Below are 144,179 nucleotides of genomic sequence, written 5' to 3'. Positions count from 1 at the left end.
CATTGTGATGAAAAATGGTTTAAGGGGCATGTATGCAAAGAGCGGAAATTGTTTATACTCATCAACGACTATGATGAATATGAGGATGAGCAATCAGACCATGAAGAGACCGAGAAAGTATCAAGTGGTATAGCTGAGCATGATACTAATGAGTTCAATGAAGGATTATGTCTAATGTTGACCAATCCTAATGGCGCGAACTAGATGAAAGTGAGGGGACGAATCGGCAAGCACCATGTTATTGTTCTTCTTGATACCGGTGCTACACATAATTTTATGAATACTTCAACAGCCCAAAGCATTGGATGCCGACCAAATCCTCAAGTGACCTTTAACGTCATGGTAGGAGATGGGTCGAAGTTGCCTTGTAATGAAATATGCAAGGATGTAAAGCTGGTCATGCACAAGATTCCCTTCACAATTGATCTATTTGTCTTACCAATTGGAGGGGTAGATATCGTTTTGGGTGTATAATGGATGAAGACCCTAGGCCGAATTACTTGGGATTTTTAGGAAATGACCATGTCATTTCCAAAGGAAGGTGGTGAAGGACAATAGACATTGACAACCATTAGAACTCATGTGGAAACCTAAAGTGGTCATGAAAACATTAATAGCACAACAGCCGGCGATGTGGTTGGTTACTATGGTCAAGGATGTTATTCCTAAGATGAAAAGTAATGAGGACATTCCAGAATGTGTGCAGCATATTCTAGACCAGTTTTCAGAAGTATTTGAGGAGCCTAAGAGCTTGCCTCCAAAGAGGTCGCATGACCATCAGATAGCACTCATGAAAGGGGCTGAAGCTGTTAGTGTTAGACCGTATCGATATGCACATTGTCAAAAAACTAAAATTGAAAATCTGGTCAAGGAAATGCTGAAAAGTGGAGTCATAAGGCTAAGCAACAGTCTGTTTTCTTCACCAGTGTTGCTAGTAAAGAAGAAAGATGGGTCTTGGAGGTTTTGTGTGGACTATCGTGCTCTAAACGAAGTCACCGTGAAAGACAAACACTCCATACCCGTGATAGATGAACTCCTCGATGAGTTGGCTGGAGCAACATACTTTTCAAAGATGGATTTGAGGGCTGGTTATCACCAAATCCATATGGAGGAGATAGATATAACAAAAACAGTCTTTCGCACACATGATGGGCACTACGAATTCTTGGTAATGCCCTTTGGCCTTACAAATGCACCGGCTACATTCCAATGGTGTATGAACGACTTGTTTATGGCCTATTTGAGAGAGTATGTGCTAGTGTTTTTTGACGACATTTTAGTCTACAGCCCGAGCTTAGAGCAGCATACAAGGCACTTGGAGACGGTATTACAAATCCTCAAAGATAATAAGCTATATGCGAAAATGTCAAAGTGCACATTTGGACAAACTTCGATGGATATCTTGGACACATTGTGTCACATGAAGGGGTTAAAACTGAACCAGACAAACTTGAGGCAGTTCAGAAATGGCCAAAACCAAAAGATGCAAAGGGCCTAATAGGTTTCCTTGGCTTCACAGGCTATAATAGGTGTTTCATACAAGGTTACGGGTCCATAGTTGCACCCTTAACCCATATCCTCAAGAAAGAGCCTTTCATTTGGACTGAAAAAGCTATTGAAGCATTCAGCAAGCTCAAGAATGCACTCACATCAGCCCCCGTTTTAACATTGCCAAACTCTGAGAAAGAATTTGTGATTGAAACAGATACAAGTGAAGTAGGCGTTGGGGCAGTCCTCAGCCAAGAGTGACACCCTATAGCATACATGTCTAAGGCTTTGACTAGCCGAGCCAAGCCATTATCTACTTATGAAAAGGAACTGTTGGCAATAGTGCTAGCCCTTCGAGAAGTGGCATCCATATGTGTTAGGATGCAAGTTTACAGTCCGAACTGATCATAACAGCCTTAAGTATTTCATGAATCAAAGGATTAGCACGCCTATACAGCAGCACTGGTTAGCAAAACTCATGGGATATGATTTTGTGGTGGAATATAAGAAAGGACCCAACAATACAGTGGCGGATTCCTTGTCACGTTTGGGAGAAAGCTTATTGACATTATCCGTAATCAACACGAACTTGTGGGAATGTATAGCCCTTGAGCAAGATAAAATTGACAACCTGAGATTGTTGAAGGGAACCGTGAAACAAAATGAGAACTCTATCTCACAGTATTCAGTAAAGGGTCATATCTTATGCCGAAAAGGAAAGACCATTATTCCTAAACAGTCCAAACTCACCCAGGAGTTGATACACCATTTCCATGATACTTTGGCAGCTGGACACAAAGGTGTAGCCAAGACTCTAGCCCGAGTTAAGAGTCAATTTTGGTGGGAAGGCATGAAGGCCGAAACTAGAGCATATGTGCAGCGATGTCAAGTATGCCAAAGGGAGAAGAACGAGAATGTAAAACCACCTAGACATCTTTGCCCTCTACCTACATCGAAGCAGCCATAAGTTAATATTTCGATGGACTTCATGGAGGTCATGCCAAAGGCTGAGGGAAAAGAGGTGGTATTAGTAGTGGTGGATAGGCTAACGAATTATAGTCACTTCGCACCTCTTCCACGACACTACAACGGACCACTCGTGGCAAACATCTACCATGAATATGTTGGGAAGTTACATTGTACTCCTCATACCATAGTATGCGATCGTGACTCGATATTTTTGAGCACATTTTGGAAGGAATTGATGAGATTAGTGGGAACCAAGATCCACTATAGTTCAGCCCATCATCCACAAACGGATGGGCAAAGTGAAGTTGTGAATAGGACCCTAGAAACATACTTACGTTGTTTCGCTGGTGAGAGGCCAAAAACATGGGTCAAACTATTAGCTTGGGCTGAATGGTCCTATAATTCCAATACACATTCCACTATTGGGATCAGCCCATACGAGGCTCTTTACAGGTTTCCACCTCCATTTCCACATTATGAGGAAGACACGGCAAGTGATGATATGGTAGACTGTGAGTTACGAAACCAGAATCAGATTGTAAACTTTCTTCAAAAAAATATTGCAAGGGCACAAAACCGGATGAGCCAAGTATACAACAAAGGTCGAAAAGATAGAGAATTATTAGTGGGGAATTATGTGTGTTTGATAAGATTGAAAATTAAGCAATGTTCACTCATGGGTCTGCCCTATTCCAAATTGTTACCAAAATACTATGGACCCTTTAAGGTACTTCAACGGTTAGGGAAAGAAGCTTATAGGCTAGCCTTACCGGCTGAGGCAAAAGTACACCCAGCCTTTCATGTTTCAAGATTGAAGCCACATTATGAAGACTTACCGAATCATATTGAGAACATAACCAGGCAGCAACCAGTTCCCCAGCGAATATTACATCACAGACAGATAGGTAGAACATGGAGGCCAACAAAGATCAGAGGTGGTGGTGGAATGGGAAGGGCAGAGCCAAGGAACGTCATGGGAAGTATTGGAAGAATTAGTTCAGTGATTTCCTCATATAGGAGCTTGGGGACAAGCTCAATCCGAGGAGGGTGAAGTTGATACACACCCACTTGGAATGCAGACAGAACCATAGGGACTATCGCAGAAGAGGGATAATATGCGAACGTATAGCCAACGACGCCGAGGGATAAGTGCACAACGAGTCAGTAGTCAGTAGATCAGGGATGAAGGTCAGAGGTGTCCGGGTCAGGTTCAGCATGTATGAGCTCAGGCTAACCTGAGCACATCACGGCTGGGTTCAAGCCCAGGCCAAGTCATTGTATTCGTTTTTGTTTTGATTTTTTAGTCCGGTCTTGTACTCATCTCAGTCTGAGACAACGAGTTAAACCCGAGATAGTCCAGCGGTATATAAGCTGGAGACTGCCCTCAAATTTGTATCTTTTAACAATTTGAATCAATAAAATTGTAATTTTCTCCCACGTAAGGGCCAGGCTACTGGATTGTGGTGCCAAACTCTTAGCCGACGAGGAATCCTCATCAGAAAAGAAGAACCGTGTGCAAAACCAGAGAGGAGGAGCCGGAAACTCCACCATAACTGTAGGCGACGTCATTTCCAAGCAACTGAGCTAATTTTGACCAAGGCGTAGGTGTTCTTCATCACAGGAGCATCTAGAAGCCTGGACAGGGAAAGAACAGATCTGATCATGAGCCAAGTCACCGATCGGTCTGATTATTTGCATACTACTGCATCACAACTGGAGATCAATTCCTATCGGTAAGAATCCAGACTCCGTAGGAACTTTAACGAGGATTGCATCTGTGATCCGATCGAAGAAGGAGCTGAAGATAACACTCAGCACGATTCGAGAATTCTCTCGTCTAACATGAGGAGCAGATCGATCAGATCCATCCCAGATCGAAGGATTGAACTAAGGAGATAGGTACTGATGAGTTCAGGCAAGAGCGATTGCTAATTACTGCAGATCGCCTAACGTCTGGCTTAGATCGATCTTTCCTTTGGTTGAATTGATCTTAATTCGACATACTTCAATCATGAATGTTGAATTCAAACCTGCATAAGTTACGGGGGAGTTTGAGTGAGCAGATCGAGCTGTTGTGTGAAGAGAACCAGCGCAGAGACTCTGTTCTAGAGCTGTGATAGAATTCTCTGACAATCGGCAAATTCATAGCAATTGGTGGTAGATCTAAAGGGGAAAATGGTACAGTTATCTCAGTAATCATCAGAGGATCACATTGGCAAAATTTGAGCAGAATCGAAGTTGAGTATGCCTGTTAACTGGAGTAGATCGGAATCGCGGTGGCGATCGGCGAAAATCGGCGGCGTTGCTCCTGCAACGACCAGCATTGAGGCCAGACTTCATCCACAACAAGTGGCTGATTGGAATCGAATTCGGATCTGAAACTTTGGGAGTTTGATCCTCAATATCTTGGCTATCACTTGTTCAAATTTCAGCTCAATCCGAGTTACAGTCGAATTTTGGTGAATTTTTTAAGGAGACTGACTCCAGACTATCACCAGAACCCTGCGACAAGCTTATTCAAGCAGAATCAGGCGCAACTCCAAGCTCAACGAGCCAGCAGCTGGAAATAACTTTGGAGCTGATTTTTGGAGCGTCTACTCCTCCAGATCTTACCTTTCTTTCAAGCTCAATGAGCCAGCAGCTGGAAATAACTTTGGAGCTGATTTTTGGAGCGTCTACTCCTCCAGATCTTACCTTTCTTTCAGTCCAAATTTCGTGATTTTTGAAGATCTGTGCGCCAAGATAGGAATTTTTGAAGCAACAAGGGTCGGAACTCTAATTTCACACCTGCGAGAATGATTCTCGCCAGTTTCCCCAATTTCTCTATGGATTTGGGTGAAATTAGTCCTCTGGTGCATTTTCCATGACTCAAGCCTTATTTAATTGAAGATTTTGCATCTGCTTGATTGCTACATTCATTTGCAACTTCCAGAATGGTTAATGCTAGCCGTTGTAACGTGCTGGTTCCTGAATTGAACTTGCACTTTTGAAGACTGCGCTGCCGGCGTCGAACGGTGCACCTGCTACCCGCTATTCCACAATCAACAGGGGTTCGTATGCTGATCAGTGAAGTGCAAAACCTTCTTACTCTCTGTATTTCTGATAATTCATTTCATGACCTGTTGTAATTTGGTTGATTTGAGGGGAATCCGAAGAAGGCGAACTCAGCTAGGAGAACGTCGCAGCAGCTGATCAAGGAGAGGCTTGCTGTGGTGTAATTGCTGAATATCGAGGATTCATTGGCCTTCATATCCTCGGTAAGAGCTGGACTAGCTCCAGCAAGGTACAGTTGAACCCCCTATAGCTGCGTGGGAGGGTGTATTTTCACTTCCAGCCAACCTTGGGGTTTGCAGCCATTAGGGAATCCTCTAACGCTCATTTAGCCGAGGACACATTCCCAAGCTGCTGGACTTACCTAGGGCGAAGGGTGTTGATTGCTCGTTCTAGGAAATGTATGTATGGTGTGGCATGGAATGGATAAATGGATGTTGAGTGAGGAAGAGAGCTAAAATTGTATCGATAACGCTATTGTTGACTGTAGTAGGAGAAGACTCGGGAAGGGAAATCTATCCTTGTATTCCAGTTCTATGGGTTAAATTTCAGTCGGGGCTGTTGTCCGACTTAGGCTCGAAATTGTAATCCCTATTCTTTTATCCTCCTTTGGTGTGTTCAACCCCAATAGATCTTGGGAAGCGACTGCAAATTGGTGTTCATTCAGCAGCTACAAGGGCAGGTCGCATCAGTAGCTCTGTAACTTTCAGGAATGCATAAATCTCACCAAATGCTACTCAAACAAAACTTGTAAGCTTCCTTTTCTTATTGTCACTTGCTTCCCATCCCTGTCCACTAAGTCTTAACAGCATAAAGGATCTTCTCAGGATTGAAAGGTCCACTCTCATGGCCAACAATCTCTCTTTTCCACTTCATTGCATCGGTTATCACTTGAACTTTGACAAGAACCTCCCAAGTGTTCCTAAATATCAGTCCCTTCTGGTCTAAGGATCCTATCCATTTCCAAGAGAATGTTAGTTATGTCACACCTGCACATGAGAAGCTTCATCCAGTTAGACTTCAGAGACCAACATATGCTAAAGCCAAAGCAAAGACCCTCTGCATATATATCATGTAAGCTTACATTCCATTACTCTGAAATTATCACAGCAAGCTTTCACAGATTTTGACATAGGAAGGATTACATCATGGAATTGCTTTTAGTTTCAATAATAGTTGAGTTTATCAAATCTTACATAGAGCACCAACGAAAGAAGATATGCAAGAACAGCTTACTTGGATCCGTGTCTAGCTAGCTGGTGGCTTTTGGTCGAGTACACTGACCGATTAAGGAACTCAACGCCAGCCAAATAAGGCCAAACCCCAACAATGTCAGAGCCTGGGGGCAAGTTGGTTGTGTGTTTATGCACCAATCCTAAAAATATCTTTATATATTCATAACGAAAACTCATATTCGCATAATATTGGTAACTTACCAGGTTCAGAACCTTTTGAGATTGCAGCACCTCCTTTTACTTAGTTGTCCATCAAACGGATTTATCAGCAGACGCCTGTTAAAGACTATGTTAGAGGCCAAAATATCAGCTAGTTTCACGGGACAAACTAGGCCACAACCTCATATTGTCTACCTTTAGGAAAAAAAACAGGCTAGGCCTGCTGATATATGAAGCTGTGTATTCAAAGAGACCATGTTGTTTTCCAGCAATCTAACCAAATGGAGACCTGTAAATCCACCTTTTCCTCTTTCTCATGAAATGTACTGTGATAGAACAGGAAACCTCTATGCTTTTATGGGAACACAGTGGAAATTATATAGTTAACTAGATTGTGAATCTCAACAGCTATGTCATAATATTAAGGAGGGAACCTTAGCCATGGTCTGTGGGCAGCCTATTGGAGAATAGGCGAAAGAGAAAAAATAAACTTACCACATTTGTAGGTTGCCTGATTTATGTGATTTAAATGAGACTAATCAGTTTTTGGGCCAGGCTACGATCTGGAAATAAATGGTGGTGCAGCTCCCATTCTTTATAACCACCCAGCTCAAAATGGTGGTGCAGGTGCTCATGATGGAGAGGGCACCTCAAATGGTTTGATCCATGATAGCAACTCATAAGCTCTTATATTGCAAAATCAGAAGAGAAGGAGAACAACTAACAAGACAAAGATTCTAGTGAGCCTGATCCTGATAGAGAAAAGGAAACCATTGATGTTATTTCATCGGAGAACAAAACAAATGATACTATAGCGACAACAATACAAAATCTCAACACAAAAGAAATTCGACAAGATCCAGAGAAAAACAATACAAAATAAAGAGGAGAAGATTGCGATCTTGCAAAACAGAAAAAATTTCTGAACGAAAGACAACATGCAAAGAAAACATACGGAAAAGGGATCGCTCTTATTTTCCAGATGGAAAAAAAAAGCTTCAGAAAGAAAATTCCAAGACTAAGAACATAAACACGAAAGACTTCCATCGGCACATACTAAAAGGGAAAACCAAAAACAACAATGGGAAAAACAGACCGGAAATAAAAACATCCATTTGCTACCATCGGTTTCAGGAGCAATAGGCACTCGAGGCAAGAGAAGGGGAAGAGGAAAAACAAAAGGAAACACCGATGAAGTCCCTGACCAGCTCGTGAGTAGCATCTTGCTGCTGGTCGGCACAGCTTTGTCTTGTCCAGCCCTACTCAAACTCGTCTTCCTATTGATCAGTCCCAGGAGTTGGGTTTTGAGACGGATGATGTCCCTATGAGCGACTCTGCCGATCATTTCTTAGTTGTTTTGGCCGCGTCCATTTCTGCTCAGAAGAGGAAGATTTGGATCTTTCAATCTGATGTCATGAGGACTCCCTTGCTTACCATTGAATGAACAGACCTGAATTGCCAAGCATTTGGTACTAAGTTTCCTCCTCTATTTTTAGTTACCAAATGAACCAAAAGCAGGGCCAAACTGATAGTCAGCAGGGGGTACGTCCATGGATTACTGGGACAGAGAACAGGTCTAGATGGAAAAGGAAAGCCTGATAAAAAGTCCACTTGATAGGGAAGGCTCTGAAACGGATAAGGATAATAATCACCAATTGGCAAGATTGACAAGCAAGCAGATTGTGTCAGTTACAACAAAGGATAAATCAGCCAGGACGGATTGCATTGGATATTAATGGGATTACATTGGATATTAATGCAGGAGATAATGGAGGCAAGATAGCTGCAGATATTCATGATGATTTGGGGAAGATTCATCCAAGGAAGAGTGCGTTGGATATTAAAACAGAAAATGACAAAGGCAAATCAACCACCGTTACTAAGGAAGATGGCGATCCAGAAAGGCAACAACCAAACAAAGCAAGTCAATCCAAAACCGACAATCATATTAAGGATTCTTGTACAGCTCTTAAGAACAATTACGATAAGGATGTAATCTCTCCTAAGATCAAGGAGAAGTCTAAGGTGTAAGCATTATAAATAGTGGAAAAACCTCTAAACCACACATGGTGGAAGGAACCCTCTCGTGGACATAGGTGAATTTACACCGAACCACGTAAAATCCTTGTTTTCTTCTTCCTTAGTCCCTCTTTTTCACATGGTATCAGAGCAATAGGGTCTTGGGACGTGAGTCTCTTCAAGTTCTCGTATTTTCTCAATGGCTTCCATCGTGACCTCCCCTTATCCTTACCCTTACAACTTAAACGCCGCAAATTTTGTGACTATTAAGTTGAACCAAACCAATTTTTTGATATGGAAAACTCAGCTGCTTGGGCTCATTGAAAGCCAAGATATGACTGAGTTCATTGAGGGAGAGACGGCTGCACCTGAACCCACAATCAAGCATACCAGAGAAGATGGTATGGTGGAAGAACGAGTGAATCCAATCTAGCAAGCATGGCGAAAATCAGATTGACTATTGCGTGGATGGATCACCGGCACTCTCGCAGAAGAGGTCATGGGCACGATTATTGGCCTTCAGACGTCTAAAGAGGTAAGGAACACTCTCATGACACATTTTTCTCATAAATGTCAAGAGAGGGAACACCTGCTAATGCAAAAACTTCAGACTTATAAGAAAGAAGCTTATCTATTGCTGATTACATCTGTGGGTTCAAGAAAATTTGTGATGAGCTTGCAGCCATAGGCAAGCCTATAGAGGATCATTCCAAAGTTTTTTTGCTTCTCAGTGGATTGGAACTGGAATATGAGTCTTTTACAACTACTATGATGAAACCCCCAACACCATCTTACATGGACATAGTAGCTTTACTTCAAAGTCATGAAACTATGCGGAGCATGTATCATGAAGAAACCAGCCAGCATGTTGCGTTTTACAGCAAAAAAAATTCAAACTCCAAGTTTAGAACAAACAAGAATCAGTTTTTTAACTCAAAAGGGCGAGAGTTCATACAGGCAGCCCAAGGTAGAGGACAAGCAGTCCAAGGTGGAGGATGATTTCAGTCAAACCAAAATAGAAATGGAGGGCAAGGTGAGAACCAAAGCAAGGACAAAGGCGTTCGTTGCCAAATCTGCCACAAAATGAATCATAGTGCTGCTAATTGCTGGCACCGATTCAATCACGCCTTTCAAGTGCAGGAAGTTCAACACGTGTTGGCAGCAATGAAGATAGCCGACGGTCAAGATAACAAATGGTTTCCTGATATAGGCACGTCCACGCATATAACATCTGATCCAGGTAACCTTACAAACTTTACTCAGTATCATGGTAATGATCAAATTATGGTAGGAAATGGTGAAAAATTGAATGTTACTCATATTGGAAATGCTGATATTCAAAACGGGAAAAGACATCTTGTTCTCAACAATGTTCTAGTTGTGCCTCAAATAAGAGAATTTAGTCTCAGTCAGCTAGTTAACATCTGAATATCCATATGTTTTTCAATTCTTTGCTGATGGGTTTTTTGTTAAGGACAAGAGGAACAACTGACTGATAGCATCGGGCAGTAGAGCTGGAGATCTTTATGCGTTCCAAGAGACACCCAAGGATCAACAACATGTAGTTTTCTTTTCCAATAGATTTCAGTCAGCAAATAAAGAGACATGGCATCAACGTTTGGGTCATCCTCATCGTCAGAAAGTTGATTTTCTTGTTAGCAAAAATAACATTGAGGTGAGTGGACCTCAATCAGGAATGGCAATTTGTTCTAGTTGTCAAATCAACAAAATGTGTCGGTTGCCATTTCTTCCAGTAGAAGATCATTCTCAAGTTTTTCTTGAATGTATTCATTGTGATTTATGGGGACCAGCCCCCATCATGTCTTCACAAAAATTTCAATTTTATGCTATATTTTTTTACGAGGCTACAAGATTTGTTTGGTTATATCCTCTCCGGTACAAGTCTGAACTTTGCCAAGTGTTTATGGATTTCCATAAATTAGTTGAACAACAATTTGGGACCAGTTAAAAATTTTCCAGACTGATGAAGAGGGTGAATTTAATAGCCGTATCTTAGAAACTTATTTGCGAAATAATGGCATTTAACATATTACGTCGTGCCCCAAAACGCCACCACAAAATGGGCTGGCTGAACGGCGTCACCGGTCCATCGTTGAATTAGGCCTCACCATGATGTTTCACTCTCACGTACCCATGAAATATTGGGTCAATGCCTTCCTAACGGCTGCGTGGTTGATCAATCAGCTTCCTAGTCCCACCTTGCATATGAAGTCATCTTAAAAAAACCAGATTATTCGTGCCTTCGTGTATTTGGGAGTCGTTGTTTTCCTTGAGAGATTATGCCAAACATAAATTTGAGCCAAGATCATTACCATGGGTCTTTTTGGGGTATAATTCTATTCATAAAGGCTATCGATGTCTATATCCTCCTACTGGCCGAATATATATTTCACGACATGTTGTATTTGATGAAGCTTATTTTCCTTATCACAATCCTGGAATATTATTCTCAAGGGTTGAACAACAGCTACATCCTACCACCTTCAATGATTGGACAGAGCCTCCTCATGACGTTACTGCCTTGCCTGGTAGGCAACACGTTGACTCTTATGATACTTCTGCTCGTATGCATCATGAAGAGATTCCAACTCAAGAGGCGTCACCAACTAGTTTGGCTATCTCGGACATTCCTGCATCTTCCACTCATCAACCAACCGCAGGAGAATTGATGTCTTAATATGATGAGCCCTCACATCAAGAAAGTATAATCCTTACATCATCTGAGTTATCTCCGATGAATGCTGATGGAAGCACATGACGAGTCCATTCATATTCCTCGTACTTCATCAAATTCTCATGCCATGGTTACTCGAGCAAAGGCTGGTGTTACCAAGCCCAATCCTCGATATTTTCTCACAGTGAGTATTCCACTAGAACCCAAAACGGTGAAAGAAGCCTTAATGGATGATGGTTGGGTGGCAGCAATGAAAGAAGAACTAAATGCCCTTCACCACTGTAAGACTTGGACTCTCGTTTCTCGGCAGCCAAACATGAATGTGGTAAGTACACGATAAAATGAAAAGCGATGGTACTTTGGAACGCTTGAAGGCCAGACTCGTCGCTCGCGGGTTCAATCAAATCCCGGGCATTGATTTTAGGGAAACTTTCTCTCCTGTTATTAAACCGGCTACAATTCGCATTGTCTTCACCATTGCATTAACCAACAATTAGGACATCAGGCAGCTAGACATAAAAAATGCATTCCTCCATGGCAACTTAGATCAAACGGTTTTTATTGAACAGCCTCCAGGGTTCGTTGATACGCCCAAACCAACGCACGTCACCTTCATCGAGCACTTTATGGACTTCGCTAGGCTCCTCGAGCTTGGTATGATCACTTTGGTTCATTCTTATTGACAAAAGGGTTTTATACAAGCATCTCTGGTTCCTCCCTCTTCGTCTATCGAGAAGTCCAAGGTACTATTTTTCTCTTCCTCTATGTTGATGACATCATATTAACAGGGAGCAACAACATCCTTCTTCAACAGTTTGTTAATGAGCTTAGTACTGAATTCGCCATGAAAGATCTTGGATACCTTCATCATTTTTTGGGAATAGAAGTTGTTCAAACCCGTTTTGACTCTTCTTAAATCAAAAGTGATAAGCCTTCAGTCTACTAGAACGTGCGAAACTGCTCAGCTGCAAACTTGTCATCACTCCTTTGATTCAACACTATCAACCTCCAAACTTTTTCCACAGCCAACCTTATTTCGAAGTCTAGTTGGAGGACTACAATACTCGACGTTCACTCGACCTGACATATCGTTCAGTGTTAATTATGTCAGCCAGTATATGCAGACACCAAAGAATAGTCATTTCCAACTTGTGAAGCGTATACTTCGCTACATTCATGGCACCATTTCTTATGGCTGTATTCTTTCTCCTCAGCAGGATTTTCGGCTTCATGATTTCTCTGACTCTAACTGGGCAGGATGTCTAGACACTCGACGCTCTACTACCAGTTATTGCACCTTCATCAAAACATATTGTATCTCTTGAACTGCTAAGAAACAGCCTACTGTTGCTCGATCTACGACTGAAGCTGAGTATCGCTCTGTGGCATCTGCAGCTGCTGAACTTACGTGGATTACTTATATCTTGAAAGATCTTGGAATATACTTGGCCTCTGCACCTACCTTATATTGTGATAATATGTCTGCACTACAGGTTTCTATTAAGCCAGTATTCCACTCTCGCATGAAACATGTCAAATTAGATTATCACTTCCTTTGTGAAAAGGTCGCGCTTGGACAGCTTACTACTCATTTTGTGCCTTCCTCCCAACAACTTGCTCATATATTCACCAAGGCACTGTCAAGCCATTTTTTCAATACACTTTGTGCCAAACTGGGCATCACTAAAGCCCCGCCCAGTTTGAGGGGGGATGAAACAGATAAGGATAATAATCACCAATTGGCAAGATTGGCAAGCAAGCAGATTGCGTCAGTTACAACAAAGGATAAATCAGCCAGGCCACGAATTGCATTGGATATTAATGTGATTACATTGGATATTAATGCAGGAGATAATGGAGACAAGATAGCTGCGGATATTCATGATGATTTGGGGAAGATTCATCCAAGGAAGAGTGCGTCGGATATTAAAACAGAAAATGACAAAGGCAAATCAGCCACCGTTACTAAGGAAGATGGCGATCCAAAAAGACAACAGCCTAACAAAGCAAGTCAATCCAAAACCGGCAATCATATTAAGGATTCTTGTATAGCTGGTAAGAGCAATTACGATAAGGATGTAATCTCTCCTAAGATCAAGGAGAAGCCTAAGGTGTAAGCATTATAAATAGTGGAAAAACCTCTAAACCACACATGGTGGAAGGAACCCTCTCGTGGACATAGGTGAATTTACACCGAACCACGTAAAATCCTCTTTTTCTTCTTCCTTAGTCCCTCTTTTTCACAAGCTCTTCAAGACCTCTTCCGCCTACGAGGTTGGTTCAGCATTTCAGAAATGAAAAAATCAAATTGAATCATCATAAACCAATACAGTGAACAGATCCGGAAGACAAGAACTAATAATAAAAAACGGATATCATAATTTATTTCTCATCAACACCTTGCTGCGAGATACTCGAGAACGGCAGAGAAGTTGACGAGGGCGCCTGCACCGACTCTCTTCGCATACTTTCCGGCTGTGGGACATCGAGCAACCCTACCGACCGAAAATTGCAGGCCGGCCTACTGCGATCGAGATACCGACTTCGATGGCTTGGGCTTCCCACTCCTGCCCTTGGTTCCTGTAGAACTCATCCTTCTTCTTCTTTTTCTTTCTTGTGGGAGACGCAGGAAACCGCAACCCCCTGAGCGGAGAGAATCAAAGACTTGCGGTGAAGAGAGAGGAGGAGGACCCCCGTGCAAAAAAGGATGACCCGATCGATTTTATTTGGCGTGGGAAAATGAAGGTCAGCGGCATACCGGTGACAACTTTCATCGGTATAGATTAGTCAACACCGAGGACACCAATCATACCCGGCATTGACACGTTGGAATAGTTAGTTTTTTATGGTAGTGAAACAACCAACTTTGTGATGTGTTTTATCCTAATAAATGGACTTGGATTAATCTAGAAGAACATGGGCGGACACTAGGTATGCCAAATAAAATATCCCAAGTGGAAGCACAAGAAAACTATTGATAATAAGAGGCTATGACATTACAGGGTTGACAAAAAAAATTAGTTTTAGCAGAAATCCACAGAAAAATTGCAGCAGAAACCTTTCTCCACAAAATCGATTCGACGACCTGTTAAAACATATTGGATTGGATAAGAATTGGTGGCGCATAACTAAACATATAGAGCTAACGTTGGTTTATGCGGAACAAGAATTGGAGTTTTAGAGCTCAACTTCTTGAGTTCCCAAGTTGGTTGAAGGTCAAGACCGAATTTCTACAACCTGTAAATTGCATAAAACAGGTAATGAAAGATCGACCAAATGTAAAATTTGGTGGGGACTTACTAGACACATATAAGAAACTAATGCCGTCTATGGATCATCAATACGACTCACCGATTGAGAGAAATGGGTTTCAGAAGTTAGACAACAAACAAAATCTTTACAGAAAACAGGTTTTTGCTTCAGCTGAAGAACCTAAGTCTCTAAAACATGGAATGAAGTTGGAGAGTCTAGTCCAAGACTTGCACAACTTGCAAATCATAAAATTAAAATGTTTAAAATATACACATGAAATTAACAAAGATCACGCATGTGGAAACACAAATAACACAAACATACCATATAGAACTATGAGACTATAGCGCATGAAGTTTTCCATGGATCAAGTTAATCATGCATTGTCATAACTTAAGGCTTCATTGTAAATCCTGCAAAATATGCAATGGAACAAGGGGAAACAGAACATATTCTTGTCAGTGAAGAGAGAGTTATGCTTATGAACGCGACCCAAACCTCTTTAGTGGCCTCAGAACCCAAAAAAGCACAACCATGCAAGCAAACATACACAAAAAAGATCAACACGAACAAAAAAGCAACACATATTTCAAGAAGGAGCAATCGTCCATAGAGGCGACCACAACTTACTCCATACATGTATCATGCAAACAATTAAAACAATAACGAAAAAAAGCAAAAAGTAAAAAAGGAATCGAACATTAGAAGCCACTATGGAAAGCTTTATTCAGATGCAGAGAAGCGTGAGAGAAAGAGAGAAAATGTGTGAGAGAGAGAGAGAGAGAGAGAGAGAGAGAGAGAGAGAAGAGGAGAGAAGATGTGTGTGTGAGAAAGAAAGAGAGAGAAGGGGCTGGCATACCAGGTTTTCCTCCTCCTCCTCTTCTTCTTCTTCTTTCTTTATTTTTCCTCCTCCTCCTCTTCTTCTTCTTCTTTCTTTATTTCTTTCTTCCTCTTGTTGGACATGAGCTGCCTGGAGGGCTAGATGAGGCTGGCTCGAACTCCAAGATACCCTTGAAACCTACAAAAGAACTAATGAACTGGGATCAGGGACGTCCGTTCTTATAGATGTCAACAGATGTTGCTTTGCAAATAAAAAGGTTTTCAAATTCATGGCTGAGGCAAAAACTAATCTTGCCATAAAAATTATCTCAGGCATTTCTTCGTAAACTTATGAGTTTCGTGGGAGAAGTGAGCTTCACCTTCGTTTGTGGGTTAAAAGTTCCTTGAGCTATTCTTTTTGAAGCATAAAATTGATAGTATTTTCTTTTCTTTTTTATTTTGTATTACTTTTTTGTGCTTCTATCACTTCTACGTTGCAACATTATCGAACGTATACGTAATTACTTCCAAATTCAACATTGGTATTTTGACATGAGGCATGAAGGGTTTGAACTATTTGCGTCACTGCCTAGGGTCATGTAAGTTCTTATTTCCTCTCTCTCTCTATATATGTCTATGGCATTCAAACCTATCATTTTTTTGTGGAATATGATACTTCTTGCATAACTCTGATGTTTCTACTTGTGACGTATAAAGGAAGAAAATATCTTTTATATACATATTCTTCTTTGTTTATATTTTGCTTCCTGAAAGACGTACTTATTGCATTTTAGGTTTGTCAAAGTCGCCTTGCTGTGTCAAACTTGTGCATGTTTCAAAAAAATCACTTCATTCAAGTATGGGGAAGTGTGAAAGTTTGAGTAAAGGTAGAGCACATTGTGATGGTTTCATTAGGAGGGTTTTTCCTTCTCTGCTAACTAGACCTGGGCAACCGGCCGGGTACCCATTGGGTACCCGGTACCCGGCCTGGTCGGGTCAGGGTTCGGGTCGAGAAAACGGCTCGGCGGGCTGGGCCTGGGCCTGATGTGCGGCCTGGATTTGCCCGGCCCGATGCGGCTCGTTTATAATTAAAAAAAATAAATTTTTAAAATTTAATAATATGTATTTTATTAGTAAAATATATTTTATATTACTAAAAAATTATTTTATAATTAAAAAATATTTTTTATTACCAAACGGACCAGGACGAGTTGGGCCGCGGGCCGAGACCCGAGCTATAGGGCCGGGCCAGGGCCGGGTTTCGGGCCTGATGGGCCGACCCGCCCCCACCCGTTGCCCAGGTCTACTGGTAACCCTACTATTTCCTTCTTCCTCGTGATATTCTTCTTTTGGGTATAAGATGTGCCGTCCTCATTATCGAAGTGCTTCAAGAAGAGAAAAACAAAAACAGAAAGAAAATAAGGTCCTGAGCATGTCCAGTGTCATTGTTGAAAGATTGCACAAAATTATATGAATTGTGCTCCTTTACTCCACTATGTTGACATTTGTGCTACTTTTCATGTTGAGTTGCCTTTTTCTTTCTGCAGACACGAATGTACTCTTTGGCAACATTTGGAGCAAAGCTTTCATCAGAAGCCATGGTAGAGGACAGCATGTCCTCGAACTTTGTTGTTGGATTGATAGTTGCTCGTGAAATATATATTAGAGAGCTATCGGTGTGTTGTTTGGATTATTTCTCCTTATCTCACAATGCATCATTTGGAGCAGCAGTAGCATATAATATATGTGCTTGCTACTTCTCGGTTGATCTAATGTAGTTGATACATTTTCATGTGTACCCAATATTAGTATATACCATAATTTAGGCTAAAAGGAAAAGAAAAATATTAAACTGATGCTATGGATGATGTCAGTAAACAATTATTTCTAACGTAAGCAATTGTCAGTTACAACAAACATTTACTAATGCAAAGAGAAGTCAGAAAAAAAAAAGGAAATATTTTCTGACATTAATAAACGTCATGATATTTTAGCGTCAGTATAAAAAGGTAGTTTTACTGATATTTTTTCATCAGTAAATCCATTAGCGATGACTGACAGAGGTTTTTCGGATGCGAAGAACATTAGTAGTGACTCAATATTTACTAATATGCTTCATTTCACTAACAGAAAATTTTGCCTGATGTGTTGCAAAATGTTATAAAAGCCTTTAGTGACACATCTTTACTGGTGTTTTTTAATGCATTAGCAAGATGTCAGCGAATATTATACTGAAGCTTTTTTGTTTTCACTGATACTTTTGTAGCGTAATCAAAAGTTTTTTTGTAGTGAAGGTTGCATCTACGTTCATGGAGTTTGTAGAAGGTGGGGGCACTTTAGGAAATACTTGACAAAGTTAGGAATATATGTTTTGTGAGATAAAGAAGTTCTCTTATATCAGGCTGTAGGTTAGGAACTTAACAATTTCTTATATCTTTTTTATTTTCATTTTTCTTTTGAAACTAGATTGTGTTGTTTTAGATGGATATAAATTGGCCTCACAAAATTCATGATAATTTAGATAGGAATTTTGTGTTATATGATTTTTTTTTAGCCAGGTTTCATTTGTACATCTGTATTGAAGGTTCTAATTAAATTGGCCTTTTAGAAATGTATGAGGTGTCCCCTTAGCTGCCAATTTCTAGGATTTCTGGGATGAAATCTACCGTTTTCTAAAAACGTGTAGTATTACCAGATTTAGGTGAGTGTTTAACTGAAAAAAGAAAGTAAGAAAATCCTAATTTTTCTAACCATTAATCTAGAAATTTAGCAAACTATTTTATTGGATAGTGTCTTCCTTATGTGCATCAGCTGGAGGTGATCATTGAGGAGGAGTTTCATGAAAGTGTCTCATGTAAGAAACAATTTAAATTAATTAATTTAATTAGGATAACCAATTAGAAACTAACCAGATTAGATAAGCTTTTGATCAACAAGTCAACCTAAGTAGGATGACCATATGTCTGGGCCCCACATGTGTCATCGAAGGTGGTGGTGTCCTTGTTTAATATTTCCTACTTAGGCTTAAAAATTAACTAGCACACAATGTATGACATAGACTAACATAGAACAAACTAGGCTAACTTTAGGTTTGGTAGGAACTAACATGCCATGTATGTTATCCTAGTCTTAGGAGATGTAACATGTATCGTGTGTTGTGCCTTCAGGCCTCCCCACGTGTACTCCATGTCAAGCATCCTTCATTTATCATGCATCGTCGCTTGGAACATGCATATGCATCCATCACACATTTTATTTATCTATGCATCTTTCATTGTAGTAAGGGCTTGTGCATATGATGTGAGTAGAATGATCATGCATTTTATTAAACGATAACTCTATGGCATGTTCATGCACTCACTGGCAGCAGCGTGTGGCATTAGTGTCACAATTAAGTTCGTGCTATCACGTGCATGCATGGATATTTGGGTTGGCATGCAGATATGCATTATTTATGTTTTATCATCTGGTGTAGACGACAACTTGTATTCTGTATGCATGGCTCACGGCATTTAGCCATCTTGTGTTGCATTCAGTAAGAGTTTCGTGCATCTTGTGTTATGCATTAGGCATTCTTCACATGCATATAGTATTTAGTCACAAGTATTCTAGGAGGGCGGCAGATACGTAGTCTCCTTTGGATCGAATAAGATCTATAGGCTTTGATGCCAGCAATAACGAGGTAGCATTCCAGAAGTGCCCTTGAAATTCACAAGACGAAGCGGCTAATGTAAAATAGTTATAAGGCTGGTATTCCATAGATGTCCGTAAGTTGGAGTGAGGACGTAACAAATACAAGAAAAGGCATTTCAAAAACGCCCTTCACCTACTTCTGAAATAAAAAAATAGATTCGAAATGTGCCCCTGATTGCTTTTTGCACGGGCGGTTACCATTTCAATGAATTCTTGTTTATGAAACAGCAATTTCAGTTTTCCCACTCGATGCATGATGAGGCATTCAATGCGACTTCAGTTCGATAAAAGCATCACTGTTGATGCTTTTGTAAACAAAAATGCATGATGTGCGTTGAGTATAACTACTTCATATGTGGACAAGGAAGAGTGCTTACACTACTTTTGTCACTTGTTATATGATGTAGAAAAGAGATATGAAGAGTGGAAAGAGAATAATATTTTGTCCAAGCATAAGTTGACTGGAGAGAATGTTGATTGGTCACTACCCCGTACAATAAAGAGACAACAAGTTGTTACAACTGACATGTGAATGCATTTTTAATCCTCTACTTCATGTTAAACTCGAGCAACATGTATAAAAACATTGTCATTATTGTAAACACATATAGCTGTCAGTATTTTCACGTGATCAATATTGTGTTTTTGCCAGCAAAAATGTCAACATTTTTTACCATTATAACATAAACGCTATTAGTAGAGCATGCATGCAGTTATATTAGCCTCAGTTACCACATTCATGAGAATCCTATCAGGATAGTGCTGTTGTATGCAATTATGCAAGAATCTGTTACCATTTTAAGGCAAACGGTATAAGTAAAAACATTATTGCATGCAGTTTCCTAATCCTATTAGTTACGCCAGTGTCTGCTATAATTTTTGTGTAAAGGCTATCAATAAAGCATTATTGCATGCAGTTTCACTAGTGTTTATAACCATTTTAACATAAATGTGATCAATGTAGAGTTAATGCATATAGTTAGGCTTTTGAAAGTGATATAGTGCTATCAAATGTTATTGCTTTTGCTATGTGTGTAAACTAGAATGCTAGAATTTTTGGTAAAGTTATTGTACCTTATGTCAACATTGTTACTTTTGTGAGATATATACATCTAGGTAATTCATGGGTTGTAAATGTTGTTGTTAACAGGGGCGGAGGCAAGGTAGGGCCCGGCAGGCCTTGACTCCACTTCAAAATAAAATTACATGTAAATTTTAGAAAATTTCACTTGTTTTATATAAACATTTTGAAAAATGATATTTCGGCCCTAGTCAAAATTAGAAACTTTAATTCGGCCCCCTCATGAAAAATTTTTGGCTCCACCCCTGGTTGTTAATGTTGTGAGATGACAACACAAATGTCATGGTGGATGAACATGCAATCAACGTACTTGTGGTTAAAGATGATTTACAACAGGGAATCATATGTCAAATGTATATGTAAAAGATCAGAGTGTTTCAGTATTTGCATACATGTAGGAAGAGGCAATGGTGAGTGTTCATATGCATGGGAAGAGTGTTTTGATATGCACAAATAGAGAAAAGTGTTCTTGCTAATTTGCACATGCATGAATAACACATAGTGTTTCAATGGATACATGCATATAGGAACCAGGCATTTATGAGTTAGATGCTCCACATGTAGAAATAAATTTGGTGACTAGAAAGATGTTTTTGTATATTACAACAACTATGCAGTTACCCATAGATTTAGCATCAAGAAAGAGAGGCCATAAAATTTGAAAAGAAATTATTAAGACAAAGGCTTGTGCATGTTCAAAAGAATGGTTCTTGAAACACAAGAATGCCACCTAAATTGATAGGGAAACTTTGAGAATTGGATGCCCTGCAGAGATGGTAGTTAAGAGGTCGGGTCGTTACCTGAGTTTTGTTCTTGATGAAGTCGATAAATAAAAAATGAAAACTTTAAGTCATAGGAGGAAAATATTTGAAAGAATGAAAAAGATGAAAGACTTTAATATAAGAGGAATAGGGTGGGAGAGGGAGAGAGAGATATTTTGAAAATCATAAAATAAAAGGTTTTAAAAAAGAGAGAGAGATACGTATATATATACATACTTTTATATATATATATATATATATATATATATATATATATAGAAGCTTGTGAAAAAAAAGTATTAAATCAAATACAGAGGGAGAAGAAAATCTTAGAAAAGATATATATATATATACACACACACACATACGTGTATATATTCATATGTACATGTATGAGAATTTATAAAAAGAGATATTAAATCATAAAGAGAAAGAAAGAAAGAGAAATAGTCATGTGCACATATACGGATATAACGTGTATATACACATATGCTTTGATGAGAATTGAAATCAAGAAATAACTTGAAAATATCCGACTTCAATTTTTCTATGTATGCGGAGAAGAACTGAGACTTATGCAAGAGTCGAGGCTAAGTCTCCAAAACCTCATTAAAGAGGGTATTTGCTTTTGAAAATCATTTGGAAAACATGATTCTAAATATTTTATATATTAACATAAAATCATAATTGTTTGTTACAAGAGAATATATTTCTTCCATCATTAGGTATGGAAGAAAGTCATGCAATGTGATAAAACACTCATTGGTGTTTTTAATCAGGTGATTAAGAAAGAAACTAAATGTGAGATGACATGAAAGAACATTTTAACATGTACATATTCGTGAATGGCAAAAAATGGTGGCTCAAAATGTTTGATGAGTCCTCAATCTTCAATAGCACCTTCAATCTATAACATGGACAGTTCTTCACCCCCCTTGATGTGTCATGCTTCCCTTTTGAGCTGGTGCACGATGCATAAAAGAAGTTTCAGCTGCACAACAAGTTAGAGCACAAAACGGTAGAAATAAAAAGCTGCCAAAGTACAAAAAGAAGATACCTTACACATACGTAAGTGCGTGCTAACCAGTTATTAATACAAAAAACAACTGGCATCTAGTGTTTTTTTATGTTGAAAGAGTCTAGACTTAGTTAATACCAGCTAGTCCACTCCTAGATTAGTTCAATCGCATTTTGGGCGTGAACTCAAAAATACGCAACCCACTAACGTAAGTTGCTAGAACCTAGAATATATCCAAATCCACGCAACTATGTATTAAACTAATAGATTTCATTGAACAACAACCTAAATTCATGAAATACAGCAAGAAATGCACCATCATTACAAACATTCAAGTACAATGTGCATTTTCTCTCTCTAAAAAAATTTGCATCTAAAAACTAACTACATTAACTAATCAAAAAGAATTTCATCTAAAACTATTTTTTAACAAAAGATAACTATTTTTGCTACCAAACTATACTACAATTATGAAAAATTGTAAAGAAAATAATACATAGGATCATAGGATGTTCTTTCTCTCTCTAAAACATGACTACATAAATAGCAGTTTTCACCCTAAGTTGGCTAAAATAATTTATTAACAACTATTCTTTCTCAAAAATACTACTTCAAACATGAGAACTAATTAATTATTCACTACAGCAGAATTTTGCAGTAAAAGAAATAATAAAAAAAAAAGAAGATAAACCACCTAAACACTTTGCTTGAAACCTAAAACAGTAAGGAGCAGCTTAAACTATTAAATTGGCTATAATTAAAGATGAACACTACTTCTTGTTTAAAACCTTTTAGGACAAGAAATAACTATTGAAACCACTAATTTACAGTAGAAATTATAATAAAAGTACGGTAGAAAACAACGTAAAGCACCTAGACCCTATACCTAGAAACCTGCAAACACTAATTAACAGTATAAGCAATCAAATTAGCTATATTTAAATATTAACAACTAATTTTGATTAAAAAAAACTATCAACCATAGTTATGAGTATATCTAACTACATGTAAGAAACTATACTAAAAACTAGAGTTGAATATGCAAAAAATTAAATACAGAATTTTAGACAATAAAAGAAATTAAATCATCCTCAAGAACATATTCTAATCTAGATCTAAATAAAAAAGCAGTGGAAACGATAATGTTAAACTAAAAACCATAACCCAAGCCTACTGATTTAACTATAACAGCAAAATATATTGAAAACTGATCTAAGTGCTTGGTAAATCATATTAGAAACAAAACCAATAGCAGCCTACACTATTCAACCATAGATAACATGTCCTAAACTACCTTAAAAAGTTGACAGCATAAGGAAAACTGTAATAAAATAAAGACTACCTAAGTTAGCTATCTGTTTCAAGACAATATCAATATAAAATTGCTTAAACCAAAAAGAACATATTCTAATTACAGAAATAATTACTTTAACCCCTAATCCACTTATTCATGGAACAAATAAAATAGAAAACAAATGGAAAAACAGCAGGCACACTTGTGTGAGGCGTGAATAGTCCAGCCATGCGTGGCCAGACTCTCTAGAACTTGCCAAGGAGTTACCAAAGCCACAGTTAGGTACTCTTCCACTTCATTACCTGTTTTCGCTACCTCATAACCAAAAAGTGAGATGTTCTTTCTCTAAATTACAGAAAATATATTAAGTGCCGGTTCATAACATTCATTATAGAAACTAAATACAACAGGTATTTTGATTAAAGCAGTCAAACAACAAGAAGACTCCAAACCTAGCTGCAGAGTAGGAATCTAGCCACAACCAAGTAAACTATGTTTGACTAAAACGCATGAAAATACAGCAAGCAAAGGACTAAATATAAAATATTTGTAGGAAATTAAGAAAAATTAAATTGCAGAACAGGTAGAGGGTTGCTGGCCACAAGAACTCCTAGAAATTACTAGTGAAAACAGTAACAAATCGATAAAAACTACACATAATTATCTAATTCATGTTAATGAACAACTAAACACGACAAGTACATAATAGAAAAGCATGAAATCACTGAAAAGCTACAGAAATTATGTATTGGACGCAGTCAACACCCTTGGTTTAGCTAGAAACCGCAAAACCCCCCACAAGATTAAGCCGACACACCACTCAATTAGCAAGAAATGTTGATCAACACCTAAACCATGTTTCTACATTAAAGACTAATTGATCAAAGCTGAAAGTAGAAGAATAAACATCAAAAAGCTGCTATAAATCAACAAGACTATAAACTAATACAGTCCTAACTATTAAGCATGACATAGACACATTTAACACCGATTCTAGCTAATTAACCAGCAATATAACTGTAATATCTATCTAAAACATGCTAAAACACACAAAATTAATGCTTGATAAATAAGAAAGTAAAACTAAACCACAAGAGCTGATGTCCATGACCGGCAAGATCCACCTAGCTAAGGACCACAAAAAACCCCAATTTGGGCACACTATTTACTACGTAATCTATAACAATGTGCACTAAAACATAAAATAATTAATGCTGGAAATAAAACGAACTAAAAGAAATACACACAAAATGCGGTGGAATGCAACTAACAGCCAAGAGAAGGGAGAGAGCATCACCTTGAGAGAACCCAAAGGGAGAGGGAGAAAGCAGCTGCATTCCACACACACAAAAAAAGAGCCTAGCTCCAATACTTTTTTATTTTTTACAAAAAACCATGTCCATCAACTCAATTTTTATAAAAATACTCTTATTTATTTTCTTTTCCACTTGGTTTATATATTTTTGACATAGACCTAAATTTATTAAGAGAAAATCAAAATCTAAGACTAAATAAGTGTTAGATAGGATTCAAGAGTCTACATTCAACTAAAAAATATGGGATTTAGGATATGAAAAGATGACTTTGCCCTTATGAACCAAATTTCATTGTTTTGCACATAGTTTCTTCGTTTTAGATCTGATTTCGATCAAATTCAAACCATGACTCCTTTCGTCCTATACAAACACAAACATGGGACTTAAGAATTAAATTATTTTGCCAGTGAATGACTTTTTTTTTTCATAGGTGAAAAGTCATATTTTCATCCCCATGCCAAGTTCTCAATTAAATTAAAGTCTAATTCCATATAGCTCAGATGAGACAAACAAAACCCTCCGCCTTTCACTTGAAACCTGAATGTAACCGAAGATGGAACCATAATAATCCATTCATTCGTCTACCCCACCATCACCTCCCAATCCACTATCACTGTGGAACTTCCTGACGCAAATGACCTGAATACATAAAATGAATTGATATATGAAGGAAAAGAGGGAGGGCGAATGGCAACATTATTGTGGAATTGGAAGATGGAGAACAAGCAATAGCAGAGGTAGGAGACTTGGGGCCACTCAATGAGATGGATGATGCCAATGCCTTGATGCAAAGCCCCAACTTTAGGTTCCAGATGTACAGTTGTTTGCGGGTGCCAACTTCTTGGTATTTTCATAACAAACGTTGGGTTCCCCTGATGCCCCAACCCAAACATGGCTACCGACTCATGCCTGAGATATGCCTTCACCCTCACTGTATATAGAGAGAGCCAATACCAATTTACGAAATAGCAACTCCATTTCTCCATGAAATGAGAAGACAAAGTTTACTAGCACTTCATAAAATACAGAAAGGAACACAACATACAACATACCCAAAAGAAGCATCAAGGATAGAAGTTCTCAAAAACTAAAGTACCCTTTCGTTATAGCCCTCTTCCCAGAATCACAAATAACAATAACTGAAATGAATTGCTGGTTGTTGCAGCTTGCACAACTGTTGGGGCGTTGACCAACCACTGGTACTAACAGCCTGAGAGAGAGGGATAGAGCAGGAGAGGAGACAAAGAGTTACATATGCGAGAGCAGTAGAGGTGAGAGAACCAAAGACCAAATTGGCAAAGCTAAAGATGTTCAAAGTTTGAAGAGCAAAATAAAATTAGGGTTTTAACGCTAATAATTTTTTTCTGGAAAGGGGGAGAAACAAGTTGGGTTAAATGAGTCAAGCTCTTAACAACTTGAACATGGCTCGTTTAGTTGAAGCTCAAGCTGGACTCATTTTTGCTAGAGTCAAGTATCTTCGAGCAAGTTCAAGTTGAGCCCATGTTGCTTGGACTCATTGAACATCCCTACTTATTGCCAAAAATAAGAAGATATTTATAAAAAAGAACAAGATTTACAACAAAAATAACCGAAAGGGGCTGCAAACAAGTGTGAGTGAATGATGATTCTGGTTATCTAGAGTCACTTAGCTATCTAGCCAATGTCATCCATCTAAAGCAGATGGATGGCTGAGAAAAACAAGGAGAAAAAGGTGTAAACTAATATTAGACGAAAGAAAATCCATCACCCTTTTGTCCTTATTTTTCTCTTCACCATCCATCATGTTGGATCGGACGGTGAAAATTAGATGGATAAGTGATTCTAAAAAGCTAGAATCACCGTTCAATTTTCCCTGCAAACAATCCAATAGAATAAACTAAGTTTCATGTACGAGCCTCTCTATAGCACCATCTTTTATCATTGATGTTTTTCAACACTTGCATTCAACCATTGTTGAAAAATAAGACCATATATATAGTAAGCACTATGTACATGGTTCAACTAACAAACTTAAATGATTGCATGTACCTGAAATTCTTTGTGGCTGCAATACTATGTCTTTAACTCTACCATAAAGTCTATTCATCATTCACTTGCATAGTTTCCATGGCCCTGCTTTGTCTCTCCTTTTTTGCCCTTCTTTTTTTCACTCATGATCAATGGATAACTTCTGCTTGCATTTAGGTGAGATGTGTCAACATCGATAATATTTACCTTGAGTCATTAAACACAAGGTTAACTCAATGACAAACTCTCTTTTCCTGGTTGGAGGTTATAGGCTTGTTGTTGTAACTCAAACCCCTTTCTCTCAAATAAGACTTTTTTGTATCTACATGAAGCAAACACTTTTTATGATATTTAATTGTGATGTCATTACATATTGGCTTATTTGTTCACCCTTTAGTCCATTGTCACTTCATATACATTGTGGGTAACTCCGTAAGATTTTTTTCAGTTTAATACCTTTATTGCATGGTGACAAAGAACACTATATTTGAACTTTGTACAAGAGTAATAAGCATGATGCTTTTCCTGTTGTATGTGACAATGTAGACATCTACACAGTATTTGACCATGTTGTCCTTGAAAGTGATTACTTCCATTTCATAATTGATGGTTGCAAGAGCTTTAATTTTCACCCATTCATAGACTGTTGGCATGCATCAACACATTGATCCCTATCATCACAGAAACTATTGAAAATACTTTGCAACCAATGTTCTATCTTGTTTCCACTAAGATTCTGCAAAAACATTTTACATTGCTCAAGAAACGCACACAAACTGCCAAACATGCAGCTTTGCACATGATGGTTAATGCCCACAAACTGTGCAAAAGGTTGTTGGTGATGTCCATATTCAGTGTGGTTTAAAGACAAAAACATCATTGAATCACTTACAGTCTAATCGTGATAAAGTGTCTACCTAAAACATGTTTCTTATGTATCTATCCTCATCACTCAATATAAAAACCAGGGCCAATGCTTGACTTTTTTTTGAGACAGCTTATAATGACTTGTACTTCACCATTCTTCATAACTCTATCTCTCCTTCATTGAAGGTCATTCGTTATATCGAAAGGTGTAAAAGGTACATTCTCACATCCATCATCCAACTTTCTAGTGTAACTATAAGCCTACCTTCGAGCAATACTAGCATTGGATGCTGACTCTCGGATTGCTGCATTACGTATTACTGTCCAATGTGACCTCAACATGAGGGCCAGACGAGGGGCCAAGGGATGGTTGTGATCAGCAAGAAAGGCCCTAACATAAAGTCTGATGTTTCGAAGCCTCCTAACCACCATCTTTGGAGCATCCACATGTTGAATTTTCTTTGTAAATTTGCTTGGTCTTGTTGTGCTTCAAGAAATCCTTCTTTTGAGTATATGTAAATCCTTCTCACAATAATCCCTTTTGCAATTTTTTCTCTTCTCCCTCCATCATAACACTAAACTCATGGGTAAGTGCATAGTTGTTGCAATGTATGAAGACACGTTCATTGTCATTGAATTCCATTCATGCACGTATGACATCAAACTTATAACTGCCTCTTCCTAGGGATGTCAATACATCTTATGTTAATTGGATATCAGACTGAACCGATAAAAAAATACAGATATAAAAAAACTTTAATATTTGATTAAGAAATTGGATCAGATTCGAATTTAAGAAATGACATCCAATTGATTCTGATTTAGATTCAGATTTGGATATACAAAAATACTCAATCATAATCGAATATTGATTCATATCAAATTTATTTTTAGACAAATATCCTATATCTAACGTTCTTACATTTTGAAAATTGGCAAATTTTGGTTCAAAATAAGCTTCAGTTCGGATTTGGATTGTAAATTGGTTTTTAGATTTGAATTCAGGTTTGGATATGACTTTTTTTTATTTGTATTCAAATCCAAATTCGAATCTAAATATGTGAACATTCGAAAAAGTGGATATGGTTAAGAGTATCTTATTTGAATCCAATCTGTTGACATCCCTACTTGTTCCTACATGTGCATATTTGTTGAAATACTCTCCTCATGTCCACACTCATTAGAAATATGCTCGCTTGTATTAAAGTCAACACTACCATATTTGTGCATGTAACTTTAAAGTTCCTCACATGCATCAAACTCACCAATGTGATGTTCGTGCATATCCTCATCAATAGGAACCCATTCCTCTGCTTTGTACAAAGCAACCATATCTTCCCATGCATAAGAACATTCACCAATACCTTCATCTATATGTGCAAATAATGAAATACTGTGATCTTCTACATATGCATCTGACATATTACTGCCTTGTTGGAAATCATCTTCAACCACAACTGTTGCTTGTATGCTTTTTATCGACAATCTCCATTGTATCATCCTTGTCATCCTCAATATTAACATTGTATTTATAATCCATAAATTAGCTAGCCATATACGTTGCACATTGTATCATCCTCACAAAAATAACAATGTCTACAGAAAATACAATAACTTTACAAATAATTTGCACATGTAGTGATGATATTGCCCTTTGATATCAAATGCCCTACATTGCTTTCAAAGGTGTAACTACATGCAGTAACTCCATATCGATAGTGCTTATGTTAAAATGATACAGACACTAAAGAAACTACACACAATAACACTTTGCTAATAGGGTTTACATTAAAATTGTAACACTGGCATAACTGATGATGTTTTGCATTCAAATGGCAAGAGATTAGCAAAATTATATGCACTATCGATTTACTTATACCATTTAGCTTGAAATAGTAAGAGATTATAAAAAATAAACGCAATAGCGCTTTACTAATGTTGTTTACCTTAAAATGATAGCAGAAACAACCATAGTTGCATGTGGTAATGCTATGCTGATAGCGTTTTCATTAAAGTGGTAATAGTAGTTGGAGTAGCTGTATGCCATCATGATATACTAATAGCCTTTATGCAATAATGGTAAAGCATTTTCATTTGCAAAATGCAATATCGGTACGTTATGTGAAAGTGCTGATAGTTTCACTCACTTACAATGAATAAGTTAGATAAAGGTATGTAGCAGCAATAAAATTATAGTGGACATGTCTTTCATAACATTTTATATGCAGATCATGATGAAGAAAAATCTAGAATAATAACAATGTTTTCATACATGTTACTCGAGTTTAACATAAGGGAAGATTAAGAATGTGTGGACATGTCAGTTGTAACAACCTGTTATCTCTTTTATTGGATGCAATAGTGACCAATAAATATCCACTCCAGTCAACTTATACTTTGACATAATATCCTTTACTTTCTATCTTTCAAATGCATTCTGCACAATGTTTAACAAACGATGTCAGCACCATAAGTACTTCCTCTTGTCCGTAGACGAACTAATTTATAACCCAATGTCATTTACATACCTTGGATTTGTTCTTTGCAAGAAATGTTGTCGGCGAACAGCTCATTGAAAGCTTGTATCAAACAAAATTGCGTGTATTTTTTCTTTGCAAGAAATGTTGTTGGCGAACAGCTCATTGAATGCTTGTATCAAGCAAAATTGCGTTCAATCTTTTTTCATCAAGTGGGAAAACTGAAGTTGTTTCATAAACAAGAATTTAAATAGTAGTGGCGCATGCAAAAAGCAATTGAGGGTGCATTTGGAATCCACTTTTATTTCGGAATAGGTGAATGAGTTTGTAGAATGTATTTGCATTTACAAAATGACAACCTTTTAACTGTTTTTTATTTCAGAATATGTGAATGCATTTACAAAATTAACTATTTTATACTAGTCTGTTTATCGCATCATTTTTATGTACACTTCCAAATGCTTCCTAATCCACCGCCCTTTCAATTAGGCCTGCGCATCCCGCTAGCTCGATGCCCGAAACCCGAGTGCAGGTTCGATCCTGCTCTGCCTGGTTAAAATAAAAAATAAAATATGAATAAATTTTTAAAATATAAAATATATTTTTAATAACAAAATATACATCATTATTAAATAAAAATAAAATAAAAAAATTAATCTGATCAAATCAGGTCCCGTCTGACAGACCCAAGCCAGCTCGATACATTATCGGGCTGGTTCAAGCTGGTTTTTTCGGGTCCAAACTCGAGTCCGATCGAGCGTAGGCTTGCTTCCAATTGCACGTAGCGTTGATGGAAGGCTTTTTAATTTGCTTGTAATTAGAAACGAAATCTATTGACGGACTTCGCACCTCCAAACCCTTCAATGTTCCACTCGATGGGCTAACATTAACAGCGGCATCGGCTACTAACGTTTAGTCTGCCGCGCAGGAGGGGTGGCCGTCCTGTATTTCCCGTTTAAAGTATTCCTTCCAAAAGTGTAGGCTAAAAGATCCTCAGTTGGTTAGGCCGCGCAGGCGGAGGAGGAGGAGGAGGAGGCAGAGAGGGGAATGAGACCACTGGTCTAGAGTGGGAATCATCATCATCATCATCATCGTAGCCATCATGTCTTCCATCTATGTTCTGGAGCCACCGACGAAGGGAAAGGTGGTGATGAATACAACCATGGGGCCCATTGACATCGAGTTGTGGCCCAAGGAGGCACCCAAGGCTGTAAGAAACTTCGTTCAGCTGGCCATGGAGGGTTACTATGACAACACCATCTTCCACCGGATCATCAAGTCTTTCCTGGTCCAGGGCGGAGACCCCACTGGTACCGGCACCGGTACTAACTAAAGCCCTTTCTGTTTTTTTTTTTTTCAAATCTTTCTTCCTTTTGGTCTCGGTTTACTTGTAAGGGAATCCCCATAAGGGACAACCTTCAATCTGCGGAGAAAAGGATGAATTACCGTGAATCGAAGAACTAGGAGTGCCCAAACTGGAAATTTGGGGTTTCTGATATACCAGCTTCGTAGAACGCCTTTGCATATCATCTAGTTAAATAGTTTGGGTTTTACCTGTCTACCTGAGCATAAATTACTCATTTCACCTCATCTTTCCTGTTTAGCATTCAAGAATTCTACACCAAGGAAGCACAAGTTATGGTTCATGGTGATACCTGCATTTATTATCTTCACTTTCAATTATTTGGAAAAGGTTTCAGTTTGTTAGATAATTGTGCTTCATCTTTCTTCATTGTTTTTGGAAAGAGAAAAATCCGATTGAACATTAAATAACTGGGATAAGCTGTGATTGTCGCTTAACCACCAAAACAAGAACAAAGGAAAACCATGTTAAACACGGTAGGAGTGGTTGTCAGAAGTTTAAGTGGTCATTGGCTGGATGTTAAATCTGCATTGTCTTATTCAATCAGTGGCTTTTGCCTTTTTGTTCATTCACATTATAGTTAAAATATGCGATCTCATCCTTCCATGTATGATCTCTGGATCAATGTTTTACCTCTTGGTGATTATACATCCCTCTTTATCCATATCTGCAGTTGGAAAAATAGGTTTTCAAGCTGTCATATGAATGTACATGTCATTTATCAGAGACCACACATGTTTTCTTTGTTTAGTTTGCAAGGCTCACAGCAGTTTGTGAGCAGATGCTGGGTGTGTTCTACTCCAATTTGGGGGTTTTGGTTTTTTTTTGGGCCAGGGGGGGGGGGGGGGGGGCGGGGGGGAGAAGGGTGGGGGCAGGGGAGCACAGCTGTTGAGGGCAAGCATAGGAATTCCCATGTGGCAGATCTGCCTGAGGGTCCATAGGGAAGTCTTTATGGCTGTCATTACCAAAGTGTAAAAGTCAAGCTTGGATATTTTCAAACCCAGTTATGAGGTAAGACTTGTGTTTTGTTAGGTAAAGAATTATAATTTAAAATGTAAAAGGTTGATTTTAATTTTAAATATAAAAGGTTACGTCTATACTAGCTTAAAGATCCGACCCATAACTGGGCTTCAAAAGAACCACATGAAGAGAGTCTAATCAACTTATAGTCATAAACATCATCCTCAAGAAGACTTTTCTTGAAAGTCTAAAATTTCTTAGGTAAGTCCCAGAAATTCAAGAAGTTCTAAAAGTATACAGATTAATGAAGAATTTATGAAAATTTGAGTTTCCTACTAATGTTTTCTTACAAAAGCATTATGGCTACTTTATTATTATATTTTGTTGATATTATTCCCCCTATGGTAAGCAACAAAACAAAACCAATCATTTCTAAATGATCCACCTCAATATGGTGTCAGGGGCTACTAGGAAGAACATCTACTTCTACTTGACCACAACCTTGCTTTCATTAACAAGAAAACTCTCCTCCGGGTCCTATTCAAATCCTTTTTATTTCATTCTAAAATGGCAAAGCCACACTTCTTCACTGATTATCTTTTGAGAACTACTCAGATGTCTTTTCCCTAGGAATGAGTCTCTGCTAGAAGAAGTTGCCATTGACCAATCCAAAGAAAAACGTTGGCATTCCATGTTGGTAGTTAAGTTGCACCTTTCTTGAAGATGACTTGAGGCAAAGAGGAACAACTCTTGGATACTTGATTCCTGGCAACAGGAGGACTGTTTTGTAGCAAATCCATCAATGGGCTGGGAAATAAAAGAGATAAACTTGAGTGAAAGCCAAAATAATTTCTGCTTGGCCTCCACTCCTAATTGATTGATTGCCCTTCTATCCTGACTAAAGAATGCAGTCTCAACACCTTGATGCGGTATAGTAGCATTCAACCAATAATTCTACTTCAACATTGTAAGAAAGATGAAGGATTTGGGAGCAACTCTAACCAATCAATAACTATGAGGAATCAAGTAACATCACAATATTTATTTCTGGTACATTTTGAAAATCTGTGATATTTTTCTGAACATATTTGCAGGCTCTAAATTTCCACAAGTATCATGTGTGACACATCCTTTTCTTTTGGAATAGTACCAAGGCTTCATAAGGTGCTAGGCTGGATGAAGCCAGCCTCGAGCAACACCTTAAGTTGCCAATGAAGTTCTGTCAACTTTGGAGGGTCCATCTAATGAGGGTCTTGAGTTGGGGGCAGATACCTAGGGGGCCGATACCTAGGCGGCAATTCAATGGCTTGATCAATGTCCCTTTGAGTCCTCAATACCTTTGGCAACTTTGTAGGCATCACATCCTTGTGCTCTTGCAATTGTTGTTTCATTATCTTAGATACTCTCTACCTGGGTCTGGCCTCATCCAACATCGAATGCGGGCACGATAAGTCATCTCTCCTCAGTGCAACCCTAGTCCTTTAATTGCTAGAAAGACTCCTAGGGAGAGACTGATGGCCCAGAGACAGAACCTCGTACAATAGAGAAAGTGTAGGGAGCCACCTTATATGAGATCATTAGCATTCCGCAAGTGGGATAATGTCACTGCCTTGGCTTGTATGAATAACTCAGCTCCAACAGTAACATCAAAGTTGTCTAGAGTAACAATAGTGAACTCATGCATCACCAACTAGTCTCGCAGCCAAGTTTGCTCCCACATTAGGCCATGTGTTGCATTAAACTAGATTCACGACCTTGATGAGGTGCAACTAGTTGAACACCCTTGCTTCTAAATTTCTAATCATGATGTTGAAATTAGAAAGTTTATTTTTAAGTGTGGTAGTTTTTTGATTATTTAAAAGTTAGAGTCTTCCTTTGTCTTTTTACAACTTTATGTGTCCCTCTTGTGTAAAGACTCCAACCGATCCCTAATCTCTCTTTAAGTAGAGAATAGGGTACGATAATGGAAGGAACTCTTTTTTGTCCCTCTCTCTCTCTCTCTCTCTCGTTTCTTCCTCCATCGTTCAACATGGTATTAGAGCCAATGGACGTCTGATTGGCTAGGGCGGTGGTGTTCTTCTCTTCTCTTTTCTACTCTCACGTCTGATCAGCCTTGATCTGAGCTCTTTGGGCAGGTACGTCTTTGGGCAGGCACGTCTGATCAGCCTTGTCTCTCATATCTCAACCTAGGGTTTTGAAGGTATGTCGTCTGGTGGAGCAGCATAGTTGGAGTCGTAATGAGCAGGCAAGTTTGAGTTTTCTATTACTGTCTTTAATATTGTGCAATGAAGCACCAAAGTTGAAGTTTGATATCACGTTTAAATGAATATGAAGTAGAGATTCTATGGCTGAAAAATAGTTAGTTGTTCGTTCTACTCAAGCCTGGTTGAAGAAGTACATAAAACTGCACGTTTGCTATTTTGTCTGCTCAAGTTTGCGTGAAGGAAGTCTTGGTTATTTTCTGTGAGATTCTATGGCTGAAAAATAGTTAGCTGTTCGTCCTGCTCAAGCCTGTTTGAAGAAGTGTATAAAACTGCACGTTTGCTGTTTTGTCTGCTCAAGTTTGCGTGAAGGAGGCCTTGGTTATTTTCTGTGGGATGTTGTTGTGCATTGGTGATATACATAAGGGGGACTGCATGTGATATAGCTTGTTAGAATATCTTGTATAGGGAACCGGGTCTAGATATGGACCCGGTCCCATGGGCGCGGGTACCGAGAGTGGCTCGGTGCCCTAGGCGGGTCTCCCTCTTATATAATCTCACTTATTGTGTAATTGGTGATTAAGTGAAAATAATATTCTCTCTCCTAGGGTTGCGGTGTTGCCCCTAGGTTAGAGCTTCTCCTTGGTTTTTCACCACTTCTTGAGGTTTTCCACGTATATCGTGTGTTTCTTCTCCGTTTCTCCTTTCCGTTGCGTGTTCCTACATGGTATCAGAGCCAGCGCGTGTGAGACTGTTGGTGTGCCAGTAACGTTTCTGCCTTCTTTTTCCGCCGCTGTTGGAGTTTCCATTGCCGGCCGCCGTCTCTGCTATTTTCGTCGCCTTCATCGCCTATTCCTGCGCTAACGCCGTCGCTGTGTGCAGCGTCGCCGTCGCCCAGCCCAGCGCCGCCGTCGCCCAGCCCAGCGCCGCCGCCGCCTCGCCTGGTCAAGCGCTGCTGCCTTGTCTAGCATCGCCGTTGCCTCTGTCCAGCGCCGCAGCCGTCGCCTGCGCATTGCCATCGTCGTGGCTCTTGGGCTCACCACCCGGTCGTGTTCCCTGGTCCTGGGTAGTGTTTCTCTTTGGTGAACGTGATGGCCGACGAGATGACTCCCAAGATGGATGTTGCCTTCGACATGAGCAATACTACCAAGAGCGAGAACTTACCGGTTCAGGTCACGTCTATTCGCTTGACTAAAGACAACTATCTCTCTTGGTCTGCCACACTTGAAATTGGGATAACTAGTCGTGGTCGCCTTCCCTATATCACAGGGGAGAAACCGGCACCTAGTAAAACAGATCCTCGATGGACAACTTGGGTGTTGGAAGACAGTCAAGTTAAGGTGTGGATCATTAGCTCTGTTTCTGCTGATATTCAGCCACTTATTCTGTGGAAGTCGACTTCTTATGATATGTGGACGGTACTCGCAAGGATGTATGGTCGTAAGAAGGGAGTTTTGCGTACGTATCAGATTAAACGCAGCATCTACTCTCTTAAACAGGGTGATTTGTCTGTGGCATCTTATTTTGCGGCCCTGAAGACTAAATGGGAGGAACTCGACTATCATGTGAATGATGACTGGCACTGTGGTTCTGATCATGCCTTGTACTGGGACAAGGAATGGATGGATCGTACTTTTCTTTTCCTTGGAGGTCTGCGTGATGAGTTTGAATCCATTCGGAGTCAAATTCTCAACTGTGATGAGATTCCTGGGAGTGAAGAGGTGTATGCTCGAGTGGAATCTGAGGAACAATGACGCCAGGTGATGCATAGTGACTCCAGTCAGGGGTGTTCTCCTTCAGCCTTTGTTAGTCGGGCTTCAGGGACTGGACAGCGTCCGGCTCGACGGTGTAGCCATTGCAACAAATTGGGACATTCTGTTGATTTTTGTTGGGATCTTCACCCTGAGAGGCGGCTTGTTCGGGGTCGTCCTCCTCCTAGTCGGCGGAGTCCTTCTGTGCCTGAGTCTAGTCAGAATAGCTCTTCAAATGTTGTCAAATCAAAGCTTTCCTCCGATCAACTTAAAGAATTGCAAGCGTATATTAGCCGGCTGTCTACTACTCAGGAGGACGCTTCTACGTCTGAGGGGGCTAAGTTAGCCCAAGCTCTTGTTGCCACTAGTGATCCAGGTAATTCCTCACATGGTGATTGGATTGTTGACAGTGGAGCTACGCATCATATGACAGGGGACCCTAAGATGTTTCAAGAATACAAATTGTCTTCTGGACAGCAACGTGTGTCTATGGCTGATGGTTCTTCTATCTCTGTAGCTGTAAAAGGGAGTTTGTCATTGTTGAATAAATATTGTCTTCATAATGCTCTTCATGTTCCCAATATTCCTGTGAATTTGTTATCTGTCAGCAGTATTACCAAAGAACTCAATTGCAATCTAATATTTTCTGCTGATCGTTGTTTCCTGCAGGACTTGGTGACGGGGCAGAAGATTGGGATTGGTTCGGCTATTGAAGGACTCTACAGATTGCCCGTGCAGGTTGCGTCTGCTCTTATTTCAGCCACTAGTGGACAGTTGTCTGGCATGGAGGACAGATCTACCATTATGCGATGGCACAAGCGGCTTGGTCATCTTCCGTTTCCGTTGATTAAGAAGTTGTTTCCTAGGCTTTTCCATTTTGTTTCTATGGACTCATTCACCTGTGAAGTGTGTCAGTTGGCTAAACATGTTAGGGCTTCGTACCCTATTTCTTTCAATAAAACCACTCGTCCATTTGCTTTGGTTCACTCTGATGTTTGGGGTCCTTCGGGAGTACCCACTTGTCGTGGTTTTTATTACTTTATGACTCTTATTGATGACTACTCCCGTTGTACGTTCGTGTACCTGTTGAAAGAACGTAGTGAAGTTCCTGTTATTGTCAAAAAATTTGTGGCTTTTGTTGAGACTCAGTTTCAGACCTCTGTTCAGGCTTTCCGCACTGATAATGCTAGAGAGTATGTCTCTCAATCCCTAGATGATTTCTTGAAGAGCAAGGGTATTGTTCATGAAACGTCCTGTAGTTACACACCTCCCCAAAATGGCGTGGCTGAACGGAAGAATCGTCATTTATTGGATGTCACCCGGGCTCTTATGTTCCATGGCAGGTTCCTAAGCGCTACTGGGGTGATGCACTTCTCACTAGTGCCCACCTTATTAACCGTATGCCTACCAGTGTGTTGCAGGGTCATTTCCCGTATTCTATGCTTTGGCCTACTCAGAATCCCTGGCCTCTTACCCCTCGGGTGTTCGGGTGTGTCTGTTTTGTTCATAACCATAGTCCCACCCTCAAAAAACTTGACCCTCGGTCTATCAAGGCGGTCTTCCTGGGGTATTCCTCCACTCAGAAGGGATACAAATGTGTTGATCCTACTACTTCTAAAGTCTATGTCTCCCGGGATGTTACTTTTCATGAACATGAGGCATACTTTCCTGTGAATCCTCTTCAGGGGGAGTGTCTAGGGAATAGTAGTGAAGAGTATTCCTCAAATCTGTTGATTCAGTTTATGGATTTCTTGGATTACAAGGCTAGTCACAGTGTGATAGACACAGTCAGCGATAACACTGGTAGTGATGATAGAGGCAGTCACATGGATGGGGACCTTGTTGATAATCAGTCCACAGCCCGTGATCACTTGTTTGGCCAGGTGTACACCAGGAAGAAGACAGATGTGGTTGAGAATATTGATGTAACCAATCCCAATCCTGTAAGTTCCACGGATGAACCAAGTCCAATCAATGAAGAGCTTCCTATAGACTTGCGTAAGGGCACCAGGTCATGTACTTCTCATCCTATTCAGAGATTTGTTTCTTATGCGAAACTTAGTAAGGATTATAAATGCTTTATTACATCCCTGTCTAAGTCTGTGATTCCTAGGTGTGCGGAAGATGCTAGAGAGGATCCTAAATGGCTACAGGCCATGACAGAGGAGATGGATGCCTTGGCGAAGAATGACACTTGGGACGTAGTTGATATTCCCAAGGGGACTCATTTAGTTGGTTCCAAGTGGGTGTTCAATGTGAAGTACAAACCGGATGGTACTGTGGAAAGGTATAAGGCTCGTCTTGTTGCAAAGGGGTTCATCCAAAAATATGGTATTGATTATCTTGAAACCTTTGCCCCTGTCGCCAAACTGAAAACTGTGAGGGTCATCTTAGCACTTGCCGTGCAAAAAAAGTGGAGCATGGATCAGCTTGATGTCAAGAATGCTTTCTTGAATGGCCATCTAGAAGAAGAGGTCTACATGAGCATGCCTCCTGGATATGCTCAAAGCGGAAAATGTTGTCATATCAAGGAAGCCTTGTATGGATTAAAGCAGTCTCCTAGAGCATGGTTTGAAAGACTGAGAATAGTGATGAAGACTAATGGATACAAACAGGGAAATGGTGATCACACCCTATTAATTAAGCATAGAAATGGCCTGGTAAGTCTTCTTCTTGTTTATGTTGATGATATGATAGTCACAGGTGACGATGAAGAAGAGAAAAGGAAGATGAAGGAGAGGTTAGCTGCCGAATTTGATCTTAAAGATCTGGGTAAACTGAGGTACTTTCTGGGAATAGAGATTGCTCGGTCAGAGACGGGGCTTGTTATGAGCCAAAGGAAATACACTCTGGATCTTTTAAAGGAGACAGGTAAACTTGGATGTAGGCCCTTTCTAACTCCAATGGAATCTGGTACAAAGATAAACATCAAAACTGGCAACATCCTGGATGAGGAAGGAAAAGGGCGGTATCAGAGGTTGGTTGGTAAGCTCATCTATCTTACTCTTACTCGCCCTGATATTACTTATGCTGTGAATGTGTTGAGTCAGTTTATGCATGCTCCAACTGACTGTCATTGGAAGAGTGCAAAAAGAGTGTTGGGATACCTAAAAAATGACCCAGGGAAAGGATTACTATATACTCAGCAAGACCAACTTAATATTGAAGGATACTCTGACGCAGATTGGGCAGGGTGCACTAATACTAGGAGGTCTACCACAGGGTACTGCATCTTTCTGGGGGGTAACCTGGTTGTATGGAGAAGTAAAAGGCAGGAAGTTTGCTCTAGATCCAGTGCTGAGGCTGAATACAGGGCTGTTGCTATGGGAGTTACAGAAATGTTATGGTTAAAGATTCTTCTAGCAGATATTGGTGTTGAAACGGAAGAGAAGATGAAGATGTACTGTGACAACAAGTCTGCGATTAACCTTGCAAATAATCTCGTCCTGCATGACAGAACTAAACATGTGGAGATTGATCGCCACTTCAAACGGGAATGCATAGATTCAAAGGAGTTGATCCTGCCGTATATGAAGTCTGAAGATCAAATTGCAGATGTTTTAACCAAAGCCTTATGTACATCTCAATTCGAGAAAAATGTGAGCAAGCTTGGCATGTTTGACATGTATGCCAAGCTTGAGGGGAGTGTTAGAATATCTTGTATAGGGAACCGGGTCTAGATATGGACCCGGTCCATGGGCGCAGGTACCGAGAGTGGCTCGGTACCCTAGGCGGGTCTCCCTCTTATATAATCTCACTTATTGTGTAATTGGTGATTAAGTGAAAATAATATTCTCTCTCCTAGGGTTGCGGTGTTGCCCCTAGGTTAGAGCTTCTCCGTGGTTTTTCACCTCTTCTTAAGGTTTTCCACGTATATCGTGTGTTTCTTCTCCGTTTCTCCTTTCCGTTGCGTGTTTCTACATAGCTGATTTCTGTTTGGCTTATCAACCCATTTGCATGACTGATTAATTGCAAATAGGACTGTCTTTTTTGTGTTCTACCTGCCACACAATTTTTATCGTGGTATTCTTGGTCTTAATTCCTGTTGTGGTTCATTATGGCTGAGAATCACAAACCAGAGGGTGGCAATGATCATAAAGGAGCTAGAAATCCCTTCTCCTATGGATCTAATGGACACAACCATGAATTGTGGTCTAGGTCCTTTATGCTGTCAGTCAAAGGACATTGAAAGAAGCACATTATTGATGAAGATGAACCTATTGACAAGTCAAAGAAGTACATGACCTGGGAAGATGACGAAAACATGGTTATGGCTTAGATTATGAACAGCGTCCAACCACAAATTACTTCTACTATTGCTTACTATACTACTACTTCTAAGGAGATGTGGGAATTTCTTAAGCAGACATATTCACAAGACAAAAACGTATGTAAAATCCTTCAAGTTGAATAGGAGTTGCACAATCTTCAATAGGAAAATCAAAATCTATCACAGTACTTTGCATCTGTTAAAGCGACCTATGAAAGACTGATATTCTTGTGCCCTCCATGCAAATCTTGTTATAAGTCACACTTTGAACCTACCATAGTTGCAAAGTTTCTCGCTGGTCTGACTCTTGAGTATGTTGCTGCCAAGGATCAGATGCTCATTGAGAGTGAAATTCCTAATCTCTTTGATGCATACAACAGACTTAGTCATCTGGCTATTAGCTTGTCCCAACCAGCTGGTGTGACGCCAGCTTATGCTCTTGCTGTGGGAGGTGGTCGTGGTCAGGGCACCACCTACAGTGCCAGAGGAAGAGGTATAGGTTGTGGAACTAGTGGTCGTGGGAGGTTCCAATGCACCTATTGTGGCAAGATGGGATACTTGGAGGATCGTTGTTGGGATAAACATGGTCGTCCATCCACTATATCATAGGATGGAGGTATGGTCACTAAACATGGCAAGAGGCACAGGTTGCCACTCCTAATGTGGACGGCCCTTCGTCTAGCACAGTACCAGAGACAGTTACAGTTAGCATTGACAGATATGAGAATGAGCATTTTTTGGCACACAAAGCCTCACAGGCTTCAGCTTCCACAACTTTGATTGATTGAGCCTTCTCAGCAGGTACATCCACGTCTGGTTCAAGTATCTCTTGGATTATTGACTCAGAAGCATCAAAACACTTCTGCAGTAGACCTAGTTCTTTCACTACTTTACATAGATTCTCTTAGCCACGTCATGTCAACATTGCAGATGGTAGAATGTCACCCATATTAGGTTATGGAGATGTGAAACTTTCTCAGTTCATGACCATTCTACATGTTTTATATGCTCTTGAATTTCCATCTCATTTGCTCTCTGTCAAACAGTTGACTACTGATTTACACTGTCGCATTATTTTTTACCCTGGTTCATGCTCATTTCAGGACTTACAAACTGAGAAGACGATTGGTGGCGGCTATGAGAAAGGAGGTGTCTACATCCTGCAGCTCCTATGGGTCTTGCTGCTACCTCTTCTACATCAAAGTCTACATTCTTCCAGTGGCATCTCTGGCTCGGTCATCCTTCAGGGCCTAAGCATCGTTATATCCTACCTAATCTCTTAATCCCAGAGTCTTTTCAATGTGAGGCTTGTCAACTTGGCAAGCACACTCGTAGTAGTTTTCCTTCGAGTCTCAGTCCGTGGAGTCAAGGGTTGTATGATCTTCTTCATGTTGATGTATGGGGGCCTAGCAGGGATGCTAGCTGATCTAAGTTTAGGTATTTTCTAGTCGTTGTTGATGATTTCTCTCGAGTTAGTTGGGTATTCCTTTTGAAAGAAAGGTCTGAAGTACTTTGTATTCTCAAAAACCTGATTATTGAAATAAAAACTCAATTTGGTTCTGTAGTTAAGTGTATTCGCACTGATAATGTTCTCGAGTTCAAATCATCTATCTTAACGACCTTTTATGCTGGAAATGATATCTCTCCTCAATTTACATGCCCTCATACCTCACAACAGAATGAAGTTGCCGCACGAAAGCATAGACAACTTCTAACTGTTGCTCGTACCCTAATGTTTTATAATCATGTACCTGCATACTTGTGAGGTGATGTCATACTTATGGCTTGTTACCTTACGAATCGTTTACCATCATCATTCATTGAGAACAAAGTACCGATTAAACTTATTTATCCCAATCGAAGCTTATTTCTTGTTGCACCTAGAGTTTTTGGGTGTACCTGTTTTATTCACATTCTTGGGCCTAAACGTGATAAACTTTCTGCTCAAGCCATTAAGTGTGTTCGTTGGCTATCATCGAAACCAAAAATGATACAAGTGCTTTGACTCGTTAACTCAAAAAGAGTATATCAGTGCGAATGTCACTTTCTTCGAGTCTCAGTCCTACTTTAGTCCTACTTTTGTGTCATCTGAGATGTCATGTTCTATTCCTCTACCTATTCCTCTTATCCCGTTGCAATCTTTTCCCTCTCCTACTCTGACTATGAATAGTTTCTAGCACCCTCCATTGGTCTACACTGGTTGACAGGATCCCTCTCATGGGCGACCATCAAAATCTTCTCAGGATGTGAGCTCCATTGAAGTAAGTATACCTGACATTGATCATTCTCAAGACTTGCCTATAGCCCTGCGCAGATACAAGAGACAGTGTACCATGCATCCTATCTCACACTTTGTTTCCTTTGACCATCTTGATGACAACTTACAGCTATGTCAGTCCATACTGTACCAACTAGTCATCAACAGACATTATTAGACTGTAAATGGTGGAAAGCTATGCAAGATGAGATGGATGCTCTCGTACAACGTGGTACCTGGGAATTGGTTGATCCACCTGAAAATTGTGATATTCTAGGCTCCAAATGGGTATTTACAGTCAAGTACCATTTAGGTGGGTCTATAGAGAGATATAAAGCTCGATTAGTGACTAAGGGTTACACTCAGATCAAAACTAATCAATCAGAGCTAGTGGATTCACGATCTTATAGGTTTCTCATTGGCAAACTTTTTTATGTTACCGTAACAAGACCAGACATTAGCTTGGTTGCTGGGAAACTAGGTCAGTTTATGGAAAAGCCTAGGAAAGTCCATTGGAATTCTGCGTTGATGGTGTTGAAATACCTAAAGTCATCCGCAGGCAGAGGCATCTTTTTTAAGAAAGGTGAATCTCTAGACATTGTTGTTTACAGTGATGCTGACTATACAGGGTCTGTTGATGATAGAAAATCTATCAGTGACTCTATATCTTTGTTGAGAGCAACCTCATATCATGGAGAAACAAGAAACAAAATGTAGTCTCTATATCAAGTGCAGAATCTGAATATAGAGCAATGGCTCAAACAGCTACTGAGATGACATGGGTTAAATCTATGCTAACAAATATGAGTATTCATGTTTCTCTTCCTATGAAAATGTACTGCATAACAAGGCTGCAACTTACATTGCAAACAATCCACTATTTCATGAAAGAACTATGCACATAAAGGTGAATTGTCATTATGTTCGGGATCTTATACAAAAAGGTGTGGTGTCTACGGTTCATGTAGCTTCTGAAGATCAGACAGCAGATATGTTTACTAAGGCTCTTCCGATTGGAGATTTCTCTATATGTTGTGACAAGTTGAGCATAGTTGATATCTATGCTCCAGCTTGAGGGGGAGTGTTGAAATCAGAAAGTTTATTATTTTAAGTGTGGTAGTTTTCTGATTATTTAAAAGTTAGAGTCTTACTTTGTCTTTTTACAACTTTATATGTCTCTCTTGTGTAAAGACTCCAGCCAATCCCTAATCTCTCTTTAAGTAGAGAATAGGGTACAATAATGGAAGTGTAGAAACAGGAGCACAGAGAAAGAGAATACGAGGAACACAATGTAACATGGAAAAACCCTCAACAAGAGGAAAAAAAACCACGGATGAGGAGGAGCTGGTTGCCCACTAGCCGCCAGACTCTCTCTCTCTTAAGATTTCATTACTCATAAGGATTAGGGTTACACGACTTAAGTAATGCCCAACAAGGGCTACAAGATGGATCCGGACCCGGTCCCGAGACCCGTCTAACATACTTCAACACTCCCCCTCAAGTTGGGCATACATATCAAACATGCCCAACTTGGATACATTTCTCTCGAACGAAGTAGAGGATAGAGCCTTCGTCAGAACATCGGCGGTTTGGTCTTCAGACTTCATGGAAGGTAGGATTAATTCCTTAGCATCAATCCTTTCACGAGTGAAGTGACGGTCAATCTCAACATGCTTTGTTCTATCGTGTAGAATAGGGTTGTTGGCTAAATTGATTGCAGACTTGTTATCACAGTACATTTTCATAGGTCCTTCAATCTTTATTCCAATAACAGTCAGCAATATTTTCAACCATAGTAACTCTGACACTCCCATAGCAACGGCTCTATATTCTGCCTCTGCACTAGATCGAGAACATACATCCTCTCTCTTGCTCCTCCATACGACAAGGTTTCCTCCCAAGTAGATACAATATCCTGTAGTAGACCGTCTGGTATCAGCATAACTTGCCCAGTCTGCATCTGAATACCCCTCGATCTCTACAGTCTCTTGTTTCACGTACAAGAGTCCCTTGCCAGGATTTCCTTCAGATGTGCATCAGTAGGAGCATGCATGAATTGACTCAATACATTCACCGCAAAAGTGATATCTGGTCTCGTGAGGTATGATAAATCAACTTCCCAACCAGACGTTGATATCTTCTCTTAGCTTCTTCACAGAGCAGCTCTCCATCTCTAAGGTTCAACTTGTGTCCAGTGTCAAGTGGGGTAGAAGCAGGTCTACACCCCAATTTACTAGTCTTTTCCAATAGATCTAATGTGTATTTCCTTTGGCTTAGCACAAGGCCGGTACTAGATCTAGCAATCTCAATACCAAGAAAATACCTCAGCTTGCCAAGATCCTTGAGATCAAATTCCGTAGCCAGTAACCCATTCAACTTGATGATCTCCTCCTCATCATTACCGGTGACAATCATGTCATCCACATAGACAAGTAAAAGAGTGACCCTGCCCTCCTTTTTCTTCACAAACAGAGTATGGTCTCCATTCCCTTGATTGTACCCATGATGTTGCATCACTCGTCTCAGTCGTTCGAAGCATGCTCTGGGGGACTGCTTGAGACTATATAAAGCCTTTTCCAGCTTACAACATTTCTCTGGTTCTTCATATCCTGGAGGCATGCGCATATACACTTTTTCTTCGAGATCACTATTGAGGAAGGCATTCTTAACGTCAAGTTGGTACATCTTTCACTCCTTCATCACAGCTAGGGACATAACAACTCTAACTGTCTTCATTTTTGCAACGGGAGCAAAGGTCTCCAAGTTATCAATCCCATATTTTTTGCTAAACCCTTTGGCCACAAGACGAGCTTTGTATCTTTCAACACTTCCATCTGGTTTGTACTTGATAGTATACACCCACTTGGATCCAACCAAGTGAGCCGCTTCAGGAATCTTCACAACTTCCCATGTCATGTTTCTTCTCAAGGCTTCCATTTCTTCTTTCATAGCATCAACCCACTTGGAATCACTTTGAGCTTCAGCAACAGACCTGGGAATCACAGCCAAAGAAAGAGAAGATACAAAACACTTGTAATCCTTGCCAAGTTTGGAATAAGATACAAAATTACTTATCGGGTGTTGAGTACATGACCTGACACCCTTTCTCAGGGCAATGAGAAGATCTTCATTTTTCTTTTCAACATCATCTTGAGTCTTCGAGGTAGGACTTTGTTCATCCAGAGAAGGAATGACATTGAGATTGGAAGTAGATCTCGCACCACAAGTCACCTCCTCTGTCCGAGCACCTCATCTGGAGTAGACCTGTCCAAACACCCGCTGGCCTTCCTTCTCAGTTCTAGGGTCACACCCTTTCTCCCTCTCATGCTCATAATCAACTGTAAGTGGTTCAGCTTTCCTGTAGTTCCAAAAAATCTGTAAATTGAATCTCCTGACCCTGAGAATACTCTTCCCTAACCACAGACTTCTCTCCCTGAAGAGGATTCTCTTCAAAGTAAGAGGTACGTTCCAAGAAGGTAACATCCCGTGTAACATAAAGTCGACCAGTGGTGGGATCAAAACATCTGTATCCTTTCTAAGTAGGGGAATACCTAACAAACACACTTTTGATAGACCGGGGATCACGTTTCTTAACATTGGGACTGTGATTATGAATAAAACACACACAGCCAAAAACACGAGGAGGTAGAAGAAACGGTTGACAACTTCCAGGCAGTAACGAATAGGGAGTCCGACCATTCAGCACACGACTGGGCATGCGGTTGATGAGATACGCACTAGTAAGAACTGCATCACCCCAATAGTGTTTGGGAAGATTTCTCTGAAACAGAAGGGCCCTGGTGACATTAAGGAGTTGGCGATTTTTCCTTTCAGCCACCCCATTTTGTGGGGGAGTATAACTACATGACGTCTCATGTACAATCCCCCTTTTTCGAAGAAAATCCTCAACAAACTGACACATATACTCACGGGCATTATCGGACCGGAAGGTTTTAATAGTTCCACCATATTGAGTATGCACAAGGAGAATGAAGGTTTCTATGACATGAGGAACCTCACTGCGATCTTTTAACAAGTACACAAAGGTGGTCCGAGAGAAATCATCAATAAAGGTTATAAAATATTGAAAACCTTGACGGGTAGGAATTCCCGAAGGCCCCCACACATCCGAGTGAACCAAGGAAAAAGCTTCATTAACACAACTAGTTGAAATGGGGTACGAAGCCCTCACATGTTTGGCAAACTGACAAACATCACAGGAAATCAAAGACAAACTCAGAGAGGAACACAAATCTGGAAACAACTGTTTCAAAATCCCAAAAGGTAAATGCCCAAGGCGTTCATGCCAGTACAAGAAGGACTGAAGACAATCTTCTCTTCGCTTTTTTGTCTTGCTGATCGTGTCATCAGAGCTGTGGCCACGCGTATGGGAAGACGATATAGGCCATCAGACGCCAAACCAATCCCAATCCTCTTCCCTGTCACCAAGTCCTGCAAAACACAACGATTGGCAGAAAAAATAAGTTCATAATTCAGCTCTTTAGTAAGTTTACTAACTGACAAAAGATTTAAGGGAAACTAGGGCACATGTAATGCTCCCCGCACATGAAATTTGTCCAACAAGGATAGAGTCCCTTCGCCTGCCACAGAGGTAGAGGAACCATCTACGAGAAATACTCGTTCCCTTCCTGAAGATAACTTATACTCATGAAACAACTTAGGGTTACCTGTCATGTGGTGAGTAGCACCACTATCCACAATCCATTCCCCCACAGAAGAGTTACCTGTATCACCAACAACTGCAAGTGCATGATTAGCCTGTGTCTCATCAGATGTCTCGACCTGGTTGACATCGATCCGGCCTAAAGTAAGCCCTCAGTTCACGAAGCTGGTCAACAGAAATGGAGACCTTTTCTCCACTAGATTTAGGCACCTCAGACACAAGCGTCTTCCCAATAAAAGACCTTCCTTTGTTCCCTTTCTTTTCTGGATGAAGATCCCAACAATAATCCACGGTATGACCAGTCTTCTTTCAGTGAGTGCATCTGTGAAGAGATCTAATATTGCCTCCAGGACCACGACTCACAAGAGCGGATCTCTCATGACAGGGCATGAGATCCCTCTTGCCCTCAGTAGTAACCAGCCTCCTCTGTTCTTCAGCTTCAATACAGGAGTACACATCTTCCATACTGGGCACCTCTCCAGAATTTAGAATCTGGCTTCTAACACCTTCAAACTCATCATTCAAACCGGCCAAAAAAAGAAACACCCTGTTTTCCCATTCCTTAGCTATATAAAGTGCCTGATCCTGGGGACAATGCCAAGGAATATCAGAATGATAGTCAAGCTCGTCCCACTTGGCTTTCAAAGCTCCATAGTAATCTGCGACAGAAGAGTTCCCTTGTCGAAGTCCATAGACAGTCTTCATTATGTGGTAAGTTCGAATAACAGTTTTCTTCTGGCCATACATTTGCTCTAAAATCACCCACATGTCTCTTGCAGTCTTCTTCCGAAGAATAAGGGGTTGAAGATCTGCGGAAACAGAGTTGACAATCCAAGTTTTCACTTGATCCTCAAGAAACCAAGTGTCCCACACACCACTTGTCCTTGCCGGTTCAGGGTTCCTTCCATCGATATAGGCAATCCGACCACGGCCAGCAATCCCCATAGTCATAGCGGCCGACCACGTGAAATAGTTCTCCTTTGTGAGACGAAGAGTAATGACCTGAACGGGAACATTCTCAGATCTATAAGCCCCAATTTCAGTTTGATTGGTGTTGACGGTCGACAAGGAAGAAACTGCCATAATCTCAGACCAGGCCGACAAAGGGCACGAGCGACGGTAAAACAAGAGAAGCACCAGCGACAACGAAGGGACAGGAGCAGTGTAGACCCAGAGGGTGATGGTGCAGAGGACGACGGCAGGGAGCAGGTCGACGACGCAGCAGCAAGGGCGACGGCGCGGTAGTAAGGGCGGTGACAGCAGCGTCGTCGGATGGCGCAGCAGAAAGGTAACGGCGTCGGACACGGCGGCGGCGGTGACGGCGGTGGTGGCGAAAACGACGACGGTGACAGCAGCGGCGGCGGGTGAAGAAAACTCCACGATCACCAAAAAAGTCTCAATTTCGTGGGCTCTGATACCATATAGAAACACGAGCACAGAGAAAGAGAATACGACGAACACGATGTAACGTGGAAAAACCCTCAACAAGAGAAAAAAACACCACGGATGAGGAGGAGCTGGTTGCCCACTAGCCGCCAGACTCTCTCTCTCTTAAGATTTCATTACTCATAAGGATTAGGGTTACACGACTTAAGTAATGCCCAACAAGGGCTACAAGATGGATCGGGTATGGATCCGGACCCGGTCCCGAGACCCGTCTAACATACTTCAACAGGAAGGAACCCAGTTTCATCTCTCTCTCTCTCGTTTCTTCCTCCATCGTTCAACACATGACACCATTCGTGTTGCCATGAAGTTGGGAGTTGCACCTGCAGTCCACAATCTTGCCATTGATGAGGGCGCACACTTAGAACAACCTTGGGTGAAGCCCTACTGGTTATGCATGCAGGGTATGAAGCGTCTGCAGGGGGTTCAAATGCACCTTAGCTATAGTTGGAGGCTCAGGATGTTCCTCTAGGGATTCCTTCCTTTGGGGACAATCCTTGGCTCGGCGACAGCCTTTGCTAAAGAAATACCCCAAGAATGAATTTTCAAAATTTTGGTGAACTTGTTCCTATGAGTCAACTATACAATTTAGATACTGAGGAGATACATTGGGACCATTGTGTTATGATCCATGTATGGATCGTAGTACGATTCCCCACATAACTTTATTTGTGAGAAATCCGCTAGAGCCCTGGGGTGTACAATAGACCACCAGCCAGAGTTTGATGTGGTCGTGGGAGACGGAAGCACACTAAAATGTAAAGGGCGGTGCACCGTCGAGAAGCTGGAGATCCAGGGCCATGGGTTTTCAGTGCAGTTGTATACACAAGCCATGGCCGGGGCAGACCTTGTCTTGGGGTTTCACTGGTTGAAAGGGCTGGGCGAGGTAGCGTGGGACTTCGTTAACATGAAGATGCACTTTACACAATCGGATGGGAGGCGCCTAAACCTATCAGCTACTCCAAGACAACAAGTCTAGGAGACCGCTGCATCCAAGATGCTGCAAGGGGCAGCCGCTTCGTATGTGTTATTCATGACCAGCACCGTGACAGAAGAGAGGCCGGCCACCACCCTCACGGGCGCGCGACTACTTGCCCTGCTAGAGGAATTTTCAAACATGTTCGATGTTCCGCATGGATTACCTCCTCCACGCGCCTATGACCACCACATAAAGCTTCAATTGGGGGTCGAAGCTGTGAAGAGGAGACCATACAGGTATAACCCGACCCAACGTGATGCCCTAACTCGACTGGTGCAGGAAATGCTAGAGTAGGGATTTATTCAGCCTAGTCGCAGCCCTTTTGCATCTCCTGCCCTCCTTGTTCACAAGAAGGATGGCAACTGGCGGTTTTGTGTGGATTACCGCGCCTTGAATGCTATCACTGTGAAGGATCGCTACCCCATCCCTATCGTGGAAGATCTCCTAGATGCACTCAAGGGCGCAGCCCTGTTTTCCAAGTTGAATCTTCGCGCAGGATATCATCAGATACGGATTGCGCTGCAGGATGTTCCTATGACAACATTTTTGACACCGGATGGGCATTACAAGTTCCGTGTTATGCCGTTCGGACTCACTAACGCCTCAACGACATTCCAATCGCTCATGAATGATATTTTTCGGTCGCACCTGCACAGGCTCGTACTGGTCTTCGTTGATGACATCCTTGTCTTTAGTGCAGATGAAGAGGCGCATTTAGATCATCTGCGGGTGGTGTTATCTACACAAGGCATCACTCCCTTCATGCCAAGCTATCCAAGTGCTCATTCGGGACGAGCCAAGTCACATATCTTGGCCATGTGATCGGCAAGGGCAGCGTGAGAATGGAAGAGGATAAAGTGCTAGCCGTGCGTAATTGGGCCACTCCACAATCGGTCAAGGAGTTACGCGGTTTTCTGGGTTTGGCAGGATACTACCGTAAGTTCGTGTCGAAATTTTGGGAGTATCGCCGCACCATTGGCACATCTGACAAAAAGGGACCAGTTTCGATGGACCGACCAGACTGAGGAAGCATTTGCCAAGCTCAAAAATGTCATCACGTCAGTGCCGGTCTTACGCATGCTCGATTTCACTATGCAATTCGAGGTAGAAACGGACGCCTCAGACGTAGGGGTAGGAGTTGTTTTGAGCCAAGGCAAGCACCCTGTGGCGTTCTTCAATCGCGCAATGGGGCCCACCTTCTGCAGTAAATCTGCCTACGAGCGCGAGCTCATCGCTATGGTGCTGGCTGTTCTTAGATGGCGTCATTACTTATTGTGCCAGAAGTTTGTGGTGATCACAGACCACCATAGCCTGCGTTATTGTCTCCAACAGAAAACCTTGGTACCCGCCGTGCAGCGTTGGGTGATGAAATTGCTTAGTTTCGATTTTGAGATTCGACATCGCAGTGGGAAAGAAAATCCTGCAGCAGATGGACTATCTCGACAAGTGTAGGAAGGGCAAGGCTTTTGGATATTCTCAACCATTCATTGTGACATATGTGGCAGATATTCAGCAAGCTCATCGATCGGCCGCATCTGTGCAGCGCATACGAACTGAGCTAACACAAGATTCTACGAGACAATATGGTTATGAATGGTGCCCCCCTTACCTCTACTTCCGCAATAGAATATTTATCTGACCGAGACAGACTTGCCAGACATTTTGATCTCATATTTTCATGATTTGAAAGGTACAGGTCATGAAGGAGTAGAGGGGATTTACAGACGCTTGAGGGCAGCATTTTTTTGGCCGGGGATGAAGTGTGAGGTGCGGGAGTATGTGCGGCAGTGTGAGGTATGTCAACGCAACAAGTATGAGACTACGCGTTCAGCAGGCTTATTGCAGCTAGATTTAGGAGGACATATCCATGGATTTTATCGAAAGCTTACCCAGCTCCCACGGTAAGTCTGTCATATTGGTGGTGGTAGACAGGCTTTCTAAGTATGCACATTTCATACCTCTCGCACACCCTTTTTCAGCCAAACAGTAGCGCAAACTTTTCAAGAACAAGTGGGCAAACTACATTGGATGCCACGTTCCATTGTAAGTGACCGTGACTCGATGTTCCTTAGTGCTTTTTGGCAAGAGTATTTCAGACTACAGGGCACTCAACTTAAGATGAGTACGGCATATCACCCACAAACAGATGGACAGACAGAGGTTGTAACCGGAGCCTGGATACTTATTTGAGGTGTTTCGTTGGGGAGCGTCCCAAAACATGGGTTAACTTCTTATCTTTGGCAGAGTTCGCTTATAATACAAGCTGGCATACTTCCACGAACATCACCTCCTTTGAGGCCGTTTACGGGCGCCCCCCTCCCACGATTCGCAGGTATCAGCCGGGTACGGCACGGGAGGAGTCAGTAGATGCGCAGTTGCGGTGCCGCGATGTGATCCTTAAGGATCTTAAGGAACACCTTGCAGCAGCGAGAAATCGTATGGTGATCCAATACAACCGGTGCCATCGAGACCTTTAGTTCCAGGAAGGAGAATGGGTATTCCTAAGGCGGCCACCCCAACGGTTAGTAGGGATGCGCGGGGCCGGTAAAAGTAAATTGCTCTCGAGGTATGTTGGCCCCTATGAAATTTTGAAAAGGGTAGACCCCCTCGCCTACGAACTGCGGTTACCACTGGGCAGCACCATGCAATCAGTCTTTCATGTGTCTAAGCTAAAAGCGTGCCTCAAGCCACCGACAGAAGGAGAAGTCTCTGCAGCACCAGCCCTGGCGATCCCCACTGACATGCATCCCTTACGCCGAGTAGGGGTACGTCGCCTCAAAGTAGATGAAAGGTGGAAGTCGTAGTGGCTGATTGAATGGCTCTCCGAGGAGGAGTTACCAGCTACATGGGAAGATCCAGAGGATCTACAGCAGCGATTCCCATCCTTCACACCTTGAGGACAAGGTGTTTTTGGAAGGGGGGAGTATTTGTTACGATCCATGGATGGATCGTAGTACATGGGGGTCGAGCATCAGTATTTGTGTTCCGTAGTTGTGTTCTTTAAGTTTTATGTTAGATTGGTCCAATACGGATCTGGTTTCAGTAGGTGTTGGTCCGGGCCAGACCCATAGTTGTTTTGTGCTTAAGCTTGAGTTTTGCCCCAATTAATCGAACTTGAAGTTGATTTTCTTTTCTCTCGTTCTCTCCTCTCTTCTTCTTTCTCCTTCACGCCGCTTGTTAGCTGCCGGCTAACACATTGGTTGGTGTAAAATTAGCTGGTTGAACAAATATGATGGGGAATAAGAGAAACATAGCAAGAAAGGAAACAAAAGGCCAATATGAGAAAAAGGTTGTTTACTTATTTGTCTAGCTGAATGTTTTGAACTTACTTCCCAACCAACTTTGTCTCAAGTAGTTTCAGTACTTGTTGGGATCTAAAAATGGGACCTTTCAACTGCAACTATACCTATTTCTTTGTACTAATATTTTTGGTAGAATAAGTAGCTACATGTGTAAGCATTGTGGCTTGGAAATATTGGTTGCAAGGAACCTACAGTTATTGTATCTGATGGACGTTATCCACCACTGGACTTTTGGTTCTTATAGGTGGTGAAAGTATTTATGGTGGTACTTTTGCTGATGAGTTTCATTCACGGCTTAGATTCAACCACAGGGGACTAGTTGCTTGTGCTAATGCTGGATCTTCACATACAAATGGCAGCCAGTTCTTCATATCTCTTGATCGTTGTGATTGGCTTGATCGCAAGAACACCATCTTTGGAAAGGTTATTTATGGTCCATATTTTGATTTTCTATCTCATTCTTGTCGGCGCTAGTTTTTTGGTAATCTGCTTATAATGTTACCTGCAGGTTACTGGAGACTCAATATTCAATCTTCTAAGGATCGGCGACATCGAGACTGATGAGAATGATAGGCCCATAGATTCACCTCCACGGATTATTTCTTTTGAGGTAGTAGATCTCAATATGTAGTTTTCTGAATTAGTGTGATTTTTTTTTTTTGCTAGAATCATAGTTATAATGACTTCAATACCAATGCTGTTTTTGAAGCATATGTGAACTTAATGTTATCTAAGAATGATGTTAGTTGTTCAAATCTTTTGGGGAAATAAGTTTAAGAAAGCTAGTTTTTCCAGGCAAGAATTTAAAGTTTATGTTTTTGTATATTAGAGCTCATTCGCTTAATGAATGCCTTTTCTTGTGCCTTCTTTTCATTTTTCACAAATTTTTTTTAAAATGTTGGAATTTATCTGAAAGTCTCTAATGTCATGAGAAGCGGCTGAGACTGCTGATATCTTGAGTATGTTCATCATATCAATTCAGTCCAACACTGGACAAAAATGTTCTAGGTGTTGCAATAGAGAAACTGTGTTGTCAGTCTGCAAGTTATTTTCAATCCAACCTCAAAATTTGTTACAGCCGGCTGTCTTAGAGAGAGAAAAATTCATCTAATTTACTAACCCTAATCTCAATAATATAGAGATTAGGGCAGCGATAGAGACTTACAAATAACATCTGTTACAGCTGGCAGCCTTAGAGAGAAAAACGTTCATCCATTCACTAACCCTAATTTCCATAATAAAGAGATTAGGGTTGAAGAGAGATTTACAAAGTACATCAACAAAAAATAGAGGAATGTTTAAAGAGACCTCCTAACTATTAAATATTGCAAAGAACCACCTAGAAACATAAACTCTTCTAATTCAACACTCCCCCTGAGCATACATATTAATCATGCTCAGCTTGTCACAACATCTAAAATAATCACCAATAGGAAGAGCTTTAGTGAAGACATCTGCAGCTTGATCTTTTGATGATATATGAATGGTGGTTATGGTTCCTCCTTGAACGAGTTCCTGAATGTAATGGTAGTCCACTTCAATATGTTTAGTTCTCTCATGGAAAACTGGATTGTTCGCAATGTATGTGGCTCTTCGATTGTCACAATACATCTTTATGGGAAGTGGAATCGACACACTTAGGCTAGATAGCATGGATTTAGCCCAAGTCATTTCAGCGGCAGTTTGAGCCATTGCTTTGTATTCAGATTTTGTACTAGTTCTTGACACCTCATTTTGCAGTTTGCTTCTCCAGGATATAAGTTTGTCTCCCACAAATACACGGAATCCTGTGGTAGACTTTTTGTCTTCGACTAAGCCAATATAGTCGGCATCATTATAGGTTTCCACTTCCAAGGCCTTGCCTTTTGTAAACAGAAGTTCTTTACCTAGAGACGATTCAAATATTTTCCCACCATTAATGTTGCATACCAATGAACTTTTCTGGATCTTTCCATGAATTGACTTAGCTTCTCCATTGCAAAACTAATGTTTGGTTTAGTCACAATAACGTAGAGGAGCTTCCCAATAAGGGATTTGTATGATCGAGAATCCACTAATTCTGATTGGTCATGATGTATGGGTAGATTCATAGGTGAAGTAGCCGGTTTAGCTCTTAGGCCCTAGCATCCCGGTGTCCTGCAACAAATCAAGAACATGCTTCCGTTGGGATAGAACTACACCTTCCTTGTTGCGAGCAACTTCTATTGCTTAGAAATATCGTAGTTGACCAAGATCGTTCGTCACAAAGTGTTTTTGGAGAAACAACTTTGTATTAGAAATTTCTTGATCAAAGCCACCTGTCAGGATAATATCGTCAACATAAATTACTAGAATGGTCATATCCCTGGAATTTTTCTTGATAAACAAAAAATGATCAAGAGGGGGTCTCGCAAAGCCACACTTTGAACCACGCACGAGGACTCTGCTTGAATCCATATATAGCCTTCTTCAGTTTGCACACTTTTCCACACTCCCCCTATCATTCAAACTATAGTGGCTGTTGCATATAGACAGTCTTATGGAGATCACTATACAAAAAATCATTTTTGACATCAAGTGGATACATGTGTCAGTCATGGTGTACAGCCACGGAGATGATAAGCCCGATGGTTCCCCAACTGGGCAACAGGAGAAAAATGAGGATGACTTTCTTGGATTAAATGTCTCGATTAATGTTTTAATAATAGAAGTGTAAGCATGGATGTTATAAAGCTTGAAAGGATCAGCTTTCTAGACAATGCATCAAATTTTGAAGGTTTGCTTAATCCAGTAATGCTTAGTTGACTCGTGGTTGTAGCTTTGTTTAAATCTGCTTTGGCCTCAGTGGGAACTAAGATTAACCTGTATTAACATTCTGTAAAATTCCAGAGTCAAACTCCGCAACTCAAGCAACATCTGTTAGTGAAGATATTTGTCATGTATGCATGAAAAATGTACAGGTGTCATATAAACCATCATCTATCACCTTTTTGCTTTGATGGAGATTCTTTTTTTTGTAAAACAACTTTCCAGCCCCACTGGGTTTACTTACAAGGCCTTGATGTTGTAAAAACCAATGACTGTTGGAGAACCCAAATACATACAGTACTGGTTTTCTCTGTGAATTGGTAGAATTTGTTTGATCTTCAATAGCAGATCTGAAATAAGGACCTGAGGATCTGCAGGGTGAATTTTTTCTAAGACAGTGCAGATGAACCATTCCACTTAGAGTAAACATCTTCCTGGTTCACAAATATAGCTCTTCATGAATTCAGCAGGCTGTAATTTCTGTTTAAGTAGGAATAATCTTGTGGCACTATATCATGTCACAAGTGATGGATGCTAACATGGCTTCAGTTTGCTGAGTCTATTTCTTTCTGTTAGTGTAACTTTTTAATGTAAACTTGCTTGGGTTCCATAAAAAGTAGTTTTTCAAGATCCCTCATGCTGTATATGTTTTTTCCACATTTTCTGGTAATATTTTGCTAAAATGGTGCAGATATTGTGGAATCCCTTTGATGATATTATTCCTAGACGGGTACCTGGGAAAGTATTACCTACTGTGGCTGATAGTAGCGGCAAGGAGAACAAGAAAACTGTGAAGTGTGTACTAGCCGCCTGTGAATGCATTCCATAAAGATCTCATCCAATTTGAGCTTATGTGCTTGTTTGTGCTCCTATGTGCATCTGAACTTCAGTCACTTATTGTAGGAAGTTGAACTTGCTTTCATTTGGAGAAGAAGCAGAAGAGGAGGAGAAGGGGCTAGCTGCTGTTAAGGAAAAGATTAAGAGCAGTCATGATGTACTGAATGATCCTCGCCTTCTGAAAGGTGAACCAACAGATCAAAAGCAGGTAAACATTGTGCATAAAGCATGCCCATGGCTGTGCATAAAGTTGAATTTGAAATTTTCCAAACTTATGTCTGTCATGAATTTTTAGAATATCATGGCTACTATCCAGAGAACACATTAGAAAAACATTATACATTTTTGGAGATGCAGCTAATAAATATGTTGTGTGAAAAAGGTTATAAATTTAATTAAATTACTAAAAAATGACAACACTAGTAACAAAAATGCATATAGCACCTGTGTCAATCTAAAGGTATCTAGCTTCACAAATTTGTTGTGAACTTGTTAGAATCTTGTTTTCTGCAGATGCAAACATTTTCACATAAAATATGCATAGGCGTTTGTGTATGTGTATGTGTGGGTGAATGTTCGGAAGCTTATTGAATCTACCAAGTTATCTCAGGTGACCCAGCCGAGTCATTTGAGTTTTGGCTGAGTCTGCCAAGTTTTGCCAACTCAGCTAAGGCACCAGTTGGTTTAATTGAGTCACTTAAGCATACGATATATGTGCATATGTAACATACTATGTAAATGATATCAAATGTGCAAGTGTGCCTGGGGTATGTGTATATTTGTGGATATTCAATCGTATTTTAAATTATATTACATACAAAAGATGCATATACATATACTAATCACATCATTATCATAAATATATTTTTTAAAATTTTCACATACATAATTGTGTGTACTATTTTAATGAACACAAAGATGATTATATGCATACATGGATATGTTTTATGCAAAAAATGAAGGCGTCAAAATCAGTCTGACAGTGATGATGAGTCCCCAGTTGCTGTACTATGGGTTGAGTCTGGGTTGGGCTTTAAAGCCTGTGTGTTGTGTGTCTAGATGCATTTATTCTCCATACCAAGGTTAGCAAAGTTAATGATTTCATTTCATCCATGTATAATCTTGATATTCTTTCTGGGGGGACTGAACATGGTTTGTGCATGTAGTATGTTGTGCTTGTGTCTGGACATTGATGCTTGCATGCTTGTATTTGTCTGTATGTTTATGTGCCCATGTGTATTTGAAGGTGTGCCTGTTATAATATAAATAGTTTAAAACTTTTTTTTATGAAATACCTCTGATAGATAACTTATTTGGCTTCAGGATTTATTAGAGCAAGAGCAGACTAAACAAATACAGAAATCAGTTCGTGAAGCTCTGGTCTCTCATAAAACTAATCCACAAAGTGAGGATGTGGAGTCTCTTGACTCCCATGATCAGAGTGATGATGATGAGATGAAGTTTGATGAACGCATGCGCTTGCAGATACTTAGAAAGCAGAGGGAGTTGGGAGTTATCAATGTTCCAAAAAAGTCAAAAAATGGTAATGCTATCACTTGAGTTGAGACAACAAACAGTTTGGATAGTTGGGCTTGCATTGTTTTGGGCTCTGTTGAATTACATTACCTATAGGGATTGGACCAGGCCTATTCTACACTTGGTAAGATACCATCAGTCAGGCTTTTGGTGCCTTGAGACGTATGAGTCCTAGACTGACAAATAGCAGGCTGCCTTTAGGGCACACTGGGAGTGAAAGAAAAACCTGCCAGATAAAGAAAATATTGCCTAACAGAAATTTAGCTAAGAACAGACTCTTCAAAAAAGGGGTGGCACCTTGTTGACCCTACAGGTGCAGCTCCAATATGCAACCTGATTGCACCCTCACCCTATTCTCTTACATTGTTCCCCTTTTTTTCTTTTTCTCCTCTCTCCCTCTCTTTCCTTTTTTAGTTTATTTCTCCCTTTTTCATTCCCTCCAGTTTTTCACTCCCCCCAGTTTTTCAGTCCCCTCTCTTTCCCCTTTTTTCAGCGGTTTTGGGCAATGTCACAGATCGCATATTTTCGAAAATGTCATGATATTAACATGGACAAATAAGAAAAACGAAAAACGGGAAAAAATTGCTATATTTTGAAAAAAAGAGGAAAATATTTATTGCATTGTTATCATATATTGCGTTTTTTTCACGTTTTTTTCACAATTTTTTCATTTTCCTATTTTTTAGCATTGATATTGTCATGGATTGAGATTTAAACTTAACCTAAATAATTTTTCATCATTTTTATCACCGTTAAAATGTCCTTTTTATCACTTTTGTATAGTCTTATTTATGTTTTCTTATTAGTTTCTGATTTATTTTATTAAATTTTATTTAGACCTAATTTCATTTATTTTGTAAAGTTTTTTGAGTTTTATCCAAGATTTTTTTGAGAAAAGGAATGTTGCCAAAAAATACACAAGAAAAATCTCGTCGTTAAAAACCCGAGAACGATATGTGTGACAATGGTCTTAGGTCATGCATTCTCTCTCCCCCTTTCTCTCTCTCCTGTCCTTTGAAAGAGACTACACCTAGACATCCTTTCTAAACAGTCGTCCTTTAAAAAGGACAACCAGCATGTTTTCCTTTTGAGGATGGTAGGTTCCATTGTCACGGAAAACATGTCCTATTGAAAAAAAAACGCGTATAATATGCCAAAACACAGTCAGCTGTATAAAACGTGAAAAAATGCGTCTTTTTTAAAAAAACGTTAGAAAATTAAAAAAAAACCTTATTATACGCGTTTTGTACATGTTTTTTCACGTTTTTTCTGTATTTTTAATTATTTTTTACTTTTTTATAATTTTTAAGATTTATTAAGTGTTTTAATTTTTTTAAAAATTTGCTGAGATTTTCCCGAGATATTCCTGAGATATACAACTTTGTGTATTATACTCGAGAAATTCCTCGCCGTATGATACCCATACACGTTTTTTGTGACAATGATATATATATATATATATCGTGTCCTTGCACCCAATTTTCTTAGACTGCTCGCATTCACTCCCTAGATTTGTGAATAGTTAGATCATGACAGAGATGGCATTAGACAGTATAACACCCCAAAAGTTTAGTCTCATATTGAAGATTGTGTGGGATCTTATAAAGGGGGTTGTTTAATGGGTAGTTATCCCTGAAACTGGTAAAGGGCGGGTTGGGATCCGCCAGATCAGGTGCCCGAGTGTGGAAGTGGGTCGGGTCGTTATAGTAGTATCAGTATATCAGATCATTGTTCAACACTCAGACATGGGGTCCCACACGTGCGGACGTGTGTGCTTTAAGGGGGTGGATTGTAACACTTCAAAAGTTTTCTATTTCGGGCTGGAACTGAAATTGTTAAGAGGCGGGTTGGGATCCACCAGACCAGGGGTTTGAGTCCGGAAGTGAGTCGGGTTGTTGTCTAGATTCAAGCCAGCTATGATACAATATTGAAAGCATTGGAAGGAAAAACAAGAAAATTGTCTTTATTAACTCTAATATCTACTTAAATAGAGACTTGTTGAAAATTATAGAGCAGTACATCGTATTACAAGAAAGCAATAAAGAGTACCACCAACTAGAAATATTTCAGCCTACCACTGCAAACTTATGAATATCTCTCTGAACACTTGCAGCCTTTTTTCTTTTTGACACCCTTTTCTTTGACCAAAAAAGCTTTCCCTGGTCCCAAAGTGAAAAGATATGCATTATATGAAGATGAACTTGTAATATTCTTGGTGGGAAAGATGTTCAAAATGCAATGAACTTGATGATTTTCTATTTGTTCTGCAACAGTGCAAATGGACTAATATTGCTGCTTTATTTTTTTTTTTTTTCAGAAAAGCAAAGCATAAAAGAGAGCAAACCTTCTTCCCCTTGGTATGTATTTCAACTATAAATATGCAATCATCTCATGATGCATCAATAAGCAAGCATCCCTTTTTCATTGTTTCCTTTTTCCCCTTTTTCAGACAATGATGATTTTTCACTCTAGATTTTCCTTTTGGAGAAGCTAATCCATTGTAGTTGTAGTTATTGCTGGGTTGATTCTTCTCTTCATAAATATAAATTATGTAATAAGTAAATTGTTAATGCTACATAGAAGCATTCCTCTTAGAAATTAGAATAGCTGTTAACACAAGTAATAGAAACTCTGTTTTAGCCCTTTCTAGTTGTTGAGGGTGATAAGTTCTTGTGTTTGGGAACTAGTCCACTTAATCCAGATCCAGGCAAATTATATTTAAATGGCTTTATTGGTAAGTGCTGAAAAACATACTTGCAATATTTGTTATACCTCGGGGCCACTTATGTCCATGTAAAGTATAATCTGTTCATATTACTGAATTAGGGCCATTGGGGCTGACATTAGTGCTGCTGCCTTGGCTCCTTTCTGTCCTCTCTATTCTCTGTTCAACTTGAGTTGTGGACGCCCAGATATATTTGTTTCTTGAAGTCTTTCGTGCTATTACAGCCAGGTTGCAGTTTTCTTCCAAAAGGTATGCCCATAGAGATTTAAAATCTGTTTGTTGCAGTTAGAATTTTTTTTTTACAGTTCATTGGTCTTATATCTTTTTGTATTCCTTTATTATATTTTGTCTTATTCTGTCAGTCCCCAGGTATCTATATCAATTTATTCCTCTTTGTTTCTGATGCAAGTTCAAGATACATTCATTCCCTCGTCATTAATCAAGTATGATCAGATCTGATCTGTTTCTGATGTCAGATCAGTTCTAGTACTAGCATCTAATCAGAGCAGCACCGGTTCTGATGTCTGGTCAGAGCAGCACTGGTCAGAACAACCCTTCTGATCAGATTTTCAAAGTCTGACCAGGATTCTAACGTCCGATTATTCTTCCTTTTTCAGACTTGTTCTATTCTTTTTTCCTTATTGCTGCCTTATTTGTCTTATTCTTAGCAAAATCAGCCAGAGTACTGATATTTTAGTTTAAATCATATAGAGCTCAGTTTGTGATGAGAGCTTCCCATTTGTGTGTGCCAAACGAAAGAAAAGGGAGCACATATGCTTTATAGCTCTTGTGAGTCTAATCCCTTATCATGTAGTGTCTTGCTCTTTTGAATCATTCTTCTTGCTGTTATGGGACAAATCTCTCTTCCTCTCTTCTTCATATTGATCCTCCTTTGTCGATGTCATCCTGCCTAATGGGTTCCTGTTTGCATACTGGACTCTCTTCCAATTTTCTAAGCCAGCTTGTTTCTGAAAAACTTAATCATACAATTCTTCTGAATGGAAGAGGTAGAATGTACGCCCGAGGATCTTGATATCAGTTCTCTAAACCTGAGGACTTGGATGAGCATGCAGGACTTCGATGCACACCTGAGGACTTGCACACATAACGAGATTCTCCCTTCAGCTATTTTTAGTCCAACCTTTTTATATTTTATCACAAGCAACTGCTAAAATTTGGAAGTGAAATTCCATAAACTCTATGAGGCGACTCTCCATTGTTGCAAATTTCTGTCATGACCTTTGCATGTCTTCTCAGCTCACTGTAGCTTTAAAGTAATCTCCACCTCAGTTTCAAACCAATCCTGAAATGCTTCTATTTTTGCCATTAGTCACCGTCTCACCTGCTCATGTCTGGAAGAGAAAAAATTAGATTTTACAATACTGAAGACATGATAGTTCTAATTTAATAGCTTGAAATTTCTTTTACTTCGTTTTTGACAAATATGGCAGCCTGCCAAAAAGAATTGTTAATTGCAAGTGACTCTAAGTTTCGTGAAAGTAAAAAAGTTTCGTGGGTACCAGGTTGCCCAATGTGAAGCAAGCAATGCCTAGATAATTCAAGCTTTTGTCTCAATAGTCACAAATAACGTCTCAGAGTTTTAAACAACAAGGTGTTTTTCGAGTATAATATGGTGACCTTGAAAAAAATGGAAAAAATACGAGAAAAATATGGTAAATTTTTAAAAAATTTAAAAAACTAAAAATGGAGGGAAAATAAAATAAGTGAGAAACTAATAACACAAACATCACAAGATAAGTAGATTTGCAACAAATAAAAAATAGAAAATGAAAAAAAAAACTGTTTGGCATTAAAAAACTGAAAAAAAAGTGAAAAAAGTGAAGAAACGCATTTTTTTGTTTTTAATGTTTTTTTTTAAAACGCATTTTTTAAAAGTTTTTAAACGGCCATTTAATTTATCGCGTTTTTTTCGAAAAAAAACGTGTTTTCTGTGCGTCACTCTCAAGACTCTCAACTAGTTCTCTTATTGCTTGCACACAAGTATATGACATAGACAATGACCAGGGAAAGACCTGGTTTGGCTATTGGTTGCTATTTGAAGGAATAGGAAACTTCAGTTACTCACTTTTCTGCGGTGATATGCCTGTTCATCTCTTTGTAGAGCATGAATCTATATACATGTTTGTTTACTAATAGTAAGGTGAACTGTACATTCATGTAAAATTTTTAAATCTTGTACAAGTGTGCACCAGTTTATGCACGCTACAAAAAAAAAACAATTGTTTGAGCTAATTTCAAACTGTGGCTGGTCAGGAATGCTGATGAAAGTGAGAAGACTAAGAAGGAAAAGCTAAAATTGAAGGAAAAAGGAATGGGTTCTGAAGCAAGAGCTGAATTAGTAGAGAAGGCATATGGGGATTTGCAATTGCTAAATGCTGCAGAGCGAGAAAGGCATCTACAAGTGCAGAAAAAACGTAGATTGCAGGGTCGTACTGAAGATGTATGTACTAGATTACTTCATCAAAGCTCATGCGTCATCCTATGGCCCACGATTGTGCCCATTTCTTTGGTTACTTTATCAAAACTCTCTCCCTGTGTTCTCAAAGGTCCCCATGCTTGGGTGCTCACATAGGCTAGCTCTTCCTAGGTGAGCTACCACTTGTAATATCTAGTCTATCACCTGGTGTGCCAGGGCCTGCCTAGGTGCTTGATAGTCTAGGCTAAGCGACCTGCCACTTGAGGTCATTGAGGTCTAGGTTGCTCAAGTGCTCAGTAGCTTGGCCTTAATATTTTGTTCCTTCTTTTTTTCTCCCTCACTCTCTCTTCTTTCTTCCTTTCCTTCTTATTTTGAGACATTTTTTTTCTTTCTTTGTGCGTTCTTTCATTTTTTTGGTTGTTGCATCTGATTTTGCATTAAAAGTACGTGCATGTGTGTGTGCATGGATTCATGTGTGCCAGCGCGTTGGCACTTACAGTTACAGTTAATATTAAAATTCATATACCATTGTGCTTTCAATATTTATGTGTTATTTTAGTTTTTTAAAGTCTACTTTGCGTATATATGTATTATCTTCTTAATACCATTCTTGTTTATTAGAATTTTAATAGGAGTGCTGTTTTAGTACAAGCAATGTTAACATCAAAATTGTGCTTAATACCATTCTTGTTTATTAGAATTTTAATAGGAGTGCTGTTTTATTACAAGCAATGTTAACATCAACATCTATGCACCCGCGCCCATGTAACATAGCTTTCGAGCTTTTGGTTATGCTTATCAATATGTTAGGAAATGTTAAATGTATGTTATTGTGCATTGTAATTGTTTTATGTCAGTGTAAAAGCAAAACAGTGTATCATTATCATCAACTGAATCTGAATGTTGAGCCATGGCTGTTATGATGATAAAAGTTGTGTGGCTGAAGATCTTGTTTAAGGATATGGATGCCAACATTGAAGAACCTACATGATTGTGTCATGACACCAAGAGTGCCATTTACTAGTAATCATATATATATATATATATATATATATATATATAATGAAAAGTCTAAACATATCAAGATGGATTGTCACTATGACAGAGAGGAGTATCTTTAAAAGGCTATTAATTTATGCTCTGTTTACTCAGAATACCAGATTGTATATCTCCACCAAGGCACTTGCATCAAGTTGATTCCTATTTCTCAGCAAAATTTTGGTAATATCACTGTAAGTTTTGAGGGGGAGGGGGTGTTAGTTTGTATGTAAGTACATCTATATAATTGCATCATATATTACATTTCCAGTATATATGTTGGACATTCTATATTTGTGAAATGTATACTTATATAGTTATATGACTATATTGTTTTGCTATTTTTTTTTTTCTTTCCTTTTTTTTTCTGCTGTGTTAGCAATTGGCTAGTACGAACAGCTAATTTTCTAGCCGTTGGAACTAATCCGGCGGCTGGTTCCTCTTTTCTTCTTTTGTAACATTCTTCTATAAATAAGGGACCGCTGTCCCATTGTAGTTTATGGCCTTTGCACCTAGTTTTGTGAGGTTTACTTTTATTAATAATATTCATACATACCAGTAAGTCTTATTTCTCTGTGTAAGGCTGAGCTTCTTTTCTAGAGGGCTAGAGCTCTTGTTTACACTGTATATTCCCTTAACTTACAAAAGATGATTGCCCTAATTGGTTAAGTTTAATGACATGATACCCTTACAAACAATGGTTTTTTACAAAGAATGTATACATCTAATATATAGATTGGACAGGATACATATCCAGATCCAAAAATAATAAACAAACAATATACATGTCCCATAACCACCAAAATAATATCACCATGCCCACCAATCGCCTTTGTTTTATAAAGGGCCAAAGGTGCGTCCACCTTTTACAACAAAACATGGTGGCCATGATGGTGCGATTTTGATGGATACCTTTGAGTTTTTCCTAAATTATGTATTTATTTTATATTTAATAGCTTGAACCAAGACTAACTAATATATATATAGACACACATACACATCCAAGTATCTACCTTTTTAATGCTTGCCATGTAATGCTCCAGTAAGTGTTGGATGTGGACGCTTATGTCAGCATCCATACATCAAAGATTCAATGCTCTCTGATGCATCCTCTCATGCCTATACTATAAGAAAGTGGATTTTATTTCAAGTTATTGGAGTGAACAATTTATATTAATGTTTCTTGATGTGCATTTGGTGCCTTGATGGGGTAACCAGGTACTGGGAAGGCTGGAAAAGTTCAGGAGTTCTTTCCTCTCATCAGAGCCTGTTGCTGCGGTTGGAGCATCTAGCAGAGCATCTGGCAGTGATGAAGATGATGATGTTTCTGGTTGGCAGTCAAATCTTTTGAAATTCGAACCTGATCTTTCAAACAAAGTAATGCCTCTTTAGCTTTTGCCTCATAACAATTATTCTTCTTTCTTTATCAATAAACCTCCTCCTGTTTCTAGGATGGAATGGCACGGAAGGATGATCCAGATGCATACTATGTCGAAGATCCCCTTCTTCAGCAGGGTAAGGAGAAGTTTAACAAAATGCAGGCAAAGCTCAAGCGACGGGAACGCGAATGGGCTGGGAAATCACTCACTTGACTTTTGGCAATTATCAAGGTTCCTTATTTATTTTGTTGTATTTTTTATACTTTGAACAAAATTCTCAGAATTTGGATGACGTCATCATAGGTGGTAATTCCTAGTTTGTTTTGATAAATGACTCCTGCAATTGATTGCAATGGACAGGTTTCATGTTAATGATGACTTAGATTGGCTTTTGAATCAAAGGCGGTGCCTGAAGCAACTTTCTCATGCACATGTCAAAGGGGCAATCCATGAGTGCAGGCCATTGATATGAATGCAACGCTGATGAGAATTCAGGAAACTTCATTCCTGACTAATTCAGAATCTTGGAAGCCAAAAAAATGTTAAGGCACCATGTAAAGGTGTTATTGCAATGTGCCAGGTGAATGCACAGGAGAGTTAGGGTAGGAAGAAGATAGACAAAGTATATTAACTGCTGATTACCTTTTGTGTAAGTGCTGATGCTCTTTCACACATTACCACAAATTTTGTTACTTGATTTGTAATGTGAAAAGGATAATGACATGATCCTGTGATGGTAGTGGTAGAAAAAGCAGGTTTCACACTTGTCCTTTTAAATAGCCAGGAATATGATACTTTGAATTAGTGACTTGCAATTTATAGGAAACTTTCCAATCTTGTTGCAGTAAAAATAAACCTCACCGCTTCTTAGGAAACCGTTTTCTATCGTCCTTCAATCACCACTTGCTATGTAAGCAGATATCAAAGACTTTCCTCATCTACTTTTTGACCTGAAATACAAATAGAAATATCTTGCACATATATGACAGTAATGTTTTTCAGATATTTTGAATCTTGGAAGCTAAAATAAGTTTCGTGTCCTTCAATAAGCATCTTGTAGTTCAGAGAAACTAAGAACAATATAATCTTTGTTCTGGAAACAACCAATTGTAATCTTAGGCTTCAAAATGCTTTTGATGAGTTGATGATGATCCTCAAAGGTTTATGATAAGATTCATATTCTTAAAGATCACCAGCTTTGCTTTCTTAATCCATGAACAGATTCTAGGGCTGTCGTTCTTCTTGTTGTAGTCTCGTCAGGCAATGCACATTAGTTAGCAATCTACCTGATGCCGGACCATAGGCCCACTTAAAAGCTAAGTCACACGGGTATTGGTATGATATGGGTACGGAAATGTAGGGACAGGTGCAGCGATTTGAGAAAAATTGAGTACGGAGTACAACAAAGTGTATATGTAAATTTATATATTATATATATATTAATCCATAAAATTTTCAAAAATAAAGAAAAATAAAAGGAAATACAAAAAAAGGAAAAAGTCAAAATTAAAAGAAAAATTAAATTTGAAAATATAATATTATATGCTTTGAAATGCCGCCATACTCAATCGTGCCCATGTACTTGTGTTCCTGAACCCAGGTACCGACATGGGTACATGGGCAAATCACAATTGCACGTGAGATGAAGCTTAAGTGTGGATAATATATATATATATATATATATATATATATATATATATATATATTAACTTTGATCCTAATCTACAACCTCCGCCCTGTTCGACAAAAAAATAAAATTTGCCGGTACTAAAAACATTGACATTTTCCATTGGGATTCATTTTATCTTCGTTTATCTTTTTCATATATCTGCTTAAGGAGCTTTGTTATAGCATTTATAATGGCATGTGTTTAAATGTGCAGCTTGCTAAATAGATATACGTGTGAATTAACTTGTCAACCTCATGAATGTTACTACAAGGTCAGCAGACGGTGTTCAATTCAATATTGTTAAGCAATTTGAGTATTTTTAACCGATTTCTCAAAATGGGCAAAATTCTATAGAAAAATAGAAAAGTGCAGTCTTTGAAAACCAAGTTTTTCATCACCTACAACTAAGTGAAATAAATCCTAATAAATATGCAAAAATCGTATTTGGCCAAGAAATATTAATAAACAACAATCCACACAAAACCACAAAACAAAAATCACAGGTGGCAATAAAGCATGCAAAAGTACAGGAAAAACTACGCCTAAGCAAATGCAGTAACTGCACTTTTTCTAGGTTTTTCCAGACCTATTTGTCCGGTTGCTTCACTCTTTAAAGGCTGTTTGGCAACAGTAACACTATACTATGTTACTGTCTCATGAACCTTTCATAAAAAATGAGGCTGATTCATTAGACAAAATGTTATATGAATCTGTCTCATGAACCTTTCATAAAAATGAGGCTGATTCATTAGACAAAGTGTTATATGAATTTGCCCTATTTTTTGACCGAATCTAACAATATGTTTCAGCCGCCAAACAAACCCTTAGAGAACCCGATATAAAAACATAAAGTAAAATAAATAGGTAACATAGGTCCACCATGAAAATGTGATCCATTGTTCACTTACTAAGTTAAAACCTATGTCTATTCACTAATCCCAAATATAACCAAACAATAGACACACAAAAAACACAATATAAAACTTAATAAAATTCAAAACATGAATTGGACCAACCTTAAATGCATCGTTTCCGGACAACAATGGCAGAAGATGGACGCAGATTTGGCAAATGGAGCAATTAATGGATATTTTTCATTTTAAAATAATTGGGAATTGCAAACCAACCATATTTTTCAGCTTCAACGGTACTGATCAGTTGGGTCAAGGCCATAATGAACAGGATCAAGATTTTGATTGAACCGACTAAATGAGATGAAATATTATTAGTCATGTCATGTCACGTCACAAGCAAAGCCCCCACAATGTAACGTGATGTGCTCCATGGACTTGGAAATACTCCAAGTAGCAGTGGGGTCCATCCTGCAGTAGCAGTGTTGAAAACACCCGTGCAACACTTCAAAAAGGACCTAAAAGACATGAAGAACAAGCTGGATTTCTAAAATGAAGCAAGGGAAAGCATTTTCACATTTGAGACACCAAAAGGAAAACAATTTGATGCAAGCCTTTCGCATTGAAAGCACTTTAGAAAGATGTTTATGTTTTAAATCCAACAAAGACCACGTATCAATAATAATTTACCAATCTCTTTTACAGCAGTTGTGTAACATTCGACGTTTCTACCGGTGAGCAGGTCGGATCTGGAGCAGGGTCTAGATCCAGACCCGAACAACTCACCCGACTAAGGAACCCGATAGCTCAAGGGTTCCGCTCGATGCCTTCAAGCGAGGCAGAACAACAGAGAAAAATGTGGAAGTAGGGTTGAACAACAAATCTAATTACTTCACCTTGGCTTGTTAAAACTTGATTCATAAACAAATTTGAGTCGAGTTATTTGCTTAATGAATTGAGCTCGAGTTCCTAAGAATCTAGTTGAATTCGAATTGAGTTAACTCGAAAAATTTGTCGAACCTTAATCGAGTCAGCCGATTTATGACAAACTCGAGCTCAAGGTTGCTCAAAGTTTCATTAGTAAAGCCGAGCTCGAACTAACTCAACCCGAACTCGATTAGGCTGATGTTCACACCTGGGTGGAACCGTGGAAGTGAGGAAGCGGAAAGGCAGCTGACGACGGAAGCCGAAATGTTGGAACTCTCTCTCTCCCTCTCCCGTCCCCTCCCCCTCTCGTCAACCTCTCACTCCCGCTCCCCCACGCTCACCCCTTCCCTGTTCTCCCTCTATCATAGGAACTCTCTTCTTCTCCCGCATGCCTCCTTACTCTCATACTCTCTGGCACTCTCCCTCTCAACCAAACGTCCTTTCTCTCCTCGTCTCTCTCTCTCTCTTGTCCACACCATCGCCCGAGTCCCAGACCTTACTCTCCCTCACGATTCTCTCGTCTATGCCCTCGACTGCATGCACGCTCACTCTCTCTCTCTTTGGTTCTCTCCCCCTCTCATCTGACTTCACTCCCCCTCTTGTCAGATTTCTCTCCCCTGCTTATCTGATCTCTCTCTAGCTTGCTCACTCCCTCCATCTCCCGCCTTCACTGAACTTGCACTCTCACTCTCACCCCCACATCTCCCTCTGATTTCCCATGTTTGATGCATATTTCTTTTACGTATTCTCTCTTACGATTTTGTGTTGGTTGACGCTAGACCTGTGGAAATATTTGTTGGATAGTTGCCATTGAGCCAGGCGACCATTTGCAACTTCCGCTGCGACTATTATTGCTCCAACAGTATTAATGTTTCCCTCCCTCGGAACATGGGTGTTGGAGCGCAACAGGTTTCGGGCGTCGGCAGCAAGCTATCTTGATGTTGGTGGCTAGAGAGATGCTTGGGGTGGCTGCCGCGGATGCCCTACCTCATCTGGAGCACCGTAGACGCGAGCACAGCTGAACAAGCTTAATTTTTATGGTGATTTGTCCTAAGAATGTTGAAAATTAATTTTTTAACATAATAACTCATGATGAGTTACCTTTTGTTGAATATTGCTTTGCATATGAGGAGGGAGAACTTACATTCACTTGCACGTTAGACTTAAGGTTGTAAGAAGGCGGAACTTGCAATAGAATTGGTAGTGAACATAAATTTTACTATAGATACGTTCAAGTGCATGAATGTGATTTTCTTTTCTTGTTGATCGGATTGAGTGTATGTCTTCTTATTAAATCTAAGGTTGCGTTTGCATCGGACTTTTAATTGGAAAAACATAAATACCGCAATAGTGATGCCTCAAAACGATGTCAACCGTCTCGGGTGTCTAAATTATTTGGTTTGGCACTTAGTAGCGTAATTGGGCAAATTTATGCCTAGCAACCCCCCATTGAACGGTTTCACCGTCATTTGGAACTAACAAATGGAGTAAATGGTGGTTGGAAGGTTAGTGCTTCACTTCGGATCAATAGAAAACGTTTGAAGTAAGTTGAGGTAAAAACTCGTGCGAGCATGTGGCAGTTTAGGAGAAGAGACTTTATAAAAATGTATGCATGATGACTATGTGTACATGTAATAACTACATGCAATGCTTGGGATATGCCAGATGCTCATGAATGTGTACATAGATGGTGGCGAATGACGATCTATAAATATTGGCATCTGTATGATGTGATATATACGTGCACATGATGGCATAGCATGATGATGCCATGCATAGATGAAACATGAACTACGATGAGTACACACTATGCATATGAATAGATGGCATGAAACTGACATGTATGACGCATGATATGTTCCATGGATGACATGAAATGATGGTACACATGGGTGTGACAACATAGACTACATGCCAACACATAATGATGCCAGTATATGCATAAACTAAGTTTGTATAGCTAATATGCATGATATGCACCTGAGTACCATGCAATGTATATATGTGTCACTAACATAGTTTTAATTAATCAAGATAAGGAAATAATTTATCAGAAACTGATATCTAGGATTGTTTGGGGTCCTAGAACGAACTCCTACATGGATTAGGATTTCATAAAACTAAATATCCTACCGAGTAGAAAGTTAACCTCTTCCAAGCACTCTCCCTAGCTGGCGTAATCTAGAGTGCTGCATTGATTAGAAACACATTTCTAGAAGAAATCATTGAAAAGCAAAAGCAGAATCCTGAACATAAAAGACTGGTGGCTGAAAGTTAGAAAGAAGACACTACATATCATCAATATGATGATGGTTCTATATGGTTTAACAATAGGGTATGAGTTCCAAATGAACCAAAGGGGAAAAATAAGCTGTTGGAGGAGAGACATAAAACAAGGTAGGGCATACATCTGGAAAGAACCAAAATGTATGAGAACATAAAGAAAAAATTTTGGTGGTCAGAAACGAAGAAAGAGATTGCATAATTTGTTTAATGGTGCTTAATATGCTAGAAAATTACGGTGGAACACCAAAAGTCTAGTGGTTTGATGCAAGAAATAGAGATCCCTTTGTGGAAGTGAGAGGATATTACAATAGATTTTGTGATATCATTGTCATGAACCCTAAGACAACATGATTCTTTGTGGGTAGTGGTGGAACCCTTGACCCAATCTGCACACTTCTTACTAATCAGGAATTACAATCCCTTGAGAGTTTGGCATACCTATATATTGAAGAGATCGTTACACTCAATGGAATCCTTAAATCAACGATTTCAGATAGGGATCCTAGATTTACATTTAAGTTTTGGAAAAGCTTACAGTAAGCATTAGGCTTAAATTAAAATTGAGCAATGCATTTCAACCCCAAACTAATGGTAGTCAGAATGAACCATCCAAAGGCTAGAAAATATGCTTAGATCTTGTTTATAAGGCTAGCCATCGGGCCAGGCCAAGCTGGCCCAAAGGTCGACAAAGCCGAACTAGGGCTGGCGCGAAGCCCTTGCTGGCGGCCCAAACCCAGCCCGGTTATTTATCAGGCTGGGCTCGACTGTCAGCTTTATGCCCGTTGTGTACTCTGTTCGATGTCTACCCATATTTGAAAATATGAACATTATATACTTTAATATCTTAGAAACCCTTGGTGATGGGCCAAGAGTTTTCAAATGAGCCATTGGCAACACACAAAAGTTACAAAGGGAGTCATTGACAATAAATTATGGGTGTCTAAGTGAGCCGACTGCCTAGATGAATATATATATATATAGACCCCCAATACCCAACTCAGGCCAGCCCGGCCTGACGAGACCCATCACAGGGTGGGTACTGAAGTACTCATTGGGTACCCGACCTATTGTCCAGCCTTTCTTGTATATTAGAATGGAATGATGAAAAGGACAAGCATGTGAAGCTGGCAAAATACACCTACAACAATAGTTACCACTTCAATATTGAAATGACTCCATTTGAAGCTTTGTATAGCCGATCTTGTAGATCACCGATTAGTTGCTGAAATGGGACATAACAAGATGAAGAACCTCTTAGTAATTCAAAATTATACTAATCATGTCAACATGATCAAGAAAAAGCTTTTGGCTACCCAAAGTCGTCAGAAGAGTTATGCATATCAATGACAAAAGGAGCTGCATTTGATATGGGAGGTCATGTGTTCATCAAGATTTCACCCTAAAAGTTTGCAAAGGAGAGGAAACTAAGGCCAAGGTATATTGGGCCATTTAAAATTTTGGACAAAGTTAGGACTATTGCCAATCGGATTGCACTTATACAACAATGTAGTTATGTCTATCTAGTATTTATGTGTCAATGTTATAAAAGTATGTCAAATCTTTCACGTGTGATGGACTATCGAGAGGTAGATTTTCAGGAAGGCATGACAATGGAAGAAACGCCATTTCATATTGTGGATCAAAAGGAACATGTGTTATGAAAAAAGAAAATTCCATTGGTATGGGTGAAATGGCAACATCACTAGATCAAACAATATACTTGGGAGCCTGAAGATGACCTCAGAAAGATTCATCCTCGGTTGTTTGATTAAGGTATGCCCAAATTTCAAAGAAGAAATTTTTTTAATGGTGAAGGCTTCAGCAGTAAAAGAAATTGAGAAAGAGATACCTTCCATTTTCTTGTTGTCCCTGGTTGGAGTCAAAGTTGGTGATAACTTAGTTGTTCTTTTATCATCTCAGCCACATTGAAGCACCGACAATGTGAATCATCTCAGCTAGGACTTAGTTGTTCTTTTATCATCTCAGCCACATTGGAGTCAAAGTTGGTGATAACTTAGTTGTTCTTTTATCATCTCAGCCACATCTCAGTCCCTGGTTGCATCTAGTCGTTCCCCATATATATATATGTGTGTGTGTGTGTGTGTGTGACACTTGGTAAGAACCAAACCACTTAGGAAAGAGACAAAAATCAGACGATTGAAATTAATTACTATTTTTTTCTAAAATCTAAACTTATAGATATAATCTTAAGAGTGATTTGATGAGAAACATAAATTAAGTTAGTTGTTTGCTTACATAGGTAGTGTTTTTATAGTAAAAATGGACGGCTCTTATAACATCAAATTTTTGGTAATATGAAGATCATTTTTTTTTTACAAAAATAACTTGAACTAAAGCATGATTATATTAAATTAGTGTTTAAAAACAAACTAAAATGTTCATATTCTGTTTAAAAAATTTTTTAAAATGAATTTAAGACGTCTGGTGTACACACACACACACACACACACACACACACACACACATATATATATATATATATATATATATATATATATATATATATATATATATATATATATATATATATATATATATATATATATATATATATATATATGAAACCTCTCTCTCTCTCTCTCTCTCTCTCTCTCTCTCTCTCTCTGTGTGTGTGTGTGTCTGTCTGTGTATGTGTGTGTGTCTGTGTCTGTGTCTGTGTCTCACTCTTTCTCTCAAAAGTCAGCCATATCAAAGGCTCTACTGAAACCCTAAGCCCTCTTTTTGAGTGAATCTAGAATCTATTAGAGAGAAAGATAGAGAAGACATAGGTGGAGGTGTCAGTAGCAGGGAGCAGTTCTAAGTCACTGCCTGCAGCAGCCCAATAAGAATTTCATTGGGGGACTTAAAATTATAACATGGTAACTAAAAAATTATATGGGGTGGCCACTCCAAAACTGGGCTGGTGACTCAAGTAACCCAACGCCAGAAAATCCTTCTGCCTTCTTCAGCCCCTTATCTCCAAGCACTCCCTCTCTGGGTCCACCGCCATCACTGTTGTCTGTTGCCAACACCACCACTATCGCTTCTTGGCAGAAGCAAAGACGAGCATCATTAAGAGAATGAGCAGTATCACAGGACTATTCAAAACTTGTGAACTAAGACTGGACATCAGGTTGGCCCGACCCGATAAGGAGTCGGGCTCGGGTCGGCTCCACACCCGAAACTTGGGCCCGAGCCCAGCCTGACAATTAAAACTCGAGTTCAAGCAGGCCTAAGCTCGGCCTGATTAAATTAAAAAAATATTTTTAATACAAAATAATATATAAATATAATTAATACTAATAAAATGTTATAATTACGTAAAACAATATTATAATTATATATTAACCTGTGTGTATGTGTTTGCATGCCTGTTAGTCAAGTTTGTAGATACTGACAACACATTTTGTAAATGCATGCATATCTATAACTCTGTTTTTTCAAGTACCACCGCTATAGCAAATGTGAAGAGGGACAAAGATGTGCGGTTGGGGAAAAGAAGGGCCATCGTTCGTCGACCCCCTCGTCCAGACGATTGAGAAAAGCGTTGAATATGCATGAATCATATGAGGAGAATGTGAAGGAAAAGGTCGGTTTCCTTTCTTGGCTGGAAACTTAGAATGATGGGCATTATCAGTAAACGAGTTCGAAAACTCGGGCTCGAGCTCGATGTTTAACCATTGAGTCGAGTTCGAACCCATCAAGTGGAGATCGACTTGAGTTCGAACCGAAGTCCAGCTCCATGTTTTATGAGTCCAGCTCGACTCACACTTGTTTAAGCCTATATAAAGTCATTCCTTGCACGATATAGTAGTATTCCTGGGAATTGACAAAGGATTACCCATACATTTGATTTGGATCGCATGTCTGAAAAAATCAGATATGAAAAAATGTTTAAAATTCGATTAAGAAATAGCATTTGGATTTAAAAAACATGTGCTATTAGATTTGGATATGGATTGGGATCAAATTTATTTTTACACAAATATCCTATATCTAATGCTCTTACATCTTGAAAATGGTATAATTGAGTTTAAAAATCAAATTTAGCTCAGATTCAAATTGTGAAATGGGATTTTGGAATCAAATTTGGATATGACTTTTTTCATTCGTATTCAAATTCAAATATCCAAAACATCATATATGGTTAAAAGAATATCCTATTCAAATCCGATCAGTTGTCGTGGTTCTTAAGTAATTAACCAAAATATTTTGACGCAAAAAGGGCGTTTGCCAAAAATTAACAAACATCCAGAGCGGGTTCTCTTTCCCGCCATCGACCGACGACAGTGTAAGATGGAATCAGAGGGAGGAGAGAGGGCGAGCATCATCGTCGGGCTCATAGAGAACAGAGCCAAAGAGGTTCGCCAACTCGCCTTGTTCTCTCTATGATATCGTACACCTCATCTCCGCGATGCTTTAATCCCCTGTTGTCCTCTTGATTCCAGTATGGATGATCCGCGATTCCTGGATCTACAATTTCCTAAATTTATCCTTTTCCAACCTCGAATGTTCACTAACTTTTCATTTTCCGGATATTTCTTTCCTGCAAACTTCTCCGGTTTGAGCCTCGAAGTTTGAAGAGGGAGAATTTAATTTACCTTAAATATTGAAGTTCATATCGACTTTGGTTTAAGATGGTGGACTAGGTTTTCCAGAAAAGTTAATCCTGTTGGTGCTGTCAAATGCTTTATTATAGGATTTAACAAAGGATTCTCACACGGAGGGCTCAAGTTACGTCTATCATGGAGCTTTTTGTAACAAATTTCGTTTGACATGATTGAAGAATCTTTTAGTCTGCATAGGCATTAAAATTATCCAGATTTTTAATCCCACAAAGGTCAACAAAATGTTCCTTCCATTATCTGCAAATTCTGATGCTTTCTTTCTCTTATTCATTTGTTTTTATGTCGGTTCACAATTTTATACTTGTAGTGCTCTGTGCAACGATTGTCATCTTTGCTGCCTCCAATACTTATCATAATCTTCGAAGAATTTCCCGGGTTTCTCATTTTTTCATAATCAAATTTGAACTGAGTGGTAAAAGCGGGACTTATTTTTAGTAGAGCATGTGGCTTATCACATCGAGAAGGCAGCATAAAGTGTCCAATTTTTTGGAAGGTTATCTGCTTGTATGCCTGAGGAGTTTACAGGCTTGAATGGATCCTTGCAATAGGCACCGAATGCATTATTATTTTTTTTATCAAGGACTATGGCATAAATTTTATTTGATTGGACACATCACTGACGTTTCATTAGGTGTGCGTAATTTCCCTGACCATTGAAAGTATAGATTTCTATTTCCCTTCTTGTTTTTTTTTTTTTTTTTTTTTCATTTTTACATTGGTCCAGCTCTCCATTCAGGTTGGATTAGCAGCCTTCGACTTGAGATCAGCTTCACTGCATCTTTCTCAGTATATAGAAACAAGCAGCTCATATCAGAACACAAGGACCCTGCTTCATTTCTATGATCCAGCAGTGATCATTGTGCCCCCAAACAGGACGTCAGCTGATGGCATGGCTGGAGTTTCTGAGCAAGTAGACATGTTTTATTCATCTGCTAGTAAGGTGCTCATATTTTAGGAAATATCTCTGATAAAATTAAGATGCCAAAGAAAAAGGCTGTCTTGCATCCAGATATGGCTATCAGTCCTTTGCCTTTGTGGATTTTTCAGGTTGTAATGGCTCGTGGTTGGTTTGATGATACCAAGGTCTTAGTACACCTTCAATCATGTACTTATTTAGATTTCGTTTCTTTTCAATATTCATAGATTGCATAACTTGTCATCCAGGGGGCCACACTGACAAAAAGTTTGGCAGCTAAAGAACTGTCTGTTGGTTTGGATATATACTGCAAGCAGTATTATCTTTGCCTGGGTTCTGTTGCAGCAATCATAAGATGGTAGATCCATACCACAATCTTCTTGTTACACACATATCATTTATAAGATTATTGCATGAATATCTGTCGGTGGGTTTACTTCTTTCTGATTTAATGTGAATTTCTATGCATCTACATAAGTGAGAGAGCTGTTTTATTGTCCGATGGGAAAAACATCCTAGAACTTCTTTCCCATCTAGCCAAAGTCTGTCTAGTTTGAGTCCCGTTGATTTGGTTCAAGTGGATATATGGGGACCATGTAAAGTTCCTACTAGATCTCAGTGTTGTTATTGTTTAGTCGTTGTAGATGATTGTTCTAGGTTGTCTTGAGTGTTTTTAATAAAGGAGTGATCTGAAGCATCATGTATTCTCAAAACTTTTATTATGTGAATGAAGACTCAGTTTTTTTCAGTTGTCAAAGTTGTTCCTATTGATAATTATCTTGAATTTAAAACCACATTTCTCTTACAATTCTACAGGGAAAATAAAATTCAACATCAAACTACTTGTCTTCATAGCTTTTGCAAAATGGGGTAGCTGAGAGGAAACATAGACACCTTCTTGATGTTTCCTGTGCTATTGTGATTCAATCAAATATGCCAACTTCATATTGAGGAGATGTAATTCTAACAGCTAGCTATCTTATTAATCATATACTTTCATCTACTTTGGGTAGTAAAAATTCTCTCCAGATTTTGTTTCCTCGTGGTCCTTTGTTTTATATACGTCATAGTCTTTTGGGTGTGTTTGCTTTGTGCATAACTTAGGACCTAATCGGGACAAGCTATCTTCACAAGCCACAAAATGTGTCTTCCTCGGATACCTCAAAAATCTGAAGGGATACAATTGCTATGATCCTGTCACCAAACGAGAGTATTAGTGGGCATGTTACATTTTTTTTAATTCTTGTATTGCACAGACAATTCATTTCTATTGCCTATTTCACCTTTGTTGTTGGAATCCACTCTCATTCCATCGTCCTCCTCTCCTCCTGTATCAAGATATCAAGACCCACCACTTGTCTACTCTTGAGTTGCTTGTTTACTCGAGCTACTTGTTTTGAACATTTTTAGCATGATATTTTGAAATATTGCCAAATTTTCTGACTCACTCTAAAGGCAGACCATGGCGGTTCTGTGCCATTCCTCAGAATACTTCTCTTCAGAATACATTTTTGAAGCATGAAAGCCTGTAAATTTCGGGATAAGTATTTGTAAATTTCTTGGCTGTAAACTTCTCTGTAACCTTCTACAAAGATTTTTCTGATTCTGTGGATGCTGTACTTTATAGTTTATACTTCTGTGGTTCATGTGCCATTTCTGAGGTTCATGTGTACTCAAACCATGCTCCTTTTAAATGGCATATGTCTCATGTTGTTGCTGATTCTAGCTTTTTGAATCGTATGAAATACTCAATAAGCTGTGTACTTGAAGAGCCTTATGTCTTGTGTTCTTATAATCTTTCAGGGCAGAAGCAGAAATGGGTGTAATTGTCAGTAACCATTCTTTGATGGTGAGATAGTTGGCTTAACACGATGTGACTGAGTTGTCTCTTCATGATCTGCTTGCTACAGGCGCTATGAAGCCTTTATGGCCTTTCCTTGACACGCTTTGCTGTTCACATTTTTAGGCTTCTTTGTGTGCTATAGAAATGATTTAAGCATACATATTGTTTCTGTGTAGGATTTTGAGTAGTGTCCTTCCCACCTCCTTCCCTCTCTCCCGTTTTTGGTTGAATACATTCTTTTTCTTTAGTCAAATGCACCTTTGTTTTATGCTTCTCTAGAAACGATATGGTAGCACAAAAGAAGACAGAAAAAGCTAGAAATCCTTTATGCTTTTATCCAAAAGATTTTCATGGCACTTAGCACTTAAAAAATAAGTTAGAGAATATGTGGAAGATGCACAATGTGATTGTTAGAAAGGAATGTGGAGTATAATCTCACAGACGGTGTTTATGTGTGAATAAGTTCTCATAATGATCAAGCAAGAGTTACAGAAGTTGAGAAAGTCAAAGTGCAGAAGACGGACAAGAAAGTAAAATAGTTTCTCAACTAAATGGTCAAGAAAAAGCAGTTAAAATATGAGCTGATATCTCCCACAGGAGAGCCATTGTAGCTGTTGGAAACCAGCCAACGACTAGGAAGAATAGTACAGATACAATGACTGAACAGTAAAAATACAGAAGAAAATTTGAAAAAACAATGAAAAAAATGCAACAAAAAAATGCAAATAATATATATTTCAATATTATGTATAATTTGTTTCTACCATTTGTATGGTATATACACCAGGTATATGCATGATATACTTGCACAATTAGGCCTGCACACATACACACATTCACACAATCTAAAATGCTGTCATACACACTGTCACATGATTTAAAATTGATCTGATTGCTGTCTGGTGTTTGATTTGGTTAACCTCAGTTCACTATCCTATCATGGCCTCAATCATGTTGTACTATGTGTGTGCACATGTTTCTCATATATGAGACCAATTTTGATGTGTTCGTGGCCTGTTTCAAATCCTCAAGGCAATATACCACCTGTTGTTCTAGCAGTAGGTTTTTCAAGATCCCCTGAGCATCCGTTTACCCTTGTTTCTGCAACAGCAATGTAAATGGATAAATGCTTCATTTCTTATATTTGTTCACCTCTGTCTTCATGGTCTATTCATAATGTTTCCATTATGTGATTTTAGGTAACTTTCAATGGCTCTTCAGACCACATGAATATTGATGCCACAAGGTATCTTCTAGCCGATAATTTTCGCATTGGATGGATTGCACTAGTGTCTAGATGATATTAGTGTTAAGTTTCTTTTTTTTTTTTTTTTTTTAAATACTTGAGAACAGATATCCTTTCTAGAATTATGAAACAAAATTACAAAATAAATTTGTCTCATGGATAAATAGAGTAAAACATTTAGACATCAACCTTGAGTTTTCCTCCTCAATGCCCTTGTTATGAGCTCTTTGAGCTTGTTTCAAGTATATCCCTTATCACCAGTAGCAAGTTTCGCTATGAAAGCAAATACTAATTAGGAAATAAGTTACTTCTGCTTGGTAGGCTAGTAATTGCAATCTAAATAATTAAAATCATTCACTTAATTGAAATACTCTTCTCATCCAACAGTTTCTGAAAACAAACTTTCTTTAGAATGCATTCTTCTGTTTTTCATTAACCTTAAAGAAAATAATCAAATTTGTTATTTGCATAAATCTCTTAACACATTCCAGCATTTTGTGAATCTTTTTCTTGTTTTCAACTTTGCATAAGGTTCTGATTCTTCCTAAATAGTGTCCATTCACTTGAAAATTGGGATAATCAACGTTCATTCATAAAGTTTTGTCACTGAGTGGGGAGATTCCCTAAAGTGTGCACCCAAGAGCACGTGAACTGGCTGGTAGGCTAGTCCAATGATGACTATGTCTAGCTATTGGGCTAGTTGGTTGTGCTTGGTCATTTTAATGGCGCCCCTTACTCTGTGTCATAGATGTTATTTTAAGAAAATGCATATATAGAAAAAGGAAAACGTGAAGGCATCAAATTTTTTTTTTTAAATATATCCAAAATGTACATCACAAGATTTTTATCAAATTTCCAAGCATTTTGATATATTTTAAAGTTTTTTTGGTTTTTTTAATATTTTAATAATTATTTTAATTTTTTGGCAACTTTAGACCTATTGCTTTGTGCAACAGCGCCTACAAAGTCATATTAAAGGTAATAGTGCTCAGGATGCAAGAAATTTTTGCCTAAATCATAGATGAAAATCAATGTGCTGTCCTTAAAGATAAGAGTTATTCATGATTAGCTCCTCCTAGCTCATGATTTTATAGACTCGTTTCAAGAAGTGGTGGGTTTAAAGTTGGATCTTTCTAAAACATATGATAGAGTATGTTGGGACTTCGCAAAAGTATGGAGTTGTTGGGTTTCCATCCTAGCTGGATAGGTAGGGTAATGTGTTGTGTCCGAAGTCCGAACTGTATCATTCTCAATTCTTATGAATGGCGAAGAAGGAAGACAATTTAATAGCCAAGGAGGTTTGAAACTGGGGGATTCTTTCTCCCCACATCATAGTGATGGAGGCAGTAACAAGTGGGTTAAAGCCTAGAGTGAGTGGGAAGAGTGTTAAGATGTGTTTATATTCAGTTTTAGGTTTAAGAGGGTACTTTTGTAATAACTTTTCCTTTAGATGTTTCTCTTGTAACTTCTCTCTCTCCTCTAGTCTATATAAAGAGGAGTTAGGGCAGATTTCGAGGTTAATCAAAGATTATTCTTTCTAATTTTATCATGGTATCAGAGCAGCAGCCGTCTCCTCCTCCTTGGCGCGCCGATTGAGCGGCGCCGCCCGTCGCTGACCTCTCCACCCGACGCCTCCGCCAGTCGCTGTCCTGACCTCTCCGCCCGACGCCTCCGCCCGTCGCTGACCTCTCCACCCGACGCCTCCGCCTGTCGCTGACCTCTCCGCCCGACGCCTCCGCCCGTTGCTGTCTTCTCCGCCCGACGCCTCCGTCAGCTGTTGCAGTCATCTTCGCCGCTGCCCGCCGTGGCTTTCACCTCCGCCCGCCGCCGCCGTCCGTCGCTGTTGCTTCTCCGCTGCCGCTGAATCGCCGCTGCACGCTGCATCGCCTCTGCTGTCTCCACCACTCTCCTCTGCTCCGCCGCTGCCCTGCACGCTGATTTTCCTCTCAGCGTCTTAGCTGTCGCCTCTGGTAATCTGTCTTCGTTCAGTTCTGTTGTTGCCTCTTCCAGCCGATCAGACTTATGGATTGCTGCCTGTGTTAACTGCTTCATGATCAGCATGTTGTCTTTCGATATGTGATTGTCTTCTTTTTGCCTGCACTTCCTATTCCGTGGCTCGGTTTCCTCCATTGTGTTGAGCGATGTCTGAAATTAGCAGCGGCGCTAATACCTCTTCCTTTGTGTCGTCGGGAGAGATGAAGAGTTCCCCATTTTCCAGCTTTATCACCAAAATGGATGGGGGTAATTACGAGATGTGGGCCATGCAAGTAAAAAGAACCTTGATCGCTCATGAGAAGGAACATCTTATATTGGAGCCCGAGCCCGTACAGAAGGTAGGAAAATATACTACTTGGTTTAAAGATAATTCGTTGGTTATGGTATGGATTGTTGGTACTCTTACTCAAGACATTGCCAATGAAGTCCTGCATAAGGAAAGTGCAAAGGATATGTGGGATTCCCTTGCAGCCACCTATTCACAAGCAAGGAATGAAACAAGAATTATGCAGCTTCATCATGATATTCATCAGATGCGCCAAGATGGTCGCCCTCTACATACTTATTATTCTAGTCTCAAGTCCATGTTTGAGAGACTAAACAGCTACTTTCCTGCATGTAAGTGTGAACAACAGAAGGCATACAGAGATATGCTTATGGTCGGAGTATTTCTGTCTGGATTAGACTCTGTTTATGAATCAGCAAAGAATCAGATGCTCACTAGTCCCTCGATTCCTCCTATTGATGAAGCTTATAGTAGGCTAAGCAGAATTCCAATCCCTTCATCGACTGTTCTTGATACCACTTCTGCTATGCTTGCTACTCGTGGCAGAGGTGGGTCCCTCTTTGCCAGAGGACGAGGATACCGTGGCCGTGGCAATACCCCTTCGCGCCCAGTATGTCAGTTTTGTCATCGCATTGGTCACACTGTGGATAAGTGTTGGCAGAAACATGGTCGTCCAGCTGTTGCCAATCAGACTGTTTTTACTGATTCTCCAGAGCAGCCTAAGACTCAGCATCCTGTTTCCTCCAGTGAGTTACGTGCAGATGATATTATCTCTCAGTTGAGACACTTGATTGGAGATAGACCTCAACAAGCTCCTGATCCGACCACCTCTACTATCACTACTGCTGCCAGTGCATCTTCATCTGGTATGTATTCTGACACTACAGATTGGCTCATTGATTCGGGTGCATCGACACATCTCTGTGGAGACAAGGCACAGTTTACTTCTTATGTCCCTACTCCACCTGGTCGCTCGGTTATTCTAGCAGATGGCAAATATTCTCCCGTTGTTGGACTTGGAGAGGTCCAACTTACTTCATCATTACCATTGCAACATGTTCTTCATGCACCAGAATTCCCACATAGCCTACTATCTATCAGTCAGATTACCAGAGATTTAAACTGTCGTGCGATATTTGACTCCTCTTCTCTTGTGTTTCAGGATATACTGACGGGCAGGGTGATTGGCAGTGGCCGTGAACAGGGAGGTCTTTACAGGCTAGTGCATCCCTTTCCCTTTGCTGGGTCTACCTCTGCAGGGTCGTCCTCATCCTCGGCTTATACTTGGCATTTACGTTTTGGACATCTACCGTTTCAGAAACTGCTGCATGTTCTTCCTCAGCTGTCTCCTAAGTCTTCTTTTCAATGCGAGTCTTGTCAGTTGGGCAAACACCATCGGTCATCCTTTCCTCCGCGGCCCAATCGAAGTAGCCATTCTGTGTTTGAGTTACTTCATTTTGATGTTTGGGGTCCGAGTCGTACACCTGCTCTTCAAGGTCATCGATATTATCTTGTTGCTGTCGATGACTATAGTCGTGTTAGTTGGGTTTTTCTTATGAAGCATAAATCTGAAGTGGGTCATGTAATCAAAAATTTTATCAATGAAATTCTGACTCAGTTTGATACTTGTGTCAAAATTGTGCGCTCTGACAATGCTCTTGAGTTCTGTGCTTCCTCTTTGGAACAATTTTTCAGGGATAAGGGTATCATCCACCAAACTTCTTGTGCCTATACCTCCCAACAAAATGGGGTTGCTGAACGGAAACACCGTCATATTCTTGATGTTGCCAGAACCATTTTCATACATAGCCATGTTCCCCATTCTTACTGGGGCGATGCTGTTCTCACAGCATGCTATCTTATTAATCGTATGCCGTCATCTGTGTTGGGAGACCTTATTCCTATCTCTGTCCTCTTTCCTGACAGAGACTTGTTTTCTGTTCCACCTCGTGTTTTTGGATGTGTTGCCTTTGTTCAGTTGCTTGGTCCTGGGCGAGATAAGTTGTCTCCTCGGGCCATCAAAACGATCTTTGTTGGTTATTCCCGCACTCAAAAGGGATATCGATGTTATGATCCTTCTACTCGTCGGTATTATGTGAGTGCTGATGTTACATTTTTTGAATCAACCTCTTTCTTCTCCCCAAATGGAACTCAATTAAGGGCGTCTGAATTAAATGATGAAGTCCAATTTCCTCTACCTCTCATGAGTTGTCCAAACCCAGTTGATCCACGTTTTGGGGCTGTCTACCAACGTCGTACTAAGCCTGCTGCGCCTGTTCAATGTGCACATGTGCCTTCACCCAGCACGCCCAAGGTAATTCCTGACACAAACTCAACTGACAATGTTTTATGTAATGATGACATAGGAGTATGTCACGAGCATGTTCCTGCTCCTAATGAACTTGATATGCCCATTGCTCAAAGGAAAGGCAAACGCAGTTGCACTTTGCATCCTATCTCTGGTCATTTATCCATGGATAGACTCACCCCTATGTACCGACAGTTTGTCAAGGGGCTGTCGGCTATTGCTCTTCCACAGAATCCCATGGATGCTCTCTCTGATCCCAAATGGGCAGCAGCTATGCAAGAAGAGATGGATGCTCTTCAGTCTAGAGGCACCTGGACACTTGTTACTCCTTCAGCTGATGCAGCCATTGTTGGTTGCAGATGGGTCTTTACTATCAAATACAGAGCAGATGGCAGTATTGACAGATATAAGGCTCGTCTGGTTGCAAAAGGCTATACCCAAACTTATGGGGTTGATTATTATGATACCTTCTCTCCTGTGGCACGACATGCTTCTTTACGGATTCTCCTTGCTGTGGCTGTCAGCAAGAATTGGTCCCTCTCACAGCTTGATGTCAAAAATGCCTTTCTCTATGGTGACTTACATGAAGAAGTGTATATGCAGCAACCACCAGGGTTTGTTGCTGAGGGGGAGTGTCAGAAAGTGTGCAGATTGAGAAAGGCGATTTATGGTCTGAAACAGAGTCCTCGAGCTTGGTTTCAGAAATTGTCAGAGAATATTGAGAATGAGGGCTTCAGACGTTCTTCGGCCGACCATTCCCTCTTTGTCAAGAAGACTTCTACAGGTACGGTGATAGTTCTTGTCTATGTTGATGATATCATTGTTACAGGGGATGATGATCAGGGGATTTCCAACATCAAGGATGTCCTTGGACAACACTTTGTCACCAAGGACCTTGGTGAACTACGTTATTTCCTTGGTATTGAGTTTGCCAGAAATCAAAAGGGCCTTATCATGTGCCAGAGGAAATACGTTACTGATGTTTTGCAAGAGACAGGGATGCTGGGGTGTCGGCCTGCATCCACGCCTATGGATATCAATACCCGCTTGTATGATGATGATACTGAAGATGTTGATGCGAGACAGTATAGAGGGATTGTTGGGAAGCTCCTATACATCACTGTTACTCGACCTGACATTGCCTATGCTGTTAGCAGAGTGAGTCAATTTATGGATAAGCCCAAGAAAGTTCATTGGGATGCTGCTATGATGATTCTTAGGTATCTAAAGAATTCACCAGGAACGGGACTCTTCTTTCAGAATGGTACCTCACTCACTATATCTGTGTATGTTGATGCCGACTATGCAGGATGCCCCTCGGATAGAAAATCCACTACTGGATTTTGTGTGTTTATTGGATCCAACTTGGTTACATGGAAGAGTAAGAAGCAAACTGTGGTTGCCAGATCAAGTGCAGAATCTGAGTATAGAGCTATGGCTCAGGGTACTACTGAAGTTATGTGGGTTAGATCCCTGATGTTGGATCTTACTGTCGAAGTGCCTCTTCCTATGCAACTGTTATGTGATAACAAAGCTGCACTGTTTATTGCTAATAATCCGGCTTTTCATGAAAGAACCAAGCATGTTGAAGTAGATTGTCACTATACTAGAGACATGATTCAAAAGGGGTTTGTAAGTACTTCACACATTTCAACTACAGGGCAAACGGCTGATATCTTTACTAAGGCTCTTGCAAGGGGACCATTCCAAAGCTGCTGTTCCAAGTTGAGCCTATTTGACATATACGCTCCAACTTGAGGGGGAGTGTTAAGATGTGTTTATATTCAGTTTTAGGTTTAAGAGGGTACTTTTGTAATAACTTTTCCTTTAGATGTTTCTCTTGTAACTTCTCTCTCTCCTCTAGTCTATATAAAGAGGAGTTAGGGCAGATTTCGAGGTTAATCAAAGATTATTCTTTCTAATTTTATCAAAGAGGATTTGGATTCCTAAGGGTCCATAAAGTGTTCACTCTACCATGTTTGCTGACAATGTTAGTATATTCAGCAAGGGTTCAGCTGCAACTATAAGGGGTCTCAAAGACACTTTCTCTCTCTAGAGCATACAAACAGTAAAGAACAGTTCATATTTAAAAACTAAGTATATCTACTAATTAGCAACTAATTTTCACCTCAAAATTATTTTTAAACAAAACATAACTATTTTTCCTACTGATGTTGACTTACATGAGAGAGAGAGAGAGAGAGAGAGAGAGAGAGAGAGAGAGAGAACACATTAGCTTTCATTAACCCTAATCCTTGACTAAATAAGGATAGGGGCAGCAACTAAGAATTACAATGTGAGTCAAATATAAAAGACTGCTCGATTCGACTGTTCTTGACTTGTTAGTTGGTGGGTCAACTCGGTGTCTCGGGCCGGGTTATGCTAACTTTTTAATATATAAGTATAAATATAAATATAAATATAAATTAAATAAATAAATCAATATATATATATATATATATATATATATATATATATATATATATATATATATATATATATATATATATAACTTGTCTTTTATACATAAAAAGTTTGTAAAATAACTTAATTTCACTTATATGATTAAAAAAAAAGTGAAAATAGCATAAAGTGAAGCCACAACTTAGTTCATCCTCCTTGAATTGTTGCAATTTAGCATGTCGAATGCAAAAGCATTAAAGAAACTCAATCAATTTAATTAATATTGCTTGTCTTTAACAAACTGAACTGTATCTTTAATAAAGTAACAAACAAAACTTATATCTTAACATGTATCAACTACAAACAGCAATAAAATATTGAAAAATGAAGTAAAACGAGTAGGCTGACTTGTTAGGGGGGCAAGCCGAGTCGAGTCACCCAAGTCACCAGGTTGACTTGGCGAGTTTTTGAACATTCCTCACAACTTATGCTGATTTACCATAAACCTCAATTTTTAACTCTCAGTATTCCCCTTGAAGCTGGAGCATAGATGTTGTTGGGAATAATAACAAAGTTAGATCGGAGTTATTAAAATTTTAGAATAGTTTAGAGGGTTGTTTTATCGTTTTTATGTTTGTTGTGGACCTTATTGTAATTTCTTGTGTCAACCCCTAGTCTCTCTTTGAGAGAGATTAGGGTTAATCCAAAGAATGCTTTTCTCTTCCTAAAATCACATTGCAACAGGGTATTAGAGCAATCCGTTCCTAGAAGGGCTTGATGCTCAAGTGTTTGCGATCTCTCCCATCTTTCTGCTCCCCATCTCTTCTCTCGTCTCTCTGCCATGGTCTCTTTCTTGTTAGTATTCTGCAACCCAAGAATCCAAGATCTGATCGCTAATGGTGAACTAGAATTCAGGCGATCAGATCTCTTGGTTGTTGGAGCAAGCGTTGAAAGTGGTAGTAGATGACAAGTCGTTGATGCAGTGAATGATGTTGAAAGTGGTGCTTGATGACAAGTCATTGCTGCAGAATCAAGTTGCTGTGTTGGAGGTCTTTCATGTGGTTGTTGATGGCAAATAGCTACCATGGCAGTTGTCGTAAGAGATTTTTAGTTCTAGTCAACCAGTTGAATGCATTGGATCAGTCTTCTCTCATCTCTCATGTGGGAAGAGATCAGATTTTATGTTGTTGAAGCAGGATCTGCTAAAAGTTGACGTAGGAGCAGATTTAATTTCCTTCTGCCCTAATTTGTTGTTTCAGATCTGACTTACTAGAGTTATCCAGATTTGTAAGTGCACTATTTCACATCTGGTCGACAGTTTGGCAACTTTTAAGCTAACATCATGGGACAATCCAAGGGTGGACACAGTTCTAATGATGTTGCAGATTATAAGGCATTTGCAAATCCATTCTCTTATGGCTCCTCCTTGGTCCAGAACATTTATGATGTTGGTTTCTGGGCACTGATGAAAACATATCTTCTTGGAGATTGAACCAGAAAAGAAGATCGGTAATTATGCTACTTGGATGGAAGATAGCGACATAGTCATGTTAAGGATTATGAACAGTGTGCAGCCACACTTAGCAAATGGCCTTGTGTATTATCCTACAACAAAAGAGATGTGGGGCAACCTGAAAGACAAGTTACAAAAATGTTAATCATGTTCTCAAAGAAATTAGGTGCAATGTACATTGCCTTTTTCCTTTACGTAGAGCAATGGGTACATCTTGTTCAGCAGAGGAGAATATGCAAGGCTGCCAGGATCAATATTACGCCCATTAGAATTATCAGGTGTACTTACCTCTTAAGAAGGAGCCGCTGGGGAGTCATAAGGAGGAGCCTATCTCTGAGCATATACTAGTGGATGGTCCTTGAACCGAGTGAGACAAGGGGTAAACTCTTAAGGAAAAGGTGGAATGAGGAGAGGAAATGAGTGTGACACCTCAGTAGTGTCATGGGATGAGAAAAATAATGCTGTGACTCGTAGAATGTGACATCCACATTGAGATACTCTCATTTGGAGATTGGGTCAAAGCACTTGTATCCATTTTGATTTCTAGGATAGCCAACAAACACACATTTAACAGCTTGAGCACCAAATTTATCTGTATTTAGTCCCAGTATGTGAACCAAACACGCACAATCAAACACTTGAGGAGCAGTATGAAACAATGAGCACCCATGATAGAGTAACAGAATGGGGATTTGGTCATCAATGAAAGAGGGCATTCAATTTATGAGATAGCATGCGGTAAGCATTGCAACTCCCCAAAAATACGAGGGAACATGATTTTGAAGCATAAGTGTTCGAGCAACATTGAGAAGGGGGTTTCTTTCGCTACCCCATTTTGTTGGGATGTATGTGTGCACTTGAATTGAAGACAAATGCCATGGTCTTTGTCAAATTGTAATAATGGAGCAGTTTTAAATTCTAGAACATTGCCAATGCGAATACACTTGAGCCAAGAACCAAACTGAGTTTTTATTTAAGAATGAATGCTTTCAGAATACAAATGATTTTGACTTTTCTTTTAACGGGAACACCCATGGCTCTGTAGAATAATCATTGTTAGTGACTAAATAATAACAAAACTTCAATCGACTAGGAACCTAACTACGTCCCAATACATCTACATGTATAAGATTAAAGGAACTCTGACTAGAAGGACTCATACCGGAAGGAAACTGCGAGAATGTTCCTCGAATTGACAGTTTTCACACTAGAAGAAAGCTAAAGAAGAAAACTGAGGAACAACAAGAAGAAGGTTGGACAGAGAGGGATGACGAGTTTGAGGTGCCACTGGAAAAGACTAGTACTCGACTCTATGGATGATGCAGCAACTCCAACTGGTTGAGATAGGTATAAATGCCTCCTTCCTCATGGCGTCCCCCAATCGTCTTCTCAGTCGATAAGTCCTGAAAAATACAAGAGTGAGGGTAAAAAATGTCTCTACAGTTGCTATTTTGGAACCACAACCACATTGTCAAAGGATGTTTAGACTGAGTTGTATGCTTGTTGGTGGCTTTCACTAAATTGGTTCTAGTTGGTACATATTTTATTTGTTAATGTATAGTTTCCCACTTGTATGCTTTCTTATTTTATACTATTGCTTCATTCAAATGGCTAGTGTGCAGAATTTGGAAATTATTGAGCCCCTGGATTTAGCTTTCCGGTGTAAGAGTGAAAAGAAAACAAGTCTCTTCCATTTGCTAAAGACAACTAAAACAATTGGCGGGTATTCTCAGATTTAACTTCAGCTATAACATTTCTTTTCAGCCCTTATCATGCTTATGTCAGTGAGCTTAAATGCTACTTTATTGTCCTAATGTAGACTATGTAGTATGCACTAAGTGCAGTTTCAATCTGGGAATCTTTTACAGGACTAGGCTTCTTAGGGCTAATTTATTGCAGCCATTGAAGGATATGGAAACTATCAATGCCCGTCTGGATTGTCTGGTCAGTTGCAAATTAATTTTACCATGTGATTTGGCTTCATATTGTGTCTTTTTATGAAGCTCAATTATGTCTTGTGAGTAACTTTTAGTTAGTAGCCGAGTGATTTATCTGCTTTTCCAGCTTTAGTTTTTAAATTTTGAACTTATATCTTGTGGGTTATAGTTATTTAAAAAACTAGTTGGAATTTTTCAAAATTTTGTTACATTCTATGTTTTTGTTACTTTGTGGTTACATTCACATAACAGGAAAAAAGGGCAAAAAAATATGCATTGGCACACACACACAATTTATTAAATTTTGATATGGATTCATGTGTGTGTGCTCAGTAGTTAAATGCGAGACTAGGCCTGATTTGGAACTAGGCGGTAGCCTGGATGCCTAGGCTGATGCACCTAGTCAGCTTGGCTGTCTCTTCTCCAGCTTGATGTTTGACAAACTTGGATTAGATACTTGCCCTTTATGCTGATTGGAATCACTCTCTGATCGTATGCAAGTTCATTCTTAAAATAATAACCAGCTCTGCTTGCTCCGTTTTCAGCATATAAAGCAAAGGAACTTTTCAACCTAAAATGTTGACACTTTTGGGATTGGGTTTGTTAGAACTATGTATCGATATATAATGTACTTGTTCATAAGAACATTTAAATATGTATGTACATATATTTGTGGACAAATACACAATAGATATAGGTTTATTTTGTAACTATTTATCTGCAAAATTTTATTTTTATTTTTCTAATTTTCTGCTGCAGTTCTTTGCAGCTTGGAGCTAGCTGCTGGCTAGCTCCAACGGTTCATAATACAGCTAGCACATTCAAATTGTTCTATATATATTGTGTAGGTTAGATTGTCTCATTTTAAATCTTTCTTCTAGAGATTTTCTCTGTATGTTTCTTGTATCGTATGTCACACAGGTGCACGTGCACGTGCGATACAATAATTTGCAAAAGAAATTTGGGTGTGGGTGCAACAAGTGCACACACACACACACACACACACACACACACACACATATGTATATATATAATTTCATATATATTTGATTAACTATTTTACATATATCTTTTAGATACAATTATTTTTAATTGTTTTTATGTTTGAAAATGATACATGGGGTCTCCAAGGAGATCACCGGATGCCCCTTTTTAGTCCCTTTTCAAGGAAGGGCTACAAGTTTGTCCTTTTATTTCATTTAAAAAGTGAGAGATAGAGAGAGAGATAGAGATTGTCATGTGTTGAATCAGAAAGTTTATTTTAAGTGTAGTAGTTTTCTGATTATTTAAAAGTTGGAGTCTTCTTTTGTCTTTTTACAACTTTATGAGGCTCCCTTATGTAACAGCTCTAGACGTGCCCTAATCTCTCTTTAAGTAGAGACTAGGGCACAATAATAAGAGATATGTCTTTCCCATCTCTCTCTCTCTCTCTCTCTCTTCCACGTTTAACATGGTATCAGAGCCTCGTCTCCCTAGACCTGTCTGACTCCAGCTGCAGGTCGTCTTCCCCTCTAATGCCTTCCTTCTCTCTTCTTCTTCCTCTTCCTCTTCATCTCTAGTATTCTGTCCAGATCTGCCGTGGGTAACAGTTTGCCCTAAGGGGCTGTATCGTATGGGAGATTAGGGATCTCATCACTGCCAAGACATGATCAGTAGTGATTAGATGCCCTAGATCTGGTCCTTGCAAGGTCTGAAGATCATTGGAGATATGAAGACACATGTTTCAGAGTTGTGGGTGATGGTTGCAGTCAAAGGCAGACTATTTTTTGAATGATCTCGTGGTTAATGGATGACTGATTTGTATTCTTCAGAAGTTTACGCTGTGGATACTAGGGTTTGATGTTTTCTACCTCTAGTAATTATTTATGTTATATAATTATGAAGTTGAAGGCATGTCGTGGTTGAAGGTATGTAGTCTGGTAAAATCTGCATGAAGAAAGTCTGCATGTTTGCTGTTTTTTTTTCCTCTGAAACTCCTGCTACAGAATACAGTCAATAGTAACAGTCAATAGGCAGATTGGTGAAGGTGGTTTGTGCCGTTTGCTGTTTTGTTTGTTGAAGTCTTCGTGAAGAAGGTCATGATTATTTTCTGTGGGCTATTGATGTGCATGTGATGTTGCTGAATTCTACTTTGTTTATCAGCTCCTTTGCATGACTGACTGATTATAAATAGGACTGATTTCCTGTGCCCTAGCTGTTGCACAATTTTATCGTGGTATTCTTGTTCTTAATTCCTGTTGTTGTTCATTATGGCTGAGAGCAACAAACCAAAGGGTGGCAATTGTAGAAATACGAACAAGACGAAGAAGAAGAGAAACAATGATCACGATGTAACGTGGAAAACCCTCAACACGAGGGAGAAAAAACCACGAATGAGGAGGAGTTGGTGCCCACTAGCAGCCAGACTCTCTCTCTCTAAAGATTATCATTAACTCATAAGGATTAGGGTTACATGACTTAAGTAGAGCCCAAAACGGGCTACAAGGCGGGTCGGGTATGGATCCGGACCCGAAACCCACAATCTATCAACACTCCCCCTCAAGTTGGGCGTACATATCAAACATGCCCAACTTGGATACATTCCTCTCAAATGAAGCTGAAGGAAGAGCTTTCGTCAGAACATCAGCAGTTTGGTCTTCAGACTTCATGTAAGGTAAGATCAACTCTTTCGCATCAATCCTTTCCCGAATGAAGTGACGATCAATTTCAACATGTTTTGTTCTGTCGTGAAGTACAGGATTGTTGGCTAAGTTGATTGCAGACTTGTTATCACAATACATCTTCATAGGTCCTTCAATCTCTATTCCAATGTCAGTCAACAATATCTTCAACCATAATAACTCTGACACTCCCATAGCAACTGCCCTATATTCTGCCTCTGCACTGGATCTAGAGCAAACATCCTGTCTCTTGCTCCTCCATACAACAAGGTTTCCTCCCAAGTAGACACAGTACCCTGTAGTGGATCGTCTGGTATCACCACAACCTGCCCAATCCGCATCAGAATAGCCCTCGATTTCCACAGTCTCTTGTTTCACATACAGGAGTCCCTTACCAGGATTTTTCTTCAGGTAGCATAGCACTCTGTCCACAGCCTTCAGATGTGCATCGGTTGGCGCATGCATGAATTGGCTCAAAACATTCACCACAAAGGTGATATCAGGTCTCGTGAGGGTAAGATAAATTAGCTTCCCAACCAAACGTTGATATCTTCCCTTGTCTTCTTCACAGAGAGGCTCTCCATCTCTGAGACTCAACTTGTGCCCAGTGTCAAAAGGGGTAGGAGTAGGTCTACATCCCAATTTACCAGTTTCTTCCAGCAGGTCTAATGTATATTTCCTTTGGTTTAGTACAAGACCAGTACTAGACCTAGCAACCTCCATACCAAGAAAATACCTTAGTTTTCCAAGATCTTTGAGGTCGAATTCTGTAGCCAGTAACCCTTTTAGCTTGATAATCTCTTCCTCATCATCTCCAGTAACAATCATGTCATCTACGTAGACGAGCAGGAGAGTAACCTTGCTCTCCTTCTTCTTCACAAACAGAGTGTGATCTCCATTTCCTTGTTTGTATCCATGACGTATCATCACTCTTCTCAGTCGTTCAAACCACGCTCTAGGCGATTGCTTAAGGCCATACAATGCCTTTTTCAGCTTACAACACATTTCTGGTTCTTCATATCCTGGAGGCATATGCATATATACTTCTTCTTCGAGGTCACCATTGAGGAATGCATTCTTAACATCCAGTTGATACATCTTCCACTCCTTCATCACAGCTAGGGATATAACCACCCTCACAGTCTTCATTTTCGCAACAGGAGCAAAGGTTTCCAAGTAATCAATTCCATATTTCTGGCTAAATCCCTTGGCCACAAGTCGAGCTTTATATCTTTCAACACTCCCATCTGGTTTGTACTTGATGGTATACACCCATTTGGATCCAACTAGGTGAGCGGCTTCAGGAATCTTCACCACTTCCCATGTCAAGTTTCTTCTTAGGGCATCTATTTCTTCTTTCATTGCATCGGCCCACTTGGAGTCACTTTGAGCTTCAGCGACAGTCCTGGGAATCACAGCCAAAGAAAGAGTAGAAACAAAACACTTGTAATCTTTCCCAAGTCTGGAATAAGAAACAAAATTACCAATAGGGTGTTGAGTACATGACCTGACACCCTTTCTCAGGGCAATGGGAAGATCGTCATTCTTCTTTTCAACCTCATCATGGGTCTCCACGGTCTCCTCGGTAGGACTTGGTTCATCCAGGGAAGGAGTGGCATTGGGATTGGAAGTAGATCTAGCATCACAAGTCATCACCTCTGTCCGAGTACCTCGTCTAGAGTAGAACTGTCCAAACAACTGAGGGCCTTCCTTCTCAATGCTATTGTCACCCCTTTCCTCATTCTCAGGCACATCAACAGTATTAAGTGATTCTGTTTTCTTGTAGTCCAAAAAATCTATAAACTGAAGTTCCTGTCTCTGAGAATACTCTTCCCTGCCCACAGACTGCTCCCCCTGAAGAGGATTCACACCAAAGTAAGAGGCATGTTCCAAGAAGGTAACATCCCTCGTAACATAAGCTCGACCAGTAATAGGATCAATACATTTGTATCCTTTTTGCGTAGGGGAGTATCCAACAAAGACACCTTTGATAGACCTAGGATCAAGTTTCTTGACATTTGGACTGTGATCATGGATAAAACATACACAACCAAAAACACGAGGAGGAAGAGGAAATGGTGGACGACTGCCAGGAAGCAACGAGTGGGGAGTCCTACCATTCAAAACACGACTGGGCATGCGGTTAATAAGATAGGCACTAGTAAGAACTGCATCACCCCAATAGTGTTTAGGAAGATTTCTCTGAAACAAAAGAGCCCTGGTGACATTAAGAAGTTGACGATTTTTCCTTTCAGCTACCCCATTTTGAGGGGGGGTGTAACTACAGGATGTCTCGTGAACAATCCCCCGTTGTCTAAGAAACTCCTCAACAGGCCGACACATGTACTCACGGGCATTATCGGACCTGAAAGTTTTAACATTCGCACCATACTGGGTATGCACAAGAAGAATAAATGTCTCGATGATTCGAGGAACCTCGCTGCGGTCTTTTAACAAGTATATAAATGTAGCACGAGAGAAATCATCAATGAAAGTGATAAAATACTGGAAACCTTGACGGGTATGAATGCCCGAAGGTCCCCATACATCAGAGTGAATCAGAGAAAAAGCTTCATTAGCACAACTAGAAGAAAGAGGGTACGAAGCCCTCACATGTTTGGCAAACTGACAAACATCACAAGAAATGGAAGACACATCAAAGGAGGAACACAAGTCTGGAAACAAATGTTTCAAAATCCCAAAAGGTAAATGCCCAAAACGTTCATGCCAGTACATAAAAGACTGAAGACAATCTTCTCTTCTCTTATCTGTCTTGCGGATCGCTGTCAACAGAGCAGTAGCCACACGTATGGGAAGACGATATAATCCATCAGAAGCTAAACCAATCCCAATCCTCTTCCCTGTCACCAAGTCCTGCAAAACACAACGATCGGCAGAGAATATAAGTTCACAATTCAATTCTTTAGTAAGTCTACTGACTGATAAGAGATTTAAAGGAAACTGGGGAACATGTAAAGCGCCCTGCACATGAAATTTGTCCAACAAGGACAGAGTGCCTTCGCCTGCCACACAGGTAGAGGAACCATCTGCAAGAGAAACACGTTCCCTTCCCGAGGACAACTTATACTCATGAAACAATTTTGGGTTACCTGTCATGTGATGAGTAGCACCACTATCGACAATCCATTCCCCCACAGAAGAGTTACCTTGATTGCCAATAGCTGCAAGAGCATGATTAGCTGTAGTTCCCTCTGAGGTCTCAGTCTTGTTGACATCGAGCCTGCCCAAATAAGCCCTTAGTTCACGAAGCTGGTCAGCAGAAATGGAGACTTTTTCTCCACTAGAGGCTTGCACCTCAGACACGGGCGTTCTCCCAGTCAAAGATCTCCCTCTGTTCCCCTTCTTTTCTGGATGAAGATCCCAGCAATAATCCACAGTGTGACCTGTCTTCTTGCAGTGAGTGCACCGGCGAAGAGACCTAGATGGGCCGCCAGGACCACGACTCACGAGAGCAGATCTCTCGTTATAGGGCACAAGTTCCCTCTTCCCTTCTTTTGTAACAAGCCTTCGCTGTTCTTCCGCTTCAACACAGGAGTACACATCTTCAATACTGGACACCTCCCCTGAATTCAAAATCTGACTTCGAACACCTTCAAACTCATCATTTAAACCTGCTAAAAATAGGAACACCCTGTTTTCCCATTCATGAGCAACATAGAGCGCCTGATCATGGGGACAATGCCAAGGAATATCAGAATGATAGTCAAGCTCTTCCCACTTGGCTTTCAAAGCCCCATAGTACTCTGCAACAGACGAGGTCCCTTGTCGAATGCCATAGACTGTCTTCATTACTTGGTAAGTACGAATTGCGGTCTTCTTTTGGCCATACATTTGCTCGAGGACCACCCACATGTCTCTAGCAGTCTTCTTCCGAAGGATAAGGGGCTGAATATCGGCGGAAACGGAATTGACAATCCAAGTTTTCACTTGATTATCCTCAAGAAACCAAGTATGCCACACATCACTTGTTCTTGCTGGTTCGGGGTTGCTCCCATCAATATAGGCCATGCGACCACGGCCAGCAATCCCCATGGTCATAGCAGGCGACCACGAGAAATAATTATCCTTGGTGAGGCGAAGAGTGATGACCTGCATGGGAACATTCTCCGTTCTAAAAGCCCCTATTTCAGTGGGATTGGTGTTGACGGTTGACGAGGAAGAGGCTGCCATAATCACAGACCAGTAGGCAGCAAGGGCAGCAAGAAGCAATCACACGATACAACACCAAAAAACGGACAGAGAGCAGGAAACAGAACCAGGCAAAGCGGCGCGGCGCTGGGCGGAAACAGACCAGGCAGAGCGGCACGGCGCCGGAAAAGGACACGGCGTTGGGCGGAAAAAGACCGCCGCTGGACAGGTCGTCGTTTGGGCAGGCCGACGCTGGGCGGAAGCAGCAGAACGGGAACGCCGCTGGGCAGGCCGACGCTGGGCGGAAGCGGCTGCGCTAACCAGGGCGTCGCTGGGCCGGTTGTCGCTAGGCGGAGACGGCGGAATCCTGATCGGCGTTGATCAGGGCGGCGCTGGGCGGAGACGGCGGCGGGGTGACAGACGACGCTCGGGCACGAGCGTCGGGCACGGGCGAGACGATGAACAGTGTCGGGCGATTCTCCTCTAACACGGGCAAAAGACAACCAAAAACGCCGGAACTTCACGGCTCTGATACCATGTAGAAATACGAACAAGACGAAGAAGAAGAGAAACAATGATCACGATGTAACGTGGAAAACCCTCAACACGAGGGAGAAAAAACCACGAATGAGGAGGAGTTGGTGCCCACTAGCAGCCAGACTCTCTCTCTCTAAAGATTATCATTAACTCATAAGGATTAGGGTTACATGACTTAAGTAGAGCCCAAAACGGGCTACAAGGCGGGTCGGGTATGGATCCGGACCCGAAACCCACAATCTATCAACAGCAATGATCATAAAGGAGTTGGAAATCCCTTCTCCTATGGATCTACTGTTAAGTTAGATGGATACAATTATGAACTGTGGTCCAGGTCTTTTATGTTGTCAGTTAAAGGACATCGAAAGAGGCACATAATTGAAGAAGATGAACCTATTGACAAGTAAGGGAAGTACATGACCTGGAAAGAGGACGACAACATGGTTATGTCTTGGATTATGAATAACGTCCAACCACAAATTGCCTCTACCATTACTTACTATACTACTGCTAAGGAGATGTGGGAATTCCTTAGGCAGACATATTCACAAGATAAAAATGTAAGTAAAATCCTTCAAGTTGAAGAATTGCACAATCTCCGACAGGGAACCAAGATCTATCACAGTACTTTGCAACAGTTAAAGCTATGTATGAGCGACTGAAATTCCTGCGCCCTCCATGCAAATCTTATTATAAGTCACACTTTGAACCTACCATAGTTGCAAAGTTTCTTGCTGGTCTTTCTCCTGATTATGCCGCTGCCAAAGATCAGATGCTCACTGGAAATGAAATTCCTGATCTCTCTGATGCATACAATAGACTTAGTCGTCTGGCTATTAGCTTGTCCCAACCAGCTAATGTGATGCCAGCTTCTGTGCTTGTTGTGGGGGGTGGTCGTGGTCAGTCACCGCCTATAGTGTCAAGAGGAAGAAGTATAGGTCGTGAAACTGGTGGTCGTGGGAGGTTCCAATGCACCTATTGTGGAAAGATGAGACACTTGGAGGATCGTTGTTGGGATAAACATGGTCGTCCATCCTCTATGTCACAGGGGAGAGGTATGGTTACCAAACAGGGCAAGAGTCTTACTCATCCTCCTATGGGTTCTACACAGGTTGCCACTCCTACTGTGGATGGCCCGTTGTCTAGCAGAGTATCAGAGACAGTTACAGTTAGCATTGACAGATCTGAGTATGAACAGTTTTTGGCACACAAAGCCTCACACGCTTCAGCTTCCACAGCTTTGACTGATCGAGCCTTCTCAGTGGATACGTCCACGTCTGGATCAGGTATCTCTTGGATTATTGACTCAGGAGCATCAAGACATTTTTGCAGTAGACCTGGTTCTTTTACTATTTTACATAGATTCTCTCAGCCACGTCACGTCAAAATTGTAGATGGTAGAATGTTACCCATATTGGGTTATGGAGATCTGAAGCTTTCTCAGTCCATGACTATTCCACATGTTTTATATGCTCCTGAATTTCCATCTCATTTGCTTTCCGTCAAACAGTTGATTACTGATTTACACTGTAGCATTATTTTTGACCCTGGTTCATGCTCATTTCAAGACTTACAAACTGGGAAGTAGATTGGTGGCGGCTATGAGAAAGGGGGCGTTTACATCATGCCGGCTCCTATGGGTCTTGCTGTTACATCCTCTACATCAGAGTCTACATTCTTCCACTGGCATCTCAGGCTTGGTCATCCTTCAGCGCTGAAGCTCCGTTCTATCTTGCCTAATGTCTCAGTCCCAGATATTTTTCAATGTGAGACTTATCAACTTGGCAAGCACACTCGTAGTAGTTTTCCTTCGAGTCTTAGTCCTTCGAGTCAAGGGTTGTTTGATATTCTCCATGTTGATGTGTGGGGGCCTAGTAGGGTTGCTAGCCGAGCTAAGTTTAGGTATTTTATGGTCGTTGTTGATTGTTACTCTCGAGTCAGTTGGGTATTCCTTTTGAAGGAAAGGTCTTAAACAGTTTGTATTATAAAAAACTTGATTATTGAAATAAAAACTCAGTTTGATTTCGTTGTTAAGTGTATTCGCACTGATAATGCTATCGAATTCAAATCATTTATCTTGATGACCTTTTATGCTGAAAATGGTATCTCTCCCCAATTTACATGCCCTCATACCTCACAACAGAATAGAGTTGCCAAACAAAAACATAGGCAACTTCTAACTGTTGCTCGTACCCTAATGCTTCATAATCATGTACCTGCATACTTGTGGGGTGATGCCATACTCATGGCTTGTTACCTGACAAATCGTTTACCTTCATCCTCCATTGAGAACGAAGTATCCGTTAAACTTGTTTATCCCAATCGAAGCTTATTTCTTGTTGCATCTAAAATTTTTATGGTGTACCTGTTTTGTTCATATTCTTGGGCCTAAACGTGATAAACTTTATGCTCAAGCCAGTAAATGTGTGTTCGTTGGCTATCTTAGAAACAAAAAAGGATACAAGTGCTTTGACCCTGTCACTCAAAAAGAGTATGTTAGTGCGGATGCCACTTTTTTCGAGTCTCAGTCCTACTTTAGTCCTACTTCAGTGTCATCCGAGATGCCATGTCGTATTCCTCTACCTATTCCTCCGGTCCCGTTGCAATCTTTTCCTTCACCATTTCCTTCTCCTACTTCGACTATGAATAGGTTCCTGGACCCTCCATTGGTCTACACTCTGCGACAGGATCCCTCTCATGGTCGACCATCAGACTCTCCTCAAGATGTGAGCTTCACTGAAGTAGTACCTGATGGTGATCCTTCACAAGACTTGCCTATAGGCTTGCGCAAAGGCAAGAGACAGTGTACCATGCATCCTATCTCTCACTTTGTTTCCATTGACCATCTTGATGACAACTTACAACAGTTTCTTAAGGCTATGTCAGTCCATACTGTACCAACTGGTCATCAACAGACATTACTAGACTGTAAATGGCGGAAAGCTATGCAAGATGAGATGGATGCTCTCGTACAACGTGATACTTGGGAATTGGTTGATCCACCTGAAAATTGTGACATTGTTGGCTCCAAATGGGTATTTACGGTCAAGTATCATTCAGATGGGTCAGTAGAGCGATATAAGGCTCGATTAGTGGCTAAGGGTTACACTCAGACATACGGCGTTGACTTTTTTGAGACGTTCTCTTCTGTGGCTAAGTTGGGCACTATCCGCCTCATTATTTCTGTTGCAGTACACTCTGATTGGCCTATGTATCAGCTTGATGTGAAGAATGTCTTTGTTTATGGTGATCTTGAGGAGACTGTATATATGCAGCAACCCCCAGGGTTTGAGCGACAGGGGGAGTGTAGTAAAGTGTGTCGTTTGAAGAAGGCGATTTATGGACTCAAACAAAGTCCCAGGGCGTGGTTCCACAAATTATCAGAGGTGGTTTCACAATGTGGATCATTCTCTATTCATCAAGAAGACCTCCAAAGGTATAGTTGTTATGGTAGTATATGTTGATGACATTATCTTGACAGGTGATTGTGATCAAGAAATCTCAGCTACAAAGACTTTCTTTCAAAAGCATTTTGTCACGAAAGATCTTGGTCATTTACGATATTTTCTTGGGATTGATGTTTCGCAGAACAAAGAAGGTATAACATTGTCGCAGAGGAAGTATGTCCTTGACCTACTCCAGGATACAGGGATGTTAGGGACCAAGCCAGCTAATCTCCCTATGAATCCACGTTTTCATCTTCATGATAATCAATCGGACCTAGTAGATTCACGATCTTATAGGTCTCTCATTGGCAAACTTCTTTATGTTACTGTAACAAGACCAGACATTAGCTTTGCTATTGGGAAATTAAGTCAGTTTATGGAAAAACCTAGAAGAGTCCACTAGGATGCTGCGTTGATGGAGTTGAAATACCTAATGTCATCCCTGGGCAGAGGCCTCTTCTTTAAGAAAGGTAAATCTCTAGAAGTTGCAGCTTATAGTGATGCTGATTATGCAGGGTCTGTTGATGATAGAAAATCCACCACTGGCTTCTGCATCTTTGCTGGGGGCAATCCATATCATGGAGAAGTAAGAAACAAAATGTAGTCTCTAAATCCAGTGCAGAATCTGAATATAGAGCAATGGCTCAAACAGCTACTGAGATGACGTGGGTTAAATTTGTGTTAACAAATATCAATATTCATGTCCTCATATGAAAATGTACTGCGATAACAAGGCTGCTACTTATATTGCAAACAACCCAGTATTTCATGAAAGAACTAAGCACATAGAGGTGGATTGTCATTATGTTCGGAATCTTATAAAAGAAGGTGTGGTGTTTACGGATCATGTAGCTTCTGAAGATCAGACAGCAGATATGTTTACGAAGGCTCTTCCAATTGGTGATTTCTCTAGATGTTGTGACAACTGAGCATGGTTGATATCTGTTGAAACAGTAGAAACACGAGAAATAAAGATCGAACAAGGATGTAACGTGGAAAACCTTCAACTAGAGGGAGAAGAAACCATGGGTGAGGAGGTCTGTTGCTCACTAGCCGCCAGACACTCTCTCTCTTAAAACTTCATTAGCTCCAGAAATTAGGGTTACAAGTCTTTAAGTAAGGCCCAACAAGGGCTACAAGCTGGATCGGGTCTGGACCCAGACCCAGTCTCAAGACCCATCTTTACATGCTTCAACACTCCCCCTCAAGTTGGGCATGCATATCAAACATGTCCAACTTGGATACATTTCTCTCAAAAAAAGTTGAAGATAGAGCTTTAGTCAGAACATCAGTGGTTTGGTTTTCCGACTTCATGTAAGGTAGGATTAACTCTTTAGCATCAATCCTCTCGCAGATAAAGTGGCGATCAATCTCAACATGCTTTGTTCTGTCACGTAGTACAAAGTTATTTGCTAGGTTGATTGCAGACTTGTTGTCACAGTACATCTTTATGGGTCCTCCAATCTCTATCCCGATATCAGCTAGCAATATTTTCAGCCATAGTAACTCTAACACTCCTATAGCAATAGCTCTATACTCAGGCTTTGCACAAGATCGAGAACACACATCTTGCCTCTTGCTTCTCCAGATAACAAGGTTTCCTCCCTAGTAAACACAGTATCCTGAGATAGACCTTCTAGTATTAGCACAACCTGCCCAGTCAGCATCGGAATACCCTTCGATCTCAACAGGCTCTTGTTTCACATATAGGAGCCCCTTGCCAGGATTCCTCTTCAAATAGCACAATATTCTGTCCACAGCCTTCAAGTGTGCATCAGTCGGGGCATGCATGAATTGACTCAGTATATTCACAGCAAAGGTGATATCTGGTCGAGTGAGGGTAAGATAAATCAACTTCCCAACAAGATGTTGATATCTTCCTTTGGCTTCTTCACAGAGCAACTCCCAATCTCTAAGGCTCAACTTGTGTCCAACATCAAGAGGAGTAGAAGTTGGTCTACACCCCAACTTATCGGTCTCGTCCAATAGATCTAGTGTGTATTTCCGTTGATTTAACACAAGGCCGGTACTGGACCTAGCAATCTCCATACCAAGAAAATACTTTAGTTTGCCAAGGTCCTTGAGATCAAACTCAGCAGATAATAAACCTTTTACTCTTGCTATCTCCTCTTCCTCATCACCTGTAACGATCATATCATCCACATAAACTAACAAAAGAGTAACTTTGCCATCCATCCTCTTTACAAACAGGGTATGATCTCCATTTCCTTGTTTGTAGCCATGCTTTCTCATTACAAGTCTAAGACGTTCAAACCTTGCCCAAGGAGACTGTTTAAGCCCATACAAAGCCTTTTTCAATTTATAGCATTTTCCAGGTCTCTCAAAACCTGAGGGCATACACATATAGACTTCTTCTTCAAGATCTCCGTTGAGAAAGACGTTTTAACGTCAAGTTGGCACATCTTCCAACCCTTCAACACTGCTAAAGAAATAATAACTCTAACGGTCTTCATCTTAGCAACAGGAGCAAACGTCTCTAAGTAGTCGATCCCATATTTCTGACTGAACCCCTTGGCCACCAGACAAGCTTTGTACCTTTCAACATTCCCATCTGGTCTGTACTTAATGGTGTAGACCTACTTGGACCCAACCAGATGCGCCGCTTCAGGGATCTCTACCACTTCCCATGTCTGGTTTTTGCCCAAGGCCTCCATCTCCTCTTGCATAGCATGAGTCCATTTGGGATCATTTTGAGCCTCTGTAACATTCCTGGGAATCACAGCCAAAGACAAAGAAGATACAAAACATTTGTAATCAGTGCTCAATCTAGAATAAGATATGCAGTTACCAATGGCGTGTTGAGTACATGACTTGACACCCTTCCTCAGGCAATGGGAAGATCCTCCTTTTTAGTTCCCATCTGTCTATCTTCCTCAACAGGTTGCTTCTGAGCACAACTTGGGTCATCTAAGGAAAAAGTAGGATTGGGATTCAGAGTAAGAGTATTCTCACCATCAGTCACCTTATCTGTACAATCTCTTCTCTTAGAGTATCCTTTTCCATCCCAGTAGAACACTCTCCATTCCTTTTCTGTTCAAGCACCTCAACAGATGGATTTTCATTGACAGATGGCTTTTCTTCGCGCCTATAGTCCAAAAAATCTGTAAACTGAATGTCTTGACTTGGAGGATACTCTTCCCTTGACATCTCCCCCTGAAGAGGACTCTCACCAAAATAGGAGACATGTTCCAAGAATGTGACATCCTTGGTAACATGAACACGACCAGTGGTGGGATCTAGACATTTATATCTCTTTTGAGTAGGAGAATACCCAATAAATATTCCCTTAATTGACTTGGGATCAAGTTTTTTTACATTGGGGCTGTGATCATGAATGAAACAAACACATTTAAAGACATGAGGGGGAAAATGAAAGGGTTGACTACTCCCTGGAAGCATAGAGTGGTGACCGCCCATTTAACACACGACTAGGCATGCAGTTAATCAAGTATGCACTAGTGACAACAGCATCTCCCTAATAACGTTTTGGAAGGTTCCTTTGAAACAATAGAGCTCTGATGACATTAAGCAACTGACGATTTGTTTTCTTAGCAACCCCATTTTGAGGAGGTGTATAGCTGCACGATGTCTCATGAACAATCCCCCTTTTTCAAAGGAAATCCTCAACGGTTTGACACATATACTCATGAGCATTATCAGACCAGAAAGTTTTGACCGAGCCACAATACTGGTTTTCCACGAGGAGGATGAAAGTTTCTATAACGTGAGACACTTCGCTACGGTCTTTCAACAGGTAAACAAAGGTACTCCTTGAGTAATCATCTATAAAAGTTATAAAATACTGAAAACCACCACGAGAATGAATTCCCGAAAGCCCCCACACATCATAATGAATCAAGGAGAAAGCTTTATTAGCACGACTATTTGAAATGGGATACGAAGCCCTAACATGTTTAGCAAACTGACACACATCACAAGATAACATAGAAATGTTCAAACTAGAACATAAATAAGGAAACAATTGTTTTAAAATCCCAAAAGGGAGATGACCAAGGCGTTCATGCCAATACAAAAAAAAGCTGATGACACTCTTTCCTCTTCTTCTCGGTCTTGATAACTGCTGTCATAAGAGTTGTAGCCACGTGGATAGGGAGTCGATATAAGCCTTCAAACACCAAACCAATCCCAATCTTCTTCCTTGTCACCAAGTCCTGCAAAACACAACGATTTGCAGAGAATATAAGTTTACAGTTCAGCTAAGAATAGGAATATCCTATTCTCCCACTCTTTGGCCGCATAATGCATATGGTCTTGAGGATAGTTCCAAGTATCATCTGAATGGTAGTCAAGATCCTCTCATTTGGATTTTAGAGCGGCATAGAAATCTGCGACTGAGAGATCCCCTTGCCTTAGAGCATACACATCCTTCATCAGTTGATACACACGAACCTTCCTCTTCTTCTGGCCATACATTTGTTCCAAAATAATCCACATATCCCTTGCCGTCTTCTTACGAAGAATGAGAGATCGAATATCAGATGACACCGAATTGACAATTCAAGTTTTCACTTGGTTGTCCTCAAGAAACCAAGTATCCCAAGCCATACTATTTGCAGCAGGTTCAACCTTACTCCCATTCACATAGGCAATACGGCCTCGACCAGCTATACCCATAGTGATGGCGGTAGACCACTTAAGATAGTTTTTCTTGGTGAGGCGAATGATAGTGACCTGAACTGGAACACTCTCAGTTCTATAAGCCTCGATTTCAGTCTGATCAGTGTTGATGGTCGAAGAGGAAGATGCTGCCATGATCACGAACCAGTCGACAACAACAAAACAAAAAAAAACAGCACCGACGTCAAAGGAGCGCACCTGCGGTAGCAAGGAATACTGGTGGCAGCAAGGGCACCAGCGACAACTAGGAATGCCGGTGGCACTAAGAAGTACCGACGGCAGGCTGGAGACAAGCCGCACCAAGGACTCCGTCGGCCGCACAGGACTCTAGCGACAGCAAGAAGTACCGACGGCGGCAGGAGAAGTGGGCAGATAGACAGATGAAGCTAGCGGCAGCGGGACGATGATCAGCTGCAGGGAGCTACTGCGGGCGTCACCAAGGTCTGGCGATGAAGGCAGTGGACACACGACAGCAAAACAGGACGGAACCAGCTCGCCGGACGATGCAGGGGGTGACGCTGGAACTTCATGGCGGCAGAAACAGAGCGGCAGAAACAGGGCAGTCGAAGGCACAGAAGGGAGACCCGTCGGGCGACGCTGGGCTTGGGCGGTAGAGCGTCGGGTGCGTCGGGCAGTGAATAGAGTCGAGCAGTGAACAGTATCGGGCACGAGTCCTCCTCCAACACGAACACAACAGAAGCAAAAACGAACCAGTTACGCTGGAACTTCACGACTCTGATACCATGTTGAAACAGTAGAAACACGAGAAATAAAGATCGAACAAGGATGTAGGGAGAAAAAACCACGGGTGAGGAGGTCTGATGCTCACTAGCCGCCAGACACTCTCTCTCTTAAAACTTCATTAGCTCTAGAAATTAGGGTTACAAGTCTTTAAGTAAGGCCCAACAAGGGCTACAAGCTGGATCGGGTCTGGACCCAGACCCTGTCCCAAGACCCATCTTTACATGCTTCAACAATATCTATGCTCCAGCTTGAGGGGTAGTGTTGAATCAGGAAGTTTATTTTAAGTGTAGTAGTTTTCTGATTATTTAAAAATTGGAGTCTTCTTTTGTCTTTTTACAACTTTATGAGGCTCCCTTATGTAACAGCTCTAGACGTGCCCTAATCTCTCTTTAAGTAGAGACTAGGGCACGATAATAAGAGATATGTCTTTCCCGTCTCTCTCTTTCTCTCTTCCACGTTTAACATCATGAAAGGGATGATAGGCTGTCATCCTTTTTTGACAGAGATTAAAAGGACAATCAGTCTATTGCCCTGTTATTTCTTTGAGAGATCGAGTGTGTCATGCATGGAAAGATGAAGGGAAAAGCGAGAAAAGGGAAAGAAGATAGAGAGAGAGAGAGAGAGATGGGATTTTTTTCAACTTTTTCCTTGTAAAAGGGGGTTGGGTGTTGTCAGCAGCACTCGACTTGATCAAACCGAGTCTCGGGGCCATGTCTGCACGTGCACGTGCACCCGCATTGCGTCAATGTGTGTGTGGGTACTATTTTGAAGTACCAGTGTCACACCTCAATTTTTCACTTTTTCTTTAAAAAACAAAAACACAAGACATCAGGGTCTGACAAACACAACAATCAAAGTAATACTATAATTTTAAAATAAGAATGGAGCCAAATGTTTTACTATGCAACATAAAACTGTTCATACAAAATTTCTTTACATGCTTTCAAGTGACCCCACACCAAAACAATGATATTTCCGAAAGAATGACATGCATGGTCCACAAAAGCAAGACATGATGTGCCGGCATTGCAATCCACAAACTTCTTAGTAGGATGTGAGCTGAGCCCCTCAGTCAACTCTCTGCCACGATCTGTTGGGTCCTTTAAAAAAAAAAAAAAAAACGGAAGGCTGAGCTTTCAAAGCATGACGACATATTAGGGGAATCCTTAACCCTCTAGGGCAAGGGTACTAAAGCATGCAAAGTTGGATAACTTAAGTCAAGAGAGTACTATGCAAGGTACCCTGTACGCCTGAATCATACACAAAATGCAGACAAATGATACTCGGGTGGGGACACAACGTCTTCACCTATAAGTTCTTAGCATAATCTTTCTCTAATCTGCTTACGGCCTTTTGCATTCTCATTTTTGTTTAATTAACAGCTCACGTGGGTGCAACGCATGTGCATACACACCACAAGTGACAATGGAAGGAGGCGGCCCTCGTGGTGGCCCGAAACACTACTCCATACTCATTGCAGTGGTAGAGCAGTCCACGAAGGAAGAACTCTTTCCAAGTGGAGTTGCTCGGCTTTCCCTAAGACACTCAAGTTGAAGAATTCAGATGCTCCAAGCATAACACACAGCGATACCTTGGGGCTTTGCACGCCTGCCATTTGCCTGGTGTGACGCCATACCTGGTATGTGTGTCCAAAAGAAACAAAAGATTATTTGAGCTCTAAATCCTTCCGCTTAAGGTCGGCTTGACGCTCTAGATCCACCTACAAAAACCGAGATCATAAGTTCTCTACCTACTTAATACATCATCAGTCTCCATCTAGTAGTAAAAGCTATTAGGCAGAGGATTGAGGTTTATGAGAAATGCTGAGAGGATAAATCCTCAACCAAGCAATAGCTTTCCATTACAATTCTTCGACTATAACCCCAACGAGGCAATGTCTTGATAACAACCACCCCCTTAGGGCTGATGGGTGCCAAGGTAAATTACGATTAGGAGATGTAGACTTCATTTTGGAGAAAGACTGCTGACTGCCACAGAAGTGCTTTGAGTTGCCCAAGTTAATAATCCACTGCTTAGCTGAATGAGAAGATGTACCTGTGTAACATGCTGCATCAATCACAACAGTAGAGGCAGTCACGTCAGAAGAACATTAGGCAAGAAATCTGTTATATCAGCTTGACTAAGAGTAATAGAATCTGCAGAGGAAGCATATGTCTCTGGCATTGATGTTGCCGCCTTTGCAGTGGTCTTATTTGACGCAGATGTGGGAGAGGGACACTCATATTTGTCCCAGTGGCAATCTTCGAAATGTCCCTACTTTCCATAATAAGAGCACTACTATTTGCCTTTGCTTCGCACACCAATAGTACTACCCCAACCTCTACCTCCAGCAACAGCTAGGGCAGAAGTAGAAGTATTTGAAGCCAAATAACAAAGATTAATGACAAGGCAACTCAGGCGATTGTATGCATTGGCTAGGTTCATGCCTTAGCAACTGAGAAGTCTGCAAATAACCTAGATAAGAAACGAGCCACCAGAGCCTTCCTTGGTCAGACTTGCAGTGAGAATAGGGAGGCCAAATTGAATTAAGCCTCTGATAAGCAGCTTTAACTGAAGCATAATGCTGCACAAGAATCTGATCACCTTGCTCTAACTTGAAGAACTCTTGCTCAACTTGAAGAACAGTGCTGACATTTTTCTCTTGAGAATAGGCTTTTTTCAAGTTGTCCTGCATATGGACGACCAAGGGACTGACTGCTCAATGGAAATTTTGTAGCTTTAAGACAATGTTCATATTGTAGCTTTAAGACCATGTTGTAGAATATTGAGAGAGAAGAAATTCAATTATTGAACCCTAATCTCCCATAAATAGAGATTAGGAGTGGTTGCAAAAAAAATTACATCTTAGTCCAACAAATAAATAAACAATAATAAGGAAGCCTCTTCTTATTGTAAAGTATTTGCTGATGACTACCTATGGTTTTATTTTCTCTTTACAATATTATGTCATCGACTTATAGAAGCAATATAATTATCCAAGCAGGAGTATTTTTTTCCCTATTTTAGGACTGCAGGAGCTATTTAGTTGGCTATAATATGCTTGAACAGTTGAACCTGCTCACCACGTTCATTAGCAGGCTGAAGAAATACACTCTTCAATGTCTTCATCATAATCAGAAGCCCTTAAAGAGCAGCTTCATTTCATCCCCTTCTAGAAAACCTGATGGAAGCAGTTCACAGGATGGCAACTGTTAAAGAACTATCAAGCTCTTTACCACTTTGACTTTTGGTTATGAACTCCAAATTTCTTTGCTCACCTTTCGTGCATCAATCAAATTGCATTTTGTTTTGGCCATAGTCTCAATCAAGTGTCGGTTCTTTATCACATCTATCATAATTATCAAAATGCTTTTCATGTTTGTTACAATTTCATAAGTTCTGTTTCTATGGTAACGTCTTTATTGATATAACTGCAACAATGGCAACATTGCTCTAGTTTAAAATTTTTATAAACATTATTTGCAGGATGAATTGATGAGCAATGAGGAGTTGTTCTTTGGTCTGTCAGAGGTGTTACGGAAGTTTCCAGTAGAAACTGGTATATCAAACCATGTGCAGGGAAATTTTAGAAAACAAACCTGAAAGAATTGGCCATAATACAAAATGCACACAACTTTTTGATATTGTTAAGATGGTCTTAGTTTTCCACAGTTAGTTTGAGAGATCCATAACCTTATTTGTGTCAGGTCAACTGTTAAATCAGGTAAGTTTGCCTTCTTGCATTCTGGAAAAGCACATACAAAGATATGGCTAACTTCTTTATAGTTAAAATCCCAAGTTGCTCGCTGACTAGTCGGTTGGGTCACTGCCAATTGACCATTTGTTATTAACCCGGCAAGTATTCGGTCCCACTAATCAAGTAATCAGCTTAGCCATTGGTCGTCTGATTAGTCCCTGACTAATATGCCTATGTGCATCCATTGCATATATATATCATTGCCACAGATATTGTTCTCAGGAAAATATCGGTGAGATTTTCCTTGGCCATTTTTCTGCAAAATAGCAGCAAGGTTTTAATCGGTTATTTTTTTGGCGAAGCTATTTCTCTTGGAAAAATCTCTGCGTTTCTTTTTTGTAATATAAAAAAATCACATGCCACACCTTGGAAAAAACAGAACTTCAAGTCTATTCTGGAATTAGGTGAATTGCCAGCTGCTTCTCTATTAACTAGTTAAAAGATAGGATCAGGTGGGAGTGAGGGGAAGTGTAGAAAGAAGATTAAAAAAAAAAAACCTACTGCAGGTGATTTCTGCCCAAGTTCACAAAAGAGCAGCAACACCCAATCCCTATCGAGGTGGGAAAAGAGGGCTTCAAAACCCTAATCCTCTTTTCCCTTTCCATTTTTACCATTAAAAAGAAGGAAAAAGTTCAAAACTGCCCTTTTAAAACTTTTTCTTTACAAAAATTACCCCCTTTTAGAAAGGAAGTGGAGCACGTGCAGGCTAAAGCTCTAAGTTTTTTCAAAAAATGACAAGAATGCCCCTGTTTGAGCACATGTTTAAAAAGCGAGCAAAAACGGTCACAAATTGCACTTTTACACGATATATATTTTTTGGTGATAGTTTGAAAATATCACGGTATTTTGCTGTTTTTTCGTTTTTTTTATTTTTATCATAAATATCGCGATATTTTCGAATATATTGAGATTTTTGTGGCTATTATATATACATAGTTCTGTATAAACACATATATTTATTTGCAGTCAATTGACTTGGACTGACTTGAACCAGCTAGTCTTGACCAGTCTTTTTGAGTTTTGAATGACCTGCATCTGACTTTCAATTTCAACAATAAAATCACCGAATTGGACATAAGTATACACGTACTAACATTTATGGGTTGTAGTTAAGGAGGCTAATGCACTAATGAACATGCAATTTGTTTATATTGAGGTTGCTTTAGTCATTTTATCTCATTAGCCCAAGTTAAGTTTGTGCTGACCTAGTGTTTAGGTGTCAAAAGGTTATTGTTTGGTTTTAAGCATGCAAAACCAGGGGTCTTTTATGACAATACCTCAAAGTTAAGTGTATTTTTTATCAGTCCCAGGTCTTCAGAAGTATTTTGAAAAAATTCATTCTTTTATTTTTCCTGTGAAATTTTTCAGTGGTCATGTAAAATAATTGACAGCATTGTTTGTCTTTCCAAACAAGATCGTGTACTCTGCCACTTTTGCTTCAAGCAAAAAAGAGCTGTCAGTAAGACATTCGGACTGTTGAATGCAAGAAAGAGCCAAATAACTATAGCACGCATCATTCTTCTCAAAACAGCTTTACTAGCATTACCTTTACTCTTAAAGGTACCTATCCCATTGATTTTTCATTTTCATTATTTTCTGACATTTTTCTAGATATCTGAATCAATAAATGCAGGTCCTCAAGAATGCAAAAAGTTTTATGTTTTGCAATTTCTGCAAAACTCTTAGTGAAAACATGAAATACGATGGCATAATGAAAAGGTAAATATTTCAGTTCTGCTATCATTTAGAATGTTATAAAACATGATGGTTTCTATGGTTCGTATGGTCTAGTGTATGTCACAAAGATACACCTAAAAGCAGCCATACCCATCTCAACATGACAGGACAAGGGACAGGGTCAAAGCTGGGCCAGATCCAGTCAACACATTATATGCCCTTGTCCAATTTCAGACTCACCCAACTTTGATTAGTCAAATTTTGTCTTTTTTACATACCCTTTAAAATTTACTTGTTTCTTTATGGTACGGGGAAAGAGAGAGAGCACACTAAATCATCAATATATATTTTCTTGGAATTTTGAATCTCTTTTAATGCTTATTTACTTTGAAATACTACACAGGTAATGGACCATTAGAGAGAGAGAGAGAGAGAGAGAGAGAGAGAGAGAGAGAGAGAGAGATGCATTTGGTTTAATTTGTAAGTCATCTCATTAACTAATTTTGGAATATAAATCTCTTCAAATTCTCATCCAACAATGAAAATTAAATGGTCCTTCGCCATCTAGGCTGTTGGATTGAATTCAATTCAGTGGTTTAAACTTTAAATAGAGTAGGAGCTATAAATGTAGTTCTGTCTCTCCACCAACTTTTATGAAATTGCGTTGGACTAATTAGGATAAAATCGAAAGCCTAAAATGAGAATTAAGCTTGTTACAGCACCATAGTTATTTGAATGTCCTTTAGCTAACAAGTGTCACACACTTCGTTAACTTCTGCTGTCAACTTTTTCTGGAAATTTGTGCATTTGAACTGTAAATTTTAGAAAGTAGGCTTATATTCGGGTCCCGGGATCTCCTTGGTCCTAGAAGTGTGTGCATCTGTTTTTGCTTATGCATATGCTGATGACTTTGACCATGACATTTTTAATTTTTTTAGGCTTCCTAAGAAGGTGATAGATGACTTGAATATATGCTTAACTTGAGGAATGCAAGGCAGGGGTTTTCAGTATCATATGTACTATATGTTAGCAGTAAACAGTAGACAACTGATTGCTACATTGTAGCTTGAGACACCTCAAAGCTGTTGCTTGATTACTTGGCCTATCTCTGAATCTAGTGATTTTTGAAATATTGCCTCTTTGCAAGAAAAAGGAAATATCATGATCTACACTTTTAGAAGGATAATCTTGTTGGATAAGTTAAATGTCAAGAGTTTGTTTACTATTATATGAAAGTCATTAAGAGTTCTTGAAGAAACCTGCTCTCCTAATTCTACGGGCGAGGACCCTTGCATGATATATGACAATATCAGGTTTCATGACTCTGACTTGTAGCATTTGTCTAGTATAACAAATTATATCTTTTTTCAGGATTGAGAATATAATTGACAAAGATATACTTCATGCAAGAGTTCCTTTTATTGCACGAACCCAACAGTGTTTTGCTGTCAAGCCTGGAGTTGATGGATATCTTGATGTTGCACGACGATCATTTTGTGACAGTAGTGAAGGTTTACTGGAAATAGAATTTTCTGTTATTAAGTAAATTTCAAACTCTTTTCACTTTGTAATTTGCGATTGAAATGGTTAGCAGCTATCCATCATCTTGCAAGCAAGTATAGAGAAAATTTTAAACTGCCAGATTTAAAATTATTATTCAACAATAGGCAAGGTTTCTATTTCAGCATCGCACAAAAGTGCATAAATGGAAAGCTACCAGGCCAATTTATTCAGGTCATGTCTTGTTCTGTTTCTGCAAAATTACTCTTCTGTTACTCGTACTTTTAGTATTTTTCGTGGACTTTGTAATGAACATTGTGGGGATTGGCAGGTTGTGAAGCATGGGAAAAACATTCATTTCTCAACACATGAACTTGCTTCTGTATGTCTCATGTTTGAGCTGGTTTTTTTCCATCAGAAACATATTTTTGTATTTTTACTACTGTGCAGTGAAAAAGAATCTGCCTGCATATTCCTTTTTCAGAAATTTATTTCAGGCATACTGTTGTTTTTCTCTCTAATTTTTATGCATCATTTGATTGACTTTTGCATTCGCTTTGGCATCTGTTCACATCGTATTGCTCTCACCTTATTAGTATTTTTTTTTTGTTCAAAATGAAGCTAAATGTTAGAAATAACTCTGCTGCAGCAGATTGCCATACCCGAACAGAACATTGCCTTGAAGGTAGTATGGGAACTCGAGCTTACCTCATTGCACTTGTTCAGTAATTTTGTTATTGAGATTTGAAGGCCATTTCTTTTTTAAAATAGCTTTATCTTTTTTCAGCCCTTGTTGATACTATACGTGAGGATGTCTCATCCCTTACAGTTCTAGCAGAGATCTTGTGTCTTTTGGACATGATAGTAAATTCATTTGCACATACAATATCTACTAAGCCTGTTGATCGATATACACGTCCTGAATTTACTGGTACAATTGTGTAAGTTTTTGATTAATGTGTATTAAAGATCTAATAACATGTAAAATGCTGATAAGTTTGTTTTTTTTCCATGGCCTGACATTTGTTAACAAAGATAACGGTCCATTGGCAATTGATAGTGGGAGGCATCCCATAATGGAAAGCATGCACAATGAATTCATCGTAAGTTTCTTCTTTACTATCATTAATGTAGTTCTATTTTCCATTTGATTTCATGCTATATGCACTTGATAAATTGACAACATCATGGTTGTTGGTGCAGCCAAATAATATCTTCCTCTCTGAGGCATCAAACTTGGTGATTGTTGTTGGTCCAAACATGTATGCATTTATTTGACTAAGGTTCTAGTTTGTTTAGGAGGTATAGGTGTCACCATGTTGGTTTCCTGAGTGCAGCTTATCTATGAAAGTGTGGGTTAAAATGTCTGTCTGGCCATTTTCTTTTTGATCTTTACTTGGCTTGTTTTTTGTGTAGGAGTGGAAAAAGTACATATCTTCAGCAAGTATGCCTTATCGTCATCCTTGCTCACATTGGCTGTTATGTTCCTGCTAAATTTGCTTCTTTACGTGTAATCGATCAGATATTCACAAGAATAGGAATTGGAGACAATATTGAATGCAATTCAAGCACGGTAGTGTCCATAAATTTCTCTTCACCTACTTTGTTTTCTATTTCAGAAGCTTTGTGTTTTTCACTTGATAGTATCACACTTGAACACAACACATAATTTCTTGGACTCCACAAAATTTTCAGGGAAGTTACTAGCTCGAGTGGACTAAGTCACACAGACGCTTTCTTTTTGCCGTCGCGGGTGTGGATGCGTGTGCGGCTTTGACTCGCACCCACAATCAGTCAAGAAGAGTCGGGTGTAGTCAGCCACACCCGACCATTTCTGTCCTTTTTGGACATGCACCCGGCTCGCGTTTGACTCAAGTCGGGTGCAGTCAACCCGTGTTGCGTCTATATGTTTCCTTTTTTTGTGTTTTGTTTTTTAATTATTTCATTATAAGTATTTGATAAATTCAGAAAGGATTATATTTTGATTAACATCGAAATCTGCCCTAACTCCTCTTTATATAGATTAGAGGAGAGTGAGAAGATACAAGAGAACCATCTAAAGGAAATGTTATTACAAAAGTACCCTCTTAAACCTAAAACTGAATATAAACACATCTTAACACTCCCCCTCAAGTTGGAGCGTATATGTCAAATAGGCTCAACTTGGAACAACAGCTTTGGAATGGTCCCCTCGCAAGAGCCTTAGTAAAGATATCAGCCGTTTGCCCTGTAGTCGAAATGTGTGAGGTACTTACAAACCCCTTTTGAATCATGTCTCTGGTATAGTGACAATCTACTTCAACATGCTTGGTTCTTTCATGAAAAGCCGGATTATTAGCAATAAACAGTGCAGCTTTGTTATCACATAACAATTGCATAGGAAGAGGCACTTCGACAGTAAGATCCAACATCAGGGATTTAACCCACATAACTTCAGCAGTACCCTGTGTAAGAATCTTCACAAAGTACTCGTCTCTCCGTATGTAAAACAGATATGTTGAGAAGAGAGGATGAAAGAAGACGATGGAGGAAAGGGAGCAGCCGGCTTAACACAGCCCTGCGTTCCTTAATCTTTAATTAAAGAATAACCCTAATAGGTTACAACAGATTTGTACATAAAAAAGATAAAAAATTACAAGAGAGCCACCGCCTAGTAACTTTAGGCGTGTGGATATAAGGAGAATGGATCGGGTCTGAACAGACCCGATCCCCATACGCTAACAGCTCCCCTCAAGTTGTGCATGAGATTTGATCATGCACAACTTGTTCTTCAAATCCCAAAAATGTTGCCCTGTGAGACCTTTGGTAAAAAGATCAGCTATCTGTTCATTGGTAGATATATAAGTAGGCAAGATCTCGGCTTCTTCAACCTTCTGTCAAATGAAATGTTGATCAATCTCTATATGTTTGGTGCGATTATGCAAAATGGGATTGAAAGCAATTTTTATCGCACTTTGATTGTCACATAGTAATGATGACCGAACAATAGGAAGATTGAGCTCCCCAAGTAAATGACGTAACCATGACGCTTCAGCCGTCCCTGCAGCCATTGCTCTATATTCTGCCTCAGTGCTAGATCGTGCAACAGCACGCTGCTTCTTACTGCTCCAACAAATGAGGTTAGAATCAAGAAAGAGACAGAAACCTGAAACTGATCGTCGGTCATCGGGATCGCCTGCCCAGTCGGCATCAGTATATGTATATATGCTATGTCCAAGAGAAACATTGGAACATTTGGTGTAGACTAGTCCATCTCCAAGAGTAGCTTTGAGATACCGTAGGATCCGCTTAGCAGCATCCATATGTCCTTCAGTGGGTGCATGCATGAACTGAGAAATCTGATTTACAGCATATACTATGTCTGGGCGAGTAAATATAAGGTATTGTAACATACCAACAATGCTCGATAGAATGTGGGATTGGAATATGCAGCAGTTCCATCAGATGCAGTCAATTTAGTATTCAGAACACTGGGGGTAGTGATGGGTTTGCAATTAGTCATACCTGCCCTATCCAAAACATCAAGGGTATACTTGTGCTGTGTAAGAGTCAAACTATCATTTGTCCTGTCAAGTTCAACACCCAAAAAATATCGTAATTCTCCCAGATCCTTCATCTTGAACTCTTGCTTCAACATACCTTTAACATAAGATATATGTGAAGAAGAATTCCCAGTTATAACAATATCATCAACATAGATAAGTAACCAGGTGGTAGCTTCTCCAGTGCGATAGATAAACAAAGAGTGATCGAGAGAGCTTCGGAGAAAACCAATTTGTTGTATGTGATGAGAAAAACGATCAAACCATGACCTAGAAGCTTGCTTCAACCCAGGTGTTGGGTATTGTCTTTCTTTGAGGGATTGTGATAGCCGAAGAGATGACTCACAAGATCGATGCTGCCTTTGACTCGGGCAGTCATATCAAGAGCGAGAACTTGCCTGTTCAAGTCACCTCCATTCGGCTGAACAAAGACAACTACCTCTCTTGGTCTGCTGCACTTGAAATAGGGATTACCAGTTGCGGTCGTCTTCCCTATATCACTGGGGAGAAACCTGCACCTTCTAAAACGGATCCACAATGGGCGACTTGGGCGTTGGAAGATAGCCAAGCTAAAGTATGGATCATTAGTTCTGTTTCCGCTGATATTCAGCCTCTGATCTTGCGTAAGTCGATTGCATATGACATGTGGACTGTGCTTGCAAGGATGTATGGCCGGAAGAAGAGAGTCTTGCGCACGTACCAAATCAAACGTGGCATCTACTCTCTTAAACAGGGTGACTTGTCTGTGGCATCCTTCTTTGCAGCCCTGAAGACTAAATGGGAGGAACTGGACTATCATGTGAATGATGACTGGCATTGTGGTTCTGATCATGCCTTGTACTGGGAAAAAGAATGGATGGACCGGACTTTCATTTTCCTTGGAGGATTACGTGATGAATTTGAATCCATTAGGAGCCAAATTCTAAACTGTGACGAGATTCCTGGGATTGAGGAGGTGTATGCCCGGGTAGAATCTGAGGAACAACGTCGCCAAGTCATGCATATTGACTCCAGCCAGGGGAGTTCTCCCTCAGCGTTTGTTAGCCGTGCCTCTGGGACTGGACAACGTCCTGTTCGGCGTTGTAGTCATTGTAACAACTTGGGGCATTCTGTGGATTTCTGTTGGGATATTCATCCTGAGAAGAGACTTGTTCGTGGTCGTCCTCCTTCTAGTCGGCGAGGGTCTTCTGTGCCTGACTCTAGTCAGGGTAGTTCGTCACATGTTGAAAAATCAAAGCTTTCCTCTGAGCAAATCAAGGAATTGCAAGCTTATATCAGCCGGCTTTCTACTACACAAGAGGAAACTTCCACGACCGAGGGAGCTAAGTTAGCTCAAGCTCTTGTGGCCACAAGTGATCAAGGTAATCCCTCCCTTGGTGATTGGATTGTTGATAGTGGGGCTACACATCATATGACAGGGGATCCTAAGCTGTTTCAAGAATACAAATTGTCTTCAGGGCAGCAACGCGTGTCTATGGCTGATGGGTCTTCTATCTCTGTGGCTGGAAAAGGGAGTTTGTCCTTGTTAAATAAATATTGTCTGCATAATACTCTTCATGTTCCCAATATTCCTGTGAACTTGTTATCTGTCAGCAGTATTACCAAAGAACTAAATTGTAATCTGATTTTCTCTGCTGACCATTGTTTTCTACAAGACTTGGTGACGGGGAAGAAGATTGGGATTGGTTCGGTTATTGATGGACTCTACAGACTGCCCGTGCAAGTTGCGTCTGCATTGATTTCAGCCACTAGTGGACAGTTGTCAGGTGTGGAAGACAGGTCTATCATTATGCGATGGCACGAGCGTCTTGGACATCTCCCCTTCCAGTTGATCAAGAAGTTGTTTCCTAGGCTTTTTACGTTTGTTTCCATTGACTCCTTTACATGTGAAGTGTGTCAGTTGGCTAAGCATGTCAGGGCTTCGTACCCTATTTCTTTCAATAAAACCACCCGTCCGTTTGCTTTGGTTCATTCTGATGTTTGGGGTCCTTCGGGAGTACCCACTTGTTGTGGTTTTCATTATTTTATGACTCTTATTGATGACTACTCCCGTTGTATGTTCGTGTACCTGTTGAAAGAACGTAGTGACGTTCCTGTCATTGTCAAAAATTTTGTGGCTTTTGTTGAGACTCAGTTTCAGACCTCTGTTCAGGCTTTCCGCACTGATAATGCTAGAGAGTATGTCTCTCAATCTCTAGATGATTTCTTGAGAGTAAGGGTATTGTTCATGAGACGTCCTATAGTTACACACCTCCCCAAAATGGCGTGGCTGAGCGAAAGAATCGCCATTTATTAGATGTCACTCGGGCTATTATGTTCCATCGGCAGCTTCCTAAGCGCTACTGGGGTGATGCACTTCTCACTAGTGCCTACCTTATTAATCGTATGCCTACCCGTGTGTTGCAGGGTCAGCTGTGGCCTACTCAGAATCCCTGGCCTCTTACTCCTCGGGTGTTCGGGTGTGTCTGTTTTGTTCATGACCATAGTCCCACCCTCAAGAAACTTGACCCTCGGTCTATCAAGGCTATCTTCCTGGGGTATTCCTCCACTCAGAAGGGATACAAATGTGTTGATCCTACCACTTCTAAAGTCTATGTCTCCCGGGATGTTACTTTTCATGAGCATGAGGCGTACTTTCCTGTGAATCCTCTTCAGGGGGAGTGTCTAGGGAACAGTAGTGAAGAGTATTCCTCAAATCAATTGATTCAGTTTATGGACTTCTTGGATTACAAGGTTAGTCACAGTGTGGCAGACACAGTCAGAGATGGTAGAGACAGTCACACGGACGGGGGCCTTGTTGTTAATCAGTCCACAGCTCGTGATCACTTGTTTGGCCAGGTGTACACCAGGAAGAAGACAGATGTGGTTGAGAATGTTGATATAACCAATCCCAATCCTGTGAGTTCCCCGGATGACCCAAGTCAAATCGATGAAGAGCTTCCTATAGCCTTGCGCAAGGGCACCATGTCATGTACTTCTCATCCTATTCAGAGATTTGTCTCTTATGCGAAACTTAGTAAGGATTACAAATGCTTTATTACATCCTTGTCTAAGTCTGTGATTCCCAGGTGTGTGGAAGATGCTAGAGAGGATCCTAAATGGATACATGCCATGACAGAGGAGATGGAGGCCTTGGCGAAGAATGATACTTGGGAAGTAGTTGATATTCCCAAGGGGACTCATTTAGTTGGTTCCAAGTGGGTGTTCAATGTGAAATACAAACCGGATGGTACCGTGGAGAGGTATAAGGCTCGTCTTGTTGCAAAGAGGTTCAGCAAAAAATATGGTATTGATTACCTTGAAACCTTTGCCCCTGTTGCTAAACTGAAAACTGTGAGGGTCATCTTAGCACTTGCCGTGCAAAAGAAGTGGAGCATGGATCAGCTTGATGTCAAGAATGCCTTCTTGAACGGCTATCTACAAGAAGAGGTCTACATGAGCATGCCTCCTGGATATGTTCAAAGCGGAAAATGTTGTCATCTCAAGAAAGCCTTGTATGGGTTAAAGCAGTCTCCTAGAGCATAGTTTGAAAGGCTGAGGATAGTGATGAAGACTAATGGATATAAACAGGGGAATGGTGATCACACCTTATTCATTAAGCAGAGAAATGGCCTGGTGAGTCTTCTTCTTGTGTATGTTGATGATATGATAGTCACAGGTGACGATGAAGAAGAAAAAAGGAAGATGAAGGAAAGGTTAGCTGCCGAATTTGATCTTAAAGATCTGGGTAAACTAAGGTACTTTCTGGGAATCGAGATTGCTCGGTCAAAGACAGAGCTTGTTATGAGCCAAAGGAAATACACTTTGGATCTTTTAAAGGAGACAAGCAAACTTGGATGTAGGCCCTTTCTAACTCCAATGGAGTCTGGTACAAAGATAAGCATCAAAACTGGCAACATCCTAGATGAGGAAAGAAAAGGGCGGTATCAGAGGCTGGTTGGTAAGCTCATCTATCTTACTCTTACTCGCCCTGATATTACGTATGCTGTGAATGTGTTGAGTCAGTTTATGCATGCTCCTACTGATTGTCACTGGAAGAGTGCAGAAAGAGTGTTGGAGTACCTAAAGAATGACCCAGGGAAAGGATTACTCTATACTCAGCAAGACCAACTTAATATTGAAGGATACTCTGACGCAGATTGGGCAGGATGCACTGATACTAGGAGGTCTACCACAGGGTACTGCATCTTTCTGGGGGGTAACTTGGTTGTATGGAGAAGTAAAAGACAAGAAGTTTGCTCTAGATCCAGTGCTGAGGCTGAATACAGGGCTGTGGCTATGGGAGTTACAGAAATGCTATGGTTAAAGATTCTCCTAGCGGATATTGGAGTTGAAACGGAAGAAAAGCTGAAGATGTACTGTGACAACAAGTCTGCGATTAACCTTGCAAACAATCCCGTCTTTCATGACAGAACTAAACATGTGGAGATTGATCGCCATTTCATACGGGAACACATAGATTCCAAGGAGTTGATCCTGCCGTACATGAAGTCTGAAGATCAAATTGCCGATGTTTTGACCAAAGCCTTATGTACATCTCAATTCGAGAAAAATGTGAGCAAGCTTGGCATGTTTGACATATATGCCAAGCTTGATGGGGAGTGTTAGAATATCTTGTATAGGGAACCGGGTCTGGATATGGACCCGGTCCCATGGGCGCGGGTACCGAGGGTGGCTCGGTACCCTAGGCGGGCCTCCCTCTTATATAATCTGACTTATTGTGTAATTGTTGAATAAGTGAAAATAATATTCTCTCTCCTAGGGTTGCGGTCTTGCCCCTAGGTTAGAGCTTCTCCGTGGTTTTTCACCTCTTACTGAGGTTTTCCACGTATATCGTGTGTTTCTTCTCCGTTCTCTTCTTGCGTTGCTTGTTTCTACAAACGTAATAACTTGTTTGGACAGGTTTACTCTCGGCGAAGGGTTCGTACAGATGAGGTGACTAGTGGTGAGAATTTCACTTCCAATCCCAATGCTATTCCTTACCTGGATGACCCAAGTCGTGCTCGGGAGATTCAGACTGATGCTGAAAATGAAGAGCTTCCCATTGCCCTGAGAAAAGGGTGTCAGGTCATGTACTCAACACCCGATTGGTAACTTCGTATTTTACTCTAGACTGAGCAAAGATTACAAATGTTTTGTATCATCTCTTTCTTTGGTTGTGATTCCCAGGACTATTACTGAGGTTCAGAGTGATCCCAAGTGGATTCATGCAATGCAAGAAGAGATGGAAGCCTTGGACAGAAACAAGACATAGAAAGTTGTAAAGATCCCTGAGGCGGCTCATATAGTTGGATCCAAGTGGGTCTACACTATTAAGTACAAACCAGATGAGAGTGTTGAGAGGTACAAAGCTCGCCTTGTTGCCAAGGGGTTTAGTAAGAAATATGAGATTGATTATCTGGAAACTTTTGCTCCGGTTGCGAAGATGAAGACAGTTAGAGTTATTATTTCTTTAGCTGTGATGAAGGAGTGGAGGATGTACCAACTTAACGTTAAAAATGCGTTTCTTAATGGTGACCTTGAAGCGGAAGTGTATATGTGTATGCCCCCAGGGTATGAGGAACCGAGAAAACGCTGTAAACTGAAGAAGCTTTATATGGGCTCAAACAATCACCCCGAGCATGGTTTGAACGTCTTAGACTTGTGCTGAGACAATATGACTATAATCAATGAAATGGAGATCATACTCTATCTGTGAAGAGGAAGGAGGGCAACTCTGTCTATGTGGATGATATGATTGTTATAGGTGATAATGAAGATGTGATCACAAAATTAAAGGTGCTACTGGCTTCCGAGTTTGATTTCAAGGACCTTGGCAAACTAAGGTATTTTCTTGGTATTGAGATTGTTAGGTCATGTACGACCCTTGTGCTGAATCAACAGAGGTATACATTGGATTTACTAAAGGAGACAGGAAAACTAGGGTGTAGACCTGCCTCTACTGCTCTGGATGCTGGACAAAAGCTCAGTATTAGGGATGGAGAACCTCTTTGCGAAGAGGCCAAAGGGAGGAATCAACGTCTAGTTGGGAAGTTAATATTACTCTCACTAGACCTGGTATCAGCGTCTAGTTGGGAAGTTAATCTATCTTACTCTCACTAGACCTGATATCACCTTGCTGTGAATGTGATGAGTTAGTTCATGCATGCCCCTACAGATGCACACTTGAAAGCTGTGGACAGAATCTTGTGTTACTTGAAGAGAAATCCTAGCAAATGGCTCTTATATGTGAAACAAGGGCCTACTGTGTGATTAAAGGGTATTCCGATGTAGACTGGGCAGGATGTGTTGATACTAGAAGGTCTACCTCAGGGTACTGTGTCTACTTGGGAGGAAATCTTATTGTTTGGAAGAGCAAGAGACAAGATGTGTGTTCTTGTTCCAGTGCAGAGGCTGAGTATAGCTATTGCTACAGGAGTGTCAGAATTACTATGACTGAAAATATTGTTGACTGATATTGGAATAGAGAATGAAGGACCAATGAAGATGTATTGTGATAACAAGTCTGCAATCAACTTAGCCAACAACCTTTTACTACATGATAGAACAAAACATGTTGAGATTGACCGTCACTTCATCCGTGAGAGGATTGATGCTAAAGAATTAATCTTACCATACATGAAATCTGAAGACCAAACCGCTGATGTTTTGACTAAAGGCCTACCTTCTACTTTGTTTGAGAAAAATGTATCCAAGTTGGGCATGTTTGATATGTATGCCCAACTTGAGGGGGAGTGTTGAAGAGTTTTAGTGTTCGGGTTTGGGTCTGGACCCGGTCCAGTGTGCTCTTGTTTAGGCACTACTTATATCATTGTAAACCCTAAGTGTGAATGAAAATTTTAAGAAAGAGAGAGTGTTTGGCTGCTAGTGGGCACTAGTCCTCCTCACCTGTGGTTTTTTCCCTCTTGTTGAGGGGTTTTCCACGTTACATCGTGTTCTTCACTCGTTTTGTTTGTACAGGAACCAATACTCCATGAATAGCTTTGTTCCCATCCTTGATTTCCTGCATGATATATTCTAGAGCATAGCCACAAATAACGTTTTGGAGTTTTAAACGACAAGGTTTTTCTCGGGTATAATATGGCGAGCTTGAAAAATACGGAAAAAATACGGCAAATTTTTAAAATAAAAAAAAAAACTAAAAATTGGGGAAAACAAAATAAGTGAGAAACTAATAACACAAACATCAAAAGTTAAGTAGATTTGCAACAAATAAAAAATAGAAAACGAAAAAAAACTGTTTGGCATTAAAAAAATGAAAAAAATGAAAAAGGTGAAAAAAAACACATTAAAAACGTGTTTTTTTTATTTTTAACGTTTTTTTCAAAACAAACATGTTTTTTTAAAGTTTTAAATGGAAATTTATTTTATCGCGTTTTTTTGCGTTTTTTTCGAAAAACGCATTTTTTTGTGACTATGCTACCAGGAGTCCTAGAGGGACTGGAATTGAACCATATAGGTGTCCAGAGAGACCTTGACTCTTAATGAATGGGTGGCCTTGACCCTTCCAAGTGAGAAAATTAATATTTGTGAGTTTTTCACAAATGAGCTGACCAAGGAAGTTGGAAGACATGACAGACTGAGTACGTGGATACATAAAGAAATATAGAAGCAAGAGTGGGACAGGTCTGACTTAAAGCAAGAATGTCCAAAATCTGTTCTGCGTCCACTTGCTGACTTAAAGATCAGTATAGATACCACTAGCAGTCAAGAAAGTAAGAAAAATGAAATTTGCTGACCAAGGAAGAATGCCCAAAATCTGTTCCACATCCACTGCCCTTCTTTCCTTTTTTTTTTTTTGAAAAGAAAAGGATAGATTATATAATATATTATGTGCAGTAGAAATGCAGTAGAAAGAGGCGTCTGTTGGATAGATCAGACAATATATATTTGTGCAGCAGGAATGCAGCAGAAAGAGACGTTTGAACCCTTTCCTTTCTTGCCTCTTTTTCTTTTTAAGGCCTCTTTTTTTTCTAAAGGGCACTAATGTCAGTGGCTGTTAGTGGAAAGACAGTATCTCATGAAAGAGGCTAGAGCAGTCTGATTTAAACAGAGATAAGATCACAGATAATAATAACGAGGTTTAAAACAAAACAGGTATATCAATGACAGTAAAGAGGGAGCCCAGAAAAGAAGGATGATGGACAGAAACGCTAAAACGACAGTGACCTGCTGACATTCAAACAGAGGACCCAAGAGGACAGAATCGAGAGGAAGGTGAGATAGAGAGGACGGACCTGCTGACGTGCACAACAGATAAGGAGAGGACAGAGTAGATAGACTGAAACAGAGGAATCAAGAGAGGAAAAGAGGAAAAATCATAAAGAGTTGTCAAATCTTGCAGGACACAGCTTTTGGTTTCGATTCAGTCCAAGGCCCAGACTTGCTAACCATGCTCTGATACCATGTGAGATTCTCCAAAAGCTATCACTGCAGAAAATGAGAGAAGAGGAAGGAAACAGCTGAAAGAAAACCGCATGTCTCAGCAGCCCTCGTTCATTCAATTAATAAAGAAAGGGTTAATACCCCAAGACTCGGTCTTTACAAGAAGTAAAACTTTATGTACAGCATACAACATAACTTATTAGAACTGGATCTGTAAAGGATCCAGGTCCAATAACTTACAAACCATCACGTCTTAACAGTTCTATGCTGCACCCGAGCTCTCCCACGCTGCTCCACATGGATGTGGCACCTATTTTTGGTATGTCCATGTGACAGGTTCCCTTTCTATGCTCACACATAAGAAAAAGATATAAGCAAGAAGTTCAGATGGCATTGCTGTTATGTTCCAGCAAAATACAAAAATAGAAACTAAAGGCATGCACAAGCAAAAAATTGAGAAGAAAACAAAAAAGCTTAAAATCTTACCTTCTAATTAACATTGGAATCCAGAGGGAAGAGCTATAAGAAGATTAATGTTCTCAAGTTTGAAACTTTTTCATTTCAAATCTCCTTCAGAATTTGTCTATTGAAAAGGCACTAACTAATATGCTAAACTCTGAGCCATCATTGAACATTGCAAGTGGAGTAATGCATATTTTAAAAGGACGGTCGTTCATTTGCTAGAGGCAATTATGTTGCTGTATTATAGGCTAATTGGTTTCAGTTTATGTGGAATTTTAAAGCCTGACTTGCGCCTGGATTGCATGCTGCAGTTTATGACAGAGATGAGAGAGACAGCTTTCATCATGCATAATGTTTCTTCAAGGTTTGAAATAATTGAAATATTTACTTTTTTTTTTGTTGAGAGTTGTGGTGAAAAATGTCTTGATGTTGGTTATTTTACTCATAGGAGTCTTATTGTGATTGATGAGCTCGGGAGAGCAACATCCTCAACTGATGGATTTGCAGTTGCATGGAGTTGCTGTGAGCATTTACTCTCTCTCCCAGCGTAAGAACTTCCATATGCTTTTGTCTTCTGTTTACTGTTTGTTTGGCTAGTAAGTTTGACATTAACAGCATGTTTTGCAAGGTGATGACCTGAAGTACACTAAAAATTTTGCCCTTGAGAAATGAAATATTCTCTTGGCACAGATTTTGCACATTTTCTCATCTTACATGTGAAGCTAAACTGTGTGATTGGGGTTGCAAACAAGCAAAACCACTTCTTTCAGCACAATAATGTATATATATTGCAGATAATTACCCAAAAATTGTCTCTTTGTATGTTCATCCATTCTTATTGTTACAGCCGACAGTCTTAGAGAGAGAAATCTTTTTGTTATCTAACCCTAATCTCACTAATAAAGAGACTAGGGCAGCGGTAGAGACTTACAAATAACATCAACCAAAAATAGAGAAATGTTTAAGGAGAATTCCTAACTATTAAATATTGCAAAGGACCATCTAGAAACTTAAAGTTTTCTAATTTAACACTCCCCCTCAAGCTGGAGCATACATTTAATGATGCTTAGCTTGTCACAACATCTAGAGAAATCACCAACAGGAAGAGCTTTGGTGAAGACATCTGCAGTTTGATCTCAGATGATACATGAATGGTGGCTATGGTTCCTGTCTAAACAAGGTCCTGAATGTAATGGCAGTCCACTTCAATATGTTTAGTTCTCTCTTAAAAAATTGGATTATTTGCAATGTATATGGCTGTCCTATTATCACAATACATCCTCATGGGAAGAAGAATTGATACACTTAGACTACATAGCATGAATTTAGCCCAAGTCATTTTAGCAGCAGTTTGAGCTATAGCCCTGTACTCAGATTCTGCACTAGATCTTAACACCATACCTTGCTTTTTGCTTCTCCAAGATAGAAGGTTGCCTCCCACAAATTCACAGAATCTTGTGGTAGACTTCTTGTCTTCGATTGAGCAGGACATTGTCGAATATTGTGGTAGACTTCCTGTCTTCTTGTCTTGAATAATTACCAACACTGTCAGTAGAAACAAAATGAAAAATGAGATACAAAGGACATTGTCGCTTGCCTTTGCGAAGAGCAATAGGTAAGTCCTGACAGGGCTTAGATATATCTATGATTCTATAGTGGGGTTAGATGAACTAGGTATACTCACCTTAGATGTACTTACCTCTTAAGAAGAAGTTGGGGAATGATCATGAGATGGGTCCTGTCGACGTGTGTAGACCAATAGAGGATCACGAAACTTGGAGACACCAGAAGGTGACTCACTAGAAGGAGACTCACATGGGAATGACTCCAACGGAATGGGAAGGATAGGTACTGGGTCTGATGATTGCGACATCTCAGTAGAGATAGGAAGAATTATAATAAGGCTGAGACTCAAAGAATGTGACATCATATACTCATTTTGAGTCCAAGGGTTAAAGCATTTGTAACCTTTGTGATTTTTGGAGTAGCCAATAAAGATGCACTTAATTGTTTGAGCGACCAATTTATCACGTGTAGGCCCAAGGATGTGAACAAAGTATGTGCAACCAAATATTTTGGGAGCGATTGGGAACAAAGGTCATTGTGGGTACACAAATTTAATGGGAACCTGGTTGTCGATGGAGGATGAGGGTAAACGGTTGGTTAAGTAACAAGCAGTGAGGATGGTGTTGACATGTTATGCATGTTTGGGTTCGGGTCTGGACCTTATTTGACCCACCGTTCATGTTGCGTCCTTTTAAGTAACTTGTGTAACCCTATTTTGAAGTGTAGAAATACTCAGCGGAAGAAGAGAAAGGAAAACAAACACAGGATTTACGTGGAAAACCTCAGAACGAGGTGAAAAACCACAGGGAAGCTCTAACCTAGGGGCAAAACCGCAACCCTAGGAGAGAGAAATCTTAATTCACTTAATCAACAATTACAATAAGTGATTAGAATAAAAGAGGGAGGAAGAGAGATCCGCCTAGGGAACTGAGCCCGTCCTCGGTTCCCGCGCCCATGGGTACCGGGTCCATATCCGGACCCAGTTCCCTATTACACGGTATTCTAACATGAAGTGTTAATGAAAATTAAGAAAGAGAGAGAGACCGGCAGCTAGTGGGTGCTAGAATCATCTCCACCGTGGTTTTTTCCCTCGAGTCGAGGGTTTTTCACGTTATTCGTCTTCAATGTGTATTTTACTTCTCTATAGATGGCATCTCCCAAAAAATATGCAGGTAAATGAACATGAAGCATTAGGGAACACACTACATTTAAAGTTGGTGATGTTTTCGCTCAGCTACTCCATTTTGATGGGAGGTATGGGATGAGTAAATTGTGGGAAAATGCCATTATCAGAGTAAAATTTCATTAAGGTAGATTGCCTTGAACTCAAGAGCATTATCAGTGCGAATGCTTTTGACAAGAATACCAAACTTGGTCTTTATTTCAATAGTATGGTTCTTGAGAGTACATATGACTTCAGACTTTTTTTTCAAAAGGAAAACCCAAGTGACTTGAAAATAATCATCAACAATGATAAGGAAATAACAAAATCTAGACCTACTAGCAACTTTGCTAGGACCCTACACATCAATATGAAGAAGATCAGATAGTCCACAACTGGACAAACTAAGTTGAATAATTGCTACAGGTGTGCTTGCCAAGTTGGCAAGCTTCACACTGGTATGATTCTAGTACTGATAGATGAGGAAGTAAGTCACGGAGTTTGGAAACAGATGGACAACCTAGTATGAGATGCCACTAGAATGAGGAAAATGAAGAAGTCATGGAGGCTACAAAACCTAGAGAACGAGACAAGATGTAGATGCCCCCTTGCTCATAGCTTCTACCAATTGTCTTTCTAGTTTGCAAGTCTTGAAATGAACATAAACCAGAATCAAATGTAACACGACAATGTAAGTCATTAGTCAATTGTCCAATTGATAAAAAATTAGTGGAAAACTCAGGAGCATATCGTAACAACCAGACCAACTTCTAGGCTCGGGCCCTTGGTTCGACGGATCTCAACCCGCCTCCTAGCAGTTTCAGTTCCAACCTCAAAAGGGCTAGAAACCAGGATAACCATCTATTCAATAACCCCCTTTATAAGCCCTTGAAGATCCTTTACAATCTTTAATATGGGACTAAATTTTTGGGGTGTTACAATCCACCCCCCTTAAGGCACACGCGCCTGCGCGTGTGGGCCCTTAGGTCTGAGAACTGGCTCTGATACCACTGTAACAACCTGACCCGCTTTTAGGTTTGGGCCCTTGATTCGGCGGATCCCAACCCGCTCCCTAGCAGTTTCAATTCCAGCCTCAAAAAGGCTAAAAAGGCTATGAACTAGGACAACCATCTATTCAATAACCCCCTTAATAACCCCCTTGATAAGCCCTTGAAGATCCTCCACAATCTTTAATACGAGACTAAATTTTTGGGGTGTTATATATATATAGCACATTAAGAATTGTCATAGATTAAGAAATGTTTACATCTCTATAACCCATAATAGGAGGCCATTTGCCATCTACAAGTTTCACTTGACAAGTCTAAGGTAATGTGTGGAGCAAGGTAAATAGTGAAGGTCTATTACAAAAGTGCCTCAATGCCCCTGAATCAATAATCCAAGTAGTACCTATATCATGTGGAGCAGTATTAGCAAACATAACACTATTTATCATAATTATGGAGGCCGATGACTGAATAGATATGTCCTAAGAACTACTTATATTCTGACTTGTTGATATTCACTGTCACAGTCTCAGGACGGGAAGAAGACAAAGAGTAAGTCCTCTCTATTATTGATGAAGCTGCTTGGATAGATCCAATAGGAAACTGTAATGAATTCTTACCCTGCTCATATGCAACACCTCTGCCTAAGGATGTAGGAATGATGACCATGCTTATCTCAACATCTGTCTTCCAAATGCCTATTTTCCTATAGTAAATACATCAGAATCTCCCACAACCTCCTCCTGACCCTCGGCTTCTACCCCTCCTCCTGGATAAACTACCTCCACGACCTCCTGAAGCCACCAAAGCAAAGGCATGAGCATCAATGGAAGGCTGAGAAAGGGTCACAGTAAGACGACTGAGTCTGTTATAAGCCTCAGCTAGGTCAAAAATGTCTGCTCCAGTCCACATCTATGCATTTGCTACTGTGTATTCGGGAGAGAGCCCTTGTAGAAACTTTGCCACCATAAACTGTTCACCATGAGTCTTGTGGCATGTGGGACATGGAGGATGTAGTGTTTTTAGTCTTTCATAGATTGACTTGATGGAAGTGAAGTACTGAGCAAGACTTTGATCACCCTGTCGCAAATTAAGTAATTCCTCCTCCACCTGCAAGATCTTTTTGACATTCTTTTCATTAAAGTACATTTGTTTTAGAAAATCCCACATCTGTTTGGCAGAGGTATAGTATGCAATAATAGATGTAATATATGGTTACATACTTTTCATGATCCATGACATGACAATATTATTATCTTTCTTCTCTATACTATATTTTTCACTCTTCATCACAGACTCATTTTCTTCTATAACTTGCTCTTTCTTATGTCCAATCACAGGCATCATAAATAGACGAGACCAAATCTCATAATTAGACCCATCTAACTTTATAGTAGAGCAATAAGGAAAGGGATTGCCTGTGTTCTTATGCTCATACTGCATCTCTGTCTTGTCTTCATCAGCCATAATGCGAGACTGGACAATATGACCTTAATCTGGCCGCACATTAATAAAATCAAGAGTATAGTGCAAAGCAATGAACTTGAGAGGATTTAGGCAGCAGAATTTTTCAACTTCAATTAAAGTACTTAAAGAAAATATCTATCAACTTGCTATTCAGTAAATCAGTCCACCAATCACAACAATTAACTTGAGAGGGTCTAGGTAGCAGAATTTTCAGCATCAATAAAAGTACTTAAAAAAAATCTATGAACTTGTTGTTCAGTAAATCAGTCCACCAAACTCCCACGTAGTAGGCTTCATACCATTGCTTGCTAGAATCCACATATGCAGCTAAGAAAGACAATCAATCTGATAAGACTATACCCAACTAGTAGCCACTTTTCCATAGTCAGTCAAAAAAAATCTGATAAGAATATGTTTCACGTGTAGCCACTCTTCCACGAGCCAAGATGTGACTTAGAACTTGCCAACACAACTCCACGTAGTTGCTCATGCTCCACCACATCCACTTTGTGAACCTAATTACACATACCTCTCACGTGTGATTAGGTTCCCCTTCCATGCTGCCCTACTGATAGAAATCTGGCACTAATAATGTGTAACTAAAAATATGTATTCATGCAGGAAGATAGAGAGAGAGAATGAGACAGGGAGACGCTGAAGAGAAGAGGCCGTGACTAGGATGGTCTACATGGCCTATATTTATAATACACTCAATCAGTTACAATTGTTGAATCCTAATAGATTCTTCAATTGCAGAATCCTAGGCCACTTCTCACATATCACAAGGACATAAAATACTGCAACACAGTTTACAAGAACGTAGATTACGAGGACATAGAACGTCGCGATTTTGGATTTAGATGGAAGATCCGAAAATCTTATGCTTTAACACCTACTATCTCCCAATTAGCAGAGAGAAGAGAGGAAGAATAGTGAAGTAAGATAAGAGGCGGGAAGAGATGGGAGAGAGAAGAGAAGAAGAGGCCGTTGGAAAGTCATGTCAGCCACCGACGAAGAAGGGTGGATATGCTGGCTCTGATACCATGTTACAGTCGGCAGTCTTAGAGAGAGAAAATCTTTTTATCAACTAACCCTAATCTCACTAATAAAGAGATTAGGGCAGCAGTAGACTTACAAATAACATCAACCAAAAATAGAGAAATGTTTAAAAAGAACTCCTAACTATTAAATATTGCATAGGACCACCTATTTTAACACTTATGATTCCCCTGGACAGTAAGAATGAGTGAGAAAATTGGCTGGCTTTGTCATGTTCGACATAACAAATCCTCTTTTTAGAATTTGGATGTGACACCAGTCCTCTGGTAGGTTGCAAATATGTATACAAATGCACATTGTGTCATGTTGCATGATTTTCACTTGGGCTCAACTGATAAAATAGACAAAGTCAAGCTCAATGGGGCACGTGAGGCTAGCATCACACATTAGCTAAACTTAAGAAGCCCTAACTCAAGCTATGTAAGCTTGAATAGGCTCGTGAGATATGGTATATGTATATTCTCTTCATCCTTGTCTGCAAGTTGGTATTTGATAACTCGTTCCTTTTCCTTATATGAAGGGAGAGACACAAGTTCCAGTTTTGCAATCAGCACTTCGGGTTTTTGTATATCAAAGTAAAATATTTATTTTATTCCATCCTGATTGGGCTCAGCTGAGCCAAGCTCAGGCCAACTTCGAGCTTAAGTTCAAAACCTCAAACCATGTTTGAGCTCAATAAGAGCAGCCTCAGCTTGGATATGAAACTGTAAAATCCAATCATGAACTGGACATTTTCATTTACCTGGCTTGAGATGCATGTAAAAGGTGGTGTCTGTCACAAGTCAATGTTGCTTGATGCCTTTTGGTTTATTTTTCCTTTCCTGAAAAGGTTGTGTTTTTATGGCCAAAATTTGCTTTTTAGTTCTCTTTATGAATTAATGCAGAATGGTGTTTCGGATTACAGTTATACCATATTTGCTACACACATGGAGAAACTCACTGAATTGGTGACCCTGTATCCCAATGTCAAGGTTTTGCATTTTCAAGTCAATGTGAAGAATGGTCGATTAGATTTCCAGGTGGTTTCTCTATTTATGATGTTCTTGGTTTTGTTAGTGTTAAGATATCCCTAAATGTTGCCTCGTGAATGACATGAATTATCTTGGGGACCAGTTTCGATTAATGGATGGGCCTCATGATGTACCATACTATGGCCTTCTTTTGGCTGGGGTGGCTGGATTGCCAAATTCAGTGATTGAGGTAGCAAGCAACATAACCACGAAGATCATGAAGAAGGTACTGAGTTTCACAATTTCTGTTTAGATGGAAGTCCTGGTTATCCTTTTTTTTCCCTTTTAATTGCAGAATGAATTGAAGTTAGACAAGGTCAAAGTTCTTCCACCCCTAGACATCATTTTTGGCACACAAAAGACTCCCAGAAATTCCGTCCCAAAGTGTTGGTTCTTTTAAGCAAATTTCCTCCATATTTTCTGTTACATTGGATCTCCTTCGGCAGTTACCTTTTACCCTATCAATATTTTGTCCTTTCCTTTAAGACAAAACAATTCTTGTCCTTCCGTTCTGCATTCAAATGAAGCCCTTAGAGACACGTTGGCTGAAAACATTGTGATTCTGATTGTGACTGCCATCTCTTTCCTTTCATTTGATTGTTCTCTTTACTTGTTCCCAAGAATAGCTTCTGATTTAGATATTCACATCCCGTGTTTTATCAGTATCAGATCATCTCCCATTTCTACCTTAGCGCCAGACTGGCTTAAGAGACTTCAGGAGTACTATCCGACCATTGATTTATCCATTTGACAGCTTTTAAAGGATTTGGCAAGCTTAGTTTGGGTCCAATTCCTACATTAGCTGGCTAGTTCTCGGTAAGATGTGAAGAATGGTCGTTCCCTGAGTTAAAATGTATAGGTGTTTATCTCAGGTTCGTCTGAGACACTGAATTATAGGCAGTTCCAGTACAATTTGGTGTTGTAGAGGACAAAATGGAATCTGGTTTCAATTCCGACAAGTATCCGTAGATTTCAAACTCGGATTGAACTTTAATTTTTGATATTATTTACAAACTACAGCTGCTAATTTGACAGGAAGCTTTGAGAATGGAAGAGAACTGCATACAATATCATTCAATTTGGTTGGACTACCGACTCTTGCAGAGGCTTATATGCTTGAAGTACTCAAACCAGGATCAGGATGGGGTCCTGAAAGCATTGCAGAATCTCAAGGAAAGCTATATTAACGGGAAGCTCTCTGGTTGAAAGTGGGAGAACTTTTGCTGCCTGTTGCTTTGTGATGATACTATAGCTGCTTAAGCTCATTGCCTTTCCAAGCAAAGACTGGTCTATCATAAATGAAATCCAACACCATACCAGCACAAGTACAAATTTTTTAAGACAGTTGCCTTGATGGCTAGTCCATTGTTTCTACAGACACATTGGAGTTGAAGCCCCTTCAACCCAAGGTAGGTAGGCCTGCTGAAGCAGCCCCTGCCCCTGTCCGGACGTCGTGTCTTTTATACCTCGATAACGGCCAGGCTAAGTGTCATACCCCAACCCTTTGACCCTCAAATTATTTTTTTTGTTAAAATATAAAACATTGAAGTGCAACGACACAATGATTCAAAAGGAGAGGAGCTATGCAATTCAAAGACATGGGGCAACTTTCCATTATATGATACGTTCAGTCCATGCAAAATCACATTATATTTTCTCAATAATACATATGACAAAAATGTTCTAAAACCATTACATTGATGCCTAACAAGAACAAGACATCAATAAGATAAAAAAATATGATGCGCCGACACTACAATAGACCCAAATCCTCCACAGTAGGATCTGAGTAGAGTCATTTGATCAATCTGTTATTTTGGGTCTGCCAAAACCTGAAAAAGATAAAACAACTAAAGGCTTAGCCACATAGTATGGCAACATCCCAGATAATTCTTTAATCCTCTTAGGTAAGGGCTCAAATCTACCATAAACAATTACGAAAGCAAATCACTATCATGTCGTGATAGGGCATATAGTCACATGACTTGTCAAGAAGGCCCCTCACATATACCACGACATGTAAATGCTTTTCAATGACTACACAAAACACATTTAACAATCACATTCACTTCATTCACATACATTTAATTTACATTATTTTCATTTACATTATCTTTAGTGAATTGACAGTTCATGTTAGTACAAACACAAACACGTGCACACCGCGAGCGACCTACAGTCGGGAGACAACCTCTATAGTGGCCTGACATGATATGGATCTATTCACGCTGTAGTGGAAGAACAATCATCTATGGATGTGTGAATTCCAAGGAGAGTTGCTCAGCCTTTCCTAGGACACCCAGTTTGGGAAGGCGGGAGCCCAATGCTTCAAGCACATCACACAACGGTACCTTGAGGCTTTGCACCGCCTGCACTGCGAGCAGGTGAGACCGGTGGCGAAAGCGGGACATCTCTCAAACACATAGCCACAATCCATTGGTCTCTCATCTCTTATTCTTTTTTACTTATCGTTATGAAAGCACATTCACAAAATGACCGCCTAGCTCCTGAAGTTGGTTCACTTCGCAAGTGCACTCATACCTCTAATTACCTCCATACGAGGGCTACACATATAGTTAACATTCTTAGTTAGCCGTAATAACAATACAGGTACAACTATCCTTCAATTTCATTCATGTCCACGACAATGCATGTGCCACATATCACAACATTCACATTAGTCACACACATCAGTCACATCTTTCAAAACTTAATCAAACCACAGAGAGTAGTCTCGATCCGTGATTGGTTAGTAGCTGTTCTAGGCAATTATCATTCTAAGATGTTTTTTAATGCACAATTGGGGTTCGAGGAGATGCTCGACTCGATACTCCACCTCATATGTCCTAAGCAGTTAACATTGTTAACATGCATATGGAATTGCGTAGTAATTTTAAAAATAAAACTAATCACATAAGCATTCAATTCTCATGCATACATTCATTCAATCACATCACAATCATAACATCCAACGATCCTGAAAACACACATTTAAAAGTTAGCCTCAGGCAGGGATTTGCCTGGAATACAGCCATACCTGTCGCGCGTCGATAAAACACCTAAAATGCCTTGAGCTTCAAGTCTTGTTGCTCAAGGTCTACTAGATGTGCCTGATGTACCTGCAAACATAATCAAGTGATGAGTTCTCTACTCATATCGCTGTACAATCTATACAAGTATGAAACATAATCATTGAGGTATGTCATCGCCTCAAAAGGGTGCCGACAGGTAGTATCGGCCCACAAAGCCCTCCAAAAGGTTTCTTTCCAACTCCTAGAGGTTGTGACCAAATGATTTATGTTCTGAGCTTTCGATTCAACCAATCACTAATACGCTTCTCACTTGCTTTACAAGTTGAGGCGTCAACCCTGCAATTAAGCTTACCAACTTACATATTTTTTCCCAACCAACAACGTAATATGCATATCGACAATAGCGTGTGCCACGTGTTGGTAATGAGGGTCCTACATCTTCTCAAACACACCAAATCTCTAGCATGCTTTCTAATCACTTCGAAAATTAACCAATCATGCTAGAAAGATAATTATACACGAAGATGCTCGTCCTTCTCAAAATAGTTTTAGGCTTTCCCCAAAATAGCAACGCCGCTAACATGCATTCTAAATCTTCCAATCTTAAGCAGTCAATAATTATACATGTGCTAATATAGAATATTAAACAATTTAGGCTCGATTAGGCCTCGCTCACCCCACTTTTAGAGTCCAAACTACTGCAGTGCTCTTGGCAGCCACTTCAAATATTCGATTGATCTCAAACGGCTAAAATCACAAAATGCCGTCGCTACCAGCACCTTCACTTCACTGGTATGAGGGGAAAGATGCGTCCCCAAGCTGCAAACCTACCAAATAGCAATAAATAGGGTGAGGTTTAGTGAAAGATAGATCCAAAGAGGGGTCTGCTGTAAAAAGAAGGCATTCGGTTGTGAGAATGAGGTTCGGTTGAGAGGGATGGTTTGGTTGGAGGAGGTAGGGGACAATAAGAGAGAGGAAGGTTGAAAACGAGAGAGAGAACACGAGAGATGTGAGTGGGAGGAGGCTGGCGGTAAGGAGGGGGTGCAAGTAGTGAGATCAGAGAGTAGAGAAGAGAAAGAGCGTGTGAGAGAGAGGGCGTTGAAAGAGTGGGGAGACTGGTAGAGAGAGTTCAGACAGAGGGGAAAGATAGGTAGAGAGAGGAAATCAGTGGAAAATGGGGAGATGGAGACAGAAGAGACGCGGGGAGAGCTCGAGCAGAAAGAGAGAGAGAGAGAGAGCGGGCAGAAGGAGGGCACTGATAGAGAGAGACGACCAGTAGAGGGAGGGAAAGGTGCGGTGAAGAAGAAGAAGAAGAAGAAGAAAGAAGAGACAGAGGGAGAGACCGGCAGCTCACCTGTGCGCCGCCGCCGCTGCCGTCCCCTTCCTTCACTGTTGCACTATCCTCCGCCTTCTTCTTCTCTGCGTCAGGTGTTCACTTGTGGGTTGAGAGCGCAACAAAGAGGGAGGCAAAGAGGAAGACAGAGAAGGAGGGCCCTGCGTCGGGCTCCTCTCACGCGATGGAAATTGGATCCAGGTCTGGACCGTGATCCCACCTGACCTGCAATGCCGACCGTTACATCCTGACAGGTGTGGATACTTTTTTCACATATCCTTCTCGAGTTCCCATGTGCTCTCTTTCAACCCACGGTGTTGCCATTTCACTCTTACTAAAGGAATTCTCTTGGTGCGAAGTAATTGCTCTCTTTGATCTACAATTCTAATAGGCTTTTCTTTCATCGTCAAATCATCTTGCACTTGGATACCTTGCATATTCAGTAGATACTTTCGAAGCATGGAAACATGAAAAACGTCATGATTATGACTCAAATTAGGTGGTAGTGCCAATCTATATGTCATCTCTCCGATCTTCTTTAATATCTCAAAATGTCCAATGAACATTGGGCTCAACTTTCCCTTAATATCGAATTGAAAAACGTCTTTAGTAGGTAAAATTTTCAAAAATACATGATCACCAACCTCAAAAGCCAACTCTCTACGTCGAATGTCAGCATAACTTTTCTGCCTACTTTGAGCAGTCAACAACTTGTTCCTTATCAATTGTACTTGGATGGTGTAATGTTGCAATACAAAAGGGTTTTCGATCTTGCCATCATCTATTTTGGTCCAACAAGTTGGCGATTTGCATGGTCTTCCATACAAGGCCTCAAAAGGCACCATCTCAATACTAGAGTGGTAATTGTTGTTATATGCAAACTCTGCCAATTTTACATGTTTATCCAATTCTCCTTTCCAATTTAAGATGCATGCACGCAACATGTCCTTTAAGGTGAATGGTCATCTCAGATTGCCCATTAGTTTGAGGGTGGAACGTTGTGTTTAGATTAAGTTTGGTACCCAAAACCTTTTGCAATTGCTTTCAAAACCTCGAAGTAAAACGTGGATCTCGATCTGCAATAATAGACTTTGACATTTCATGCAATCTCACTATCTCGCTAATATATAACTCTGCAAGACTTTCTAATGATTGACTGATTCTGATTGGCAGAAAATGAGTGGACTTCTTAAGTCGATCAACAATCACCCATATGGCATCATGTTGTCTCCTAGTGTGTGGCAAACTAACCACAAAATCCATCGTAATGTCCTCCCATTTCCACACTGGAATATCTATCATATGCAACAAGCCTCTTGGCCATTGATGTTCCGTTTTGACTCGCTAGCACACTAAGCATTTTGTCACATATTCTGCAATTTCACACTTCATTCTAGACCACCAAAAATTTTGTTTCATATCCTAAAACATCTTCATTCTGTCAGAGTGTATGGAAAATTTAGATTTGTGACCTTCATCAAGCAACTGACGTTTCACATCTTCATCTCTAGGGACCCATAATCTTTGTCGAAACCACCTTGATACCAAAGAGAATCTACCTTTTTACTTTCTTCCATATGTTTGCAAAATTAGGATCCTCTTTTTGAAGTGATAAGCTCCTCCAATAGAGGATGTCGTATCAAGGCAGTCATTGTTGCTTTGTTCTCATCACATAGGTGAGACTGCCATGCTATCATATCTTGCAACAACATCCAAGAGTGATTCATCATACTGCATAACGTCGCCTTAGCATGTCTACTCAAAGCATCGGCTACCACATTCGTTTTTCCTGGATGATATAATATTTTGAAATCATAATCTTTTAAGTATTCAATCTATCTTCTTTGCCTCATATTGAGATCATTTTGGGAGAATATGTACTTCAACGCGAACACTACCACTCCCAATTCTAAATCATGAGTGTGATAATGTTTCTCATGTGGCTTCAACTGTCTTGATGCATAAGCCACTACACGACCATGTTGCATCAATACATAACCATAATCGATTCCCGATGCATCAGTGTACACCACAAATCCGGAATGACTCGATGAAAGCGTCAAAATAGGGACAACGGTAAGCTTATCCTTCAAAGTTTGGAAACTCTTTTTACACTCTTCATTTCAAACAAAATTCACTCCTTTTCTTATTTGCTTAGTCATGGGCGTAGCTATTTTCGAAAAGTCTTTTATAAACCTTTGAGAGTATCCTACAAATCCCAAAAAACTTCTAACCTCAGGTACGCTGCGTGACGTCATCTAGTCATGTACTGCTGGCACCTTGGTCAGATTGACGAAAACTCTTTTTTCGAGATCATATGACCAATGAAGTTTACATTCTCTAGCCAAAATTTTCATTTCGAGTAGTTGGCATATAACTTATGCTTGTGCAAAATACTCAACACACTCCTCAAGTGATCTCTGTGCTCTGCCTCACTATCTGAGTATACCAAAATATCATCCACAAAAACAATAACAAACCAATCCAAGTAAACTTGGAAAACCCGATTCATAAGATCCATAAACGCTGCAGGAGCATTGGTCAACCAAAAAGGCATGATCCTAAATTCAAAATGCCCATATCTAATTTAAAAGGTAGTCTTAGAAACATCTTTCTCCCGTATCAAGAGTTAATGATAACTTGTCCTCATATCAATCTTGGAGAATACCTTTACATTCTCCAGTTGTTCAAAAAAGTCTATAATTCTAGGAAACAGATACTTATCCTTGATGGTAACTTGATTCAACATGCGATAGTCTATGCACAAGCACATCGTTCCATCCTTCTTCTTGACAAACAACACAGGTGTTCCCCAATATGCCACACTGGGTAGAATGAAGCCCTTATCTAAGAGCTTCTGTAATTGTTTCTTCAATTCTTATAACTCTGTTGGTGCCATGTGGTATAGTGCCTTAGAAATACAAGTTGTTCCTAGTAACAACTCTATCTTGAATTCCACTTCTCGTACTGGAGGCAAACTCGATAGCTCTTCAAGAAACACATCAAGGTACTCATTCACAATGGCAACACCCTCTAACTTCACTGGCTCGGTCTCACTAGTCAACACGTTGACCAAAAAGGCAATGCTTCCCTTTTCTAACAATCGTTTAGCCTTTAGTGTAGACACAATTATCTTATCAGTTTGACTGGCTTTACGAGGTTGGAATTTCATTGGTTGCATCTCATTAGTCAACAATTATATCTGCTGCTTTCTGCAATATATGTTGGCATAATGCGTATATAGCCAATCCATGCCCAAAATGACATTAAACCAACTAAGACTTATGATTACCAACTGTGCAGGTAAGTGGTGTTGATGTATCTCCACGTTTACATCAGGTAGATGCTGACTACACAAATCTTGAGCATGCATGGGACTGACTACTCTTAGGACATACGACATCATCATAGCTGACACTTCTAATGAAGTGTCAAATTGACTAGATATGAAAGAATGAGTCGCCCTTGCATCAAACAACAATCTAGGAATGTGAGAACCAACAAATAATGTACCTTCGAAGAAATCCTATGCCTGAAGCTCCTTCACAGTTGTTACATAGACACGTTCGGTAGTCTTTTGAGTACTAGAAGGATCGACGTCGGGCCTCTTCAACTCCCTTCCTCGCATCGTAGGATAATATTTGATGAAGTGTTTCATCCTTCCCCAATGTAAACATGCTCTGGTTTCTCGATAGCACGGTTTCCCGAGGTGCACACGTGAGCAAGTAGGACACCTCAGTAGAGTAAGAGTAGTCACTGCCCCCTATGTGGTGTCGCTACGGATAGGCCTGTTTCGCCTAAATGCTTTGTCATCTCGCCTCACATAAGGCTTTGCCCTGCCTACAAAGTGGTGGTGCTTGGCCTGCATCTGCCCATCATGTGTGTGTTGACTAGTCTTCTTGTGATGGTCCTTTTGAATCCTAGCCCAATCTTTTTCCATGCGTCCTGCCATAGTGACCGCCTTATCCAAATCGCGAGGTCTGCTGGACTAACTTTGCTTCATAGCCCATCACACAACCCATGCATAACGTTGTCTGCTCTCAGTGGTGTAGAGGTGTGGGAAATACACTTCTAAGTGCCGATACTTTGTAACATACTCTTCCAAGGTCAAATGATTTTGCTTCAATTCAAGCAACTCTTGCATGTTTTTCTTTTTAGCATGTGTTGGGAAGTAAGTGCTGAAAAAAAAAGAATCCCTGAGCTGCTTTCATGAGATTGACTGTTGGCCTACAAACCGAATCCCATGGGTTGATTGCCACCACCGTTTGGCATCACTTTTTAGCAAATACGAGCCGTAGTTTACTTTATTTCATTCTGGCATCTTGAGAAGTTCAAAAATGCATTAAACCTCTTCGATCCATTCTTCTGCCGTGTTTGGGCTGCCACCTCCAGTAAAGACATGCGACTGCATTGACATAAATTGCTTGAATGACACTGAAGTCTCCTTAGGTGGTGCAGTGGTGTTTCCTGTAGGAGATGCACGGCTCCTCTGATTACTAACCATCGACTGAACTAGAGAGGTCAGCATATGCAAAGTTGTCAGTAGTATAGTTTGCTGATCCACAGGTGGGGTTTGCCTTGGTTGGGTTTGGGCAACCACACTAGTTTGGGTGTATAGTTGCCCTGACGTACTATCATCCAAATGGGTATGCACATATGAATGGGCCGAACTTGGCTTTCTTTGTGCCTCTGTAAGCGGCCCAGCTCGCTTCTTACCCCTAAGTTAGTACTGTATCTGTACAAGCAAGAACCCTCATTCTCATTACAAAGTCTGAGACAACTTTTACAAGTCCCATTTACAACGATGCATTACAATCATCAAGATATCAATCTATCACATACGTATATATCATAGTAAAATCAAAACTCCAATAAAAGCTAACTCAAATAGCGCGTACCTGCGCAACACGACTTCACAGATAGATTTTAACTCACATCCATAATGGGTTTTGCCATAGCTCTGGTACCAAAGCTGTCACACCCCAACCTTTTGACCCTCAAATTAATTTTTTGTTAAAACATAAAACATTAAGGTGCGACGATACAACGATTCAAATGGAGAGGAGCTATGCAATTCAAAGACAAGGGGAAACTTTCCATTATATGATAAATTCAGTGTATACAAAATTACATCATATTTTTTTAATAATACATATGACAAAAATACCACAAAACCACCACATTGATGTCTAACAAAAACAAGACATCGATAACACAAAAAATCAAAGACAGGGGGCAACTTTCCATTATATGATAAATTCAGTCCATGCAAAATCACATCATATTTTCTCAATATTACATATGACAAAAATGCTCCAAAACTATCACATTGATGCTTAACAAAAACAAGACATCAATTTGATGTGCCGACACTACAATAGACCCAAAACCTCCCCAGTAGGATCTGAGTAGAGCCATTTAACCAACTTATTGGTCTGGGTCCATCAAAACCTGAAAAAGAAAAAACAACTAAAGGTTTAGCCTTTGCAGTATGGAAACACCACAGATAATTCACTAATCTTCTTGTGTAAGGCCTCAAATCTAGAATAAACAGTTAGGAAAACAAATCACTATCATGTCGTGATAGAGCATATAGTCACATGACTTGTCAAGAAGGCCCCTCACATATACCACGGCATGTAAAGGCCTCTCAATGGCCACACAACACATTTAACAATCACATTCATTTCGTTCACATACATTTAATTCACATTCTTTTCATTTACATTAGCTTTAGTGAATTAACAGTTTCTGTGGGTACAAACACATACATGTGTATACCACGGGCGACCTATAGTTGGGAGAAAACCCCCGTTGTGGCCCGAAACAATATGAATCCATTCACGCTGCAGCAGAAAAGCAACCATCCATGGATGTGAAAATTCTAAGGAGAGTTGCTCAGCCTTCCCTAAGACACTTAGTTTGGAAAAGCGAGAGCCCAATGCTCCAAACACATCACACAATGGTACTCTGGGGTCTTGCACCGCTTGCGCTCCGAGCAGGCGAGACCAGTGGCGAAGGCGGGACATCTCCAAAACACATAGTCACAACCTACTGGCCTCTC

At 40.1% G+C, this 144,179-nt stretch overlaps 2 protein-coding genes across 5 annotated transcripts; both read left to right on the top strand.

Moving 5' to 3' along the window:
• Positions 1 to 31,051: 31,051 nt before the first annotated feature.
• LOC116265153 (peptidyl-prolyl cis-trans isomerase CYP57) lies at positions 31,052 to 66,957 on the top strand. 2 transcript variants are annotated; one of them, XM_031645678.2, is made up of 11 exons: positions 31,052 to 31,523; positions 53,659 to 53,837; positions 53,923 to 54,024; positions 56,893 to 56,996; positions 57,105 to 57,246; positions 58,362 to 58,581; positions 60,892 to 60,931; positions 63,574 to 63,760; positions 65,993 to 66,151; positions 66,226 to 66,384; positions 66,514 to 66,957. In XM_031645678.2, exons 1-10 carry the CDS (start codon positions 31,304 to 31,306, stop codon positions 66,364 to 66,366), a joined length of 1,494 nt encoding a protein of 497 aa, XP_031501538.1. In that variant the 5' UTR covers positions 31,052 to 31,303; the 3' UTR covers positions 66,367 to 66,384; positions 66,514 to 66,957. The 2 variants fall into 2 exon arrangements, with proteins under 2 accessions (XP_031501538.1, XP_049936665.1); XM_050080708.1 differs by lacking the exons at positions 53,659 to 53,837; positions 53,923 to 54,024; positions 56,893 to 56,996; ... (5 more) ...; positions 66,226 to 66,384; positions 66,514 to 66,957 and adding an exon at positions 37,146 to 40,193 and having other exon boundaries at positions 31,384 to 31,523.
• A 9,173-nt stretch (positions 66,958 to 76,130) lies between these two features.
• Positions 76,131 to 135,325, top strand: LOC116265827 (DNA mismatch repair protein MSH4). 3 transcript variants are annotated; one of them, XM_031646773.2, is made up of 25 exons: positions 76,147 to 76,248; positions 77,239 to 77,454; positions 77,562 to 77,597; positions 77,679 to 77,788; positions 79,234 to 79,279; positions 80,473 to 80,519; positions 90,640 to 90,747; positions 90,893 to 90,968; positions 110,643 to 110,715; positions 112,328 to 112,473; positions 112,547 to 112,632; positions 113,962 to 114,101; positions 114,185 to 114,324; positions 114,422 to 114,472; positions 114,712 to 114,775; positions 114,878 to 115,021; positions 115,126 to 115,193; positions 115,294 to 115,352; positions 115,507 to 115,534; positions 115,613 to 115,663; positions 126,791 to 126,843; positions 126,928 to 127,026; positions 133,645 to 133,759; positions 133,854 to 133,976; positions 134,786 to 135,325. In XM_031646773.2, the coding sequence occupies exons 1-25, from the start codon at positions 76,183 to 76,185 to the stop codon at positions 134,954 to 134,956; spliced, it is 2,316 nt and encodes a 771-aa protein (XP_031502633.1). In that variant the 5' UTR covers positions 76,147 to 76,182; the 3' UTR covers positions 134,957 to 135,325. The 3 variants fall into 3 exon arrangements, with proteins under 3 accessions (XP_031502632.1, XP_031502633.1, XP_031502634.1); XM_031646772.2 differs by having other exon boundaries at positions 76,131 to 76,248; positions 77,251 to 77,454; positions 115,507 to 115,663; positions 134,786 to 135,324; XM_031646774.1 differs by lacking the exons at positions 77,239 to 77,454; positions 77,562 to 77,597; positions 77,679 to 77,788 and having other exon boundaries at positions 76,170 to 76,248; positions 115,507 to 115,663; positions 134,786 to 135,324.
• Positions 135,326 to 144,179: the final 8,854 nt, after the last annotated feature.

This window comes from Nymphaea colorata, chromosome 12, assembly GCF_008831285.2.
Source record: "Nymphaea colorata isolate Beijing-Zhang1983 chromosome 12, ASM883128v2, whole genome shotgun sequence".
Classification (NCBI taxonomy): Eukaryota; Viridiplantae; Streptophyta; class Magnoliopsida; order Nymphaeales; family Nymphaeaceae; genus Nymphaea; species Nymphaea colorata.
This window is presented reverse-complemented; position numbering and strand designations above follow the sequence as displayed.

What these genes read in the sequence shown, in the direction of transcription:
- LOC116265153 (XM_050080708.1), top strand. Translation starts at nt 37,877, where the DNA reads ATGCCTACCAGTGTGTTGCAGGGTCATTTCCCGTATTCTATGCTTTGG.
- LOC116265827 (XM_031646772.2), top strand. Translation starts at nt 76,183, where the DNA reads ATGGAATCAGAGGGAGGAGAGAGGGCGAGCATCATCGTCGGGCTCATA. An exon ending in CAACACATGAACTTGCTTCT is followed by an intron (nt 114,473 to 114,711) that starts GTATGTCTCATG and finishes TTCAAAATGAAG; the next exon opens with CTAAATGTTAGAAATAACTC. An exon ending in GCATGCACAATGAATTCATC is followed by an intron (nt 115,194 to 115,293) that starts GTAAGTTTCTTC and finishes TTGTTGGTGCAG; the next exon opens with CCAAATAATATCTTCCTCTC.